The following is a 144,179-nucleotide window of genomic DNA, read 5'->3' as shown; positions in this document are numbered from 1 at the left end:
ACTCCACAGAATACATTTCCACTGCTTGAGAGTCCAGTGGCAGCGTGCTTTACACCACACCAGCTGACACTTGGCATTGTGCATGGTGATTTTCAACTTGTGTACAGCTGCTTGACCATGGAAACCTGTTTCATAAAGCTTCTGACGCACAGTTCTTTTGCTGATGTTACTTCCAGAGGCAGTAGTGAATGATACAACAGAGGATAGGCGATTTGTACTCATCACGCGCTTCAGCACTCTGTGAGTTTGCATGGTCTTCTGCTACCTGGCTGAGTTGTTAATTCTAAATGTTTTCACCTCATAATAATGGGCAGATCCAGCAGATCAGAAATTTCACCAACTGACTTGAAGCAAAGGTGGCATCTTTTGGCAATGCAACGTTTAAAGTCACTGAGCTCTTCAGTATGACACATACTACTACTAATGTTTATCTATGGATTTTACATGGCCATATACTTTTGGCACTGAAAATAAGGCAGTCAGGGTGCTTATTGAGTATGCCCTCTTCAAAAATGGGTTAATATGCAACATATATTGCAACATATAAAGGATTAGGCAATCTATGGTCAATGTACTGTAAATGCAACTGTTAATAAAGCACCCTACAGTTAAATTGACTGCAAACAAAATATCTCTTTTGCCAAGAAATGAAAACCTCAAATCCAACAATTAGTCTGTTTCCTTTGACAATTTTGCTGTATGTGTCACATAAAGAGTTAAAGGAAACAATCATTAAAAATGATGTTTGCATATGGAAGGTGGCAGTTAGTTTACACACCTGGCTGGGCTTTGGAAACAATCAGCCATACTAACCTTGAAACCCTTTGAGAGAGGGAGCAGTCAAGGTCATTGTTGCTCACCTATGAATTATTTACTTCCTTCTCAGCATATCTGTAATGTGGATTCCTTGCTAAATGACAGTAGTCTGGCTGCATTTGCTGTGCCTGTTTTTAAGGTAACTTGGCAGCCTCCCCAATTCTGCTGATCTGCTCTGGTATTGTGGAGGTCACCTGACCTTCCACGTCAAAAAATAGATGACAGCAGGAGGGTTCCAGATTTCTTTGAGAGGGAACCAAGATGGCTGTTTCCTGGCCAATATCCATATAGCCTGAGCCAGATTTTTCCCAGTTGTCCTTGTGGTTTCTGGAGATGCTGTTATCGTGTGGAACACTAAAATAAACAAAAAAAATAAACCTCCTCACTTGAGAGAGTGTAAAATAGAGAAAACAGTTTTCATTTAGTTCACTGAAATATTAATTTGTGTCAGTTATGGAAATGTGTACAGCAACTATTTCAAAAGGAAAACAAACTGTCTGTACACTAACTAGTACAAGTATCATTGTACAAACCTCCCAAAAATTAAATTAAATTCAAGGTTGTAAGGCAACAGAACAGGAAAAACTGTAACTGTATTTTCAAAGTCCCAAAACCCTTTTTGTGGCTTAATTGTAGCATGTAGCGTGACTTGTAACGTCCGCGGTCGCAGACTGCAGACTCCTATCATCCTGCAGACATCTTCCTCCCCAGAGATGCCAGCACATGCGGCCGTCCTGTCCTGCAGTGACTACTAGGGTGCGTGCTCTAGCTCATTCCCGGCCTTAATGAGCCAGAGCACACACATTTTTAGATTGACTGATTGCTCCCATGATCACCCTGGACTATAAGAAGGGCCCTGCCCCTTCCTTCATTGCCTGAGCTTTGTTGTGTTACCCATGTTAGTCTTTGCAAATAGTCCCTTAGTGTTTTCCAGTTCCCAGTGGTCTCTTTCCTGCTATCTGTATCCTGTATCCCATGCTACCTTGTTCCTATGTCGTAGAGAGTTGGAGTCATGTTGTGTCGTATACTACGCCTGATGTCTGCCTACTGCCAAAGTCCCATCCGAGCCTGCCATCGCTACTATCTGTATTGCCACAGATACCCTAATTCGAACTATTGACTTTGCCTTGGTATCCTGTTTGGCTAGCTGCTGTCCCGCTACGGCCGTATGGCCCAGTGGGTCCACACACCCATCGTGACACTTATCAGAGGAAAAATACCAATGTGTTTCAACTTTGAAAAGTGGTGGTAACTCATGACAGGCAAGATCATGTTGTAGGACATGGAAACCTGTATGTTAATAAATATGGCAAAATGGCACATACTACATTCAAATGACATATCGGTGTAGCGCTCAGTGGTGCACTAGTAGTAGTAAATGTGCCCCAATGATTCTACAGACATTAGAATGAGAAATAAACTATGATACTAACTGTAGTGGTCTTACCACAATACTGTACTTGGTGTATTCATCATTAACATTCCTGACATATATGGCGCCAGAAATATTGGAATTAAATGTAAATTAAAAATGTTCATATTCATAGGACGTCATGATGCCACATTTCGCATTGAAGTAGAGGAGAGTAGAATGTCACTTGTATAGATGGAGGCTGCACTTGGGGTGGTATCTAGAGATTATTTATGAAGTGAGCCAGACAATAATGAGCTTTGTAGTGGTCATTAGCAGCAAGTGGAAGAAATTATCAAACTAAGGCCGGATTCACACGAGCGTGTGCGTTTTGCGCACGCAAAAAACGCGGCGTTTTCCGTGCGCAAAAGGCACTTAATAGCTCCGTGTGTCAGCCCCGTATAATGAGCGGCTGCGTGATTTTCGCGCAGCCGCCATCATTATGACACTTCGTTTGGATGTTTGTAAACAGAAAAGCACGTGGTGCTTTTCTGTTTACATTCATAGTTTTACATTTACAGCTGTTGCGCGAATCACGCGCATCCCACGGAAGTGCTTCCGTGTGGTGCGCGAAATACGCACAAAGAACGGACATGTCGTGATTTTTTTGCAGCGGACTCACGCTGTGTAAAAATCACGCAACTGTCTGCACGGCCCCATAGACTAATATAGGTCCATGCGACGCGCGTGAAAATCACGCGCGTTGCACGGACGTATATCCCGTTCGTCTGAATAAGCCCTAAGAGGTATTAGATGAGGAGAGGAAAGGTTCATGAGTTCCACATCAGAGTTTATTGTCAAATTGTTGTCAGCCTATTTCATGGTAAGCCACAGAGGAAATTGCAGTGTTCAAGTCAGAATATGATGACAATAAAATCTGCTTCACAGTGATTCTGGAGGCAAAAATGAACTATTTCCTTGCATAAAAACCAGAAATGATCATGTGAAACGTGTGTATAACAGAAGCATTACATGAAGAAAATACAAACATAATATTGCACGCCTCAGATGGGACGCATGAGAAAATAAATGTTCATTTCAATGGGCATACCTTCCAATAAATAAATGCAGCAATAGTAACATTCATCTACTTATCGGTTACCATTTGTATTTAATGTACCAGTTTATTATTCGAATATCCTCCGGTTATGGACATCTCTTGAATCCAGCTATGGATAATCCTCATTCCAATAGTTAGAATAGAGTGTCCTTTATGTGTTGGGTCCCTCAATTTTATAAGTGGAGGCACATCTAAATTCTTAAATAATGCTCATGACTAATGTGAAGGGCAAATAGTATAATTAAACACATTATAAATTCAATGAAGATGAGTGAAGCATATATCATACTTATTGCTTCAATGCATCTGATCCACATTATAATAATGTTTCATTTCAAATAAACAAGTATCTTGTTGTCATATCAAAATACATATTGTGCGTCATTAATATTTACAGCAAACATGACCTCTCCTAATAATGAAGAAGGTAAAGTCAATAAATACAGCTTCTTACAGGCTGTGAATATAATTATAAGGAAAATTTTCTTCACAATGTCAAATATCATTATTTGTTACATGGATAAGAAAAACAAAATTCTGCAATGTGGGCTCATGCTTTTAGTTATGAATCGATGCTATATTGCATGTATCTCCAGAGGCTTGGTAACCAGTTGTAGGACATCACATGGACAAAGCAATATACTCCTTCTTAGAAATGTTTTTCCGAGACTCTATCTGAGAGTAGAGTATGAAAAATGTAGTAATGGAAAACACCACAGTTCCCCGAATTCCCCAAGTACTAAAGTTAAAAAAAAAGAAAATCAATAGCAAAGAAAAAATATATCAAACTGTGAACAGTGAATATGACCCTGCCTTTGACAGAAGTGAAACGTGTAAGCTTTGCTTTTAAATGACAGTCAGATTCTAGAATTGGGTATAAAAGGGAGTCTTTCAAAAGGGAAAACCGCTTTAACCCCTTCCCGCTGTGGCCTCTTTTAACCTTCCTGAAAGAACATTATTTTTCAAATCTGACATATCTCATTTTATGTGGTAATAACTTTAGAATGCTTTTACCTATCCAAGCGATTCTGAGATTATTTTTTTTTCTCGTGACACATTGGACATTATGTTACTAGTAAAATTTTGTAGATACATTCAGTATTTAATTGCGAAAAATGTATGAAAAATGTCAAAAATTTGCATTTTTATCAAATTAAATGGATCTGCTTGTAAGAGAAATAGTTATACCACACAAAATAGTTTCTAATTAACATTTCCCATATGTCTACTTTATGTTGGCATCATTTTTTGAACATCCTTTTATTTTTCTAGGACGTTACAAGACTTTTGCATAAATTTCTCACATTTTCAAGAAACTTTCAAAAGGCTATTTTTTCAAGGACCAGTTCAGTTCTGAAGTGGCTTTGAGAGGCCCATACAATACAAACCGCCATAAATCACCGCATTTAAAAAAAACTGCACCCCTCAAAGCATTCAAAACAGCATTTAGAAAGTTTCTTAACCTTTTAGGCGCTTGACAAGAATTAAAGCAAATTAGAGGTGAAATGTACAAATTTCATGTTTTTTTGCAGAAATTCATTTTTAATTAAATTTTAGAAGCTTTTATAAGATAAACGCAACTCAATATTTATTGCCCAGATTGTGCCATTTTTAGAAATATTCCACACATTGCCCTAGTATGATAATGGACCGAAACACAGGCCTCAGAAGCAAAAGAGCACCTAGTGGATTTTGGGGCCTTCTATATATTAGATTATATTTTAGGCACCATGTCAGGTTTGAAGAAGTCTTGTAATGCCAAAGCAAAGGAAAGACCACATTTTGGAAACTACACCCCACCAGGAATTCATCTAGGGGTTTAGTGAGCATTTTTACCCCACATGTGTTTAATAGATTTTATTAGAATTTGGACGTGAAAATAAAAATGTTTACATGTTTCCAATAAAATGTTGTTTTAGCTAAAAAGAAAATCTATTTCGACAAGGAATAAAGAAGAAAGCCCACCAACATTTGTAAAGCAACTTCCCCAGAGTATGTAAATACCCTGTATGTGGTCATAAACTGCTGTTTGGGCACACGGCATGGCTTAGAAGGGAAGGCGCGCCATTTGGGTTTTGGAAACCAATCCAGATTTTGCTGGATTGGTTTCTTGGCACCATGCTGCATTTGCAAACCCCTGAGGGACCAGTACAGTGGAAAGTCCCCAAAAGTCTGAGTACAGCAATACCCCATATGTGATTATAAACTGCTGTTTGGGGACACAGTAGGGCTCAGAAGGGAAGGAGTGCCATTTGGCTTTTGGAGTGCAGATTTTGCTGGATTGGTTTCTGGGTTGTTACAAGGGTTCTCCCTGGTTTGGCGATGCCATATATGTGGAAGTATACTGATGTTTGGGCACGCTGTACGGTTTAGAAGGAAGGGAGCGCCATTTGACTTTTTGAGCTTGGATTTTGCTTGGTAGTAGATTGGTTTGGAGTTTTACTGGTATTTTAGTTTATAATGTGGGGGTACATGTAAGCAGGGCAGAGTACATCAGGGGCATAGTCAGGTGGTATAATAATGGGGTAAAAAAATAACAATAAAATAATCCATAGATGTGTGTTACGCTGTGAAGCAATCCTTTCTACACAGGCCAGTGTCACACTGATAAATGGTGTTCTTTCTTATTGCCCTTTTGGTCAACACTCTGCACCGTTGCTGTTTAGGGAATTCTGCTGGGAAAGTATTGGCCTGATATAATACGGACACCTTCACTTCCAGCAGATATGTTTGAGTCCTCCCCTTCCCGGTTCCCTAATTTTAGGGCCTTGATAAATCGCCACTTGAAACGGACGAAATGTTCCCCGTGGGCCTGCACAACTGAATAGTTTTCTTTCCTCACTTATTGGAGCCTTAACATATTTTTTTTTTTTTTATAGACGTAGTGGTATGAGGGCTGTTTTTTTTGTGGAATGAGCTGTAGTTATTATTGGTACCATTTTGGGGTACATGCAACTTTTTGAAAGCTTTTTATCCTTTTTTGGGGAGCCAAGGTGACCAAAAAACAGCAATTCTGGCATAGATTCACCATGCATTATAAATTACATGTTAACTTTATTCTGCGGGTCAGTACGATTACGGCGATGCCAAATTTATAGCACTTTTTTATGTTTTACAACATTTTGCACAATAAAATTACTTTTGTAAAAAGAATATTTTTTCTGTCACCATGTTGTGAGAGCAAAATCTTTTTAATTTTTTCGTCGACAGAGCTGTATTATTTAAAACAGGTTGTTGTTTTTTTTAAATAAAAATCTGTATCAGTGTGATTGCTGCAACTTTGTAATTACATTTTATTAACAATTATTTTTACTTTTTGAGACACACCTTCTTTGTATCCTGTATATGAAGCAGATGTATCTTGCGCTGAAACCTGTATTCATCAGGTCAGCGACACTGTTGGGTTCAGTGACAGCGGGTCCTCCAGCTGTTATCGATCACATCTAAGTTCATAACATAGATGTGATTGATAAGAGCTCAAACCTGCGTGTCAGAGACATGCAGGACTGCTTTCACTGATCCCGTCAGTCCTGCTGACCTGACGGAATCAGGTCTCAGCGCAAGATACAGCTGCTCTGTATACAGGATAGAAAGCAGCAGTATCTAAAAAAATGAAAATCATTTTTAATAAAATGTAATGACAAAGTTGCACCGATGCTGATACACATTTTTATTTTAAAAAACAAAACAAAAAAAACCTGTTTCAAAGGTGCACATAGCCTTTAATAACTTAGGGCATCTAAAATATGTCCTATGAAAGGAAATGCTATAACATTATGATCATTCTGACCTCTGGGGACAACCACCAATCCTGAGAACGAAGTGACCATGGTCCCTTGGGCATTTCCCCTGTACAGCCGCACTCCCTGCCACCTGCTGTGCATGTGACACCAACACAGCTCCATTGAAATTAATGAGGCTGTGATGCACAGCAGGTGGTCAGTAGCGCCACTGTACAGGGATAACTTTAAGGGTATGTTCACATCCTTAACAAAAAATGGCTGTAAAATACGGAGCTTTTCAAGGGAAAATAGTCTCTGATTTACAGCCGTTTTTTATGCATCGAGTGTTTTTTGATGCGTTTTTTACGGCCGTTTTTGGAGCTGTTTTTCTATTGGCCCAATGAAAAATGGATCAAGAAGGTAGATTTATACCGATTCTCTTGAACTCAACTACCAATAGTATTAAGAAATACGTTCTTTAACTGTTTGCCTTGCATTTATGGCAAAACAGTTATAATTCTAAATAAACTGAAATATAACCCTTTTCACACAGATTAAATACTTTCGTAACACTTTTTGCACATTTTGGGCAGTTTGCATTAACACTAATAAACCAGTCCCTAAATTTTCGTCTTCAAGGTCATTTGGACAAACTGCAGCGACATCACTATGTTTAGCATTTCCTACGACACTAGATTTGTAAGTAGTAAAAAAACAGAGGTCACGTCTGCTTGGAAGTACAGAGACACTCAGGACCCCTCCAATGTGACATGTCAGCATATTTGACATATTTTCAGCCTACTTTTCCCAATGTAGAAAGAGAGAACAATGGCTTCATTGTATTTGAAATTAACTTTGGTCTTGCACTATTGAAAATGGAGACGTTTCAGTCTTATCACCCTTGTTAATATGCTTCAATTTATTTCTGCTTCTTTGCTTTAAATCTTGACTTTGACAATCATGTCGGTGTATTACTAGTGTGACCTGCTACTTCTTTTTCAGCAGGTAATGCTCTTTGCACAGTGTTTCTTAATTATTCCCTAAAGGTCATGTTTTGTGGGTTTTCTGAACCATTATCCAACTGCTGTCTAGATATAAACAACATCTCAAACTTCAATGAAGCTTGGACTGATGCCTATAATACACATAGGAGTTCTACTAGCACTTGCATCAGATCAGTAAGAGTTGTAGACTCAGCACTGCCCACTGTGTTTTAGAAGACATTAGGTCATGGATTATCAACCACGGCAGACATAGTCTTATAACGATTTATGCAAATGCCATAGTACGCACATAGGAAACGGTATTTTCAAATATGTTTCAAATTTTCCAGAACTTCCTCTGATGCCAAGTGGAGTTTAGGGGGGCAATATTAGATGTGTCTAGCAGGCCCTGCACATCAATAGTGGCGAGACACTATCTGTAGTTCCCATGATGAAAATCTGCTGTTCATAGAGACTTCTTTCAGCATCTTGTGTTCTGCTTTTCGGATGAATCTGCTGGGACGGCCTGGCCTGGATAATTTGGCAGTTGCTTACAATCTTTTATACTTTGGCAATCTTTTTAACTCTTATTTCAAACTCACAGGCAACCTTATTTCTGAAGGCCTCAAAGAGCTCTCTTGATGTAAACATGCTGATGTGACCACTTTTAACAAGTTAAAGAGGCTCTGTCACCAGATTTTGCAACCCCTATCTGCTATTGCAGCAGATAGGCGCTGCAATGTAGATTACAGTAACGTTTTTATTTTTAAAAAACGAGCATTTTTGGCCAAGTTATGACCATTTTTGTAGTTATGCAAATGAGGCTTGCAAAAGTCCAAGTCGGTGTGTTTACAAGTAAAAGTCCAAGTGGGCGTGTATTATGTGCGTACATCGGGGCGTTTTTAATACTTTTACTAGCTGGGCGTTGTAATGAGAAGTATCATCCACTTCTCTTCAGAACGCCCAGCTTCTGCCAGATCACGCTGTGACGTCACTCACAGGTCCTGCATCGTGTCAGACGAGCGAGGACACATCGGCACCAGAGGCTACAGTTGATTCTGCAGCAGCATCAGCGTTTTCAGGTAAGTAGCTACATCGACTTACCTGCTAACGCCGATGCTGCTGCAGAATCAACTGAAGCCTCTGGTGCCGATGTGTCCTCGCTCGTCTGACACGATGCAGGACCTGTGAGTGACGTCACAGCGTGATCTGGCAGAAGCTGGGCGTTCTGAAGAGAAGTGGATGATACTTCTCGTCAGAGCGCCCAGCTAGTAAAAGTATTAAAAACGCCCCGATGTACGCACATAATACACGCCTACTTGGATTTTTACTTTTATACACACCCACTTGGACTTTTGCAAGCCTCATTTGCATAACTACAAAAATGGTCATAACTTGGCCAAAAATGCTCGTTTTTTAAAAAATAAAAACGTTACTGTAATCTACATTGCAGCGCCTATCTGCTGCAATAGCAGATAGGGGTTGCAAAATCTGGTGACAGAGCCTCTTTAAAGCAAATGTCTGAAGTTTAAGGCTGTGTTCACACATTGTGGTAATCTCATGTTCTATTGGTGCAATTTTTTCAAAATCGCAGCAACAACGCAGTGGTTTTGCAAAGCCAGAATAGAACCGCACTGTGAGAACACAGTCCAAATAAGATATTTCGCAAATCCCCTAAGGCTGGGTACACACCGTGAATTTTTGTTGGGTTTTTAGTATGTGTTATTTTTTGTTGTTGAACTCTCATTGAGAGACATGTGAGTTTATCTATCAAAACAAAAACGTATTCTAAAATGCACAGTGTGAACCCAGCCTAAATAAGACAGATGCCCTCTAATGATGTTCTAATTATTTGCACCTGATTCAAATTTAAAGGCTATGGAAGTCTTTGTATGCTTTTTTTTTATTATTAATAATAAATCTATGTTTTAGGTGATTATAAATGTTTTTTAATTGACTTTTATTAAAAATAATAAATCAATGAAAAAGGATCACCATAATATCGATCATATCTAAGTTGATAAACTTAGATATAATTGATATTATTGTGATTCTGTGTGTTAGAGACACACAGGACCTACCGTTAGCTGAGCCGTCAGTTCACTTTACTGACGGATTCAGCTAATAGCGAACTATACAGCTTATATGTATAGAGGATACATAGAAGCTGTATTGGAAAAACGGAAGAATATTTTTAATAAAAGTCAATTGAAAAAACATTTCTAATCACCTAAAACATAAATTTATTTAAAACAAAAACCTACAAATGTATATACAACCTTTAAGATTTTTAGGCTGTCTTCACATGTTGTGGTCAATTAACATTTTTTTTAAATTGCGGCAAAAAACTATTTTTTTTTTTAGCGGAACATGTGAACACCACCTAAAAGTAGTAATATATATGTACTTAATTTTTTTTTCACAGAAGGAGATGACATATCTGTTAATTTTTTGTTTGATCTATTTGTTATTGTTTGGCTCAATTCCATTACCTTTAGGCTGGAGCTACATGGCTACTTTGGCTACGACATAGGTCGCAAAGGTAGCTGTGTGATCGGTGAGTCGCGCTGCAGTAATGTAAGTGAATGTGGCCGTGTTGCAACCCGCAAGTTGCCACAACCACTGCAAGAAATCCAAACTTTTCTTGTGACTTTAAAGTTGCAGTTGCGGCAACTTTCGGGTCGCAACGTAGTCACAATAACTTATATTACTGTAATGCATATAGTGCGACACAGCGATTTTTTTAACACGTGACCTGTGATGTGGCCAAAGTCGTCATGTAGCCCTAGCCTTATCTTTTTACTGTTTGAATAAAGATAAAATATTGATGTCCCCATATGTTAAAAAATGAAACTTTAGGGAGTCCATACTTTTCACATGATTGTACAGAGCCATATATTAGTATTATATATCAGAAGGTAATTATATATATTTTTTGTAAAACAAGGGGAGGAAATCTCCAGCTCACCAATCCAGATTAAGAGCACTCGACGTGCTTGAAACGCGTAGGCTTACTATACCTACCTGCTGCTGCCTTGCTACCAAGTCTGCCTGTTATACCATTTTAACATTTCTTGACAATAATAAATTTAGGAATACGTTCCTTTTTAAAAAACACTCCTGTAGCGCTGGATCAACTTCTCTATTTTCCTATATATATCTTTTCTTACAGTGATAATGGCATTTTTCTTATCAGTTGCAGAAACCATGTTTAGAAAAAGTGACATCAGGAAGTACAGTCATAATGGTTGTTCCCTTCGAATCGACTTCTCAGAAATTGACAATAAAACTGTTACTATGTCATTGACTGAACATGATGACAAAGATACAGTCTGTAGTCAGTTCTTGAGAAGATAATTAAAAAATAAAAGAGCTAATTCACAACCAACTGCTAGTCTTAGCATTGATCATAAGGGCGTTGCTATTGAAATGTGTCAGAAAACGGTATCTTATGTGGCTTATTCAGTAAAAGGATTGCTTTTATTGGGATTTTTGAGTGCAGCCGTTTCTTTTCAAGTCTGCTGAGTCCAGTTATCCTACTAAACTAATGAACCAATCCATGATCCAGTCAAATGCAAGGTTGAGCAAAACTTGTTACATTTGAGTTGATACCTGATTTTTTTTTTTCGAAATGTCCTTTATTGTACTGGTAATGGCTTGGAGAAAGGCCCCGGGGGTGGCAATAACTATGAACACACACGTGTGTACACACACACACACACACACACACACACACGAAACTGCACAGCCAGCATTGACAATATAAACGCAATCATATTGTTTCATAAATATTCGCACAAATAATTGTGAACTCTATATTTATAGAACAGTGCTAGCCTCAAAATTCAATCTTTGAGCTGAAATAATTAACACATTATTTAAATAGAAGCATTTATGAAAAGCCTCTCAGTGATACTTACACTAACGGATTTTCATTCAATCTGTCACAATTCCAAACCTTACACAATATTGAAGCCTGAAGTTCTAGTGTTCCAAATAATTAAAATCCACATCTGTCAAGAGTGTGTATGAGTGATAACTATACAGTATATTCAGTACAATTTTAAGAATTTGGCACCAGACAACCTTTTACAAATATGTATGTAAATATTTCTGGAGATTATCGCAGCTAGATATATGTGAGATAAAGTAGTGATCATGGGGCAGACATTTTCTAGACTTCCTGTCAGTCAGACGGAAACGGCTAGAAAGATTACACAGTAAATATATAAATCAAGATATATATCTGTCTCTTGAAATTAATAATAAATAAACCACATAAAAAAACAGAATAAGGCTAAGTTCACACTACCGTCATCTCCCGTTTAGGTCGCTTCCGTCAGAGGAAGAGATGACCGAAAGTCCAAACGGAAAGCATCGCTTCCGTTTGAATTACCATTGATTTCAAAGGTAATTCTTCTGTTTCAGTTGGATTTCATTTGCCTCCATTCGATAGGCTTCCATTTTTTTTCAGGGAAGCAAAAGTGCAGTCTGCAAGACTTTTGCTTCTGTTAAAAGAAAAACGGAAATCTAGCGAATGGAGGCAAATGGAATCCAACTGAAACAAAAGAATTACCTTTGAAATCAATGGTAATTCAAACGGAAGCGATGCTTTCCATTTGGACTTTCGGTCATCGCTTCCACTGACAGAAGACACCTAAACGAGCAGAACAAAGAGAATACTGGATGGCTGGCATGACAGAAATCAACAGCGCCCAACAGAATTTATTGACTTTAATCGGTTTTTCAGACTCTTATCATGATTTCCGTCATTTGCTGCATGCTGCGCTATTTTGTCTGGCGAAAATGACGGAATCTGCAATAAAAGCCCCTAACAGGGTCTCGGACGCAGATGTGAACAGGGCCTAAGGAAACGCTATTACTAGAGAGAAACCAGCTTCAGAGTAATGACTGTACGTGTCTTGCACTAGACTGGCTGCAGAATGATCACTGGGTACCCCATCTTAATAAAAAAACACCCCACCACCATCAAGAAACCACTGTGCCATTGTGAAAAGATCATTTGTGAATTGTGATTTGCTGAATGGTGATGAATGCTAGAAACCCATTCAAATTAGATTATCTACCAGATGCACTATTAGGGCATGACCACACATGGCGGAATTCCTCCGCAACTGTCCGCATCCATGCCGCACAGAATCTGCGTTGCAGATTCTGCTGCGGATCTGCACAAAATGTGCAGTACATTGATGCGGACTAGCTGCTGCGGACTGCGGGAAAAGTGCTTCCCTTCTCCCTATCAGTGCAGGATAGAGAGAAGGGACAGCACTTTCCCTAGTGAAAGTAAACGACTTTCATACTTACCGGCCGTTGTCTTGGTGACGCGTCCCTCTTTCGGCATCCAGCCCGACCTCCCTGGATGACGCGCCAGTCCATGTGACCGCTGCAGCCTGTGCTTGGCCTGTGATTGGCTGCAGCCGTCACTTACACTGAATCGTCATCCTGGGAGGCCGGACTGGAGACAGACCCAGGGAGTTCTCGGTAAGTATGAACTTATATGTTTTTTTACAGATACATGTATATTGAGATCGGTAGTCACTGTCCCGGGTGCAGAAACAGTTACTGCCGATCGCTTAACTCTTTCAGCACCCTGGACAGTGACTATTTACTGACGTCTCCTAGCAACGCTCCCGTCATTACGGGAGCCCCATTGACTTCCTCAGTCTGGCTGTAGACCTAGAAATACATAGGTCCAGCCAGAATGAAGAAATGTCAAGTTAAAAAAGCAAGACGCATCCGCAGCACACATGACATGTGCATGACAGCTGCGGACTTCATTGCGGAACTTTGAATCTCCATTGAAGTCAATGGAGAAATTCCGCCATGAGTCCGCCACTGCTCCGCAACAGACAGAGCATGCTGCGGACACCAAATTCCGCTCCGCAGCCTATGCTCCGCAGCGGAATTGTACGCATCGTGTAAACGAACACTGCTAAATTAAAGTGAAAGTCAATGGAGAAACGGCTCCGCTGCGGATTAACGCTGCGGAGTGTCCGCAGCGGAATTTAAGTGAAATTCCGCTATGTGTGAACCCGCCCTTAAGGTATGTTCACACGGCTTATTTTCGGCCGTTTACTGCCCGAAAAACGGCGAAAATAAGCCGTGTGAACATACCTTAATAGTGCATCTGGTAGATAATCTAATTTGAATGGGCCGAAAAATCTAAAGCCCCGACGGGGCGTTTTTTTACGTGGCTGTTTTGAAATAACGGCACGTAAAAAGATGCCCCCTAAAAAGAAGTGCACGTCACTTTCTGAGCCGTTTTTGGAGCCGTTTTTCACTGACTTTATAGAAAAATAACTCCAAAGACGGACGTAAAAAACGATGTGAAAAACGTGAGTTTGCTTAAAAAACGGCTGAAAATCAGGAGCTGTTTTCCCTTAAAAACAGCTCTGTATTTTCAGATGTTTTTTGCTAAGCGTGTGAACATACCCTAAGGGGTAAACTGATGTGAGAAAACACTATGAGGGGAATTTATTAAAGTACTTGCGGAAAAAACAAAACCAAATAATGTGACTATTTGATGTGATATTTCCTAAGGAAGGAGCCGCTTCTGCTCCGAAACGTGTTTCTTGTTTTCACTGTACTTCAAATAAAAGGATTAACCATTTGGATGACTCCAGTGCTATTCTTGGTCGGGCAACACAACGAATCAGAAAAAATACGAAGGGAAGAGCGCTGAACAGAGGGCTGTATTTTGCTACTTACACCCCACTACGGGAGCGTACTGCATGTTTACCGTTGTCGTTTCCTGGAATTCACCACTACTTTACCATATCTACAACGATGTTGTGCTAATCACCAGGTGAGCGTAACTTGGTATTTATTACAGCTTGAATTTATTGTGGGATTATGCCCTATGTTGCGCCATTGTGTACCTTTTTTATCTTCTATGTGATTCCCATGTATAATCAGGGCCGCATTAATCAGTAGGCCTAGGAAAGGGTGTCTGCTAATGGGAAAATTGACATATGAATATGCTGAACTATTGTTATTTATATGCTCATTAGGTGTTTCTAGCACCGTGAAAGTAAGAGGATAATACCCAGGGATGGGCAAGGCTGCAAAAGTGTGCTAGATGTAGACTCTAATTTTCTGCCTTATTTTGCAGACATTTTAAAGCTATACATAAATTAAAGCAACCCTCCAGGCTCCGTCAAATTACCTGCTGCCCCGCTCCTGAATGATCCAGCTTCTATTCCTGCTTCCCCCCTTTTCTGCACTCCAAGACGGCCACAGCAGTCTTAGACCTCCCTATGGAGAGCTCCTTTGGACGTCTGAGATACTCCCCACCCCCTCCACTGTCACAGGATGACGGAATGGAGGCCAGATCATTCAAGAGCGGGGCAGTGGGCAGGCTGACTCTACATTTTTATTGATAGTCCCCAAAAATTTTTGGACTGGAGGAGGGTTACTTTAAGGTGTGGCCTACATGATGGGTGGATTCGATTGTCCCAGAGAATTTGTACCTACAGGCTCCTTAGATATAAACCAGTACAACCTATAATACTAAAAAATCTGCACTTTTTAGAAATCTAGCACAGTTATAGTCCAAAATGTGACAGGTTACTGAACTCTTGCTATATTATATTCTAAATAGAAACTTTGTTGAAGTTTAGAAGGAAGAAGATACATAAAATTTGCAACACTTTGAATTTGATTCAAAATAAGATGTATATGTGGAAATAATGTGTTCCTTAGAATTCTGAAAACAAAATATCCTCTCAAGGAACAGTCTGGCTTTGTAAAGAACTGTAATACTTTATGTGCCAATAGAATACCAAGTTAACAGTAGAGGCAGTTAATATGTATGTAGAATTCGTTTTAATACCCTAAATATCCATAGTGTTGCCCATGAGTCTGGCCCTGCATATTTACAATATTTTGTGTTAGTGTTTCTGTGATTATGGAACTCCCAACTGTTGAGCATACATTAAAATAGATTATATACAGCAAAAGACTAGAAAAAGTTTAGAGCAGCCACAAACTATAAATTAAGACATAAAAAGACAAGCTCCAGTTTTTACTAACAATTTTTAGAATATCTTTTTATCATCTTATACACATATATTTTAGCTTGTTTTTACTCTATAATCCGGATTCTATCTATTAATATACCTGTAACTCCGCACATTAACACAAAAAAAATCCAAATAGTTTGTTAACACATGAACACCTAATATTTGTACTTGGCATATATATATATATTGTTGCTGCGCGGGGTGTGGACACACTGGGCCGTACAGCGTAGCGAGCGGGATAGCAGCTGGCCAACTAGGTACAAAACAATGTCTATAGTCCAGAAAGGGTACCTGAGGCAATGTGGACATTAGCGGAGATACAACTTGACTTTCACCGTAGATGGCTCAGTGGATGCAGCGGAAGACATGACTTGACTCTCACCTTAGATGGCACAGTAGATGCAGCGGAAGACACAACTTGACTCTCACTGTAGATTGCACAGTATATATGATAGCACGGGATACAGGGTACAGGCAGCAGGAACGGGTAACACTGGGAACTGGAAAAGACTGTGAGACCATTTGCAAGACAAACTTTAGGTATACAACAATGCTCAGGCAAGGATCAAGTGGGCAGAGCCCTTTTTATAGTCCAGCAACATTCTGGGCTAATTATTGACTAATGACAGCTGGACTCATACTGGCCCTTTAAAGCCGTGCACGCACAGGCGCGCGCGCCCTGCGGGAAACAGTCCCATAACCCGGAAGTGAGTGCCGGCATCTCCCTGGAGGGAGATGTCGCCGAGAACACAGATGTCCATGGCCGGGGCCATCAGAGGGTAAGTCTGAACGACGGCCCTCGGCCAAAGACGTTACATATATATATATATATATATATATATATATATATATATATATATATATATATATATATATATGTTAATAGTCATGGCAGCAGAAATGGTGGTGATGATTACTCAGACCCACAGCTCATTCATAAAAATACACTACGGTAATATAGCTAAAGAACTGAACAAACGCACATGACAAAACCACACGATCTGACAACAGCAGTGGTTTTCAAATCACAAGAGAGATATATTTCCACAAGGCACAAAGAAAATACAAATGGAGAAATATATAACAGCAAAAAAGAAAAAACACAAAGATGTATTACACAGGGAAAATATTTTACATTTGCTGAGATGCTAGCCAAAGGTTTCACTAAGTAAGAAATCTTACTCCAAAATGTAGTAATCTTTTATAACTTCTGACCTTGGCTTTTTGTCCCACAACAGCGTTAATTGTAATGGATGTGCAACAACTGCAATCCATAGGAATACTTTTAATAACATGTACATGCAATTCAGTGGTGGATATATAGCATGTGCAGCATGTGCGGCTACACAGGTGTCCTGTGGAGGGAGGTGTAACAGGCAACAGGGGGTAATATAACAAGTGCACTGCGTTATACCAGTCAGCCAATCGCAGAGACTTTATGATTGTCTGAGCTGTTCTGGGATTGGCCAATATCTAATGATGCAGTATCTGTGTGTCTTATCAGATGGAAGAGCAAGAAGGAGTCTTGCAGCCTTTAGTAATTAACCTCTTTACAGGGTGAACCCCATCCCTGCCCCAGACCACCAGGGATGTTATCATTAACTCTTTCACTGACATAGACCACCTGTGTTGTAATTGACCCCTTAACTGCCCTAAGTGCCCTAGAATGTTATAATGAATTCCTTCAATAAGGTAGGCAACCAAAGATGTTGCCATTTAGTCTTTCACTACCCTAGACTATCAAGAATGTTACCCATCGCTGCATGGGAAGTTAAGCCAATCCACCCGTTTCCAGAAAGATAACAGGAAAAAAATATTTACAGTCATTATCCATTTTAAATATGAGAAGCTTTATATTGTGGGTATGCAAGCGAAAGGGGCCTACACGCTGCATTTCTCTGTGTCCACCCCTGATGCAACTTCCATAAGATTTTCAAAGGACTTTTTTGATTCATGACAAAGATCTCAATAACAAAAAGGTATGGGGTGAAATAAGTTCCATTCAAGTAGTGATAAAAACATTTTGCTGCTGTGTTACAAAAGTCTGCGCTTACACTTTGACTTTTTTCTTCATTTTTCAATGTGCAACGGTCTAATAAATGTTGCAGTCTCACGCAACTCAATGTCTACCAATAGCTCGTACCAGTGGCATAGACGTTGCTGTCGCAGCTGTATATGGCACTGGCTTGAGGTGTTTGCCTATCTCTGAACTATTCTAAAGCCTAAATCCTGGAGCTTGTAGACTTTTTAATGGAGGGCTTTGACCACTTCAGTGTTGCCCAGAAGCATATGAAAGGTTTCTAATGATTTGTGCAAACACATTCAAAAACAATATCTTGATTACAGATAATGTGTAAACTTTCCCCAATGGTGAGTGAAAGCTGGTGAACTTTTTTAATAGATCTTTGCTTTAAACATGTTACAGATTAGGCAGTATGTTTCTCTAGTTGTGAAATTATAGCATATACAGTCTGGCAACTCCAATAGAGAGCTATTTCTCCAAATATTAAAAATTATTATCGGTGCCGAGGGTGCAGTATAGGTGTAGGTGGTTGCAGGGCAAAAGCGATCAAGAATCATGGTCTCCAATCATAAGCTCGTATGGGATAATGAAAATGCTTTATTAAGGGCCCATGTACCCTGTACAGCAACATAGAGGGTACCTACATGTCCGTATAGTGCACCGTAATGCTTGCCATATTTTTTTTATAATGGATACAGAAATAATATGTTGGCACAAAACTTCATGTGCCTCAATATGAAATCAGAGGCAAACTGAGGTACAGTATGGGCCCAGAGAAGGCTATGGGCGCCATATTAAGGATTTTTACTACACGGATGCATAAAAAATTCATATGCATGAAACCTAATACAGAGTTGTATCCGTATATACATATATTAGTAAGGAAATTTGAAGTGTACTTTTAAATAACCAATTAACAGTATTGAAAAAGTCAAACATTCTATTGCAACATCCCTATTATCTGTTTTCCAGGCACTGTTAGTTATGATTGACACATTTTTAGCCACGATTTAATTTGACTCCTCAATTCCATTCCAACTAACAGTGGTTAAAAGAAACTACTGTACGGTATATACTTTATACTATAAATAATATGTTTAAATAATAAAGAACAATGTGACATCTTTGAAATATTATATTTTAGGTATATTTTATACACATATCAATATATTTTATATTAGATTTTTTTTATTTATGTAGTTTTTAATTATTTTGTTTTGCATTTTTGTGTTACTGAGTAAATCAAATAGAACAGCATTGTAATAATAAAAAAAAGAAAGATGACAGAGAATACGTTGACATATTGTGCAAATGCTCATCTGCCAGAACATGTACAATTCCCAGTGCAGTTAATTCTGTCCACCAGTGCTGAAAGCTTGAAACTAAAGCAGACTGGTAATTTGCCCAGGGCTTGCTTGGAAATGTGGTTTCTTCATGTCATGGACCAAACAGGTTAATGAATACATTTAGAGCCTATATATGGATGAGATCTCGAACCAGCAGATCATCATTTATTCACAGGGTTGGCGTCTCTGATGCAGAACCCCGCTGTTTATCGCCCTGCAGGGGTTGAACATGTCATGGTTACCCATCGAAGCAGAAGATGACATCACTTTTACATCGAGAGTGGCTGAAGTATCACAGAAGAATATGATATAGTCCATGGTAATAATGACATTGACCTGCCTATATCAACTTTCACCTCTGCCTCATTTGTATTAGAATCAAAGGCTCTGTCAAAATACATTGTGCAACCTATTTCTGTGGAATAGCAAACTTTCTACCAATCCGTTCAGATTATCCACCATACTAAAAAAGTAGTAATCTCACTTAAAGAGGCTCTGTCACCAGATTTTGCAACCCCTATCTGCTATTGCAGCAGATAGGCGCTGCAATGTAGATTACAGTAACGTTTTTATTTAAAAAAAACGAGCATTTTTGGCCAAGTTATGACCATTTTTGTATTTATGCAAATGAGGCTTGCAAAAGTCCAAGTGGGCGTGTTTAAAGTAAAATTCCAACTGGGCGTGTATTATGTGCGTACTGTAATCATGTTTTCAGCACGGGACAGTAGTTCCACGGAGAGGCAGGGACTCCTAGCATCGTACATAAGTATGATGCTAGGAGCCCGGCTCCCTGCAGTGTGTTCGGTCCGGTACTTGCGGCCGAAATACGTCCGTCAGTTACGGACGTAATTAGTGTGTGTGCACATACCCTTACTGACGTCGCCTAGCAACGCTGCCGTAATGACGGGTGCACACATGTAGCCACCCGTCATTACGGGGCCTCATGCACACGACCATAAAAACACCCGTTATCACGGGTCGTAATTACGACCCGAAATAGCAGGCCCATAGACTTCTGTTAGCCACGGGTACCTTCCCGTTTTCTCACGGGAAGGTGCCCGTGCCGTTAAAAAGATAGAACATGTTCTATTTTTTTATTTTACGGGCCGTGCTCGTAATTACGACTCGTAACTACGAGCACGGCCGGCCGGCCACGGGCAGCCGGCCGCTTTTGCGAACCGTGCTGTCATTATAATTATAGCAGCACGGCCCGTAAAATAGAAAAATAGAACATGTTCTATTTTTTTAACGGCACGGGCACCTTCCCGTGAGAAAACAGAAAGGTACCCGTGGGTAACAGAAGTCTATGAGCCCGTTATTGCGGGTCGTAATTACGACCCGCAATAACGGGTGTTTTTACGGTCGTGTGCATAATGGGAGCACGGCTCGGAAAAACGAACGGCTGCCCGTGCTCATCTCCTGAAATACTCTGTGCTGCCTTAAACTCTGTGGACAGGTCAGGATCCTGTTTATTTTAAATGCTGCTAGGGAACCCGCTCGATCCACTATATAAGGCTACGCTACAGTGCAGCATTTAAAAGAAACAGGATCCTGACCTGTCCACAGAGTTTAAGGCAGCACAGAGTATTTCAGGAGATGAGCGTGCAGATTCAGTGCTGCTGTGAACTCTGCTCTTACCATTACGTAGCTCTCAGTCTGTTACCTCTCCTCCACTCCTGTCCTCAATAACACCTTCACATGATTGGCAAGTCACCACCCCGCACAAGATCTGCACGCTCATCTCCTGAAATACTCTGTGCTGCTGTGAACTCTGCTCTTACCATTACGTGGTGACTTGCCAATCATGTGAAGGTGTTCTGGAGGACAGGAGTGGAGGAGAGGTAACAGACTGAGAGCTACGTAATGGTGAGCAGAGTTCACAGCAGCACTGAATCTGCACGCTCATCTCCTGAAATACTCTGTGCTGCCTTAAACTCTGTGGACAGGTCAGGATCCTGTTTCTTTTAAATGCTGCACTGTAGCGCAGCCTTATATAGTGGATCGAGCGGGTTCCCCAGCAGCATTTAAAAGAAACCGTGTTTGTGTATGTGTGTGTTTGTGTATATGTGTGTGTTTGGGTATGTGACTTTGTCTGTTTTTGTTTTTATATGTGTGTTTGTGTATATGTGTGTGTGTGTGTATATATAAGTGTGTTTGTGTATATGCGTTTGTGTATATGTTTGTGTATATATGGGTGTATTTGTGTATATGTTTGTGTGTAGATGTTTGTGTGTGTTTTTGTATATGTGTGTGTTTGTGTATATGTGTGTATATGGGTGTGTGTTTGTGTGTATATATGGGTGTGTTTGTGTATATGTGTTTGTGTATATGTGTGTTTGGGTATGTGTGTTTTTGTTTGTATATGTGTTTGTGTATATGTGTTCGTGTATGTGTGTGTATAACTGTGTGTGTGTGTGTGTGTGTGTGTTTGGATATGCGTTTTTGTTTGTATATGTGTGAGTTCGTGTATATGTGTGTGTGTTTGTCTGTTTATGTGTGTGTGTATATCTTGTTGTGTTTGTGTATATATGTGTGTGTCTGTGTATGGTTGTTTGTTTGTGTGTGCGTGTATATATGTGTGTAGGTGAGTAGAAGTATTGGTATTGTTCACATTGATAACTGTTTTTTTATGTTGTTGCAGATTTTGATGTACCGATTGGACTACATCTTCGATTCGTTGGACTACTGCGTAGATCTACGTTTTTTCAAATTTTAATAAAATGGTTAACGAGGGTTTTGTTGGGGATTTCTTATTTCAATAAAAAAGAATTGTCTTTGTGTTTTTTTTTAAACTTTATTAGTGCCTAGATAATGGCAGTTGGCTGATTGACAGCATCCATTATTAAGGCGGTACTTAGTGTTAGCCGGTGCAGAGGCTAGCACTAACCACCCATTATTACCCCGGTACCCACCACCACCAGGGGTGCCGGGAAGAGCTTGGTACGATCCAGTACCCGACCATCTGTTGTGATGGTCGGGTACTGGGGCGGCCGTAGGCTGGTATTATGAGGCTGGGAAGGGCCAAAATCAGTGGACCTTCCCACCCTTGTAATGCTAGGCTGCTGCTGCTGTGTTGTATCGGGCTGGTTATAAAAATGGGGGGACCCCAACGTCGTTTTTTTTTTTGAATTTAACAAATTTAGCAATAGACGAGTCCCCCACATTTTTAATAACCAGCCATATACAAGGCCGCAGCAGTCTGGCATTACATTGGTGGGAAGGGCCACTGGTTTTGTCCATTCCCAGGCTAATAACACTGTGTTGTATGTGGCTGGTTATGATAAATTGGGTGGAACCCCATGTCTTTTTAAAAAAAAAAATTTAAATAAATAATTTAAAAAAATGACGTGGGGTCCCCCCCACTTTTATAACCAGCCAGATACAACACAGCAGCAGCAGCCTAGCATTACAAGGGTGGGAAGGTCCACTGTTTTTGGCCCTTCCCAGCCTCATAATACCAGCCTGCGGCCGCCCCAGAGCCCGACCATCACAACAGATGGTCGGGTACTGGATCGTACCTGGCTCTTCCCGGCACCCCTGGTGGAGGTGGGTACCGGGGTAATAATGGTGGTTAGTGTTAGCCTCTGCACCGGCTAACACTAAGCCTCGCCTTAGTAATGGATGTTGTCACTCAGACAGCGGCCATTACTAAAGTGGTAGTAATAAAATTTGAAAAGAAAAAGACAAAGATATAGATAAAATATTTTATTGAAATAAAGCACCCCCAACACAACCCTCATTAACCATTTTATTGTAGAAAAAAAACCGTCATCTAAGTAGTCCTCGAAACCGACGTAGTCCAAACACCAAACCTGTGAAAAAAATAAAATAAATAAAACATGTCGTAGGCTTAGATTCAGTTTAATGTGTGATACTGACTGTTATACCATGTATAGAAGCCTGCCGTGAAGTTGACTTAGATACAGGGCGCCAGCAGACAGTATCATACATGGCCATACAGACATATATACAAACAAACATACAAGCATGCACATATATACATGCAAATATACATACATGCAAACATACACACATATATACATGCAAACTATCATACATACATGCATACACACACACACATGAAAACATACAAACATGCAAAGATACATACATACATATATACAAGCATGCACAAATATACATGCAAACATAAATACATGCAAACATAATTACATACATGCACATATATATAAACATACATGCAAACATACATGCAAAAATAAAAACATGCAAACATACATACATGCACATATATACATACATACATGACAACATACATACAAACATACATGACAACATACATACATGCAAACATACATACATGCAAACATACATACACACATGCAAACATATATACATGCAAATATACATACAAACATGCACATGTATACATACATGCCAACATACATGCAAACATACATGCACATATATACATACATACATGACAACATACATACATGCAAATATATACATGCAAATATACATACATACACACATGCACATATAAACATACATGCACATATATACATACATGACAACATACATACATACATGACAACATACATATATATATATATACACACATGCAAATATACATACAAACATGCATACATACATACATGCAAAAATACATTCATGCAAACACACATACATACAAACATACATACATTCATGCAAACATACATACATACATACAAATATACATACACACATGCACATATATACATACATGACAACATACATGCAAAAATACATACATGCAAACATGCAAACATACATACATGCAAATATATACATGCAAATATACATAGAAACATGCACATATATACATACATGCCAACATACATGCACAGATATACATACATGCCAACATATATACATACATACATACATACATGCCAAAAAAAATAATAATACGTTCATACTTAATTTCCTCCTGTCCGGCCTCCAGCGATGACGTTTCATCCATGTCGCCGCTGCAGCCTGTGATTGGCTGCAGAGGCGGTCACGTGGGATGAAGCGTCATCCTGGCGTGCGTGACCGCCACTACAGCCTGTGATTGGCTGCAGCGGCGAAAGGGATGAAACGTCATCGCTGGAGGCCGGACAGGAGGAAAGTAAGTACGAACGTATAATTTTTATTTTTTTATTACATTTATTAAAATTGTATTTTCCGCGCGCTGAGCATGTACTGTGAAGGTTGCTGAAAGAGTTAGTGCAGCCCATTAACTCTATCAGCACCACGGACAGTAGCATGCTCGGCGCACGTAAGTGACAGGTTCGGTCAGAACTAGTTCGGTCCGAACCGAACTTTTTTGTGAAATTCGGCGAACTAGCCGAACCGAACTTTTGATAAGTTCGCTCAGCTCTACCAGCAACTTTCCCCAAACTGCAAAGGTGCGGAGTGTGGACCAAAAGGGAGATAAGAAAGGATGCCATATATCAGTGCGACACCGGCCTGTGCAGAAAGGATTGCTTCACAGCGTAACACACATCTATGGATCATTATATTGTTTACCCCATTATTATACCACCTGACTATGCCCCTGATATACCCTGCCCAGCTTACATGTAACCCCACATTATAAACGGAAACACCAGCAATACTCAAAGCTGGGCATGACATATTTGCCACTGAAATGGCATATCTAGGGAAAAATATAAATTTTTAAATTGCCACATCCGCAGCGCATTCATTTATGGAAAAGACCTGTGGGGTGAAAATGCTCACTACACCTCTTAATAAATGCCTTGAGGGGTGTCGTTTCCAAATGGGGTCACTTCTCAGGGGTTTCTTTTTATTATTTCACATCTGAGCCTCTGCAGTTGTGAACCAATACTTTGTAAATCGCCAAATTAGGCCTCAATTTTACATGGTACACTTTCACTCCTGAGCCTGGTCGAATGTCCAGGCAAAAGATTAGGGCCACATGTAGGGTGTTTCTAAAACCGGGAAACACCGCATAATTATTAGAGGGCTGTCTTGTTATGGTGGCACAAGCTGGGCACCACATATTGGCATATCTATGGAAAAAAATCCCATTTTCACTCTGCAACATCGAGTGCACACCAATTTCTACAAAACACCTGCAGGGTTAAAATGCTTACTACACCCGTAGGTAAATGCACTGAGGACTGTAGTTTCCAAAATTGGGTCACTTCTGGGGGATTTCCACTGTTTTGGGTCCACAGGCGCCCAGAAACCAATCCAGCAACATCTGCACTCCAAATGGCGCTCCTTCCCTTCTGAGCCCTGCCGTGTGCCCAAACAGCAGTTTATGACCACATATGGGGCATTGCCGTACTCGGGAGAAATTTATTTACAAATGTTGGGTTCTTTTTTTCCTTTATTTGTTGAGAAAATTAAAAATTTTGCGCTAAAACTACATCTTATTGAAGAAAAAGGATTGTTTTTATTTTCACTGCCCAATTCTAATAAATTCTATGAAACATCTGTGGGGTCAAAATGCTTACTACACCCCTAGATGAATTCCTCAAGAGGTGTAGTTTCCTAAATGGAGTCACTTTTTGGGCGTTTTCATTGTTTTGTCCCCTCAGGGGCTTTGCAAATGTGACATGGCCTTTGCAAACCATTCCTGCTAAATGTGATCTCTAGAAGCCAAATAGCGCTCTTTCCATTCTAAGCCCTGCCGTGTGTCCAAACAGCCGGTTATTACCACATGTGGGGTATTGTTTTACTCGGGAGAAATTGCTTTACAAATTTTGTGGTGCTTTATCTCCTTCAGTCCTTGTGGAAATGAGAAAAAATTAGCTAAACCTACATTTTCTTTGAAAAAATGTAGATTATCATTTTCAGGGCCTACTTCCAATAATTTCTGCAAAAAAACTGGGCGGTCAAAACGCTCACTATACCCCCAGATAATTTCCTCAATGGGTGTAGTTTCCAAAATGGGGTCACTTGTGGAGGGTTTCCACTGTTTTGTCCCCTCAGGGGCTTTGTAAATGTGACATGGCTTCCGCAAACCCACTGTTTTTGCACCGCAAGAGCCCTTCAAACCTGACATGGTGCCTAAAATATATTCTAATAAAAAGAAGGCCCCAAAATCCTCTAGGTACTCCTTTGCTTCTAAGGCCGGTGCTTCAGTCCAGTAGCACGCTACGGCCACATGTGGGATATTTCCAAAAACTGCAGAACCTGGGCAATACATATTGAGTTGCATTTCTCTGGTAAAACCTTCTGTGTTATAAAAAAAATAGTATTAAACACTTTCTAAATGCTGTTTTGAATACTTTGAGGGGTGAAGTTTTTAAAATGGGGTGACTTTTTGGGGGTTTCTAATATATAAGGCCCTCAAAGCCACTTCACATCTGAACTGGCCCCTGTAAAAATAGCCTTTTGACATTTTCTTGAAAATGTGAGAAATTGCTGCTAAAGTTCAAAGCCTTGTAACGTCCTAGAAAAATAAAAGGATGTTAAAAAAAAACAATGCCAATCTAAAGTTGACATATGGGGGATGTTAGTTAGCAACAATTTTGTGTGTTATAACTGCCTGTCTTACAAGCAGATACATTTAAATTGAGAAAAATGCTAATTTTTGCAATTTTTCGCTACATTTTGGTGTTTTTCACAATTAAATACTGAACATATCGAGCAAATTTTGCTAGTAACATAAAGTCCAATGTGTCACGAGAAAAACAATCTTAGAATCGCTTGGATAGGTAAAAGCATTTCGAAGTTATTACCACATAAAGTGAAACATGTCAGATTTGAAAAATGAGGCTCTGTCAGGAAGGTCAAAAGTGGCCAAAGAGGGAAGGCGTTAATATGTAGCTGCCTCTTTTTCAAGGGACCAAAAGTAATTGCACAATTATCTCAAAAGATATTTAGTCAGCTGCAGGGGCTATTCCCTCGTTAATCGATCATCAATTAAGCAAGTAAAAGGTCTGGAGTTGATTCCAGGTGTGGCATTTGCATTTGGAAGCTGTTGCTGTGAACGCACAACATGATGTCAAAGGAACTCTCAATGCAGGTAAAACAGACCATCGTTAGGCTGAAAAATCCATCAGAGAGATAGCACAAATGTAAGGAATGGCCAAATCAACAGTTTGGTACATTCTTGAAAAAAAATAAATAACGCACTAGTGATCTTGTGAACTACAAAAGGCCTGGACGTCCACGGAAAACAACAGTGGTGGATGATCGCAGAATCCTTTCCATGATGAAGAAAAACCCCTTCACAACATTTACCCATGTGATGACATTCTCCTGGAAGTAGGTGTAATTGCAATTTAGTAGTTCATCTTACTACCTACAGTGAAACGTCTTCAATAAAACACCTCTTTGAGAAGACCACCCCCTTATATAGACCAGATTTCCTGTGACAGATTTTCAGTTTCATCATATACACCATACTGTCCATCATCTTTGAGAAGACCAATCTCCTAGAAGACCATGTTTTTCAATTTCAGAAGGCAAGAAAAAAGGCCATAAACATAAGATAACTGTCGCAGCTACCTCCCCCGATCTGCCCATAAACATGTACACTCAGATCCTCCACATGTTTATTTCAATGAGGAGAGATTTCTGGCAGGCTTCTGTTAAAATTCATCATTCCTAAACCTTGTTTCCTAATCCCAATCTGCGTTTGAGACAGCCGGGACCACCCCATACAGAACTTCAGACCACACAGGTATAAGATGCAGAACAGAACTTTACTCCAACAGAGGCACAATCTTCATGGTTACAATATTTGGTACATAAGCTTGACGGTTTCACTAATAAATAGGCTCTATACTTGCCAGTTTCTGAATTAGTTGGTGAGAACAGGAAATTGTGGTGGCTAATGGCTCAGTCTCAAGTTAAACTTATGGTGCAGGGGATCTTTGTTCTCATATGAAGTGCTGAGCTAGCGATATACGCCATTCAGCCTAGCACTACAAAGTATTTTTGGTGGATCAGTCACTTGGTACCTGGCAATCTCAACTGGCAGCTCTCGCGCTGCCCAGCTATCCAATCTAGCGGCTCACGACCTGCTCAGCAAATCCAATCTGACAACTCTCGCCCTGCCCGACAGCCCTGTCTGACAGCGACTCACGCCCCACTCAGCAAATCCAATCACTCTGTACACTTCTTTCCCCCTCTCCTGCTTATCCCACACGCATCACTCTTTCTGTGTCTCTCTCTCCATCACTCACCAACTGTCACTGTCAAATAAATCTTTATTATTTTTTTTTTCTTAAAGACTTGGCTCCTCCCATTTTTTAAAGGGACCGCATGCCACAACTGACCTCTGACACTAATGTGCGTTCACAGAGTCCCGTCTGTACAAAATAAATAGTGTTCTATGGAAAATAACCTTTTCTCCTAATACAGTTGCATTACGTAACATAACATTAGGTGCTTAGCATATATACATAAGTGGGTACGGGGCACACCCTACATATACATCATAGCCTAATACTTTACCATAACTAAATGTCTAATGCATTTGTTACAGACTAAAAAAATTACAGTTTAGGCTGCATGACCTTCTGAAGAATCTCTTTCATTAAAACCCATTATATATACTTATCTATGTATGTGTGAGGATCCAAAATAATAATCTGTTGCCTGTCAGGTCACATTGCTTTTAGCTTTTGGAGTGACTTGCCCAGTTTGATGAATAAAAAGTGGGAACTCTACAAAGAATGTATTATGTCACAAAGGCCCCAGCTACAGTAAAACATGGCCAACTCTTTAGGCTCAGTGTTGTGAGGAAGTTAATATGCTTCACATATCTCTATCGATCTTTCTATCTATCTATCTATCTATCTATCTATCTATCTATCTATCTATCTATCTATCTATCTATCTATCTATCTATCTATCTATCTATCTATCTATCTATCTATCTATCTCATATATATATATCTATTTATCTATCTATTATCTATCTATTCCATATCTACTTATCTCATATCTATTGATCTACCTATTTAACTGTTACGATTCTGGGGTATGTGCACCCACTAAGCCGCTCCGCGTATCGGAGTGGCAGCTGGCCAAACAACAGTGAATGGAAAATCTTAGCACTAGAGTATCTGTATGAGAGTCCAGACAGACACGAGATGTAGCAGACACTTTAGCACAGATGAGTCGTGGCACAGATGACGCTTGGCGTGGAAGATGATGCTTGGCATGGAAGATGACACTTGGCTTGGCAGATGACACTTGGCGTGGCACATGACACTGGGCGTGGCAGATGACACTGGACGTGGCACATGGAACAATCACGACCCAAACACTAGACTTAAGCACAGGAACAAACACAGTTACAGGATACAGGAAGCAGGATACGGGAACACTGGAAACAGGATACAACTGAGGGAGCATTTGCTTAAACTAACATGGGAGGACGACAACAATGCTCAGGCACAGGAAGGAGGGCAGGACAGACTTATATAGGACACGGTGAACAGGGATAGGCTGGGAAAGTTTCTAATGGTGCGCACGCTGGCCCTTCAAGAGGACACATTCCGGCAAAGATGTAGAGGAGGCCGGCGCACAGGTAACAGATGCTGGCGGCCTTTAGGAGAAGCCGGATAGCGGCAAACAGTGGCCGCCAGCACTACAGTACCCACGATTTTTGCCCCCTCTTCTTAGGACCAGAATACAGAAGGAACCTCTTGATGAGTGTAGGAGCATCAATGTTCTCTCCCGGTTCCCAATATCTCTCCTCGGGACCAAACCCATTCCAGTCAATCAGGTAGAAGATTTTTCCTCCTACCCTCTTATAGTCCAGAATCTCCTTGACTTCGAAGATGTCAGAAGCACCACTGGGGGAGGTTACAGGACATGGGGATTTGCTGTAGCGATTCAGAACTCTGGGTTTCAGGAGGGAGACATGGAAGAAGTTGGGAATTTTGAGAATCGAAGGTAGCGATAGGTTATATGACACCGGATTGATTTGCTGGAGAATTACAAAAGGCCTGAGAAATTTGGGGGCAAATTTGTAAGAGGGGATTTTCAGACAAATATTCTTAGAAGATAACCAGACTTTGGTTCCAGGAAGAAACTGAGGAGGTCTTCTTCTTTTTCTATCAGCATTTCTTTTCATGCGGTCTACCGCCTGTAGGATAGAGGACTTGGTCTGCTGCCGGATGTGAAGATAGTCTACAAATTAAGGGTTAACTGCCGGAACTTGAGATGTAGCAGGCACTGGAAGAGGAACACATGGATGTTGGCTTTATACAATGAAGAATGGGGTAGAGGCAGTGGATTCACTCGTGTGGTTGTTGTAGGAGAACTTGGCCCAAGGAAGAAGCTGCACCCAGTTGTCGTGTTGAACAGAATTAAAATGATGAAGATAATTTTCCAGTATTTGATTAATTCTTTCAACTTGTCCGTTAGACTGAGGATGATACGCAGAAGAAAAGTCCAATTTTACATCAAGGAGTTTACATAGGGCTCTTCAGAATTTTGAATTAAATTGTACATCCCGATCATACACGATATGGGGTGGCAATCCGTGGAGACGGAAGATATGCTGTATGAATAGATTTGCCAGATGAGGATAAGAAGGAAGACCAGTTAGTAAGATGAAATGTGCCATCTTAGAGAAGCGACCCAGACAGTAGTGCAACCTACAGAATTAGGAAGGATGGTGATAAAATCCATGGCAATGTGTTGCCAAGGTCCATCAGGAACGGGCAGAGGCTGAAGCAGACCAGCAGGCTTGGAATGCGAAAGGACTTGTCTTGGGCACAATTAGTACAAGAGGCTATCTTCAGCAAATGAAGTTCGCTTACTAAATTCAGTGATGATCTAATATCCTCTATTTGGTTAACTTGAATCTTATATTATTACTGAGCAATTTTTGTACAGTATTTGTTCTCCTTCCCTAAGAGAATGTAGGGCGAGGAACGCACTATGATTGTTCTCAGTTTATTTTCTTTTGTTTTTTAACATGTATTTTTTTTTACACAGCTTGTTTTTTTATGTAATTTGGCAGCTTTGAATGTTTTTTTTCAGAATTTGGTGTTCACCAAGGCTTTACTTAGAAAGATGGGCTTCGATGTCGTATCTCTACTGTCTGGTTGGCATCTCCACACGTTCGTTGGCATCTGCTCCCTGACTCTTAGGTATGGTACTGAGTTTTTCCTCATTTAATGTCAGGGGACTTAGCCCCCTTAAAAGAAACCTGATGGGGCATGAGGCCAAGGCTTTAAAGTGTGACGTTCTATTGGTGCAGGAAACACACTTTCAGGCGCCGAAAACTCCTAAATTTTCAAACAAATTTTTTCCCCATATCTTTACTTCTTCAGGTTCGGCCAAACGTAAGGGCATTATGAACACTATTAAAAACTTAGTAGCCTTTACTCTTAAATCCCTTATTAGTGATCCCCAAGGAAGATATTTGGGAGTGGTATGCGAAATTAATAACATATTATACACTATCTTTAACGTATATTTTCCTAACGAACGGCAACATTATTACCTGACCATCTTACTACCGAAAATTAAAGCCTTAACAAAAGGTATGTTGGTTGTAGGTGGAGATTTTAATATGATTATGGACCCAGACATAGACTCCACTGCTAGAAATAGACAGGCTCCCCCCCCCCCCTTTGCGTCGACTTTGTTAGAGGAAGTTCTGTTTGACGTGTGGAGATGCCAACGTGGGGGTGAGAGGGACTATACCTTCTTTTCTCCCCCACACGTTTCTTACTCCAGGATTGATCTGTTCTTGGTAAATAATAGGGTACTTTTACAGTCAAAATCCTCTGTAATTGGACCGATAACCTGGTCTGATCATGCACCGATTTCGCTTTCTATAGATTAGAAATGTCGTCCTCTCACCCTTCGCAATGGCGCTTGAATGATTATATACTCCATCACCCTGATCATGACCCGTCATTGGTAAAAGAACAGACCTATTTCTTTTCAGAAAATGTGGGTTCAGTTTCATGTCCTTTTACCATGTGGAACGCGCATAAAGCATTTATGAGAGGGCTGCTGATTAAAGCTTGCTCTCAGACCAAGAGAAAAAGGGAAAAAGAGATCTTTAATATCACCAAACAGATAGCAGCTATAGACGTAAAAAATAAAGCTACACCCACACCTGCCTATTCTTTCGAGCTGAGGTCTTTGCGCTTGTCATTGCAGTCACTACTTGCGTCCCTGTGATAGTCATAGAGAAATAGAGCATAAAATATTGCTTATATGGTATAGAACTCCAGCATTGCTGGCTAAATTTAATCCTTCCTACTCTCCCCTATGTTGGAGGAATTGTGGTATGCCACATTCATGTTTTATGGAATTGCCCACTGGTATTTAACTACTGGATAGCTACTTTCGCATATTTATCCGCTATTTCACATTATTCAATTTCACCTTCCCCTGCACTGTCGCTATGATTTGTTGGACTTGCTGATGTCCCTAGGGACTTCAGGTGCATAACGGGGCATGTCACCTTAGCTGCCAGACTGTTGATAGCCAGGTCTTGGAAATCCTCAGACCCTCTGAATATTGCTGAGTTAAGCAATCTCGTCCAATTTGATTACACCATGGAAAAAATGGTAGCGGTTCGTTCTAATTCCTAAGTAACTGGGTATTATGGTCAGATTATAATGCCTCAAGATCACTTCCTCCTTATGTTATAAATATTGGAAGCCCCTCTTAACCCATTGGTGCTAGGGCATTAGGATATAGCAGTAAGGATTTTCTTAAAGTAATTAAGGGGGCTGTGGATGTCAATGATGGTAGAGTTATGTAATGCCAACTTTACATTTTTGACTTAGTAAACCACAGCCAAATTTTTGATTTGTAAATGTCTGTCTGTTTTTTTTTTCTTCTTTCTCTTTTTCTCTTTTATGTCTCTCACTAAACGCTTCAATGTACTTTGTGTACTAGTGCATAAAACATGTGCCTGTAACATTTTGCGCGATATGGACTTGAGATATTTTTGTGGATGTGACAGTAAACTTTTGGATTTTGTTCATGTTATGCTTTGAAAAATAATAAAAAATATAAATTAAAAAAAAAGAACCATTAGTACAAGAGGCAACATAGTCTCTAGGCAGTGTGGGCCACCAGTAATGACAAGATATAAAGTCCCATGTTTTACGAACACCAGAGTGCCCAGCCAGTTTGGAACTGTGTCCCCAGACGAAAATCCTCTTCCTGTCTGCAAGACGAACAAAAGTCTTTCATGGGGGAATGTCTTTAATTTGCAGCGGGTTCAAGGCAATAATCCTGGAACGATCTATCATATATTGGGGAGTCTCCTAAGTGTTATCCGTCTGAAATGACCGACATAGAGCATTGGCCCTTACATTTTTTATCTGCAAGCCGGAAGTGTATCAGAAACTGGAACCGGGCGAAGAACAGTGACCATCTGGCTTGATGAGGATTTAATCGTTGCACAGACTGGAGGTACGTGAGTTTCTTGTGGACCGTACAGATCAGGGGTCTCAAGCAGGCGGCCCGCGGGCCGCATGCGGCCCCTGGGGCTGTCATCTGCGGCCCGCGGGACACAGAGCCGCTAGTATCGGCTCTGCTCCGAGACTCTGGAATTCCCTGACATCGCTGTCCACATATGAACAGCGATGTCTGGGGCTTCCCCAAAGCCGGAGTCCCGGGCAGAGCGCTAGTACAGGCTCTGCTCCGGGACTCTGTGGAATTCCCTGACATCGCTGCCCATATATGGACAGTGTGTCAGGGTCTTCCCCAGAGCGGAGTCCCGGTCAGAGCGCTAGTATCGGCTCTGCTCCGGGACGCTGCGGAATTCCCTGACATAGCTGCCCAAATATGGACAGTGTGTCAGGGTCTTTCCCAGAGCGGAGTCCCGGGCAGAGCGCTAGTATCGGCTCTGCTCCGGGACTCTGTGGAATTCCCTGACATCGCTGTCCACATATGAACAGTGATGTCTGGGGCTTCCCCAGAGCCGGAGTTCCGGGCAGAGCGCTAGTACAGGCTCTGCTCCGGGACTCTGTGGAATTCCCTGACATCGCTGTCCACATATGAACAGCGATGTCTGGGACTTCCCCAGAGCCGGAGTCCCGGGCAGAGCGCTAGTACAGGCTCTGCTCCGGGACTCTGTGGAATTCCCTGACATCGCTGCCCATATATGGACAGTGTGTCAGGGTCTTCCCCAGAGCGGAGTCCCGGGCAGAGCGCTAGTACAGGCTCTGCTCCGGGACTCTGTGGAATTCCCTGACATCGCTGTCCACATATGAACAGCGATGTCTGGGGCTTCCCCAGAGCCGGAGTCCCGGGCAGAGCGCTAGTACAGGCTCTGCTCCGGGACTCTGTGGAATTCCCTGACATCGCTGTCCACATATGAACAGCGATGTCTGGGGCTTCTCCAGAGCCGGAGTCCCGGGCAGAGCGCTAGTACAGGCTCTGCTCCGGGACTCTGTGGAATTCCCTGACATCGCTGCCCATATATGGACAGTGTGTCAGGGTCTTCCTCGGAGCGGAATCCCGGGCAGAGCGCTAGTGTCGGCTCTGCTCCGGGACTCTGTGGAATTCCCTGACATCGCTGTCCACATATGAACAGCGATGTCTGGGGCTTCCCCAGAGCCGGAGTCCCGGGACTCAGTAGAATTCCCTGACATCGCTGCCCATATATGGACAGTGTGTCAGGGTCTTCCCCAGAGCGGAGTCCCGGGCAGAGCGTTAATATTGGCTCTGCTCCGGGACGCTGAGGAATTCCCTGACATAGCTGCCCATATATGGACAGTGTGTCAGGGTCTTCCCCAGAGCTGAGTCCCGGGCAGAGCGCTAGTATCGGCTTTGCTCCGGGACGCTGAGGAATTCCCTGACATAGCTGCCCATATATGGACAGTGTGTCAGGGTCTTCCCCAGAGCGGAGTCCCGGGCAGAGCACTAGTATCGGCTCTGCTCCGGGACTCTGTGGAATTCCCTGACATCGCTGTCCACATATGAACAGCGATGTCTGGGGCTTCCCCAGGCTCTGCTCCGGGACTCTGTGGAATTCCCTGACATCGCTGCCCATCAACAGAGGGCATTGTGGCAGCATCAACAGAGGGCACTGTGGCAGCATCAACAGAGGGCACTGTGGCAGCATCAACAGAGGGCACTGTGGCAGCATCAACAGAGGGCACTGAGGCAGCATCTACAGAGGGCACTGCGGCAGCATCTACAGAGGGCACTGCGGCAGCATCTACAGAGGGCACTGCGGCAGCATCTACAGAGGGCACAGTGGCAGCATCTACAGAGGGCACTGCGGCAGCATCTACAGAGGGCACTGGGACAGCATCTACAGAGGACACTGTGGCAGTATGTACAGAACACTGTGGCATTATCTAGGGGTGTGTTGCATTATCTACAGAGGGCACTGTGGCCTTATCTACAGAGGGCACTGTGACCTTATCTAGGGGTGTGTTGCATTATCTACAGAGCGCACTACGGCAGCATCTACAGAGGACTCTGCGGCAGCATCCACAGAGGACTCTGCGGCAGCATCCACAGAGGACTCTGCGGCAGCATCCACAGAGGACTCTGCGGCAGCATCCACAGAGGACTCTGCGGCAGCATCCACAGAGGACTCTGCGGCAGCATCCACAGAGGACTCTGCGGCAGCATCCACAGAGGACTCTGCGGCAGCATCCACAGAGGACTCTGCGGCAGCATCCACAGAGGACTCTGCGGCAGCATCCACAGAGGACTCTGCGGCAGCATCCACAGAGGACTCTGCGGCAGCATCCACAGAGGACTCTGCGGCAGCATCTAAAAAGGGGCTGCCCAATCTTGACATGTGTGCTAACTGAGCCGCCGGACTGCATTTAGCGACACTTAAACTGGAAAGCTGGATTGTTGAAATAAGCACATGGAGAAATATCTCAAATTTTAAACCTAGCGGTATTATTATAGTAATGTAGTATTATTATTATAGTAATATAGTGTTATAGTAGTTCAAATAACTAATTGATTAACAATAATTTTGTATTGTATCAAATTTGAAAGTAATACGGCCCGTCAACTTCCATTTTTTCTATATGCGGCCCAGCCGAGTTTGAGAGCCCTGGTATAGATGATGATGGGGTGAGCAGCGCCCTCCAGCAGATGCCTCCATTCCTCCAAGGCCAACTTGATGGCCAGTAAATTCCGATCCCCAATGGAGTAGTTGCGCTCTGCAGGAGAGAACAGTTTTGAGAAGAAGCCACAAATCACTGTCTTACCCTTGGAGTTTCTTTGAAACAGTAGTGCACCAGAACCAACGGAAGCATCTATCTCTAGTAAGAACTGTCAAGACATGTCTGGATGATGAAGAACTGAGGCTGAAGTGAAGGCGCTGTTGAGACTAGATAATGCTGACTCTGCCTCCAGTGATAAACCTTGGCTTTCACCCCTTCTTAGTAAGAGCAGAGATTGCAGCAGTCAGAGACGAGAAGTTTGGGATAAACTGCAGATAAAAATTTGCAAATCCCAGAAATCGTTGAATGGCCTGAAGCCCTTGTGGACTAGCTACTCTAAGACGGACTTCACCTTCTCTGGATCCATCTTGAGTCCACGATCAGAGACAATATAACCCAGGAAGGGCAGGGAATTCCTCTCAAAACATGCACTCCTCAAGTTTTGCATATAGGCGATTCCCCCTTAAACATGACAGGACTTGGCGAACATGCTTCCGATGTGTCATCAGATCTGATGAATAGATCAGGATGTTGTCCAAATCTACCACCACACAGACATACAGAAGATCCCGGAAGATGTCATTCACAAATTCCTGAAATACCGCTGGAGCGTTACACGGGCCAGAGCGCATCACGAGATACTCATAGTGACCGTCTCGGGTGTTGAATGCGGTCTTCCATTCATCACCTTGATGGATCCGGGTCAAGTTATAAACCCTGTGTAGATCCAGTTTAGTAAAAATCTTGGCTCCATGAATTCGATCGAAGAGCTCTGAGATTAGCGGCAGAGTGTACTTGTTTTTGACTGTGATTTGATTTAAGCCATGGTAATCAATACATGGTCGAAGTGATCCATCTTTTTTTTTAACAAAGAAGAATCCGGCTCCGGCCGGAGAAGATTTCCAGATAAACCTCCTCAAGAGGTTCTCCTTGACGTAAGCCAACATGGCCTGTGTCTCAAGCAAGGAGAGAGGCTAGACCCGTCCACGAGGGGGGCGAGACATCAGGGAGTAGTTCAATAGGACAATCGTAGGAAAGATGGGAAGGAAGAACCTCTGCCTCCTTTTTACTAAAGATGTCTGCAAAGGTGGCATAATGCATGGGTAGTCGAGCGAGTGACTGAGGCATTGAAGGCAGAACAGGATGAACCTGTGGTAGGCATCGATGAAGACACTTGGATCCCCATTGGAGGATCTCTCCGAGACTCTAGTCGAGAACCGCAGAATGTAGACGAAGCCAGGGCAGGCCCAGCAGAATAGGGTTGATAGATATTGCTAAAACGAAGCAGGCAATCTGTTCAGAGTGGAGGATTCCGACTTGCAGTCTCAAAGGTTCCGTGATGGACAGAGTAGGACCGGGCAGATGTTGCCCATTCACAGAGGCGGTTGCCAGGGGTCTCTCCAGAGGAACCATTGCCAGATGGAGAAAATCTACTAGGTCCTTGTGAATAAAATTTGCAGCCGCTCCGGAGTCAAGATAAGCAGAAACGGTGTGTGATTTCTCACTAGAGGCAATGGTTACTGGGATGGACAATTTTGAGAGGATTTGGCATTTGGCATCATTCCACCTAGTATTGTCTCCCCAACTAACCCTAGGTGCTGGAGTTTTTCAGCTTTTGTGGACATTGTTGCACAAAAGGGCCTTTGTGGCCACAATACAGACATAGACCTGAAGAGCGTGTGCATGTTTCTTCTGATCGGACAATTTGCGTCTGTCCACCTGTATTGGCTCTTCAGGTGGAGCAACTGTAGAAGGCAGTAGTGGTCTCTGGAACGTGGTAGTGGTCTCTGGAACGTGGGTGCCAGACTATAGGACTATCCCGGCGATCCTCCTGAGCACGTTCCTGGATTCTCATGTCGATCCGGGTCGCAAAGCAGGATAAGGGCATCCAGGATGGAAGGAAGATCACGAGCTGCAAGCTCATCCTTGATGTGTGGAGACAGTCCTTGACAGAAAGTCGCCATCAAGGCCTCATTATTTCACGCCAGCTCTGCCACCAGTGTACGGAAGAAGATGGCGTACTCCCCTACAGTCAAATCCCCTTGTTTGAGGCTCCATTTGTAAGACAGCAGCAGAAGATGTTCGACCTGGTTCTTTGAACACCATACGAAAAATCGACAGATCAGAAAATTCCGGACCCTCTCGTTCCAAGATGGGGTTTGCCCATGCCAGAGCTTTCCCTAGGGCTTTGCCGGAGAGAAGAGAAATAATAAAAGCAACTTTGGCCTCATCAGAGGGGAAGAGTTGAGCACGTAACCTGTAACCTGAGCTAACAAAATTGCAGGACCAAGGTAGGCAGGAGGGATAGACGGTGGTGGAGCAGCTGGAACAGCCAGGGGAGGTACAGGAGGAGGAGCCAAACTACTTATGATGGAGTTCACCGCCTTTAATAGTTGATCCTGACGTGCCTGGAGGTCACACATGTCTGTTTTACCAAATATGTGTAACTTTTTAACTTTATTTTGTTTTTTTAATAGTAAAGCATTTTGTAAGGGGAAAAGCTGGGTTTTTAAATTTTTTTCACATTTTTTTTAAAATTAACTTTATTAAACTTTTTTTTCCCTTTTTTACTAGTCCCACTAGGGGACTATAATATGCGATTCTGCGATCGCATTTATAATACACTGCAATACTTTTGTATTGCACTGTATTATGCCTGTCCGTTTAACACGGACAGGCATCTGCTAGGTCATGCCTGCGGCATGATCTAGCAGGCATTCACTCCAGGCAGACCTGGGGGCCTTTATTAGACCCCCGGCTGCCATTGGAGACACAGACACTCGGCGATCGTATCGCCGGGTGTCGGTGGGAGAGAGAGGGAGCTCCCTCCCTCTCTCCAAAACCACTCAGATGCGGTGCACGCTATTGAGTAACGCATCTGAGGGGTTAAACGGGTAAGATCGATACTAATATCGATCTCACCCAGCAGAGCAGCGACGCCCCCAGCCCTCAGCTGCCTCTGGCAGCTGAGAGCAGGGAGATTTGACAGCTCCCTGCTCTGTTTACTTATTCCGATGCCGCGACGTAAAAAGTCTATGGCATCGGAATAAGGCCCGTTAGTGACCGGCGTAGAAACACGATGGGCCGGTCACTAACGGGTTAAACTAACATGGGAAGACAACAACAACGCTCAGGCACAGGAAGGAGGGCAGGACAGACTTATATAGGAGAGGGTACACAGGGATAGGCTGGGGATGATTCTAATGGTAGGTGCTGGACCTTTAAGAGGACACCAGGGCGCATGCACGCACCCTACGGGAGCAAACAGTGGCTGGGAGCAGTACATGCAGGTGTCCTCGAGGAGGCCGGCGCACAGGGAACAGATGCTGGGGGCCGCTAGTAGAAGCCAGCGCTATACTATCTATCTATCTATCTATCTATCTGATTTGAGAGGAAGTTAATATGCTTCACATATCTATCTATCTATCTATCTATCTATCTAATATCTATCTATCTATCTATCTATCTATCTATCTATCTATCTATCTATCTATCTATCTATCTATCTATCTATCTATCTATCTATCTATCTATCTATCTATCTATCTATACAAAAGATCCAGCAGCATCGGCAGCATGTGGTTGCAAGCCCTATGGGACAGACCAACGTCCCAAGTATACAGCAATCGAAAAAATGAGCAGCAACTCCAAGAATCAAGTGAAAAAGATGGGTACTTTATTGACCGTGCAACGTTTCAGGTCTGTCCACTAGAACCTTTCTCAAGCTTGAGAAAGGCTCTAGTGGACAGAGCTTAAACATTGCATCTTTTTCACTTGATTCTTGGAGTTGCTGCTCATTTTTTCGATTGCTATCTATCTATCTATCTATCCATCTATTCCATAACTACTTATCTCATATCTATTGATCTATCTATCTGTCGTTCTGTCTATCGATCGATCAATCTATTTATCTATCCATCCAGCCATCCATTCCTCCATTCTATCTAACTAAAATATGGTCGCCAACTCAGTCTGCAGTTCTTTATAGGGAACATAAAAAAACATTTTCAATTCAGCACCTCATTCTCCCAATTGTAAATCATCATTTGGTGTGTTTTACATGCAATATTATAGGAATACACATGAGAGACGTAGATGCAAATGTACTGTAGAAACAAAATGAGGAAAAACATCAAAATAATATAATTATATATTTTTTTAATATTAATAATAGATGCAGTATATTTGATGAAATGTAGTTTGTTTTTATTGTATTAAACCTATTGAGACATACTGGCAATGACACACCTGGAATGATCCAGCACACCACAAATAGTAAGTGATCTACTTGTCTGAATAAGTTATATCATGAGGTAATGTTTTGGAAGGTTGCTAGGATGATATCAGGATGTCAATATTTTCAGCATTATCTAATCTTCAAAGGTTTTGATTTTTTTTAAGTTTCGCTGGCTTTATTATTGGTATACACAACTTTTTTTAACATTAGATAAACTTTCATATCCATATGACAAAATATGATATAGATTAGAGAAACAACATATCCTAGCAGCTGTTTGTGCTGTGCTGTACAAGGGGCTGCTCTTCAGCAGGTGCATGTGAAATGGAAACAGGTTAATGCACTGTTTTGCATGCATGAGTGTTTCTTTTACAGCACTGACATGATCTATAAGCTCCTTGTGTCTGATGTAAGGATACAATGCAAAAAATAAATATATAGCCCTGTGATTCTAGATAGGGACTTCACAGCCTATCATGGTTGTGGAAATATGAGGTCTCTGGAGAAAAAGCATGTATAATATTATAAATTTAGGTCAAGCCGGGCACAAGTTGAGATGTGGCATGGGTAAGACCAGCCCCCTCCAGCTCTCAGCAGGCATGTGGAAAGCAGCACATGCAAGGGAATTAAGATGAACAAAACCAAGGAGAAGTACAGCAGCAATTCCTATAAACCCATATTGATTTCTGTCTTGCTGTTCACTCACATCAAGGTGAAAGCAGCTTCAAAGCAACAGACTAGAGTTCCCATGATCTCCTAGCAGTTACTGCTACAGGCAGAGGTACAAAGCGATGTTTGATTCTGCTTTAACTAAATGAAAAGATCTTCCAAGTGCAACATGATTTCTGATTGATGTCTAATGGTTCTTACTGGTACCAAGTTCCTCTCCATTTTCTTCACTACTGTCCTTAAAAACATAAAAGGTAAGACTTACATGACTGAAGTTATGCTGCGCTAGGATAATGTACTGTCCTTGGCGATTTTAACCCTCTTATCCTTGAATACAAACAAGTATTTCTTTAAAGAAAATTCTTATTTACTAAACAGCATTTAAACAAATCAAAATACATAAGTTCCAGAGGCATAATTTCAGGCTCCTAGGTCCCAATGCAAAATATGTACCAGTATCCACCAACCATCACGTTGTATTTATAGTACTGGCGTACTCCTATCTGGCAGAGGTGTCACAAGGGCCTGGATGCAACTTCTGCACCCCCTATAGTTATGCTTCTGATCAGGGGTGAACCTAGCCCCTTTGCTGCCTGAGGCGAACTATATAAAGATACCCCCCGCCCCCCAAATCTATCCGAGTAACCCCAGCCGGACATTCTGACTTTCTGCTGAGTTCAGCGGCCCAGCGCGGATGGCATGATGCAATGACGTCATTGTGCTAGGCCACTGAAGTCATCAGCGTGCTCTTGGACTGTTGTTGTTAGGAAAACGCCTGTTCCCTTAAGATCACCATGACTACTGTTCTAGTTCTGGTTTTACTTTGAGCCTATCTCTTTTCTCTATCCTTCTGCCTATCAGGTCTAGGGTTAGTATTTATACCTGGCTTCCTCCACCTATTCTTTGCTTGTGATTTTCTTGTCTGCATGTGTTTTGATCAAGCTACTTACCTACACCATTTACCTCTGACTTCTGGACTTCTTGGAAATTGACCTCCGCGTGTATTTGAATAACCCTTTGTTTACCAATTTTGATTATCTGCTCCCAGCTGGGTCTGACCTCTGCTTTCCCTGATATCCACTTGCTTACTGTTTTGGACGCTCTGTTTATTCTCTGGCTGTCTGGTTCCTGTTCAGGTTTGCCTGCATTGCACCTCTTATCCAACACTGAACTCTGCTAAGACAACCTGGGTTCTATGCAGCAAAAACCATCCTGCCTTGCGGTCGGCTCCTACGAAGACTTTAGAGTAACCTTAGACGCTGTCGATCAGAGATGTGACGGATTTGAGGTTGCGGATTTATTTGCATGCCTTCTCTCGGCAGCCTTTGGGGAATTGCTCAACTTGCAATTCCATAACATATAGAGCCCATTTATATTATATCCTTTCACGATGGAACCTATGCAAGTCCTGTTGGAACAGATGGACAATCTGACTCAGCTCGTACAAGGTCTGGCCGTGAGGGTCCAACATCATGAAACTGCGCAGGCCCATGCAGTCGTTCCAGTCGCAATTCCGGTGGAACCTAAGGTGAACTTAACTGATCGTTTCTCTGGAGATCGTAAGACGTTTGTTAATTTTCAGGAGAGTTGTAAATTATATTTTCGACTAAGACCTATCTCCTCGGGTACTGAGCAACAGCGAGTGGGTATCATCATTTCACTTCTGCAGGGTGATCCTCAGACCTGGGCTTTTTCATTGGGACCTGTTGCCCCTAAACTTTTTTCTGTGGAGACCGCCTTTGCGGCCCTAGGTTTAATTTACGGAGAACCAGCTATCACTGCAGTGGCTGAGGCCAATCTGTTATCTCTCCAGAAGGACTGCATCCTGTTGAAGAATATTTTTCGGAATTTAGGCGATGGTCTATTTCTTTACAATTTCTTAGATTTTCAGGTTGCAAAAAGATTGGCTATCCCCCTTGTTCAGTTGAGTACCCCAGTCAAAGTTTCTGCTATTGATAATACTCCTCTTGCTTAGGGGTTGGTCAAGTTCTCTACTCTGCCTGACATTGGAAGTGGGTACTCTACATACTGAACAATCACTTTAGTTATTCTAGAAAATTTGCCCTCTAAAGTAATATTGGGCATTGCATGGTTGCAGACACATAATCCAGTTATTGATTGGGTAAAAGCAGATTTGATTAAGTGGAATTCTAAATGTTATGATTCTTGCATATCTTTGTCTACTACTAATGTATCTTGCCACGCACCATCGTTGCCTGAGTGTATTCAAGAATTTGAGGATGTCTTTTCTGAAATCGGTTGTGAATATTTCCCTCCTCATAGGCTGTACGACTATCCCATTATACTTCTCCGTAATGCTAAGCTGCCCAACGGGCGGATATATAATCTTTCTGCTCCAGAAAGACAGGCCATGAAAGATTATATTAAAGGCAGTCTCCGTAAGGGTCATATTCGTCCGTCTACTTCTCCGATGGGTGCATGTTTTTTTCTTTGTTGAAAAAAAAGATGGTGGTTTAAGACCCTGTATCGACTATCGTGCATTAAATAAGATTACCATTAAGAAGCAATATCCTCTTCCACTCATCCCGGACCTGTTTAATCAGATCTCAGGAGCCAAGTGGTTCTCTAAACTAGATTTACGCGGGGCCCACACTTTGGTACGTAACCGCAAAGGGGATGAATGGAAGATGGCATTTAATACACCAGATGGTCATTATGAGTATTTGGTCATGCCTTTTGGTTTAAGTAATGCTGCAGCGTTTTTTCAAAATCTGGTTAATGATAGTTTCAGAGATTTTATTGGACGCTTTGCGGTGCTGTATCTGGACGATATTCTTGTGTTTTCTTCTGATTGGTCCTCTCATGTTCAACATTTAAGGTCCGTCCTTTAAGTACTGAGGGAAAATTGTCTTTACGTGAAATATGAAAAATTTATTTTCGGGGTTCAGGATCAGGAAGTTAACTTCTTGGGATATGTGCTGTCTCTTCATGATTTTTGTATGGACTGCGCTGAGGTTCAAGCACTTCACTAAAAGCTCTGCAGAGGTTCTTCGGTTTTGCTAATTATTACCGAAAATGTATTCATCATTTTCCTCCGTTGCCAAACCTTTGACGGATCTTACGAAAGTGGGTTCGGATCTTGTAAATTGGAAACTTAGTGCGGTCTTTGCCTTTGAAACCTTAAAACAGTGTTTTATGGAAGTGCCTGTACTTCAACCTGACCTTTCTAGTCCCTTTATTGTTGAGGTTGATGCCTCAGAAATTGGTGTGGGGGCTGTGTTATCTCAAGGGTCTTCCGTATTGACTAATTTGCATCCCTGTGCTTTTTTTTTCTCAACATTTTCTTCCACTTAAAAGAATTATGATATAGGTAATCGTGAGCTTCTTGCTATTAAGTGGGCGTTTGAAGAGTGGCGCCACTTTCTAGATGGAGCTAGATATCAAATTACTGTACTGACTAATCATAAAATCCTGAGATTTTTAGAATCAGCCAAAAGACTCAATCCCAGACAGGCTAGATGGGCCTTGTTCTTTACCAAGTTTGAATTTATTGTACACTTACTGAGCCGGATCTAAAAATGTCTGGGCCAACGCATTATCTTGAATTTTCTGTAGAAGGTAGAAACTCGAGGCACTCACTGTTAGTGGCAATACAAGGATTTATTGAAAGTGATCTCGGTCTGTCTGATGAGAAAAAGCCTACGACCGTTTCACGCTACAAGTGCTTTTTCAAGGCCCTTGCGTCACATCCTCTTTGCCCCTTTTATATCATGCTCTTCATGAGCTTACATAATACCCTTTTCCGTAAAGGTAGCAAAAAGTACACAACAATTAACAGCAAAATAATACAGTGTAACAGAAACATACTATGCACATTAAATATAAGAAAATGTAACAACATTTATATTAAGAAGGAAATGAGATTGTTGCGGTCATTAAGACCCAGCGGTCCCAGTGCCTCGGTTTTTAAAATATTCTGAGCCTCCTTTTGTAATAAGGTATGATGTCTATCTCCCCCTGATGGGGCTGGTTTAATCTGAACAATATCTGCAAAACGCATACCCCGGTAATCATTGCCATGGCACTCGTTCATATGTTGCATGGGTCTCGGACAGCCCTTAGAGAACGAACGTGTTCGCCAAATCGTTTTTGCATTTGGCGGATGGTTTTACCTATATAAAATTTCTGACATGGGCAAAAAATTACATAAACTACATATTGTGTTTTTGCAAGTTATCATATCATCTCTATACATAACGTACAGCCCACTATGTTAAGGTATCTTATACGTAGAAGTAAATAGCAAAATCTGCACTGACCGCATCTATGATTGCACTTCGGTATTGCTGTTGACAGCCAGTCTCCTGTCTCACTGCTTGATGTAAACCTCCCCTAACTAGTATATCCCTCAGGTTCTGACACCTACGGAAAGAAACAATTGGACGTCTGGTTGCGACCTCTGCGAGCAAAGGATCGTTCTCAACCAGATGGCAATTGTTATGAACCAACTACCTCCACCAATCGCTAGAATGAAAAAGCTGATGTGCTCGTATGAGCGCTCAGCTGCTTCGTTTCCGTTCAGCTTTTTCCGGAAAGCCGATGTATCGGTGTACAAGCTCATAGACATTCTATTGAGTCCGTACACCGATACATTTATTTCCGGAAATATCCGAACACACACGAAGCAGCTGAGCGCTCATACGAGCACTTCAGCTGCTTCGTTCTAAAGATTGGTGGGGGTGCTCGGACCCTCACCAATCCAAACTTCTGACATGTCTCCATGACTTGTCAGAAGTTTGTCAAACGTTTAGCTACACTTTAAGCCGGCAGACAAGGGAGGGAATATTGTACTTTAGTCAAAAGATTATTACATAGAGGAGGCCCACCGCCAATTGAATGATCGTACAGTTTACAAATTATTAAATAAGGATCCAACCATGACATACCTGGGAACATTATGTTCTTAAGAAGAGGAGTTGAAGGAGGATTTTTCTCTGATCGATTTGCAGAGAAATTAATTATATCCCTCCCTAAAAAAACATATTGGTATACCATTCCAAAAATACACAAATCTATGATCCGTCCACCGGGCCGCCCTATTGTTGCAGGAATAGGCTCTGTCATTGAGCCTCTTTCCTGCTACTTAGATTGGTTGTTACTCTATTGAAGAACATACCATCATATTTACAGGTACCAAAGACTTTTTGTCCATTATAATGGGTTTTGTTTGGCAACCACATTTCAAGTTGGCTACCATTGACGTTGAGAGCCTGTACACGTGCATCCCGCAGGATGCAGGTGTTCAGGCTGTTAGTCGTCAATTGAAACATACGAAGGGAGACCCCCTCTGCTCCAAGTACATTTGTGAGGTACTACAATTCATTCTCAATCATAACTCTTTCCAGTTTGATTGACAATGGTATCGCCAGACAGCCGGTACAGCTATGGGGACCCCAGTGGCCCCCACTTTTGCGAACCTTTTCCTTGCTGAATTGGAACGGGTGTTAATCTATAATGTATCTAACCCTTTTGTCAAATATTGACACTTTTTTTTTAAAGGTTTGACAGTTATTACCCCAGTCACATTATCCGGTCCCTCCCATACGCTCATTTTCTGAGATTAAGAAGAATAAACAACCATGATGACATGTTCTTTAAACAGTCTGAAGAACTTAGCCAAAGATTACTTAGACGAGGTTATCCATCGTATCTCGTTGCAAGAGCATTTGCAAGAGTAAATAACAAGAGTCAACGGTCTTTATTAAAATCAAAACGTAAAAATAAAAATATTAACATGGATAGTAAGCAATTTGTGTTATTTTTCTGTTTTAGTCCGATGAGTGACGCCATATGCTCCAGTATTCTTAACAATTGGCATCTGGTTGAGAACGATCCTTTGCTCGTGGAGGTCACAACCAGACGTCCAATTGTTTCTTTCCGTAGGTGTCAGAACCTGAGGGATATACTAGATGAGGGGAGGTTTACATCAAGCACTGAGACAGGAGACTGGCTGTCAACAGCAATGCCGAAGGGCAACCATAGATGCGGTCAGTGCAGATTTAGCAATTTACTTCTACGTACAAGGTACCTTAAGATAGTGGGCTGTACGTTTTGTATAGATGATATGATAACTTGCAAAACACAATATGTAGTTTATGTAATTCTTTGCCCATGTCAGAAGTTTTATATAGGTAAAACCATCCACCAAATGCAAAAACGATTTGGCGAACACGTTCATTCTCTAGACACAGGTAAGGGCTGTACGAGACTCATGCAACATATGAAAGAGTGCCACGGCAAAGATTACCGGGGTATGCGTTTTGCAGGTATTGTTCAGATTGAACCAGCCCCATCAGGGGGAGATAGACATCGTAAATTCACTGTTTCTTATGATATTTAACTTGTGCTCCAACAAAATATTGTAGATTTCAATTCACTGAAGTGACTAATGAGTAAAACGTTATCATTTTATTGAATAACTCGCTAAAAACAGGGGTACAATCACCACTGTGAAAAGAGCCCACCATGTTTGTTAAAAAGATTATTAAATATACTGCAATTTCTGGTTCATTTACGAACCCTCCTATAAATGAGTATGTTAGATTGTATGGGATCAACAGCGTTAAACCATTGTTTATCAGCGAATGGGACCCTACACCACACCAGAGCCTGCAGTCACCGCTCCTATGTACCCCAGTGCTGGGGTTGCCCAACGATACTGCTGTCACCTACGCTAAAACACCTCTGTCATCTGACCCTACGTGTTTCTATATATAACATTTCATCAGGGGTCTGTATTTTGTCGACTGGCTACTGCGCCAGCGATATAGATTTGTAACAGATATTCTGTTACATACACGGAAGCGTGCTTGCATTGATATCAGCGGTACGCTTCCCTCAGGACTCTGAGTTTATATAATTATTACTCCTCCCCTTGACCTGAGGCTAAGCCTCGAAACTGGCCAATCAAAATCGCCCATGTCCTTCGTGACGTATGGTCATGTGACTCCTGGTGCGTCATTTGACGTACCTTGGATGGTGGGAGGAAACTGTAGTTTTTGGAGATAAATTCTCCAGGTGGACCTCATCGATAGGTCTGTGGATAAGATATATTGATGACGTGCTGTTACTCTGGAATTTCACAGTTGAAGATTTTTATGCCTTTGTGGCAGCTCTGAATGAGAATGATCTAGGGCTGAGTTTTACGAGTGAGATCAGTGATCAATCACTATCATTCCTAGATCTTAAGATCACCAAAACTAAGGAAGGTACAATTCGAACTAAAGTGTACCGCAAAGAGACAGCAACAAAGAGTTTTTTTTACAATTGGACAGTTGTCACCCTTATCCCCTCAAACGAGGTATCCCCAGGGGTCAGTTTATGAGGGTACGCCGAAATTGTAGCTCTTTAGATGATTTTGAGCTACAGTCACAGGATCTGGCTACTAGATTGAAGGAGAGGGGTTTTCCCAAAGAGGTAATTAAAAGGCTTATGAGGTGGCAAGAGATTCTGATAGAACGAGTCTCCTAATTCCAAGAAAAAGAAAAGATGAAAAAATCACAAGCAATCAGAAATTATGAAAATACTAAAAAGATACTGACATATTCTCAGTGCAGATATGGACTTGGCGGATCAGATCACTCATCAGCCATCAGTCACGTTTAGAAGGGGCAAGAATGTCAAGGACAGAGTGATGCATAGTTGCTTTGATCCTATACCGCAAAAAGGAACATGGCTAGATAGCAAGATTCCAGGTACATATAAGTGTGGCAGCTGTAGAGCTTGTAACTTTATCAAGAATGGGAGAAAATTCAAAAGTGTCACTACCGGAATCGAGTATGATATACGAGATTTTGTGAACTGTAAAACAACAGGGGTGGTGTAGCTCATTACATGCCCATGCCCACTTAATTATGTGGGTAAAACTATTCGGCAATTTAGTCGCCGAATTAGAGAACATGTAGGAGATGTGACAAATGTCAGAGATACTCCCATATCTAAGCACGTACATGAAAAACATCATGGAAGAGCAGAGTGTTTAACATTCCAGGCGACTGAACTGGTCCGTCCTCCGAAACAGGGAGGGGACTGGGACAATCTAATCCTGAGAAAAGAGGCCCAGTGGATTTATAGACTGGCATGTATACAGACAGAGGGTTTGAATGAGCAGACAAACTATACATGCTTTATTTAAACATCTATTTATCTAGAGTCATCTTTAATATATACAGTTATATGAGCAGACATTTTGTACTTGCTTTATTTAAACATATATTCATCTAGGGTCATCTATTGATCGTTAAGTCTCTAAATTGATATAGTTGTTGTAACGAATTGGGGTAGGGAGACGGACAGGTGAGCCTAATCTACCCGCAACTCATTCCCTGCCTACTTGCACGGCCCGTCCTAAGTGACGGTGTACAACTGGGCGACGGTCCCTACGCTCAATAAGTGAAAGACAGACAACACAAGACAAGGGCACACAGAAGCAAAGGGGGAAGTAGGGGCAGTTGCCCACGGAACACCGTGAGCAACAGGCAGTGGTGAACGTAGTAACAAAATCAGAGCAGAAGAAGAGTCAGTCAAGCCAGGGTCAAAAAGAAACAGCGGTCAATAATGTAAATAGTAGGAATCGCAAAGCGAGGAAACAAGACAATCACAGGCAAGGAACAACTGCAAGTGAGGGTATAAATAGACCAAGGGCGGGAGCAGAACCGTCAGGCCAGGCTGTGATAGGTTCTCCCTCTCCTCAGCCTTCGAGCCTAAGTGGTAACAGATCACGTCACTCTAGCAGACCTTGGAGCTAATGAAGGCTGATTAACCCCGGGCGTCGACACAGAACCTGTGTATGGCAAATCCTTACAGTTGTTCTATATTATGGACAATATGTACTATCGTACAAAACACTTCTTTGTGCCTACTAATCCACACCTCATAGTGTTTGACCAGAGGGTTTGTTAGATTAGGGGTTGCCAGATTGCAGTGTTGAGCTGGACAGCAATCTTTGTTCTCACGTCAATATTTTGCTCCGCCCCCTAAATGTGAGGGCTAGAGGCGGTAACAAGATGCACTCTGTGGCCTCTCTCTGCTCATGCACGTTCGGACTGGCGATAAGTTACGGGTATGTCAAATGACGCGCCAGGAGTCACATGACCATACGTCACGAATGACATGGGCGATTTTGATTGGCCAGTTTCGAGGCTTAGCCTCAGTCCAAGGGGAGGAGTATTAATTATATAAACTCGGAGTCCTGAGGGAAGCGTGCCACTGATATCAATGCGAGCACGCTTCCGTGTATGTAACAGAATATCTGTTACAAATCTATATCACTGGCGCAGTAGCCAGTCGACAAAATACAGACCCCTGATGAAATGTTATATATAGAAACGCGTAGGGTCAGATGGGAGAGGGGTTTTAGCGTAGGTGACAGCAGTATCGTTGGGCAACCCCAGCACTGGGGTACATAGGAGCGGTGACTGTAGGCTTCTTGTGCGGTGTAGGGTCCCATTCGCTGATACACCAAAGGTTAAACGCTGTTGATCCCATACAATCTAACACTCATTTATAGGAGGGTTCGCAAATGAACCAGAAATTGCAGTATATTTAATAATCTTTTTAACAAGCACGATGGGCTCTTTTCACAGTGGTGATTGTACCCCTGTTTTTAGCGAGTTATTCAATAAAATTATGAAGATAGACATCGTACCTTATTATAAAAGGAGGCTGAGATTATTTTAAAAACCAAGGCACTGGGACCGCTGGGTCTTAAAGGAAGGGTGTCGCGAAAAAAAAAATTTTTAGATCAATTTGCTTTTAGTGTTTTATTACATTTTTTTTGATTTATTTGTGTATTTGTGTTTTACTTTTTTTTTTTTTCTAATTTTGTCTTCACTATGGGGGCTGCCATTTTATTTTTCATCTCTGTATGTGTCGATTAACGACACATACAGAGATGGAATACGGCACATACATCCCCATAGAGAATGCGAACGGGAGCCGTTCGCATTCACTATGGTGTACGCCGTCTGTGTGGGAACGGCGCATGCGCCGCTCCCACACAGTCCAAATGGAAGGTCTTCGGCCGAGCGACATCCGGCGCCATTTTATTGTGGACCGGAAGCCGCGGTCGGACAGTAAGATGACTACTTCCGGTCGCAGCTTCCGGACATGTGTTCTGAAGCAAGCACTAGGAGCGGAGGGAGCAGAACGACCGGAGGGAGCGGCGGCGGCAGGAGCAGGTAAGTTATGTCTGTGTATGTTCGTGTTTTAGTGTGTGATTACCACTGTATGTAAGCCTACTACACTGTGTATTCGCTCAAAAATGGCGGCACACAGTGTAGGAGGTTTGAACATTCAATCCCCTCCTTTCTCCTGGCACTAGCCAGGATAAGGGAGGGGGGATTCTGTGAGCTCACTAGAGCATGTGTCTTTACACCAAATTTGCAGCATAAAGCAATGTGGTTGCTTTACCACATGCCAATGCTGCAATTTTGGGAATTGCTCCCTCTTGTGACCAGCACAGGGAAATGTTATAAATTAGAATCTAATTTATAATATTTCCTGACTTGTGAAAAAATTAAAAAAAATTATAACAATGTCTAATCATGTATACACTAACTGTTTAACTAAAAAAAAATAAAAAAAAATTCTAGCGACACATTCCCTTTAATGACCGCAACGATCTCAATTTCCTTCTTAATATAAATGTTTACATTTTCTTACATTTAATGTGCAGAGTATGATTCTTTTACACTGTATTATTTTGCTGTTAATTGTTGTGTACTTTTTGCTACCTTTACGGAAAAGGGTATTATGTAAGCTCATGAAGAGCATGATATAAAAGGAGCAAAGAGGAAGTGATGCAAGGGCCTTGAAAAAGCGCTTGTAGAGCAAAACGGTCGTAGGCATTTCCACATCAGACAAACCGAGATCACTTTCAATAAATCCGTGCCTCGAGTTTCTACCTTCTACATTAAGTTTCATACGTGCTGCTTTCTATCGATGAACACCCCGCGGGCAACAACTTGACAGCTGAGTCCACGTGTTTTAGCTAGTAAGGAGCTTTATGCAGAGATTGTATTGTGCCTGAATCAGGGCAGTGCCAGCCTTATTTTTCTTCATTCAATTATCTTGAAGTTTCTGTTCCTCACAGGTTCCCGACATTCATCCTTAAACTATTTTATCTAACGGGATAGTGGTTTCTGCAATATCACCTGATCTTGGAACTGAGATTAAAGAATGTTAGGAACTCGCTCCGCAAACCATTCCTGCTGGGAAGTTGTTTGTACCTCCTCAGTTCAGATTTTGTTTGCTCAATGAGTTACATGATTCTGTTTTGTGTGGCCATCCAGGGATAACTGGTACTAAAAAAAATTAGTCTTGCGGCTCTATTGGTGGCCGTCTTTGTCTCGTGATGTGAATTCCTATGTCTCTGCTTGTGATGTCTGCGCTCGCGCTAGGACTCCTCGAACTCGTCTTATGAGTGAACTACTATTATTGTCTGTTCCACAGAAACCTTGGTCTCATCTGTCTATGGATTTTATCACTGATTTGCCTCCCTCTGAAGAGAAAATTGTCATTTGGGGTGTGATGGACCGTTTCAGTAAAATGTATCATTTCATTCTGTTGCTGCAACTCCCTGATTCCAAAACTCTGTCTAAATTATTTATTGATCAAGTGGTTCGTCTGCATGATCAAGTGGTTCATCTGCATGATCAAGTGGTTCGTCTGCATGGTATTCTGCACCCCAGTTCCTATGTTTTCATTCATAGTTGAGTCGCTTGGCCTTGTTTCCACATGGAAAGTATAGCTTTTTGAGCGCAATTCTTCCATGAAGACCACTTCTGGCCAGACTTCTCTGAACAGTAGTTGGGTTACCTGGGTCCCACTGGTTTCTGCCACTTCTGAGCTGATGGCACTGCTGGATATCTTACGTTTTCTAAGGGAAGTAAGCATGATGTGTCTTTGATCTGCTGCACTAAGATTCCTTGACCGACCACTACGTCTACAGTCCTCAATGTTGCCCGTTTCTTTGTGCTTCTTCAAAAGAGCTTTAACAGCACATCTTGAAACCCCACTCTGCTTTGAAATCTTTGCCGGGGAGAGACATTGCTGGTGCAGTATAATTACCTTCTGTCTTGTTGCTGTGCTTTCTGTCACAGCTACAGTTTATGGCTAGATCAAAGAGAAACTATCATCACAAAAAAAAAAAAAACACGAAACTACAAAAATCAGTATATAGCTTATAAAAACATGGATTCTGAATCTGTATTTTTATCTTTCTATTGACTTGCATTCCCCCCACTGAAAGCTCACAAACAGGCCATGCGCTGCATGCTGATGCATAGAGAGGACTCCTGAGCGATATAATAGAGAGGACTCCTAGGCTCATCATCAGCATGCAGTGCACAGCCCGATTCTGGGCTTACAGCGAGAGAATACAAGTGAAGTAGAAAGATAAAACCTACAGATGCGGAATCAGTGTCTTTTCGGCTATTATTATTATTATTATTATTATTATTATTATTATAGTTTAGAGGGGTTTTCGGAGTTGACAGAGTCCCTTTAAGAATAGTGTATTTACAATATGGGCCAAATAAGTATCGCTCAGGCACCAGTAAGAAGGGTAGCACAGAAAATGGGCATACCGTATGTTTATTTCTTATCTGTCTATTCTTTGTATAATATATAAATTCATATATTCAGTGGAAGTATATATATATATATATATATATATATATTCCACTGGAAGCAAACAATCTATATATATATATATATATATATATATACATATATACATATACATATATATATATATATATATATATATATATATATATATATATATATATATATATATATATATATGCAGAATATTTTGCTCTGTATTTCTCACTAGGAGCACTGGAGGCAAATCTGGTCTGATATATGCCATCTGTTGGATCATGCTGTGATTGTTTCCATTTGGCCGCATACTATACCTCCGTATGAAAATAAAGCAGTATGCATCCTCCATTGGAATGCACTACTAACGTATTTGGGATTCTTATAACACGGATACATTGTAAAATACAGTTGTTAACAGGTGACCTAAGATTAAGGTCTTTATTTAAAAAGAAGGTCATTTTATTTGAAATGAAATGTAAGTGCCTCCCTTACATATATGGTCATTTAACATTGATAGTAACAGGTAATGGGAATAAAAAATAGATGATAAGATTATGCTATATTTTTGTTTGGAACATGACACAACTTAAGAGAGAGACTTGACCCTTTGTGCAGCCCTCTGATATAAGTTACTTGAAGTGTCGGCTTAGATTCATGTAACTAACAATGGGGGCAGGATTTGCATGGCACACCTCTTATATTGTGATTAATTAAAGTCTACACCACTGTGAAATTATTTTTACATTCTGTCAGTACAAAAATTCCACTGAGAATCCTAAACGCTCCATAGCTATTAATCTACCGCAAATGTAAAAAACATTATGCATAAAAAAAAATCAGTGTATGGACCTGCAAGATACATTACAAACCAGTTATCCAATTGTCAGAAAAAGATTCCAATGCAGCTCAATTTATTTCTGACCTGCTCAGGGAGCAACCATGCTGTGTGTTTAAATACAGTATGTCCAACCTCTGGCAGCATGAGGTGTCATGGCTTGCAGAGATAAATGGGAAAGCTATAAATAATGCAAATGTCAGCAATTCACTTTAAATGGCCTAAAAGGGATTGTTGGGTTTCAACAAATTAATGTTATTTTTTTTTTGTATAATTAAAAGTTATACATTTTTTCAATATACTTTCTGCATTAATTCCTCACGGTTTTCATTGTTGTCATTCAGTAGGAACATTCATTGTTTACTTCCAGTGGATACAATTCTGTCCATGGTCATGTGATGAACACACAGGTGCGAAGACACAGCTCTGATACACATACCGCAAGCCATGCACCTGTCTGTCCATAAAGTGACCATGGATAGAATTGTATCTACTAGAAGTAAACAATGAATGTTCCTACTGAATTTCAACAAGCAGAGCTAATGAAAACCGTGAGGAATTAATAAAGAGACCATATAGGAAAATTGTATAACTTTTAATTTTACAAGAAATAATATTAGTTTGCTGAAACCGATCAACCCCTTTAACCCCTTAATGACCAGGCCATTCTGCGCGTTAATGACCAAGGATTATTTTTTGTTTTTTCACGGTCGCATTCCATGAGTCATAACTTTTTTTTTATTCCGTCGTCATAGCCGTATAAGGGCTTGTTTTTTGCGGGACGAGTTGTATTTTGTAATTGTACCATTTTTAGATGCTTATAATATATCGATTAACTTTTATTAACTTTATTTTAGGAGAGAAGTGAAAATAAGCAGCTATTCCAGCATTGATTTTTCACGTTATAAATTTACGCCGTTTACTATGCAGCGTAAATAACATATTAACTTTATTCTATGGGTCGGCACGATTACGGGGATACCAAATATGGAAAGATTTTATAGGTTTTCCTACGTTTGCACACTAAAAAACCTTTTAGAAAAAAATTACTTGGTTTTTGCATCGCCGCATTCCAAGAGCCGAAACTTTTTTATTTTTTCGTCAATGTGGCCGTATGTGGGCTTGATTTTTGCGGGCCAAGGTGTAGTTTTCATTAGTACTATTTTGGGGTACATAGGACTTATAGATTAACTTTTATTTTATTTTTTTATGGGGGGAATGGGAAAAAAGAGAGAATTTTGCCGTAGTTTTTTGTGTTATTATTTTACGCCGTTCATCCGGCGGTTTAATTAATGTGTTAATTTTATTGTTCAAGTCGTTACGATCGCGGGGATACCATATATGTGTATGTGTTATTTTGTTTTGACACTTCTACTAAATAAAACCACTTTTTGGGCAAAAAAAAGTTTTATTTTATTTTGACTGTCAATTTATTTTTATTTTTTTCATAAACTTTATTTAACTGCTTTACATTTTTTTTTTTAGTCCCACCAGGGGACTTCACTATGCTTCCTGCTGATCTCATATATAATGCTTTGGTATACTTAGTATGTCAAAGCATTATTGCTTGTCAGTGTAAAACTGACAGGCAATCTATTAGGCCATGCCTCCGGCATGACCTAACAGGCATTTGCTCAAGACAGACCTGGGGGCCTTTGTTAGGCCCCCGGCTGCCATGGAAAACCGACGGCGCCCCTTTGCGGGGGCGCCGATGTGGTGACAGAGTGAGCTCCCTCCCTCTGTCAAACACATTAGATACCGCTATAATATTTTCCAATATGTAAGGATGCACTCCTTAAAATAGCGCTATATTAGTGCTGTAGAGGTTCGGGCTGGAAACCCACAATGAAGATCCAAGAAATAACCTGAACGCACTCCAATGATTTTTCAGAATAATTTTTCAAAATAATTTATTATGTTCAGTTCGTGAACTCGTACCATGGATTTAAAGCGATTTAATTTACGTTTCGACCCAGCCTGGGCCTTTATCACAATCGCTGTGGGTAAAGAATAATAATAATCATCATATAGTATATATAACATATACGATAACATAATAAGATACAATAGACAATTGAAAATATCAAAAATAATGCAAAACAGAATCCCTGTCTAGAAATGGTATGAAATGTACAAAATAACCATTATCAATAATAAACATGCACATAATTTAGTCATTTGTCTTATAGGATTAAAGCAATTTCATCACAATGTGTCAACAGTAAGTGTTATAACAATACATATGGCAATATAGGTAGAAATCCATGTGATATTTAGTATACTAATACTAATAGTAGATTTATGACTAGATAGTCGATCTCTAATGTGCTGTGTGGTCTCACCTACGTAGACAAGACCGCATGGACATTTGATGAGGTAAACCACAAAATTGGAGTCGCATGTATTCTAGTCACTCTAGATGTTAATAGCCTTTACACTTCCATAACCCATCACAAGGGAATTCAGGCCGTTACACACCTACTCAATACCACCACGATGAATACCGATTCAATATCCCTATGTCTTCAGTTACTCAATCTGATTTTACATGAAAATTTCTTCCTATTTGGAGATGATTATTATGTACAGGTTTGCGGGACAGCCATGGGCTCAAACGTAGCACCGCCCTATGCCAATGCTTACATGTCTCTCTTTGAGGAAGAATATGTTTACACCAATTCTTTATTCCTACAACATGCAATATGCTGGTACAGGTTTATTGATGATATTTTCTGCATATGGGATGGTCCCCAAGGATCCCTTGAGAATTTCTTTGATTACATAAACCAGGTTAGAGAGGAATTGAAATTTACATTGAATCTCAATAAGGATAAAATCTGCTTTTTAGACACTACCATCATAAAGGACGGTGATGGATTCCTTACTTCTGATCTCTATTCCAAACCAACAGATAAAAATAGTCTGCTACATTATAACAGCAGCCATCCGAGCAGTATGATACGATCTTTACCAAGGTCACAGTTCACAAGAGTTTCTAGGATTGTATCCAATATTGATGTAAGAACCACCAGGTTACAACAAATGTCTACAAAATTTGAGGAGAGAGGTTACCCTACATCGCTTTTAACACAGGAACTCAATAGATCACTCACGACAAATAGGACCACATCACTCACTAGAAAACCTAAACAGAATAGATTTCCGCTAGTGCTTACGTACCATCCTATAATACCAAAATTATATCAGACCATTCGGAAACATTGGTCAGTACTACGTACTGCCTATCCCCACATTGCAGATTTTACTGGTCCGGTGATGATGTGTTCAAGAAGATCACCCAACATTCGTGATCGCCTCATTAAAGCTGATATTGGCAGTTTCACGAAGGTCCCTAGACAAACCTTTCTTCAAACCAAACGCAACGGTACCTTTCCTTGTTTGCATTGTGCATGCTGTTCCAACATTATTAAGGGTGATAAGATCCAACACCCAGACTACAATAGGACCTTTCCGGTGAAAGGTTATTTTACATGCGACTCCAATTTTGTGGTTTACCTCATCAAATGTCCATGCGGTCTTGTCTACGTAGGTGAGACCACACAGCACATTAGAGATCGACTATCTAGTCATAAATCTACTATACGATGTAAAAAAAACTTGGCTACCCCTTCCTGACCATTTTGAGAAATTCAATCACAATCTTTCTCAGTTAAAATTCCAGGTTATCGAACAGGTACACAGACCTCGAAGGGGTGGTAATCATATTAAGTTATTAAAAATGAGAGAATCTTATTGGATACATACACTTGAGAATCTTGCGCCTAAAGGTCTCAATAGGGAATATGATCTTCTTCTCTAAACATTGTTTGCATTCCTGTTTATTTCGGGATTTCCGTATGTAACACCTATATTCATTTCTTTCAGGCACGCTAAGAAAACATGAGATCGATTAGATGACCAGATACAGGTACCATAAAACCGGTTCACCTTTCTTCCTTTGTTTGTCTTATTTGTTCCTTTTCTTTTCCTTTTCCCATCTATCTATATCTATGATTTCATACAAATATGTTCTTTTTCTGTCTTTCTCTTTCTTGCTTAATATATATATTAGCTATATCAGTCCACCAGCAAAACCTATATTAAAATTTATGGTAATTATTCATATATTATTCACTCTCTTTCATACTCATATTTTCCACCAGCAACAAGATTGGCTTCTCAATGCAACATCATGGTGAATGTGGTCAGCACATATTTACATATACCCCATTAGGATCAATTAAGATCTATACCTAACTTTATATATTCTTTAATACTATATTAAATGTTAGATCATAAATTTACACATTACTAATTCACATATTCACATATACCCTATTAGGATCAATTGAGATCTATACCTAACCATGCATATTCCCAGATACTAGGTTTCAAACGTTTGATCGTAAATTCATTCATTAGTCAGGGTTGCCTTTAGCTTCTGTAGTTGAGTATTCATTTACCATTATAGCAAAGCACATACCATATAATTGATCTTTTAAGTCCAATTCACGATCACGTCCAAATAGATATTCTGGACTTGACTTCGCTTGCGTTCCAAACACACAGCGTTACTGTGTGTAGTGCGCTTGCGCTGGATGACGTGTGCGTTCCATACACCGGATATCCGGTGTTGGCGCGCTGTATTTAAACATCGACACGGGGACACAGTGACAGACTAGAATCTGAAACTAGAGCGTCTGGTAGACGCCGTTACTACGTTGTATTCTAACTATCATCAGGTATGCCGATACTTAGCTTCAGTTTAATTGTATCTTCTTATCCTCTCCTAATTTTCTTCATTCTGTGCACATCAAATATTAACCGGTATTTTATGGTATGGTCTGAGGGGACATCGTAGTTACACCCCCTCTTGCTATAACCATTCTTTTGAATAATTACCGTCATGAGTGTATTTACTGAAATGTTTCCTTGAGTATCGTTATTTCTTATCCACTTTTGAGGAAGTCCCTATTTATTTATTTATTTATTTATTATTTACTATTACCATTTATTTTTCTACTATGCGATAGTATTAGTATACTAAATATCACATGGATTTCTACCTATATTGCCATATGTATTGTTATAATACTTACTGTTGACACATTGTGATGAAATTGCTTTAATCCTATAAGACAAATGACTAAATTATGTGCATGTTTATTATTGATAATGGTTATTTTGTACATTTCATACCATTTCTAGACAGGGATTCTGTTTTGCATTATTTTTGATATTTTCAATTGTCTATTGTATCTTATTATGTTATCGTATATGTTATATATACTATATGATGATTATTATTATTCTTTACCCACAGCGATTGTGATAAAGGCCCAGGCTGGGTCGAAACGTAAATTAAATCGCTTTAAATCCATGGTACGAGTTCACGAACTGAACATAATAAATTATTTTGAAAAATTATTCTGAAAAATCATTGGAGTGCGTTCAGGTTATTTCTTGGATCGACATTAGATACCGCTGTCGCTATTGACAGCTGCATTTAATGGGTTAAACTGCCGGAATCGGAGAGCGCTTCGATTCCAGCAGTTGTGGCAGGAGCCAGGCTGTGTATAACAGCTGTGCTCCTGCCGCTGATCGTGTGGGTACACTGTCAGTACCCGCGCGATCAGAGGACGGATATATCCGTCCTTCGGCGTTAAGAGGTTAAAAGAACATTTGGTTAATAATATTAATAACAATTAACAATTATATTATAGCAATAAACTGAAACTAATGCTTTAACCCCTTCTCGCACCACGACGTGCCATTACGTCCTAGTGCGACGTGTAATGTATGGAGTGTGCTAACATGCTGATTGCGCTCCATATGCTGCAGGTGTCAGCTGTGATTTACATATGACACCCGGGACTAACGGCTAGGAACAACAATCCCGCTATTCCTGGCCGTTTAACCCCTCAAATGCTGCGGTCAATAGTGACCACAGCATCTGAGACGTTAAAAAGAGGGGGGCGACCCCCTCTGACAGCTCATCGGCGGCGCCACAACGCGATTGTTGGTTGCCGATGGCTGTCATGGCATCCCAGGTGCCTAATGAAGGCCCCCAGGACTGCTTCATTCTGCCTTTGTTAAGCCCTGTCTGTGGCAGGGCTTAACAGAAGGCTGTAAAAATTACTATACACTGCAGTACATCAGTATTGCAGTGTATTGTACCAGTGATCTAAGGTTCGCTGGCTCAATTCCCATAGGGGGACTAATAGAATGTGTAAAAAAAAAGTGAAATAAAGTTTTTAGTAGTGAAACAAAACAATAAAATATTAAAAGTTAAAAAAAAAACCTTTTCCCATTTTTTCTCTAAAGTAATTTAAAAAAGAGAAAAAGAAAACAAAATTGGTATCATTGCATCCGTAAAAAGTCTGAACTACTACAATACAGCGTTATTTAATGCGCACGATGAACACCGTAAAAAATTAAAAATTTTAAAATGGCAAAATCTCTCTTTGGTCAACTTAGCTCTAAAAAAAATTTAATAAAATGTAATCAAAAAGTTGCATGTACCAAAAGAAATGGTACCACTAAAAGCTACAGCTTGTTCTGCAAAACATAAGCCTTCACACCGCTCAATCCACAGAAAAATAAAACAGTTATTCCAGAATGTGGTGAAACAAAATAATTTATTTTTTTTAACAAAAAGTTGTTGTTTTTTTAAAATAGTAAAATATGAAAAAAATAAATATATAAAAATTTGGTATCACCGTAATTGGATTGAGCCACAGAACAAAGTTCTTGTCATTTTTACCGCATGGTGAAAGCCGTAAAAACTAAACCAAAAAAACAATGGAGGAATGACAGTTTTTTCTAATTTCAGACACAATATTTTTTTTCAGTTTTCCAGTACATTATATGGTACTTTAAATGCTACCACTCCTCCCGCCAAAGATATGCCCTCACACCACTCTATTGATGGAAAAATAAAAAAGTTTTGGCTCTTGGAAGGCAGGGAGTGAAAATCGAAAATGAAAAATCAAAAAATGGCTCAGTCCTAAAGGGGTTAAGCGAGTGTTCCTCAATCTGTGGCTTTCTAGCTGTTACAATACTTCAGCCCTCAACATGCACTGACGTCTATAGTAGTTTTGAAACAGCTAGAGAGCCACAGTTTGGATAAAACTGCTTTAACCCCTTCCCGACATCCGCCGTAAATATACAGCGCACGCTGGGTGGGGGAGCATGGAGCAGCAGAGGAAGCGTAATCTCGTGAGATTACGCTGTAGATGACCGGTTACAACGAGATTACGCTTGCTCTGCTGTAACTACCACAGACAGAGTAAGGGCATGACCACACGTGGCGGATTTCCTCCGCAACTGTCCGCATCAATGCCGCACAGAATCTGCGTTGCAGATTCTGCTGCGGATCTGCACAAAATGTGCAGTACATTGATGCGGACTAGCTGCTGCGGACTGCGGGAAAAGTGCTTCCCTTCTCTCTATCAGTGCAGGATAGAGAGAAGGGACAGCACTTTCCCTAGTGAAAGTAAACGATTTTCATACTTACCGGCCGTTGTCTTGGTGACGCGTCCCTCTTTCGGCATCCAGCCCGACCTCCCTGGATGACGCGCCAGTCCATGTGACCGCTGCAGCCTGTGCTTGGCCTGTGATTGGCTGCAGCCGTCACTTACACTGAAACGTCATCCTGGGAGGCCGGACTGGAGACAGACGCAGGGAGTTCTCGGTAAGTATGAACTTATATGTTTTTTTACAGATACATGTATATTGAGATCGGTAGTCACTGTCCCGGGTGCAGAAACAGTTACTGCCGATCGCTTAACTCTTTCAGCACCCTGGACAGTGACTATTTACAGACGTCTCCTAGCAACGCTCCCGTCATTACGGGAGCCCCATTGACTTCCTCAGTCTGGCTGTAGACCTAGAAATACATAGGTCCAGCCAGAATGAAGAAATGTCATGGTAGTAAAACCAATACGCTCCGCAGCACACATAAGATCTGCGGACTTCATTGCGGAATTTTGACTCTCCATTGAAGTCAATGGAGAAATTCCGCCATGAGTCCGCCACTGCTCCGGAACAGACAGAGCATGCTGCGGACACCAAATTCCGCTCCGCAGCCTATGCTCCGCAGCGGAATTTTACGCCTCGTCTAAACGAACACTGCTAAATTAAAGTGTAAGTCAATGGACAAACGGCACCGCTGCGGATTAACGCTGCGGAGTGTCCGCAGCGGAATTTAAGTGAAATTCCGCCACGTGTGAACCCAGCCTAACAAAGTGCAGAGATTCTGAATAAACATCACGTGGAATGTCTATTCACTCTCTAAACACTTCAGTATTGTTAATGTGTTAGTATAAGACAGCACATAGCGATCTAAAAGGATCCCTATGCGCTGCCTAAATGAATGCAGAGGAGTGCATGACGCTGATTGGTCAGCGTCATACACTCCTCTGTACAACGCCCACTTGGTCTAAAGTAAAAATACGCCCACTTGGGCATTAAGCAACTCATTAACATACATCTAAAATCGCTAATAAAGTGGTGAAAACAGATAGTTTTTTTTAAAATAAAAAGCACTGCTGTCACCTACATTATAGCGCCCATCTCCTTATGTAGCAGACAGGGCACTTATAATGTGGTGACAGAGCCTCTTTAACTGCCTTAGTGATAATTGAGGACTTATTACATGTTTGTTCAATGAGCTAAAGAAGAGTGACACCTAACATAAATAGCGTCTTTTTTCTTTTTAGAAAAAGTCACATGCCAATTATTTTGGATTATTATTATTATTATTATTATTATTGTTATTATTATACTACATAAAATTATTGATTATTAGTAATCTTATCTTTATTATAGGCACTTAATTGTACAAAAGTTAACAGATAGTCCAACAGGTTACTGGCAAGGTTATCCAAATAACCTCCAAACACAACATAGATTTAAATCAACAAAACAGAATTTGTAAAACACTAAGCTGGTTAGCAAACAAAAATTCAGGATCATACAGAGTAGCGGGTCCAACCAAGCAAAATGACAAAAAGATCCCTGTGAGCAATCCTCTAGCTACCAGAGAGTGGAAACTCGGTGCCTTCAGTTTCTGGAACGGGAAATAGCTGTTTAAGGGCAAAGCCCCACGTGGCGGAATTGCTCTTGAATTCCACTGCGGACACTCCGCAGCGTTAATCCGCAGCGGAGCCGTTTCTCCATTGCCTTCCACTTCTTTTTAGTAGGCTTCGTTTAGACGTGGCTGAAAATTCCGCTGCGGAGCATAGGCTGCGGTGCGGAATTTGGTGTTCGCAGCATACAATGGATGTTGCGGACCAGTGGCGGACTGGTTGCGGACTCATTGCGGAAGTTCTCCATTGACTTCAATGGAGATTCTAAATTCCGCAATGAAGTCCGCAGATGTCATGCACATGTTATGTGTGCTGCGGATGCGTCTTGCTTTTTTGACATGACATTTCTTCATTCTGGCTGGACCTATGTATTTCTAGGTCTACAGCCAGACTGAGGAAGTCAATGGGGCTCCCGTAGTTACGGGAGCGTTGCTAGGAGACGTCAGTAAATAGTCACTGTCCAGGGTGCTGAAAGAGTTAAGCGATCGGCAGTAACTGTTTCTGCACCCTGGACAGTAACTACCGATCCCAATATACAGCAACCTGTAAAAAAAATAGAAGTTCATACTTACCGAGAACTCCCTGCTTCTGTCTCCAGTCCGGCTTCCCAGGATGACGTTTCAGTCTAAGTGACGGCTGCAGCCAATCACAGGCTGCAGCGGTCACATGGACTGCCGCGTCATTCAGGGAGGTCAGGCTGGATGATGAAAGAGGGACGCGTCACCAAGACAACGGCCGGTAAGTATGAAATTCTTTTACTTTCACTAGGGAAAGTGCTGTCCCTTCTCTCTATCCTGTACTGATAGAGAGAAGGGAAGCACTTTTACCGCAGTACGCAGCAGCTAGTCCGCATCAATTTACTGCACATTTTGGGCAGATCCGCCGCAGAATCTGCAACGCAGATTCTGTGCGGCATTGATGCGGACAGCTGCGGAGGAAAACCGCCACGTGGGGCCATGCCCTAAGGCTGAATTCACACGTCGCGGATTTCACGCAGATTTTCAGCGCAGATTTTACACTTTGCAATGCAAAAATGTGAGATCTGCGTCAAAACCGCAACAAAATCTGCGACAAATCCGTAACGTGTGAACTCAGCCTAATAGCCACATTTAGGGCACGTTCAGACGTGGCAGAATTTTTCCGCTGCAAATGTTGGTGCAGATTTGGGGCAATTACGCAAAGAATCTGCACCAACATTTGCATATTTGACAGGTAATTCAGACGTTGCAGATATCACAGCGGACTTGCCACAGATTTTAGTTTTTGCATTGCGAAGGATGAAATATGCAGTGAAATTCCGCTTCTTCTCCGCAACGTCATGAGTAGAGATGAGCGAACCGGGACAACCGAACCCGGTTTCGGTCCGAACTTCCGGAAAAGTTCGGTTCGCAGCGAATCCGAACTTCACCGGGTTCGGCCGAACCCGTTTTGACCGAACCCGGTCAAAAACATTATACAAATCGGCAGCCACTTATCTCTATCAATCACTGATAGAGAAAAGAGGCTGCTGATTAAAAATAAAATAAAAAGCATTTCATACGTACCCGGTCGTTGTCTTGGTGACGAGTCCCTCTTCTTCCTCCAGTCCGACCTTTTCTGACGCGGCAGCCTGTGATTGGCTGCAGAGGCCTCTGCAGCCTGTGATTGGCTGCTGAGGCCGCGGCAGCCTGTGATTGGCTGCAGCGCTCACATGGGCTGCATCGTCATCAAGGAATGTCGGGCCGGATGTCGAGAGGGACGCGTCACCAAGGCAACGGCCAGGAGACCGGACTGGAGGAAGCAGGGAGTTCCCGGTAAGTATGAACGTCTTTTTTTTTACAGGTACTGTGATCGGTAGTCACTGTCCAGGGTACTGAAACAGTTACTGCCGATCAGTTAACTCTTTCAGCACCCTGGACAGTGACTATTTAGGGTATGTGCACACACACTAATTACGTCCGTAATTGACGGACGTATTTCGGCCGCAAGTACCGGACCGAACACAGTGCAGGGAGCCGGGCTCCTAGCATCATAGTTATGTACGATGCTAGGAGTCCCTGCCTCTCTGCAGGACAACTGTCCCGTACTGTAATCATGTTTTCAGTACGGGACAGTAGTTCCACGGAGAGGCAGGGACTCCTAGCATCATACATAAATATGATGCTAGGAGCCCCGCTCCCTGCACTGTGTTCGGTCCGGTACTTGCGGCCGAAATACGTCCGTCAATTACGGACGTAATTAGTGTGTGTGCACATACCCTTACTGACGTCGCCTAGCAACGCTGCCGTAATGACGGGTGCACACATGTAGCCACCCGTCATTACGGGGCCTCATGCACACGACCATAAAAACACCCGTTATCACGGGTCGTAATTACGACCCGAAATAGCGGGCCCATAGTCTTCTGTTAGCCACGGGTACCTTCCCGTTTTCTCACGGGAAGGTGCCCGTGCCGTTAAAAAGATAGAACATGTTCTATTTTTTTATTTTACGGGCCGTGCTCGTAATTACGACTCGTAATTACGAGCACGGCCGGCCGGCCACGGGCAGCCGGCCGCTTTTGCGAACCGTGCTGTCATTATAATTATAGCAGCACGGCCCGTAAAATAGAAAAATAGAACATGTTCTATTTTTTTAACGGCACGGGCACCTTCCCGTGAGAAAACGGAAAGGTACCCGTGGGTAACAGAAGTCTATGAGCCCGTTATTGCGGGTCGTAATTACGACCCGCAATAACGGGTGTTTTTACGGTCGTGTGCATAATGGGAGCACGGCTCGGAAAAACGAACGGCTGCCCGTGCTCATCTCCTGAAATACTCTGTGCTGCCTTAAACTCTGTGGACAGGTCAGGATCCTGTTTCTTTTAAATGCTGCTAGGGAACCCGCTCGATCCACTATATAAGGTTGCGCTACAGTGCAGCATTTAAAAGAAACAGGATCCTGACCTGTCCACAGAGTTTAAGGCAGCACAGAGTATTTCAGGAGATGAGCGTGCAGATTCAGTGCTGCTGTGAACTCTGCTCTTGCCATTACGTAGCTCTCAGTCTGTTACCTCTCCTCCACTCCTGTCCTCAAGAACACCTTCACATGATTGGCAAGTCACCACCCCGCACAAGATCCGCACGCTCATCTCCTGAAATACTCTGTGCTGCTGTGAACTCTGCTCTTACCATTACGTGGTGACTTGCCAATCATGTGAAGGTGTTCTGGAGGACAGGAGTGGAGGAGAGGTAACAGACTGAGAGCTACGTAATGGTAAGAGCAGAGTTCACAGCAGCACTGAATCTGCACGCTCATCTCCTGAAATACTCTGTGCTGCCTTAAACTCTATGGACAGGTCAGGATCCTGTTTCTTTTAAATGCTGCACTGTAGCGCAGCCTTATATAGTGGATCGAGCGGGTTCCCCAGCAGCATTTAAAAGAAACCGTGTTTGTGTATGTGTGTGTTTGTGTATATATGTGTGTTTGGGTATGTGACTTTGTCTGTTTTTGTTTTTATATGTGTGTTTGTGTATATGTTTGTGTATATATGGGTGTATTTGTGTATATGTTTGTGTGTAGATGTTTGTGTGTGTTTTTGTATATGTGTGTGTTTGTGTATATGTGTGTATATGGGTGTGTGTTTGTGTGTATATATGGGTGTGTTTGTGTATATGTGTTTGTGTATATGTGTGTTTGGGTATGTGTGTTTTTGTTTGTATATGTGTGAGTTCGTGTATATGTGTGTGTTTGTCTGTTTATGTGTGTGTGTATATCTTGTTGTGTTTGTGTATATATGTGTGTGTTTGTGTATGGTTGTTTGTTTGTGTGTCCGTGTATATATGTGTGTAGGCGAGTAGAAGTATTGGTATTGTTCACATTGATAACTGTTTTTTTATGTTGTTGCAGATTTTGATGTACCGATTGGACTACATCTTCGATTCGTTGGACTACTGCGTAGATCTACGTTTTTTCAAATTTTAATAAAATGGTTAACGAGGGTTTTGTTGGGGATTTCTTATTTCAATAAAAAAGAATTGTCTTTGTGTTTTTTTTTAAACTTTATTAGTGCCTAGATAATGGTAGTTGGCTGATTGACAGCGTCTATTATTAAGGCGGTACTTAGTGTTAGCCGGTGCAGAGGCTAGCACTAACCACCCATTATTACCCCGGTACCCACCACCACCAGGGGTGCCGGGAAGAGCTTGGTACGATCCAGTACCCGACCATCTGTTGTGATGGTCGGGTACTGGGGCGGCCGTAGGCTGGTATTATGAGGCTGGGAAGGGCCAAAATCAGTGGACCTTCCCACCCTTGTAATGCTAGGCTGCTGCTGCTGTGTTGTATCGGGCTGGTTATAAAAATGGGGGGGACCCCCACGTCGTTTTTTTTTTTTGAATTTAACAAATTTAGCAATAGACGGGTCCCCCATATTTTTAATAACCAGCCATATACAAGGCCGCAGCAGTCTGGCATTACATGGGTGGGAAGGGCCACTGGTTTTGTCCATTCCCAGGCTAATAACACTGTGTTGTATGTGGCTGGTTATGATAAATTGGGTGGAACCCCATGTCTTTTTTTAAAAAACTATATAAATAAATAATTTAAAAAAATGACGTGGGGTCCCCCCCACTTTTATAACCAGCCAGATACAACACAGCAGCAGCAGCCTAGCATTACAAGGGTGGGAAGGTCCACTGTTTTTGGCCCTTCCCAGCCTCATAATACCAGCCTGCGGCCGCCCCAGAGCCCGACCATCACAACAGATGGTCGGGTACTGGATCGTACCTGGCTCTTCCCGGCACCCCTGGTGGTGGTGGGTACCGGGGTAATAATGGTGGTTAGAGATGAGCGAACCGGGACAACCGAACCCGGTTTCGGTCCGAACTTCCGGTAAAGTTCGGTTCGCAGCGAATCCGAACTTCACCGGGTTCGGCCGAACCCGTTTTGACCGAACCCGGTCAAAAACATTATACAAATCGGCAGCCACTTATCTCTATCAATCACTGATAGAGAAAAGAGGCTGCTGATTAAAAATAAAATAAAAAGCATTTCATACGTACCCGGTCGTTGTCTTGTTGACGAGTCCCTCTTCTTCCTCCAGTCCGACCTTTTCTGACGCGGCAGCCTGTGATTGGCTGCAGAGGCCTCTGCAGCCTGTGATTGGCTGCAGAGGCCGCGGCAGCCTGTGATTGGCTGCTGCGCTCACATGGGCTGCATCGTCATCAAGGAATGTCGGGCCGGATGTCGAGAGGGACGCGTCACCAAGGCAACGGCCAGGAGACCGGACTGGAGGAAGCAGAAAGTTCTCGGTAAGTATGAACGTCTTTTTTTTTTACAGGTACTGTGATCGGTAGTCACTGTCCAGGGTACTGAAACAGTTACTGCCGATCAGTTAACTCTTTCAACACCCTGGACAGTGACTATTTAGGGTATGTGCACACACACTAATTACGTCCGTAAATGACGGACGTATTTCGGCCGCAAGTACCGGACCGAACACAGTGCAGGGAGCCGGGCTCCTAGCATCATAGTTATGTACGATGCTAGGAGTCCCTGCCTCTCTGCAGGACAACTGTCCCGTACTGTAATCATGTTTTCAGTACGGGACAGTAGTTCCACGGAGAGGCAGGGACTCCTAGCATCGTACATAAATATGATGCTAGGAGCCCGGCTCCCTGCAGGGTGTTCGGTCCGGTACTTGCGGCCGAAATACGTCCGTCAATTACGGACGTAATTAGTGTGTGTGCACATACCCTTACTGACGTCGCCTAGCAACGCTGCCGTAATGACGGGTGCACACATGTAGCCACCCGTCATTACGGGGCCTCATGCACACGACCATAAAAACACCCGTTATCACGGGTCGTAATTACGACCCGAAATAGCGGGCCCATAGACTTCTGTTAGCCACGGGTACCTTCCCGTTTTCTCACGGGAAGGTGCCCGTGCCGTTAAAAGATAGAACATGTTCTATTTTTTTATTTTACGGGCCGTGCTCGTAATTACGACTCGTAACTACGGGCAGCCGGCCGCTTTTGCGAACCGTGCTGTCATTATAATTATAGCAGCACGGCCCGTAAAATAGAAAAATAGAACATGTTCTATTTTTTTAACGGCACGGGCACCTTCCCGTGAGAATACGGAAAGGTACCCGTGGGTAACAGAAGTCTATGAGCCCGTTATTGCGGGTCGTAATTACGACCCGCAATAACGGGTGTTTTTACGGTCGTGTGCATGATGGGAGCACGGCTCGGAAAAACGAACGGCTGCCCGTGCTCATCTCCTGAAATAATCTGTGCTGCCTTAAACTCTGTGGACAGGTCAGGATCCTGTTTCTTTTAAATGCTGCTGGGGAACCCGCTCGATCCACTATATAAGGCTACGCTACAGTGCAGCATTTAAAAGAAACAGGATCCTGACCTGTCCACAGAGTTTAAGGCAGCACAGAGTATTTCAGGAGATGAGCGTGCAGATTCAGTGCTGTTGTGAACTCTGCTCTTACCATTACGTAGCTCTCAGTCTGTTACCTCTCCTCCACTCCTGTCCTCAAGAACACTTTCACATGATTGGCAAGTCACCACGTAATGGTAAGAGCAGAGTTCACAGCAGCACAGAGTATTTCAGGAGATGAGCGTGCGGATCTTGTGCGTGGTGGTGACTTGCCAATCATGTGAACGTGTTATAGAGGACAGGAGTGGAGGAGATGTAACAGACTGAGCTACGTAATGGTAAGAACAGAGTTCACAGCAGCACAGAGTATTTCAGGAGAGGAGCGTGCAGATTCAGTGCTGCTGTGAACTCTGCTCTTACCATTACGTAGCTCAGTCTGTTACCTCTCCTCCACTCCTGTCCTCAATAACACCTTCACATGATTGGCAAGTCACCACCCCGCACAAGATCCGCACGCTCATCTCCTGAAATACTCTGTGCTGCTGTGAACTCTGCTCTTACCATTACGTGGTGACTTGCCAATCATGTGAAGGTGTTCTGGAGGACAGGAGTGGAGGAGAGGTAACAGACTGAGAGCTACGTAATGGTAAGAGCAGAGTTCGCAGCAGCACTGAATCTGCACGCTCATCTCCTGAAATACTCTGTGCTGCCTTAAACTCTATGGACAGGTCAGGATCCTGTTTCTTTTAAATGCTGCACTGTAGCGCAGCCTTATATAGTGGATCGAGCGGGTTCCCCAGCAGCATTTAAAAGAAACCGTGTTTGTGTATGTGTGTGTTTGTGTATATATGTGTGTTTGGGTATGTGACTTTGTCTGTTTTTGTTTTTATATGTGTGTGTGTATTTATGGGTGTGTTTGTGTATATGTGTTTTGTGTATATGTTTGTGTATATATGGGTGTATTTGTGTATATGTTTGTGTGTAGATGTTTGTGTGTGTTTTTGTATATGTGTATATGTGTGTATATGAGTGTGTGTTTGTGTGTATATATGGGTGTGTTTGTGTATATGTGTGTTTGGGTATGTGTGTTTTTGTTTGTATATGTGTTTGTGTATATGTGTTCGTGTATGTGTGTATAACTGTGTGTGTGTGTTTGGATATGTGTGTTTTTGTTTGAATATGTGTGAGTTCGTGTATATGTGTGTGTTTGTCTGTTTATGTGTGTGTATATCTTGTTGTGTTTGTGTATATATGTGTGTGTCTGTGTATGGTTGTTTGTTTGTGTGTGCGTGTATATATGTGTGTAGGTGAGTAGAAGTATTGGTATTGTTCACATTGATAACTGTTTTTTTATGTTGTTGCAGATTTTGATGTACCGATTGGACTACATCTTCGATTCGTTGGACTACTGCGTAGATCTACGTTTTTTCAAATTTTAATAAAATGGTTAACGAGGGTTTTGTTGTGGATTACTTATTTCAATAAAAAAGAATTGTCTTTGTGTTTTTTTTTCAAACTTTATTAGTGCCTAGATAATGGCAGTTGGCTGATTGACAGCGTCCATTATTAAGGCGGTTCTTAGTGTTAGCCGGTGCAGAGGCTAGCACTAACCACCCATTATTACCCCGGTACCCACCACCACCAGGGGTGCCGGGAAGAGCTTGGTACGATCCAGTACCCGACCATCTGTTGTGATGGTCGGGTACTGGGGCGGCCGTAGGCTGGTATTATGAGGCTGGGAAGGGCCAAAATCAGTGGACCTTCCCACCCTTGTAATGCTAGGCTGCTGCTGCTGTGTTGTATCGGGCTGGTTATAAAAATGGGGGGGACCCCCACGTCGTTTTTTTTTTGGAATTTAACAAATTTAGCAATAGACGGGTCCCCCACATTTTTAATAACCAGCCATATACAAGGCCGCAGCAGTCTGGCATTACATGGGTGGGAAGGGCCACTGGTTTTGTCCATTCCCAGGCTAATAACACTGTGTTGTATGTGGCTGGTTATGATAAATTGGGTGGAACCCCATGTCTTTTTAAAAAAAAAAATGTAAATAAATAAATAATTTAAAAAAATGACGTGGGGTCCCCCCCACTTTTATAACCAGCCAGATACAACACAGCAGCAGCAGCCTAGCATTACAAGGGTGGGAAGGTCCACTGTTTTTGGCCCTTCCCAGCCTCATAATACCAGCCTGCGGCCGCCCCAGAGCCCGACCATCACAACAGATGGTCGGGTACTGGATCGTACCTGGCTCTTCCCGGCACCCCTGGTGGTTTTGGGTACCGGGGTAATAATGGTGGTTAGTGTTAGCCTCTGCACCGGCTAACACTAAGCCTCGCATTAGTAATGGATGTTGTCACTCAGACAGCGGCCATTACTAAAGTGGTAATAATAAAATTTGAAAAGAAAAAGACAAAGATATAGATAAAATATTTTATTGAAATAAAGCACCCCCAACACAACCCTCATTAACCATTTTATTGTAGAAAAAAAAAACGTCATCTAAGTAGTCCTCGAAACCGACGTAGTCCAAACACCAAACCTGTAAAAATGAAATAAAACATGTCGTAGGCTTAGATTCAGTTTAATGTGTGATACTGACTGTTATACCATGTATAGAAGCCTCCCGTGAAGTTGACTTAGATACAGGGTGCCAGCAGACAGTATCATACATGGCCATACATACATATATACAAATATACATACATACATATATACAAACATATATACAAGCATGCACATATATACATACATGCAAACATACACACATATATACATGCAAACTATCATACATACATGCATACACACACACATGAAAACATACATACATACAAACAAACATGCAAAGATACATACATACATATATACAAGCATGCACAAATATACATGCAAACATAAATACATGCAAACATAATTACATACATGCACATATATATAAACATACATGCAAACATACATGCAAAAATAAAAACATGCAAACATACATACATGCACATATATACATACATACATGACAACATACATACAAACATACATGACAACATACATACATGCAAACATACATACATGCAAACATACATACACACATGCAAACATATATACATGCAAATATACATACAAACATGCACATGTATACATACATGCCAACATACATGCAAACATACATGCACATATATACATACATACATGACAACATACATACATGCAAATATACATACATACACACATGCACATATATACATACATGCCAACATACATGCCAACATACATGCACATATATACATACATGACAACATACATACATACATGACAACATACATACATATATATATATATATACACACATGCAAATATACATACAAACATGCATACATACATGCAAACATACATTCATGCAAACACACATACATGCAAACATACATACATACAAATATACATACACACATGCACATATATACATACATGACAACATACATACATACATGACAACATACATGCAAAAATACATACATGCAAACATACATACATACATGCAAATATATACATACAAATATACATACAAACATGCACATATATACATACATGCCAACATACATGCACAGATATACATACATACATACATGACAACATACATACATGCCAACATACATACATACATACATACATACATACATACATACATACATACATACATGCCAACATACATACATGCCAAAAAATAATAATAATACGTTCATACTTACTTTCCTCCTGTCCGGCCTCCAGCGATGACGTTTCATTCATGTCGCCGCTGCAGCCTGTGATTGGCTGCAGAGGCGGTCACGTGGGATGAAGCGTCATCCTGACGTGCGTGACCGCCACTACAGCCTGTGATTGGCTGCAGCGGCGAAAGGGATGAAACGTCATCGCTGGAGGCCGGACAGGAGGAAAGTAAGTACGAACGTATAATTTTTATTTTTTTATTACATTTAAAATAGTATTTTCCGCGCGCCGAGCATGTACTGTGAAGGTTGCTGAAAGAGTTAGTGCAGCCCATTAACTCTATCAGCACCCTGGACAGTAGCATGCTCGGCGCACGTAAGTGACAGGTTCGGTCAGAACTAGTTCGGTCCGAACCGAACTTTTTTGTGAAATTCGGCGAACTAGCCGAACCGAACTTTTGATAAGTTCGCTCATCTCTAATGGTGGTTAGTGTTAGCCTCTGCACCGGCTAACACTAAGCCTCACCTTAGTAATGGATGTTGTCACTCAGACAGCGGCCATTACTAAAGTGGTAGTAATAAAATTTGAAAAGAAAAAGACAAAGATATAGATAAAATATTTTATTGAAATAAAGCACCCCCAACACAACCCTCATTAACCATTTTATTGTAGAAAAAAAAACGTCATCTAAGTAGTCCTCGAAACCGACGTAGTCCAAACACCAAACCTGTAAAAAAAAAAAAAATGAAATAAAACATGTCGTAGGCTTAGATTCAGTTTAATGTGTGATACTGACTGTTATACCATGTATAGAAGCCTGCCGCGAAGTTGACTTAGATACAGGGCGCCAGCAGACAGTATCATACATGGCCATACATACATATATACAAACATACATACAAGCATGCACATATATACATGCAAATATACATACATGCAAACATACACACATATATACATGCAAACTATCATACATACGTACATACATGCATACACACACACATGAAAACATACATACATACAAACAAACATGCAAAGATATATACATATATACAAGCATGCACAAATATACATGCAAACATAAATACATGCAAACATAATTACATACATGCACATATATATAAACATACATGCAAAAATAAAAACATGCAAACATACATACATGCACATATATACATACATACATGACAACATACATACATGCAAACATACATACATGCAAACATACATACACACATGCAAACATATATACATGCAAATATACATACAAACATGCACATGTATACATACATGCCAACATACATGCAAACATACATGCACATATATACATACATACATGACAACATACATACATGCAAATATATACATGCAAATATACATACATACACACATGCACATATATACATACATGCCAACATACATGCAAACGTACATGCACATATATACATACATACATGACAACATACATACATGCAAATATATACATGCAAATATACATACATACACACATGCACATATATACATACATGCCAACATACATGCACATATATACATACATGACAACATACATACATACATACATACATACATACATACATGACAACATACATACATATATATACACACATGCAAATATACATACAAACATGCATACATTCATGCAAACACACATACATGCAAACATACATACATACATTCATGCAAACATACATACATACAAATATACATACACACATGCACATATATACATACATACATGACAACATACATACATACATACATGACAACATACATGCAAAAATACATAGGTGCAAACATACACACATGCAAACATACATACATACATGCAAATATATACATGCAAATATACATACAAACATGCACATATATACATACATGCCAACATACATGCACAGATATACATACATACATGACAACATACATACATGCCAACATACATACATACATGCAAACATACATACATGCCAAAAAAAAATAATAATACGTTCATACTTACTTTCCTCCTGTCCGGCCTCCAGCGATGACGTTTCATCCATGTCGCCGCTGCAGCCTGTGATTGGCTGCAGAGGCGGTCACGTGGGATGAAGCGTCATCCTGACGTGCGTGACTGCCACTACAGCCTGTGATTGGCTGCAGCGGCGAAAGGGATGAAACGTCATCGCTGGAGGCCGGACAGGAGGAAAGTAAGTACGAACGTATAATTTTTATTTTTTTATTACATTTAAATTGTATTTACTGTGAAGGTTGCTGAAAGAGTTAGTGCAGCCCATTAACTCTATCAGCACCCCGGACAGTAGCATGCTCGGCGCAGGGAAGTGACAGGTTCGGTCCGAACTAGTTCGGTCCGAACTAGTTCGGTCCGAACCGAACTTTTTTGTGAAATTCGGCGAACTAGCCGAACCGAACTTTTGATAAGTTCGCTCATCTCTAGTCATGAGCATGCTGCGGAGAGAAAATTCTGCACTGCAGCCTAATTTCCGCACAGTCATTTTCTGCAACATCTGAACTAACTTTCCTAAAAATGTATAGAAACAAATGTAAAATACGGCCGCTGGAGAATTCCACTGCTGACTGTCCGCAGCGGAATTCAACAGCAATTCCGCCACGTCTGAACGTGCCCTTAGGGTAACGCCACATGTGCAGTCACGGTGCGTTTATGTTGCGTTTTTAAACCGCAGCAAGTCATTCTTCAATAGAATCAATGGTGAAATGTTTGTTATGGACAGACTGCTGCTATTATATTACAATGTGTTTTTTGTGCAGTTAACTGCATCTTCATAATGTCCGACCGCATGCAGTTAATGACCGCGCTGCCAAAGTTGTTGCTGAACTGCTTGCGTTTTTGCTAACAGTTCTGCAATACATTGTAATAAACTATATACAGAAAGCACCTAACAAACGCCAACACAGGTGAAAACTATGTCCACAATTATTTCCTTTAAAACCACAACAGAACTGCAGCATTAGGCCTTAGGCCTTATTCACATGAACGTATTTTACGTCCGTGATACGCGTGTGAAAATCACACGCATCGCACGGACCTTTGTAACTCAATGGTGCCATTCAGACAGTCCGTGATTTTCACGCAGCGTATGTCCGCTGTGTAAAACTCACGACATATCCTATACCTGGCCGTTTTTCGCGCATCTCGCACCTATTGAAGTCAATGGGTGCGTGAAAATCGCGCACGGCACACCGAAGCACTTCCGTGTGCCGCGCGTGATTCGCGTTACAGTTGTTACATGAATGAAAGTAAACATAAAAACACCTCCTTCTTTTATGTTTCTAAACATAAAAACGGAGTGTCATAACGATGCCATATGCGCAAAAATCATGCAGGCAGGCAGCAAATACTGCTGACACACGGAACTGCTACGCGTGCAAAACATAGCGTTTTTTGCAAGCACAACACGCACACAATAAGGCCTTACAGAGACAAAAAACACATGCAGTTGACCGCATGCGGTTTTCAAATGCAACAAAACCGCGTCAACGACGCACCGTGTGGCCTTACTCTAAGGGTATGTTTTCAAGCGAAAACAGCTCTTGAATTTCAGACGTAATGGCATATGCAGGCGTTTTTCGCAGCGTCCATTCTGGACGTAATTGGAGCTGTTTTTCTATGGAGTCAATGGAAAATGGCTCCAATTACGTCCCAAGAAGTGACAGGCACTTCTTTGACGCGGGCGTCTTTTTTACGTGCCGTCTTTTTACAGCGGCGCGTAAAAAAAATAACCGTCTGCACACAGTACATCGTAAAACCCATTCAAATGAATGGGCAGATGTTTGCCGACGCTTTCAAGCAGTATTTTCGGCCGTAATTACAGCACAAAAAGCATGAATTACGTCTGTAAATAGTGCGCGTGAACATACCCTGACTCTCATTGGGCTGCTTTGTTTGTCACTTATTTATCCTCCCTGTATAAACGCTCATTGACTAAGGGTATGTTCACACAGGTCGGATACTCATTTGTGGTGCAGTTTTTCGGCTGGAATGTCCGCTGTGAAAAACTGCACATTAAAAACCATGGCGACCTGTCCCTCCACCGTCCTGCAGCTCGGCCTCCTGGGGTGACGTTTGGCCAGCCTGGAGGAAGAAACACAGACTTCTGGGAAAGTATAAGATTTTTTTTTTCTGAGTTGCGTTTTTTTGCGGCGGAACCGATTGGTTTTCCACTGGAAAAAAATGCAGCATCTGCTATTTGTTGATGGGTTTTACCACCCCTTTGAATTCAATGTGGAAAACCCGCAACAAATAAGTGGCGATTCTGCGAATACAATTGACATGCTGCTGATTAAAAAACCGCTCCGCAGGTCAATTTTAGCATTTACGCAGCGTGCGGATGAGATTTGTTGAAATCTCATCCACACTGCTGCTACTGTATTATGCTGCGGATTTTCCGCAACTAAATCCATAGCGGAAAATCTGCATTATTTACACTACGTGTGAACTTACCCTAAGGGCTTATTCAGACGAACGTGTAATAGGTCCGTGCAACGCGCGTGTTTTTCACGTGCCTTGCACGGACCTATGTTAGTCAATGGGGCCGTTCAGACTGTCCGTGATTTTCACGCAGTGTGTTGCCGCTGCGTAAAACTCACGACATGTCCTATATTTGTGCGTTTTTCGCGCATCACGCACCCATTTAAGTCAACGGGTGCGTGAAAATCACGCGCAGCACACGGAAGCACTTCCATGTGACGTGCGTGATTCGCGCAACAGCAGTAAAAAGTATGAATGAAAACAGAAAAGCACCACGTGCTTTTCTGTTTACAAACATAAAAACAGAGTGTCATAATGATGGCGGCTGCGCGAAAATCACGGAGCTGTTATGGACCTTTTGCGCGCGCAAAACGCCACGTTTTTTATGCACACAAAACGCACACGCTCGAGTGAATCCGGCCTTATAGTGAGACATGCTGGATAGAATCTACATATAACATCATCAGGTATCAGATCAAATGACAGACAGACCTAACCTTTCACCATAATGTATAGTATACAGGTTTGTGGGTTTTTTCAATTCAAGGTTTGCTGCCTGGTGTTTCTGGCCATTTTACACCTCTGTTAGGGCTTATTCAGACGAACGTATAATACGTCCGTGCGACGCGCGTGATTTTCACGCGCGTCGCATGGACCTATGTTACTGAATGGGGCTGTTCAGACTGTCAGTGATTTTCACCTAGCGTATGTCCGCTGTGTAAAACTCTCGACATGTCCTATATTTGCCGTTTTTTCCGCGCACGGCACACAGACGCACTTCCATGTGCCGCGCGTGATGCGCACTATAGTAGTCAAAACTATGAATGAAAACAGAAAAGCACCACGTGCTTTTCTGTTTACAAACATAAAAACAGAGTGTGATAATGATGCCGGCTGCGTGAAAATCACGCAGTCACGCATCATATGCTGATGACACACGGACCTTTTGCAAACCTTTTGCACGCAAAACGCACACGCTCGTGTCAATCGGGCCTTAGTTGTGCCAATTTTCACTCTGCAGAAATAAAACATTCATTTTAAAATTATAAATTCATACTGAACCTACAACCTGCTACATTGTCAAAATACCACTGAGCATTATACACACAGGCGCCTTCATGCAATCTTGCATTAAACTACTTTTTTGTAAAAAAAATCGTATAAAAAATAATGTTTGTGGCTAAAAGTCTGACAGAAGAAGAAAATTAGACACACAGCACCACCTTAAAATAAATTTCAAGACGTGCAGGGTTCATACATGTCACTTATGTCTACATGAAAATATCTTCACAAAATCACCAGAACTGAGGAGACCAAAAATCTGCTTTTCATCATTAAAATAAAAAAGTATCAACTTCAAATCCAAACAAGGATTAGACACATTGAAAGTGAGTGCACCCTCACACCCTATATATTTCCTGAAAGTAGTATAGTTGTCTTAACATGCTGTTAAGAGTATGTTCACACGACAATGCCAAATACGTCTGAAATTACGGAGCTGTTTTCAGGTGAAAACAGCTCATGAATTTCAGACGTTTTTACAAGTGCACGCGTTTTTTGCGGCGCCTTTTACGGACGTAATTGGAGCTGGTTTTCATTGGAGTCAATGAAAAACTGCTCCAATTACGTCCCAAGAAGTGTCTTTCACTTCTTTGACGCGGGTGTAATTTTACGCACCGTATTTTGACAGTGACGCGTAAAATGACACCTCGTCTGAACAGAACATCGTAAGACCCATTGCAATCAATGGGTAGATGTTTGCCGACGTATCGGAGACGTCTTTTCAGGCGTAATTTGAGGCGTAAACCGCCTCCATTATGTCTGAAAAGAGGTCGTGTGCACATACCCTAACAGTCATGTCCACCTTCATATAACTTTGTGACAAATAGAAAAAAAAGCATTTAACGTTACATTTGCACCTGAAACTCGTATACTTGCAGAGGCAAACACACAAAAATTATTCGAAAATAATAGATCAATGAGTGTAAAGTTTCACAAGCGTCTATATGAAAAAGAGCTTAAGCTCTTAAAAACGCTAAAACAAAGCCCATGCAACATTTGCCTTCTCATCAAAAAATGTCATAAAAATATATCTATGTTTATGTTCAATGTTGCGTGTGTTAAAAAATGCAAATTCAATTGGGAATTTTCTATGTAATTCCCCATTCCCTATATGAACTCGAACTAATTAAAGCAGATCTATTTTATATATACATATATATATATATATATATATATATATATTGCAAAGTCTGAGGGCAGCATAAAAAAGGGACAGACACGCTGATTTTAGCGGTGTGACACTTATTAGTTAAAGGGGTTGTCCGAGATACCATCATATTTTCAAAAATATATACTTACATTTTCCAAAATGGCCCCGTTTCCAGATCCTGCCGTGGGGAACTTGACTGGTGACGTCACTCTTTGCACTGGCTCTGCCACTTTGTTGCTCTTTAATTCTTTGCCGGGTATACGACACGTCATTCGTCAAAAGTGGACACCGGAGCGGCTTATTGGTGCGAGGTCTGGGTGTCGGACCCGCACCAATAACATACTGATGACCTAACCGGTGGATATATTACAAGTGTATTTACATTTATAAATTACATGCATTAAAGGTTTTTTGAAAATATGATGGTATCTCGGACAACCCCTTTAATGTGATAAAGTTTCGGAGAATTTAAAGGGGTTCTCGAGCTTCTGACAACTGATGACCTATCCACTGGATAGGTCATCAGTATGTCATCGGTGCGGGTCCGACACCCGGACCTCGCACCAATAAGCCGCTCCGGACCGTAAAAAAAATCTTTCTAATGATCTTTTTACACCTAGGCCAGTAAGTAACAAGGACAAGGGGCATCCTCTACGTATAGAGGAATAAAAGTTTCCCCACTGTCACAGACGGGGATTCTTTACTGTAAGAGCAGTGAGACTACGGAACTCTCTACCACAGGATGTTGTGATGGCTGATTCTTTTATTAAGTTCAAGAAGGGCCTTGATGCCTTTCTTGAAAAATATAATATTACAGGTTATGAGTACTAGATTCTGGAGATGGGACATTGATCCAGGGATTTATTCTAATTTCCATATTTGGAGTCAGGAACTAATTTTTCCCCTAAAGAAGCAATTGCCACCAACCTCATGGGGGCTTTGCCCCCTCTGGATTGACACGGTAGGATTATAGGTTCGACTTGATGGGCCTGTGTCTTTTTTCGACCATACCAACTATGTAACTATGTAACTAAGTAGAGCCACTTGTATAAAGGATGTATTAGATATGTCCATGAATACTAAAGTGCTTCCCTGCTAGGACGTATGAGATACATCCTTGGCAGGGAAATGGTTCAAGGGTCGGACCTGAAATCACAGGGTAGTCACCGATAGGTGTCACTAGAAGGACAGTTTTCTTTCTTCCGGACGAGAGCTATTTTGCATATTTTTTCTAAGGGAACATTGTCCTAATGACTCCCTACTAGATGGATCCCTGTAAGAAAGATCAGTATCTTTCATAAGGTATAATTATTATTATTAGAACAAAGGTTATATTTGCCACTCCATGAGAGGCACTTGTTATAATATTACCATTGATTTAGCAACTATAAGTAAAAATCCCCACTGATTCTGAAAAGCTTGTAAATAAATATAAGCAAATACATTTATAGGTTACTGTATGTGATAACTATAGCCATTACAGTCATGATAAACTTAAATTTGACATATTTTTGGAGGTCAAAGGGCCCCAGATCAATTTTGCTATTAAACAAAACATTTTACTTATGTCGCAGGTCATAACTAGGCTAGGGCAAATCTGTGAATTAGGAGCAACTTGTCCAAAAATACCTATTTTTTTTTTTATTAAAGGTTATAGGTTTGAAAATGTATGCATACTGTACATGAGTTGAGAGTTGAGTTTGAATTTTCATTCCAGGACAATTATATTTTTATATTTGCTCTGAATTTTTTCAACACCCACTTTTTTCAGTTTGAGGACCTTGTGTTCTATTACCTGACTAATATATTGATTTGAAATAGTTCTTAAAAATGTAAACCTCCGCTATTTATGGTTGTTGAATCCGCCATAGCAGAAAATCTGGTCTTCAAAAATAAACTCAGGAAATGGTATGAAACGTAAACCTATAAGGGTATGTTCACATGGCCTAATTTCGTCCGTTTTTCGGGCCGTAAACAGCCGAAACATGGCCGAAAAATTGGAAGCAGAACGCCTCCAAACTTCTGCCCATTGATTTCCATGGGAAAAACGGCGTTCTGTACCGACGTGCCATTTTTTTACGCGCCCGTTTTGAAAAACGGCCGTGTAAAAAAACGCAGTGAAAAAGAAGTGCAGGTCACTTCTTGGGATATTTTTGGAGCCGTTTTTCATTGACTATAGAAAACAGCTCTAAGAAAGGCCGTAAAATACGCTTAGTGGCTTAAAAAACTTCTGAAATTCAGGAGCTGTTTTCCCTTGAAAACAGCTCCGTGTTTTCAGACGTTTTTTTTTCTAAGCGTGTGAACATACCCTTATACTAACTGAGGACAATCTCTGTTTTTTTACAAACATTATAATGTATTTCCTGACTTAATTCCCTGGCTCAGCTTTCCTGCCAAGTTTCCCTCTTTTTGTTCTCATGCTGCGTTCTTCATTGGCTGTAAGAACAGGTAGCTCTTGACTTCAGTGTGTGCACTGTGACCAGCTGTTTTTATCTTTTTTTTTTTTTATAAACAAATTTTTATTGATCCAGTATACATCTAATCATTACATACAGCAATGAAACATTGCACACAAAGCATTGGTATAAGGATCACATTTTTTACAGAAAAACAAAAGAGAAACATACATACAAACAAACAAACAAAACTCCCGATCTAGATACGGCAAATTGACCACATATTCGACTAAGGTAATCATAAGAGTATGTCGGAGTAAGTAGAGTCAGTCCATTGATCCCATAAGGAAGTACGAGCGTAGGACCCTTGAATAGAGGCTAAAGCGCGTTCCATAACACAATTATTGTTAACATATAAAATCACTTCACTCATACTAGGCGCCTTTGTAGATTTTCAATATTTTGCAATCAATATTTTTGCAGACAGCAATGCATGAAAAAGTACGTTTCTGACACCCGGAGAGTAATCCACCAATCCCACATGCAGTAGGGCTAGAGCAGGAGCGAGCTGAATGTCAACCCCTAAAAGAGATCGTAAAAAATCTTCTACTTGCTGCCAAAAGCTGGACAATACTGTACACTCCCAGAAAATATGGAGGATGGTACCCTTAGAAGTGAGGCACCTCCAGCACCTATCTGATGATGTTGGATATATTCGCGACAAACTACTAGGAGTGTAATACCACCTATACATTATTTTCCTAGACGCTTCCAAATGTGTAGCGCATTTAGAGAGAGAGCAAGCTAGATTGAAAGTTGCTTCCCAATCCTGCGTACTTATAGGGATTCCCAGATCTCTCTCCCAATGCCCCAGACAAGGAAATTCCTCCCGAAGCAAACCCTCACACAATACCTTATACATTTTTTATATCCCTTTGCATGTTTTATCCAGATTAGTGAATGACAATTCAAAAGGCGTTTTAGGGGAATCAATCAGAGGAGGCAATTCCCTGGCTCAGCTTTCCTGCCAAGTTTCCCTCTTTTTGTTCTCATGCTGCGTTCTTCATTGGCTGTAAGAACAGGTAGCTCTTGACTTCAGTGTGTGCACTGTGACCAGCTGTTTTTATCTTTTTATAGTAACTGATAATGTATGTGCCTGTCTATAAAACAAGACAAATATGCTTTTATAGTTACTCCTAAGCCATTGGAAATTTTTCGGATTGCGAAAACTGTCCAGTTTGCTTTAGTAGTGGCAGCTCAGATAGAATGTACTGGTCTATAAACTCTTTTACAATATTGATAGAATTTCTTAACTTTAAACAAGTAACATAATATTACTGCTTTTTCTTAAATAGCAAGCACACCAGAGTTATCGAAGTATAAGACTAACATATAAAATAATATTATTAAAAGTACTATCAGGAGAATACATTTGCTGGTATTGAGCTGGCGAGGGAGAAGGGGAAAATCGACCATTTGGCTAATTGAGTATTTTGTAGGGGACCCAAGCACAGATTATGCACTGGGGCCTAATAACTGTAAGATAGCACTCTAAAGCAGCTGGCTGGTTATTACTATATCATGACTCAAGCAGTAAGGGGACTATGACCCTTATCAACCGGGCCAATATCACTCTCAGCCTGACCCTGAGCATGTTCACCACAATCCATTTGATTTACTATAAAACATTGCTGCTAAACTTTAAAAGTTTCCTTTGCAGATCAAGGCTAGAGAGTTATAGGGTTATAAAAGTCTCCAGTCCAGACTTGCAAGTGATGCTACTGCAGCTGTTATTCCAGCTTCTCCTGGCAGGTTTGCATTACAGCTGTTTAAATGCCAGTAAACTGCTAGGTTAAGTCTATGCCCTTAGGTATGTGGCATACGTAGCTGTGCAAGGTCAGTCTAAAGAAACTGTAACATTGATGTCATATTTTTAGGATAGGCCATCAATGTTTGATTGTAGGGATCCAACCTCATTGTTTACATAAGCAGATCGGTTTGTTCTTACAAACGATTGTGCCTGGTAGAGCAGCTCGTCCTATTCACTTGAATGGGATGAGCTGCAGTGCCAGGCAGAGCCGCTTATATGGACAAACCACGGTACCTATGTAAACAATGAAGGGGTCACAGCTCTTTTCAGTACAATTGAGGAAAATGTATACCGACATATAAAGACTTACATCTGTCTAATGATAATCTATAGACATGTTAGACATACATCTTACTAAAGTTTCTCAGCAGCTACATGATATGTACAGGCAAAATGTGGTGTGAAGAGAGTCTTAGAATTATTTTTGCTGGAAGAGTGTGTTAAATAGGATGCATTAATTATAGACCTTTAAAAAAAACCTTGACATGTCATAGAGGCATATGAGACATTTTGATTGGTGGGGGTCCGGTTGCTGAGACCCTCACCATCGCTGAAACCCTGCATTTTCGGCTATGATAGCAGCTCCTTTTTAAGCTGTAGACAGCTCACATATAACGCCTATGAGCCCGTCTTCACACTAACAAGGAGCTTAGCTAAGTGCTTCTGCACCTTCGTTTCAGCGATGGTGGGGGTCTCAGCAGCCGGACCCCACCAACCAAACTTCTGATAAGTCTCTTTGACAAAACAAATGTTTTTTTTTAATTACAGTTAGGCCTCATTCAGACGAGCGTGATTCTCGTCTATGTATTGTGCGTTGTTTCAACGCACAGCACACAGACCCATTGATTTCAATGCCCCATTCACACATGCGTGAGTTTTTACGCAGCGAGTGTCCGCTGCATGAAACTCACTGTATGTCCTATATTAATGCGTTTTCACGCACCTAATCGCCAATTGAAGTCAATGGGTGTGTGAAAACCACAGACCGCACACGGACGCCATCCGTGTGCTGTCCGTGTTTCACGCATCAAATACATTGAAGTGCTTGCAAGTGCGTGAAAAACACATGCAAAGCACACTGATGCCAAAACGCAATGTATACGGACAGATTTACATACGTGTGTATGTAGCCTTACTCTTTAACCAGAAAAATAAGTCGGGCAGAAAAAGATCGTTTTGTACCAGGTAACCGCTATCATGCTAAATCTGCAGTGTTTGCTAAGTAATAACAAAGTATGATTATCCCTTTCTAAGGGCTTGTTCACATCAGCGTTGGCTTTCAATTCCGGGGTTCCGTCTGAGGTTTCCATCGGGTGAACCCCGCAACGGAAAGTGAAACTGAAACCACAGCTTCCGTTTCCGTCACCATTGATATCAATGGTGACGGAAACATTGCTAATGGTTTCCATTCGTCACCATTCTGGCAGGTTTCCGGTTTTCTGACGGAATCAATAGCGCAGTCGACTCCGCTATTGATTCTGTCGTTAAAACAGATATCTGCCGGAATGGTGACGAACGGAAACCATTAGCAATGTTTCCGTCACCATTAATATCAATGTGACAGAAACGGAAGCTGTGGTTTCAGTTTCACTTTCCGTCGCAGGGTTCACCCGACGGAAACCTCCGATAGAACCCCGGAACGGAATGCGAACGCTGATGTTAACAGGCCCTAACAGAATGTTGCACATAAACTAACGGCAATAAACTGCACATGATCTTATCTATTAGGGGATGAAAAATGGGATGCTCCCTTTTAAATAATAGATATATTTATCTTCTTAAAACCTAATCCACCACATTGATGTACAATTAGTCAATAAATATTTTTGCCAAAGCTAGCACACCCATGCAACATGATAAATATTTAACGCAAAATGGCTCTAATAAATACATTGAACACTCTCTGCTGTGCATACACCCATTAATGCTGACATATATTCAATAAAAGTCGAGCAGCTATCCGGAGTAATTTACAGTTTAATTTTGGCTCAAAACTGTGTGTGTTGTTATTTCTTTATGATTCTTTCCATATCTTGCCTTCTGTAGAAGGAGCGCATATTGTGTGGTACAGTAGCCTCTGTTCACACCCCTGCAGCAGCTGAGAAGGAGCGGAGAGAAGAGTCTGGAGCTGCTAATGAATGCACCAGCTGTGTGAGGAAATATCAGCCTTGGCCAGCCTCTGGGCTTTCATTTTTCCACTTGGGTTGTCATCCTGCACAGCCTCGAAGCACTGCATAAAATCGCTACAATGGCTGAGATGAGGATACAAGGAGCAGTGCTGGCAAAATAGCATTACACTGATTCAATCGTGCTTAAACAGCATCTGGTTCCTGGTGGCTCTACACAAATGTAGAATAGTAACAGAATTCAAGAACAAGCCACTGAATGGAAATCCTCATTGACATGTACTAGCAATGTCCAACTTTCCCTCTAGCTCTAGGTTATGGCATTACTTTTCCTACAGCAATTATTTATCTTTACATCAATTCTTAGCTCAGGGATCTCTTGTATATCCTAAGCCATGAATTAAATTTGTTAAGTGATATTATAAGTAATTGGAAAAAGTACAGCATTGAAACTGGAATAGGAATAGCACTGAGACTTTTGAATTCAGTTTTTTAGAATAATTTATCAAAAGCGACATATTTGTCAATCAGAGACATTTCTAAATTGTAGGCTAAATGCCTGCAGGGTTTCTGCAAACAGTACTGTATGATGGAAACACATAAAATTCAAGACCTGTATTTAGTCTATCCATGAGTGTCCATGAGCACAGAATTTCAGAGTACATAGACCTTGTAGCGTGGTATACAGAGTGCCTTCAGGACCGCATTACAGACGTGTAGGTATTCTGTGTGGCACCATATGGTGCCGTCTTGAGGTACTATATTCTTACCAGGAAGCATAATATCTCCACAAAACAGCATGCTATTAAAGGGTAACTAAACGTACAACAAACTTCTGACATGTCATAGTGACATGTCAGAAGTTTTGAATGGTGGAGGTCCGAGCACTTAGACCCCTATCAATCGCTAAAACGAAGCGGCAAAAGTGCTCGTGTGAGTTCTTAGCCGCTTCGTTTCTGTTCAGCTTTTTCCGGAAAGCCGATGTAGCGGAGTACGGGCTCATAAACCTTCTATTGAGCACGTACTCCGATACATTGATTTCCGGAAAAAGCCGAAAAGAAACAAAGCGGCTGAGCGCTCACATGAGCACGTGTGCCGCTTCGTTTTAGAGATTGGTGGGGATCTCAGTGCTCGGACCCCCACCAATCAAAACTTCTGAGATGTCACTATGACATGTCAGACGTTTGTTGAACATTTAGTTCCCCTTTCAGAATGCCCTTTAAGAAATTTTTGTTTTGTATTTTTTATGCATAATAAATGCATGATCCGGTGTTAAAATGGAATGTTTGACATTGCACACAAGCAATGCAGCAATGATTCACTGTGTTTTTTTCACTTTTTCTTTCAGCAGGCCCCATCCCTGACAATAATGCTCTATTAATTTACATTGTTTGATCATTGTTTACATTTTTGTTCCCATAAATCATTAGTACAATTGAATAAAAGAAACTTTGTAATATATCTTATTACTAAAAATGCCTTTTTCTCCACTTATAAAACTCCCCTTATCCTCCCTCTTGCCTTCTGCACTAATCACTCAAACTCAATTCCCTGGTAAAATCCAACTGGTAAAATGCAACTCAGAGCTGTGCGTAGACAGGAACAAGGACAAGACTCGCGAGAGATCGCACAGTCTTGTCCTTGTCTGACGAGAGCTGAAGAGTGAGTGTGAGCGAATGCGGCACAGCTCCGAGCTGCGTGCACACGCTCTCCTCTCTCCAGCTCTTGCTGTGGCACTTTCTGTAGCTGATTGGACAGTGTCACAGCGATGTTTCACACCCCCTTGCCTAAACACGCCACATTGACAGTTCAGGGGATTATTTAAATATCAGGCGCCAAATATAACGGCACCGATATATCAAAATAACGGAGAAGGGTAGGAGGAAAATGTAAAGTGCCCCAGGGTTTGTGCAGCCCTGCCCATTACATGCCGCACTCAGCTGCACATGTATGGGGAGGTGAAAAGTTATTTTTAAGGAAATGTTGTGCTACCTATCTGTCCTGAGGTGAATATTCAGGTAGGACCGGACATTACTGTTCTCTTATTTAATGAGGGGCATTATTGTACATTAATACTGGGATGCAGGAAAGATAATAAAGAAATGCTCGGCAATCATAAACCAGCTCCACGGGTAGCAAGATCACACAGGTGCACGGTAGCAGGAGGGTGGGATTCCAAGTAAGATATTCAAGTAAAAACGAGGAATATCCAATAACTCCATGTGGTGAAAAATCTCTTTCTTCATTCTAAAAACGTAAAGGCAGAGGACATGCTTCCAGACAGACAGAGGATATAGCTTATGCGTTTCGGGTTATACTAACCCTTACTCATAGCATACGATTTAACATCAAACACATCACATTTAAATAACAAAAGCCGACCAATCAGGATAAAACCGAAAGAACATGTGATCAGAACAGGTTATCCGTGATTAACACACCTATGACCTGCAAATGCATCGATCACTATATGAACCACAATAGCTAGACAAAACAAAAACGCAACCGAATATGTATAGGTACCTAAATAATCAAATCAGGATTTTTAATACTAGGTCAGGAACAGCGTAATAAAAATAACAATTTTCCTGACCTAGTATTAGAAATCCTGATTTGATTATTTGGGTACCTATTCATATTAGGTTGCGTTTATGATCTATATAGCCATTGTTGTTCATATAGTGATCGGTGCATATGCAGGTGCTGATCACATGCTTTATTGGCTTTATCCTGATTGGTCTGTTTTTACCTTTTAAATGTGCTACATTTGATGTTAAATCATATGCTATGAGTAAGGATTAGGCCCCATGCACATGAACGTGCTTTTGCAGCCGCAATTCCCCAAAAATCCACGGGAGAATTGCGGCCCCATTCATTCCTATGGGCCCATGCACACGACTGTGGTTTCCACGGTCCGTGCATGGCCCAGGAGCCTGGACCGCAGAAAGAACAGACATGTCTTATTACGGCCGTGTTCTGCACATAGGAAATAATGCACGGAGCCATGTGCACGGCCCGCGATTTGCAGGTGGCTCGCGGTTGTCACTCCGTGGCTGGCCGACCCGAAAATCACAGCCGTGCACATGGCTACGGTCGTGTGCATGAGGCCTTAGTGCAATCCTTGGTCTGTCTGCCTGGAAGCATGTCCTCTGCGTGCAGGAAAGCTGAAAAACTATAACACTGCAATTCATGGAACTGAAAAAAATGATTTAAAATTAAATGTCACGTAAACGCCATATCCAACTCAATATCATATTCCATTCTATCTCTGGTAATTCTCAAAGGCCACATGTTATAATATTTTGTGTAATAACAAATTAGAAGTGTAAATGGAAGGGTTTGTTCATGTAGCAGATAACAAAAGATGGACCAAGTTCATGGCCTTATAAAAAATAATATGTATATATTGATAACCTACATGTCATCATGAAAAATGTTCTTAGGTTAAGCTTAAAAAAGTTCTGACATACAAGAAATAAGATAACTTTGTGTTATGTATAGCAAGTAAAAGTATATCCGACTTGCGCCGTTTTCCCAGAAGAGGTGATAAAGAATTATATCTGTTTGTGCGAGATAGGAAATTTTACAGAGAGGGTGGTGAATTTATGGAATAATCTCTGAGTAGGCAATGGTGGGTGCCTCCAATAGACACATCTGTTATAAGAAATGCAATTGCATACCGAATACAAACACAGTCTGAGGTTCACATGAGGCATAATGTTACATTATAGTTAGAAAAGGACACACAATTTTACAACAGTACTAAATCAATGTGGTGCCGTTCACCACCGATAAGAAGTGAGCATCTCAGGAAAAATAGACTTCCCTAAATGCGCATATATAATGGCCTGTAAATAAAAAACACAAAATATAGGCTGTTGTTTATTCAGAGTATAATTTTTTTATTCATTTAATCATTACTTTAATATTCCGCTAATTTGTTCTTACAGCGATTCAAAAAAGGAGATGTATTCTGATAGTGGAGTGTTCCTATGTACATTGGTCTTTACCAGTAGAAGCAAAGCCCTGTGGGTACCAAACTAATGTGAGAACTCTGCAATTAGAAATGTATTTGGCTCTATTCATACCATGTTTGATCCATACTGTTGCTCTATTAAAAAAGTATCCTGTCAAAAGAAATGCAAACTCATGCAACTGTATGCCTATATATTTAAACACCTACATACAACTAAAAAAGTGACAACATTTACAATATATTTAATAAAAACTAACCTTTATTAATATATATTGTAAAATCATATGAGGCATTATTTAGCAGTGATTCAAATACAAATGGCCTAGTAATTTATTCAAACAGGTAACCCAATTTCAGAACCATTCAGAATCATACGTTAAGTTGGCAGTAAATGTACAATCATTAAATCCTTTTGTTTACGATAAAAAAGTTTCCTACATATCAACTACCAACTAACCATCTAACATACAAAATCTATGTATATGTATAGTAAAATGTACAGATTTACAAATATTTCAATGTGAATCTTTTCTTTGTATGCCTTATGTACTGTTAAACCAAAACAGCTCTGGCCTATCGAGGCCTGAACTCCACAAGACCTCTGAAGGTGTTCTGTGGTATCTGGCACCAAGAAGTTAGAAGCAGAACCTTTAAATAATAACTAACTTTTCAACAAACTTTGCATAAATCAATAGTAATCCATGCAAGATATCGTATTAGATAAAAAAATGTCTCTCCTCTTATCAGGTTCCTTTCTCCCCCTCCCTCCTAACTGTTCACTCACTATGATTTACTGCTAAACCCATCTCCTCAAGAGGAAATGAACTATCAGCTCACTGAAAGATCAGGTTAAAGCTGCCAATGAAAGTCTATGGAGAGAGGAGGAGGAGGGAGCAGGACAGAGTGAGAGTGAGGCAGAGAGATATACATAGAGAAGCTGCTGCTGCTTCTAGTAAGTGTTTTATCTCACCCCGGTGCTGGATTGCCATCTACACAACTCATTATTGCTGTATGATGTCTTTCATGCTGCTGCTGTTCCTGAGTGTGTACTACAAAGAGATTAGGGAGAAGGATGTTCTCTTCCCCATGTGTGCAATATATGTCAGACATAATAGCAGTTAGGCTCCAGCCACTAGCTCAAAGAAAACTGAGAGATAAAGATAGAGCCCAGAGAGAAGAAAACTGCTATAGAATGCCGGATACCAGTTATAAAATAGTTAGGTATAGTGTTATTGCTCATGTATACACATATGGCAGCTTATTTTGACAAGCCACATGAAAGGATGTGTAAGCTTTAAAGGGGTTGTCTGGGATTAAGAAAAAAAAGGTAGACAGAAAAAGACATAAAATAATAAAAGAAGCTTTTCTTACATTTTAACTCCTCTGCTATTCCGATGCCGCTGCTACCCGTGATCTCTACTGCCCTTTGTTTACTGAGCTGCAGCGATGATGTCACATCGACACATGTGATCGACCACTGCAACCACTGCTGAGGCCAGTAACATCATCAGTAAAAAAAAAGACTAGCGGGGGATTTAAAAGAATTTTAATGCTTCTTTTATTATTTTATGCAATTTTCCCACCTTGGCTTGCTTTTTCTTGATCACGGACAACCCCTTTAAGTTATACAAGTTGCGAGGTGGGCTCTCAATGAATGTAACTTGTTTTTCTAGCACATCCCACAGATGCTTGGTCGGACTAAAAATTTAAGAATTTGGAGGCCAAGTCAACATGTCATATTTCCCAAACTGTTTCTGAATAATTTTTGCAGGGTGCATTTTCCTGCTGAAATATGCCACTGTCGTTAAGGAAAACAATTAGGAAATTGTTGCAACTTGGTCTGCAACAATGTTTGCATAGATGGTACGTGTCAAAGTAACATCCAGATGAATGGCAGAACCCACGGTTTCCCAGCAGAAAATTACCCAGAGCAGTACACTGCCTTCACCGGCTTGCCATCTTTCCATAGTGCATCCTGGTGCCGTCTCTTACTCAGGTATGCGACACACACATCATCAGACCAGGCCACATTCTTCCATTGATCCATGGTCCAGTGATGATGATCACATGCCCAATGTAGACAGTTTGGCGGTAAATCTGACCTGGACTATCTTGTGGACTATATTCAGTGCAAGTTGCGGCCTGACTCAGGAGATGGTGATACCACTAACCACAGGGTTCTGACTCTTCCTACTAGTTCTGCTAGGGAGTACTGGATAAGATTCATTATGAAGGCAACCTTCCCTTGGTAAAACAGCTTCTGGAGAGCAAGGTATCCTTAATCTGGGGAATATTTACTTGAGCAGTGCACCATTCTGGAAAGTCTGTGTAACAAGTGCTATAATTCCCAACATGGTGCATACCTGTTGAAAATGCGGTGCATGCTACTGAAAAACAAAAGGTATTACCTCGAATTGTTGTTTGCCACTTTTCTAATGCAAAGAGTGTCCAAAACATAACAAAGTAAATCAATCTTACACAATGAGACGGTGAACTTTGTCCACTTTTTCTGTCGGAAAAAGTAGTTCAGGAACTGATTCAACTATATATATATATATATATATATATATATATATATATATATATATATATATATATATATATATATGTGCAGTGTCTTATATGTGACTTAAGATTCAGTGGAGGAGTTTTCGTAAATCCTGCAACAAATAGCTTAGTTCATATCTGTTTATTTTTTTCTGTGTGCTGTTTTTTTTCTGCAGGTCAAAGCAACCTAATAAATAAATTTAAAAAAAAACAAAAAAAACACAAATTTATATATACAGTTAAGTCCAGAATTATTTGGACAGTGACACAATCTTCATGATTTGGGCTCTGCATGCCACCACATTGGATTTGAAATGAAACAACTGAGATGCAATTGAAGTGTAAACTTCCAGGTTTAATTCAAGGGGTTGAACAAAAATATCCTGTGAAATGTTTAGGAATTTCAACCATTTTTCTACACAGCCTCCTCATTTCAGGGGCTCAAAAGTAATTGGACAAATTAACATTACCATAAATAACATGATTTTTTTTTAATACTTTGTAGAGAATCCTTTGCAGGCAATGACTGTCTGAAGTCTGGAACCCATGGAGTTCACCAAACGCTGGGTTTCCTCCTTTGTGATGGCTTGCCAGGCCTTTACTGCAGCTGTCCTCAGCTGTTGCTTGTTTGTGCCTTAAGTTTTGTCCTAAGCAAGTGAAATGCAGCTCGATCGGGTTGAGATCTGGTGATTGACTTGGCCATTGCAGAATATTCCACTTCTTTGCCTTAAACTCCTGGGTTGCTTTCGCAGTATGATTTGGGTCATTGTCCATCTGTACTGTGAAGCGACGTCCAATCAACCTTGCTGCATTTGGTTGAATCTGAGCAGAAAGTATATCCCTGAACACTTCAGAACTCATCCGGCTGCTTCAGTCACATCATCTATAAACACTAGTGACCCAGTGCCTTTGGCAGCCATGCATGCCCATGCCATCACACTGCCTCCACCATGTATTACAGAGGTTGTGGTGCGCTTTGGATCAAGAGCCGTTCCAAGCATTGTCCGTACTTTCTTTCTCACATCATTCTGATACAGGTTCATCTTAGTTTCATCTGTCCAAAGAATGCTGTTCCAGAACTGGGCTGGCTTCTTTAGATGTTGTTCGGCAAAGTTTAATCTGGCCTTTCTATTTTTGAGGCTGATTAATGGTTTGCATCTCGTATTTGCTCTCATGAAGTCTTCTCTTTCTGGTAGACTTAGATACTGATACACCTACTTCCAGGAGAGTGTTCTTCACTTGGGTAAATGTTGTGAAAGGGTTTTTCTTCACCATGGATAGGATTCTGCGATCAACCACCACATTTGTCTTCCGTGCCTTTTGAAGTTCACGAGATCACCAGTGCGCTCTTTTTTTTTTTCTCCAAGAATGTACCAAACTGTTGATTTGGCCACTCCTAACATTTGTGCTCTCTCTCTGATGGATTTCTTAATTTTTTTCAGCCTAACGATGGTCTGTTTCACTTGCATTGAGAGCTCTTTTGACCTCATGTTGTGAGTTCACAGCAACAGCTTCCAAATGCAAATGCCACACGTGGAATCAACTCCAGACCTTTTACCTGCTTTATTGATGATGGATTAATGAGGGCATAGCCCATGCAGCCCGCTAAATAGCTTTTGAGATGATTGTGCAATTACCTTTGGTTCCTTGAAAAAGAGGCAGCTACATATTAAAGAGCTGTAATTCCTAAACCCTTCCACAAATTAGGATGGGAATACCCTCAAATTAAAGCTGAGAGTCTGAACTTTGAGCCCATATTGATTATATAACTGTATATTCAATATGTTTTGGTAAACAGCTAAAATGCCAAAACTTGTGTCACTGTCCAAATCATTCTGGACCTAACTGTATATGTATTATATTAGGGGTGAACAATATATGAAGCCTATGGTGAGAGACATCAGGTACTTGTCTTTCCTCCCCAGTGAATGCGTGTCCATGTCAACATTGGAATCTTTTGGAATCTGCTTCAAGTTCCTGGAGAAGAGAAGGGTATATCAGCAGACACTTTGCTGTAGAATGTCTAAATTGTGTATTTAGACTGGTACTTGTTCCATAAAGGACCCCTATGTTGACCCTGCGTTGATAGCCACTACATCACTATCATCACTACATCATATACTAAACAATGTCATGCATTTTAGTTTCAGTTTTATAATCAATCTGATGTTTAGATGCGTACAGTAATTTATTTATGCATTTTTAATGGTTTGTACAAGCTTTTATTTATGGCAAGCGATGGCTTGTTTTGGTACGCCTTTCACGGTATAGCGCCCGTGCTGGCCTACTGCAATTCAGCTCATATTTACTTGAATAGGAGCAGAGCTGCAGTACTGCAGCACAGCCGCTATACAGTGTACAGAGCCATCTGCTTCTGGCACTGGCCACTTCATAACATCCGATGCTCGTAGGTAGCCGGTACAGCTAATCGGTGCAGAGTTCAGGTGTCAGACCCCCACAGATAATATACTGATGACCTATCCTGTGGATAGGTCATCTGTATGAAAAACCTCCCCATGCCTGGACAACCCCTCTCAGATAGAAATGTCCAAAGATTTTCGGAATGATTTTCCAAACCACAGATTGTTCATCAGTGGTTTAAAAAATTGTTCAATGTAGACGAGCCTTGAGAAACCATCTTGCTAGCAGACAGTGGGGCAGATTTATCAATGTTTTTAACCCCAGCTTTATGACATAAATACATTGAGAAACATGACGTTCAGGTTGAATACCATATTTATGAAGCTAATGTGATTATTTTTCCAAAGTATACAAATGGATTGAGAAAGTATGTGGGCTTCAGAGTCATGCAGAGCACAACTCACTTGTCCCACTTTCCAACACTTTTCTAATTGGAAAATTGTCAGAAAAAAATGTCTGGCCCAATCTGGATTTTATCTTTTAAGACACTGCCAGATTCATCAACAGGTTGTACGCCCTGAAGATGAATCTGCCCGTTCTCTCCTCCACCTCTACTATACTGCAGCATAAATAAAATAAAAATACCTCATATTCAACTTTTTTAGCGCTAGGGACCAGTAGCCATCTTCCCCTTGTGGGGATGAAGGTCTGGTCTGCTATTTTCTGAATCAGTATTGGAATCAGTAATAGTGCTCACTGCACATACCATTCGTGCTATCAATATGGTTTAATTCATAAGTTATCGCTTCATTTGTGGTAATTGCAGCCTATTATTTCATGTAGTTGCATAGTGCAGCTAATAATACTGTAATAAACTAATTGATAATGGAAAGTCTGTCAGTTATGAGTTTGTAAGCATTAACACCCACTATGAGATCATAAGAAGAGCTATAATACATTATAGGAAACATTCCATGGTAGAGACTTAAGCGCTGAAATGTATTCAAACCCATTTTCTAAAGACATCCTTAAAATTTCATTCGCATGTGGAAATGATTTTAGAAAAGTCAGATGTGAGGATTTACACTTTCGAGGTCTGCTTTGTTCACTGCATAAAGTTATTCCCTTTAGTGATCATAACACAGTTTCGCTCTTACAATACTGATATCTCTGCGCATGCAGATAATTACTGCAAAGCCTAGATAGCTATCCAGGGATACATTGGGTATTCCATCTTATTACTAATAAAATGACCTTCAATGGTATTCCTATCGCTTAAAAACACTACACCCACAGCTACAATTTCCATCATAACCCACAGTCTATTTCCAAAAGAATCTATTTCCTACAAAGGAAATGAGTCTCAGGAAACACATTAGAAGCTGCTGAGGCATAAATTTGCTTCAAGAGAGTGATCAAAAGCCTGAGCAGGAAGTCTTGCACGTGGGAAATGACACAGGCATTTGCCAGATATGTTTGGCTATTATGGCACATAGCATACTTGGTGTTGCTAGTCATTTCCCTTCCTGCCCTTTCATACATTTCTTTTTGTTCTGGTCTTCTTGGTCGTCTCAGAAGGTTTAGACCACACATCTCACCAGGAAGCCAGAAGAAAAAAATCCTAAAAGACAGAAGGGGACACAGGACGTGAGTGGAAAATCATTACATTAGTATGGATTGTCTGGTATGTCTCTGAAGATTTCACTTTGAGACATATTGGCTTTCTCCAGCAGCATCACTGGGGACATATGCATTGAGCTCTACTTAGACTTTTTCCTCTTAATCTGATACCCTCCTATTCAGGAAGTCTAATATTCCGAGAAATAATTAGCCCCTCTTTATAATAGGTCTTATTAATCATTCTGCTGACAAAGGGGCACTACTCATGGCTAAGCCCCTTGACAGTGCGGAGCGTTACCACAATTAAGACGTAATAATAAAGATAATTTTACATTGTCTAAATTAATTATTCCCATAGTGTGATCGTTATCATGAACAATATACTTACTTTAAAGAACATCAGCAGTTTCCTCTCATTTTCTATAGTAGAAAAATATATTTTGATGGTTATTACTGAAAATACTTTTTCAGCAGTTTTTTAACTTATTTATAAAAAACTGTATTTGCCACCAAACAGGCTATTCTATGATGACAGATATATTTGTTTATAAGTATATATCTGTCTCACCTGTAACAGTGGTTATGTTACTGAGTTACTAAATGACCAGATTTACACAATGCAGTTGTAACACTGTTACTACATTTATTTATTTAGGGAAAGGCAGGGATGTATCCCAAAGAGAAGGAATATAAAGTTTTCATTTAGAAATTTCAAAAGTATGGGGCAACATTGCCAGAGGCATAATTTAAAGCTCCTGGGCCCCAAAGCAAAATCTGTCACAGGGCCTCCCACTTACCATGTGCCATTTATAATACTAGTATCTTCTTATGTGGCATTGGGGCTTTTGTGCCCCCAGTCGCCAGGGCCTGGTAGCGACTGCTACCTCTGAACTCCTTATAGCTATGTCCCTGAACCTTGCTGCAACTGCATAGTGTGAACCTGTCTTATACACAGATTGTCCACTTTATTATAGACACCTGCCCTTTCAAGATTGGAGCTTTCCTGTATGGAAACTAGATTTGTGACCCCAAATTGCAGCATTAAATCAAGAAAGCAAGTTTTTTGTGGATCAGTTTCAGTGTGAGCCCAAATTAGAATGGGAAAATTGAGCGATCTGAGCGACTTCGAACAAACCATGGTCATTGGTGGTAGACTAGCCGAGGCTAGTATTAATTAAACTGTAGGGTTTTCTCGTGCAACGGCGTCGAGAGTATACCGAGAATGGTGTGATCAAGGGAAAACATTCAGCGAAAGAGGATTCTGTGTAGGTCAACTAATCGTCTACGAAATAGGTCAGAGGATGATGTCAAGAGTCATTCTGACAAACACGATATGCACACTCTAGCAAATTTTCAGCTGAATACATAGCGGGTACTCCAACTAATGTGTCCAAATGCATAATTCTTCATTCCATAGCACGGATGAGCTTTAACAGCAGACGACCAGTTTAAGTGCCATTGCTGTAAAAAAAAAAAAAAAAAATTGGATTCCACTGAGCAGTAGAAATACATCGCCTGATCAAATCAGTTCAGATTTCTTTTGCACCACACTGTTGGCAGTGGAATTTGGTGCAAGTACCATTAATCGATAAACCCTTCCGGTCAGGTGTACAGGCTGGCGGAGGTGGAAAAAATGGTGTGGGAGGGTTTTCTTAGCAAACCATGGGTCCGAGTTGTTTGCCCTATGGCAGAAGGACACTTTAGGTGCAGCAGCCATAAGCTATCCTGTCCGCATGGGCCAATGTTGATTTCAACACCTATTGGAATCTATGCCACGACAAATTGCTGCGGTTCTGAAAGTCAAAGTTGGTCCAACGCACTACTAGATAGTTGTCTCTCATAAAGTGACCATTAAGTATATGTTACATTACTGTGAATTATAATTTAACTTGCAATGTCCATCCTATACCCTGTCACTTAAACAGATGTATGCAATGATAGATGGATTATTCTATGGAAAGCTATTATGTACAATTTATAGTCTAACTCCTAATTATATAATAGGTTTGTGCAATGGAGCATATCTTTCTTTAACTTTATGTACACACATATGGATACAGATTTTTCTAACGTATTAAAGGCCATATAAGTTGATAACAAGTGGTGTAATGCTGATATTGGGTTGTAATAAAGGTTAATAACCTAAATTATAAGGCATCAGTTATAATATTAAATAGCATTCACTGTACACTGTACAGAGATTTTCTTGGAATTCTATCAGCGTGATGCATTAATTGGGTAAACTGTGAAAAGATGATTTATATTCAATGCCGTCATTCAGAAAAATGTTTATCACTTATTAGTGCACTTATCAATTGTCAATAAAATGAGAATATTGACAGAGAATAGTCACAACGCTTAACCCCTTAGTGACCAGCCCATTTTAGGCCCTAATGACCAAGCTATTTTATTTGTTTTTCTATAGTCGCATTCAAAGAGCTATAACGTTTTTATTTTTTCGTCTACATAGCTGCATGAGGACTTGTTTTTTGCGGGATTAGTTGTGCTTTTTAATAGCACCATTTTTGGGTACATATAATTTTTATATTAACTTTTATTAACCTTTTTGGGGGGATTATAAAAAAAAACTGAAATTCCGCCATTGTTCTATGCGTTTTTAAATTGACGCCGTTCACTGTGCGACGTAAATAACACATTACCTTTATTCTATGGGTCGGTACGATTACAGCGATACCACATATGTAGAGGTTTTTTTATGTTTTACGACTTTTGCACAATAAAAACACTTTTGAACTAAAATTATTTGATTTTGCATCGTCGCTTTCCAAGAGCCGTAATTTTTTTATTTTTCCATCAATGTAGTGATTTTTTGGGCTTGTTTTTTGCGGGACGAGACGTACTTTTGATTGGTACTGTTTTGGGGTGCATGGGACTTATTGATTCATTTTTATTATGACTTTTTTGGGGGGCAATGGAAAAAAATAGCAATTTCGCCATGTTTTTTTGCGTTTTTTTTTTACGGTGTTCACTTTGCGGTTTAAATTACATATTAACTTTATTAATGGAGTCATTACGGTCGCGGCGATACCACATATGTGTACTTTTTTTTTTTTTTACACTTTTACTAAATAAAACCACTTTTTATGGAAAAAAATGGTTTTATTTATTTTTTTACTGTACTTTTTATTAATAATCTTTATTTCACTTTGATGACTGATTTTATTAGTCCCACTAGGGGGCTTTACTGTGCGATGTTCCGATCGCTGCTATAATGCTTTGGTATACTTCGTATACCAGAGCATTATTGCCTGTCAGTGTAAATCTGACAGGCAATCTGTTAGTACGTGCCTCCGGCGCGTCCTAACAGGAATATGTCCAGGGCAGACCTGGGGGCTTTTATCAAGCCCCCGGTTGCCATGACACCCCATCGGAGACCCGCGATTGCATTCGTGGGCCGCCGATGGGTGACAGAGGGAGCGCACTCCCTCTGTAAACAAAGTTAAATGCCGCGGTCGCTATTGACGGCGGCATTTAACGGGTTAAACGGCCGCGATCAAAGTAAACTTCGATCGCGGGCGTTGGAGCAGGAGCTCAGCTGTCATCAGACAGCAGAGCCCCGGCTCCTGCCTGCACGGGAGACCCGTGCAGGACTTAGACTAGGCTGACGTGAAAAGGCGTCAGCCTAGCCTAAAGCCCATTAGTGAATCACGTAAAAAGGCGTATTGGTGGTCACTAAGGGGTTAAAACATGTTCACCACTCAGATTTCAGAGCTAAATATGCAAATGACAACTTGCTGTAATATTTCCTGAATAACACAATTGTCCTCTGCATACTAAAAGTTATGATTCAATGGCCCATGTATAATATTCAGAGTCAGAGATGAACGCCACGCCTCAGCGGATATGATGAAGCAGCTGTCCAGTCAGATGTCACTTGTACTACAAGCCTGATAGCACACTTGGAATTACCACTTTTATACCATTCAATACTTAAAGGGGAAATACAGTTTAACAAATTTTTTAACATGCCACATCACATGGCTCTCTTAAATAGTGCTATATAAATGCTGATACATTATAATGACATTAACCCCTTAAGGACACGGCCAATTTTGGCCTTGAGGACAGAACCATTTTTTTTATATTACCCTCTTTGCATCCCGACGCTCATAACTTTTTTATTTTTTGTACGACGTATTTGTATGAGACTTTGTTTTTTGCGGGATGAGTTGTACTTTATGTAGGTACCATTTTTGGTACAAATACTTTATCGTTCAATTTATGTAAATTTAAATTTTGTCGAAAATGCAGAAAAAAAGCAGTTCCGCTGCAGTTTTAATATCTTTTTTTTACACCACACACCGATCATCATAAATAATGTTATACATTTGTTGTAGAGGTTGTTACGGTCGTGGCGATTCCAAAAATGTCTATATTATTTCATGTTTTGGGACTTATATTTTAAAAAGTTTATTTATTATAAAAAAAAATGTATATGTATTTTTTTACTTTTTATTTATTTATTTATTTATTTATCATAAAAATGTTTTACATTCATTTAACTTTTTGTTTTAATCCCATATAGGGATTTTTCATTTTGATTTTTTAACTGTAATGTACTGTCATAGATCTATATGCCAGTACATTAGCCTGTGTACTGATTGTACACAGGCAGTTGTTAGGGCATACCTCAGTATGCACTAACAACAGGAAATATCTTCAGACAGCCCTGGGGTCCTTCACTGGACCCTGGGCTGTCTGGCCATACAAGTTATGAGCTTTGATCGCGTCACTGTTATTTTCTGTGACGCGATCAAAGTGCAGTCCCCCTTCCTTGAACGCCGTGATGAGCTTTTATCACGGCATTCAAGGGGTTAACGGCGGAGAGAGGATGTTTCTCTTCTCTCTGCTGTTAGAGCGGGGCTATGGCTGTGTATAACAGCCATTGCCCACTCTCGATCGCACGCAGAGACAGCTGTCACACAGGACAAGAATGCTCGTCCTAATGCGCGAAGTACCCACCGCTCAGGACGAGCATTCTCGTCCTGTGTCGGCAACAGGTTAAAGAATAAATACATTAACATACTACCTCACACTACACTCAATATAAACTCTTTTGTACTATTTTTTATTAACTGTACAATAAGTGTAATGATGTACTTTGACACTGACTTCAGTGCATTCGGAGAGTCTTCAGACCCTTTCACATTTTCACATTTTGTTAAGGCCTTGTGCTAAAATAAAAAATGATTGAAGCATGGTGGTGGCAGCATCATGCTGTGGGGGCGTTTGTCCGCGACTGGGATAGGGAGACTGGTCAGGTTTGAGGAAAAGACAAATGGAGCAAATGTCCTTGAGTGGCCCAGCCAGAGCCCTGACTTGAACCCAATCAAATATCTCTGGAGAGATCTGAAAATGGCTGTCCACCGACGGCCCCATCCAACCTGACAGAGCTTGAGAGGATCTGCAGAGAAGAATGGCAGAAAATCTATGTATGTAAACCTTGTGACATCATACCCAAGAAGACTGGAGGCTTTTATCGCTGCCAAAGGTCCTTCAACTAAGTACTGAGTAAAGGGTCTGAATACTTATGCCAATGCAATGTTTTCGTTTTTCCTTTTCAATAAATTAGCACAGATTCTGTTTTCACTTTGACATTATGGGGTATTAAGTGCAAAATGATGGGGGAAAACATGATTTTTATTTTATTTTAGCAAAAGGCCTCAACATAACAAAATGTGAAAAAAGTGAAAGGGTCTGAAGACTTTCCAAATGCTCTGTAGATCAGATTAGCTATGATTTTTATTTTATTTTGCAGTAATAAGGTAAAAAAAAACTAGGGCATCTTGAAATATAAAATGTGTATAGCATGTTTTATGTGTACGCTGGGAATTTAAGTCTATTGGATGATAAGCAGCAGAGCAGAGGTGGAACCATTCCCTGCAGGATACAAGAAGCCAGCTTATTCTAGTTAAAGTAAATGGGAGTCCAAACACTGCAGTTCTCAGCTATGTATGAGTATTTTACTGCTCCATGTATACAGTGATATAGGAGGATGTAGATAAATATAATTCTTCTGGAATAGCAAGTGTTTTCTATCCAGTAGGATAGCCTTAGGAGAATACACACATAGCACAAGTATGGAAGCAGACTAGTGACTTAAACTAGAAATTTTGCGTAACTTCTTAATTGTGCAGAAAATAATGCAGGTGTAGAATAGTTTAGAAGATAATGGGACAAGCTGAATTCCATAGAAAATCTGGGGTATGGTAGATGATGAATGATATAGTGAAAATATCCTTCATAATGTCTTAGGTGCCATTAAAGTGAACTGAAAGCGCTCATATTGAAGTTTAGACAGGTATAGAGGTATAGTGCCGCTAGGCTTGACAACTTGTTGTCCCTTAGTTGTTGTCTGGTTTATTTCTATGAGTGATACAAGGATTCAAAAAATGCCAAAGTGAGAATTCCTGTTGCATGTACCCTAAGGTCTCTAAGGAATATCAGTGTATTAGTTTTACCAAGAGTGCTCCTGTAAGTTGTTTAAAAAAGAACATTGACCGCCACAGTGCCCCCAAAGCTATGACAGTCACAATGCTCCCCATAAAATTGACAGCCTCTGTTACTCTCATAACAGTGACAGCGATAATTACCACATAACAGTGACAGAGTCCATCCTCATTAGTGCCAGCCACCATCCCTCCGAAGTAGAGCCTGCTACAAGCCTCTCTTTACTGCTAGCCACAGTGCCCCCAAATAGTACCAGTGCTCCAATTTAGTGGCACCTGCAGTATCCCCAATAAGTGCAAGCGACAGAACGCCAACAATTACAGTCATCAGTCACAGTGCCCTCTATTAGTACCACCCGCTACAGGGCCCCATTAATCCCATCAGCCATAATTACCTTAATAAGCATCTTCCAGGTCCTGCGCTGGTCAGCGTAGAAAAGACAGTAAAAATAACAAAATAACAGCACTCCATTCCTGCAACAGAAAGATGGGGCTGTTTTTGGCAACCAAATCTTTCTGTGCCATAGGGACACTGACATGCATGTCCTTGTCCTAGTGGTTGTTGGCTGGGAATTGTGCACTTCTGCTAATTGCCTAGATTTTCACCATAATATAGCTCAGATTGAACCCTCTTACGACGAAGGATGGATATATCCGTCCTATGCAGGAGCTAGTTCCCGCATAAGGATGGATATATCCGTCCTCTGAACGTGCGGATACTGCCAGTGTACCCACGCGATCAGCGTCAGGAGCACGGCTGTTATACACCGACTGGCTCCTGCCCCAACTGCCGGAATCGAAGCGTTCTCCGATTCTGGCAGTTTAACCCTTTAACCTAATAGATGCCGCTGTCAATAGCGACAGCGGCATCTAATGTGTTTAAGAGAGGGAGGGAGCTCACTCTGTCACTCCATTGGCAAAGAAATCATGGTGCGCCTTTGGATTTCCATGGCAGCCGGGGGCCTAACAAAGGCCCCCGAGGTCTGCCTTCAGCAACTGCCTATTAGGCCATGCCAGGGGCTTGGCCTAATAGATTGCCTGTCAGTTTTACACTGACAGGCAATAATGCTTTGGTATACTAAGTATACCAAAGTAATGTATCTGCGATCTGAAGATCGCAAAGTGAAGTCCCCTAGTGGGACAAAAAAAAATTGTTAAATAAAGTTTATATAAAAAAAAAGATTACAGTAAAAATAAAATCAAATCACATTTTTTTCCCCAAAAAGTGTTTTTATTTAGTAAAAGTGTGAAAACAAATAACACATACACATATATGGTATCGCCACAATCGTAACAACTCGATCAATAAAATTAACACATTAATTAAACCACTGGAGGAACGGCGTCCAAAAAAAAATGCAAAAAACAATGGCAAACTTATTTATTTTCTCCCATTCCCCCCAGAAAAAATAAAATAAAAGTTAATCAATAAGTCTCATGTACCCCAAAATAGTACTACTGAAAACTACACCTTGTCCTGTGAAAATCAAGCCCACACATGGGTACATTGACAGAAAAATAAAAAAGTTACGGCTTTTTGAATGCGGAGATGCAAAAACAAGTAAATTTTTTCTAAAAGTGTTTTCTATCGTGCAAATGTAAGAAAACATAAAACCTTTACATATTTGGTATCCCTGTAATTGCGCCAACCCATAGAATAAAGGTAACATGTTATTTACGCTGCATAGTAAACGGCGTGAATTTATAACGTGAAAATCAATGCTGGAATAGCTGCTTATTTTCAATTGTCTCCTAAAATAAAGTTGACAAAAGTTAATCAATATATTATATGCATCCACAAATGGTGCAATTAAAAAATGAAACTCGTCCCGCAAAAAACAAGCCCCTATACGGCTATGCTGACCTGACAGAATAAAAAAAAAGTTACGACTCTTGGAATGCGACCGCGAGAAAACAAAAACGAATCCTTGGTCATTGATGCGCAAAATGGCCTGGACGTTAAGGGGTTAAAATAGGTCTTCCCGACTTAGACATTTATGGCATATTCACAAAATATGGCATAAATGTCTGATAAATGAGAGACCCTCAACTATTTTGGGAATGGGGTTACACTGATCCCCGTCCCTCCTAGCTAGGTGGCCACTAGCCGCATCCAGCAGGAAAATTAGTGGAGAAATCACTGTGCAAGCGCACAGCTCTCTGCATTCACTTTAATAGGAGTTTAGGGAAAGTCCGAGCGCGCTGGTTCAGCTGATTCCATAACTCTCATAGAACAGAATTGAGAGAGCCGTGACCCCCGTCAGTCCTGGTGTGGCGGCCACCGCATTCAGGCAGAGCGATGAGTCGGAGGGTGACTCCCACTTAAGTGAATGGTAGAGATTCCCACCTGCACAGCCACCTCTCCACTGCACACCCACTGCACACCCACATCACTAGGTGAAACAGCATATCCTATGGATATGCCATAAATGTCTGAGATGAGGTTACCATTTTAAGGCACTTTTTAAATAAAGAGTTGTGTTCATTAAACTTTTTAAATGGAAATGCATTGGATGCATTTTTTTTTCATTGAGCTTGGCCTTTGTGAGTGGAAGGAATGAAGTGTGTGGTCTAAACCTGACATTTTCAGATTGCAAATCACCAAATCGAGCTCTGCGCCGACACTAAGCCACAAAGAAATTCTGCGAAATTTCAACGCTTAAGGTTACAGAGTTATGACTGCATCTTTGGACTCTATAACATAGGCTGTCACTCAGAATCAATATAAGTATTGCAATGTATTTACACAGTTACTCCATATTTTATGTGGATAAATTCTATATGTAAACAGTAAAATAGTGCTGAACGTCTGACATACTCTTTCAACTTGATGCACAAAAAATCCCAATGAGCATATTTGCAGGTGTTTTTTTTTAGGAGGAGATAATAACGTACATTTACATTGAGTAAATGAGATTATTGCAAGCAAATATGCATCCAATGTTATAAATAGACAAACTACTACGATTAAGATACGGATTTCGATTGTATATAGTATATATGTGTCTGTGCAGTGCGATTGCATGGACGTTTATGCAACTTATGTCAGATTGTACCATTAGTTTAAACTAAACATGCTCCATCTTTGCGGTTATATTGTTATGCTGACACAGCTACGTAGACATACAATCTGCAACATTATGTGTGCTAAACATAGACAATTATTAAAGAAGCCTAATCGGTTATGTCTGAACAGTAGCCAAGACGACTTAGAAGATAAAATAGATGGACATGAGAATGCTTGTAGTGAAGTACGCTTTGACACTAGATAATTCCTTCTCCTCTATTTTCTCCGCTCTAGCACGAAGCAATTGACCAATAATTCATAACCACCATAATGCTCCATTGCTTGTCTCAGATGAACAGAAAGCTGTTTATATTCTTTATGTAATATTACAATGTGAAACCTGTAATGGAAGCAACCAATGTACCCAAGAATTGAAATGGTAATACAGGTATTACGCTGGATGCAGCATTGGAGTTTGCATAATTTATTCTAAAATAATGTAATATAGCTGTACCGCTGGGAGCGGGACCAAAGTAAAATTCTTGAGAAGTGAGTTTATATCCTATAAATCGTGGAGAGTAACAACAGATCGTTTAAGCTTTTTATTTATTTATTTTTATAAAACATTCCTAATGAGACATTGTCAGACCTATAATGCAGGAGATTGATAGATCCGGCATTGTGCCGGATGTATTTTTTGGAGGCAGCTTTTGCAATTCAATTACATAATATTGCAAGATTTTCACACCAAGAATTACATCTAGAGGCAACGTCTTCAACTGACACGTGCAAGAGACTCAGAGATGATATGATTAGCCTGAGACATTGGTAGCTGCCAAGTTAGTAGCAGTTTCATTATATAGGCACATTTCATGCTCAACATATTCATTTTAAAGGGTCACTGACCCTAAACCCCTTAGGAATATATAAAGAACCAGTACTAGATAAGCCTGCAGGAATAAGTATAGTGCTGTGACTATAAATGTCAGTATAATGATAAATTAGTACAATTTGCAAAAATTAGCCAATGCCCTTTAACTTAGCCGATGCGTACCTTATATTCGGTCTTATTCACACGAACGTGTACGTTTTGCGCGCGTAAAAAATGAAGCGTATTTCCTGCCTTGCAGTTCCGTGTGACAGCCGTGTACGGTGCGCGTCTGCGTTTTTTACGCGCGTATGTCATCCGTATCTCACGCGTTTTTACGTCTTCAAAAAAAAACTGAAGGAGGTGTTTTTCTTTTTCTCATCATTTCTTAAACAACTGTTGCGTGAATCACGGACAGCACACATTTACTTCAATAGGTGCTAGATGCGCAAAAAACGCAGAAGAATTGGACATGCAGTCAGTTTCGTGAAAAACATGAATGTCTGAATGGACCCATTGAATTGCATAGGCCCGTGTGACGTCCGTTGTTTTAACGCGTGTAACACGGACGTGAAATACATTCATGTAAATAAGGCCTAACTGTAAGAATTTCTATCAAGAAGATAACCCAAGCACTCAAGCGAATGGATAAGAAAGATATTCGTTTATTATTTTGTTTTCAGTTTTATCTTCACTGAAGTAAATCTTCACAAGATTTCCGTAATTTTTTTACAGGCGATTTTTATCAAATCTTCACAAGATTTCCGTAATTTTTTACAGGCGATTTTTATCGATGTTTCGGCCAAACCAGGCCTTTATCATAATCGCTTAAACTGTATACACTCGTGGAGCTGGGTATTGAGGCATCTACCAGACGCTCTGCATGTGTGTCTGAGCAGTTATCAGAAATAACTGATTGAAGACTTGGGTGAATTAAACATGTCCTGTTGAATGGATTGTCCTACGTAGACAAACTTTAAAAAAAAAAAAGACAATCATCATCATCGGCTTCCCTAACCTCCTAACCGTCTAGGCTTATGTTTCACTATTAGCAGTAACCACGGCAGGGGAGATGAAGCATTAAAGGGAACCTGTCACATTGAAAAAGACAGTCCTATCTGCAGGCATCATGTTGTAGAGCAGATTGATATATGTAGCTTTGTGGGAAAAGATTTAGTATAACTCTTAATTTATTGATCTAAACCTCTGCTCATTTTGGCATTATGAGTCGAGTTGGCAGTTCTAATCAGTGATTAACAGCCTTCCCTGTATAAGTGCACATACGTACTGTAAATAATGGTCAATCACTGAGTGGGACCCCCCACTGGACTGCTAAGCCCAGAATGAGCATGGTTTAAAATCAATTACAAGTTATACTGAATATTACCCAACAAAGCTTTATATCAATTTGCTCAGCTCCTCCTGCTCTATCACATGACATGCTACCTGCAGATCAGACAATAACCCATTAGTGACCGCCCATAGGTGTTTTTACGGTGGTCACTAGCAGGCTTTACTCTGATGCATTGGCCTTTTACGGCCTATTTACGGTGGCAAAGCAGTACCACAGGGAGGATTAAAAGTATTAAAAGCTACCTGCTCTCAGCTACCGGAGCGGGCGGGATCGAAATCATCATCGGTCCTGCCCATTTAACCCGTAGAATTCAATAGCGACCCATATAATCAATAGCGACTGCTGCATTTCAGTAGTGGTGTTAGAAGGAGGAGGCTTCCTCTCTTACCCCATCGGCACCCCCGGGATGCCTAACAAATGCCCCCTGGTCTGCCTTTAGTGGACGCTAAAATTTCACACTGACAGGCAATTATACACTGCAATACAGAGGTATTGCAGTGTATTATAAAAGCGATCAAATTATTGCATAGTGAAGTCCCCTAGTGGGACTAAAAAAAAATTAAAAAAAAGTTTAAGAAAGTTTATATTAAATAAATAAAAATCCCAAGTAAAAAAAAAAAGAAATACACACTATTTTCCCCTTGCTTTATTATGAAAAAACAAGAAAAAAAGTAAAAAAGTTACACATATTTGGTATCGCCACGTCCGTAACGACCCCAACTATAAAACGGTTACATTATTTAACCCGCACCGTGAACGCCATAAATGCCAGAATTGCTGTTTTCTGTTCATCCTGCCTTCAAAAAAATGTGATAAAAACTGATCAAAACGTCATAAAGTACTCCAAAATGGTACCGATAAAAACTACAAGGTGTCCAGCAAAAAAAGTCATGTGTCAACAGAAAAATAAAAAAGATATGGCTCTTAAAATGTGGCAAAACAGAAACAAATAAAAAAGTCTTCTTACTGTGTAAAAGTAGTAAAACATAAAAAATTACCGCAATCATAACAACCCACTGAATAAAGTTATTATGTCTTTTATACCACATGATAAACGGCGTAAATTTAAGATGCAAAAAAAGACTGGCGAAATTGCTGGGTTTTTTTCTATTCTCCCCCCAAAAAAAGTTCATAAAAGTTAATCAATTAAATTTTATGTACTAAAAAATAGTGCTATTAAAAAATACAACTAGTCCCGCAAAAAAAAAGGCTTTATACAGCTATGTCGACAGAAAAATAAAAAAAGTTATAGCTATTTGAATGCAACAATGGAAAAATTTAAAAGACTGTTTGGTCATTAAGGCCTAAAATAGGCTGGTCACTAAGAGGTTGACCTGAAAGGTTCTCTTTGAATGGCCGTCCATATAATGCATATACACTTACACATAGAGGAGGGTCCTGAGTGTGCGGCCCCCTTTATGAAATGCATATACCCTTATAGGGCATGTGAACTAATCTTTTTGGGGTAAGTCAACGCCATGTCCCCGCTTGGTGGCCGCGGCTCTAGAATGCGTCCATATAGGGTTACTAGGCAAATGAACGCCCTGCCGTGTGCTGTGGTCTCTCTTTTTGAAGCTGTGGCTCAGATAATCTGGCAACGGCTCTCCTGCTCTCCACTGCGGGAGTGTCTAGTTGCCATGGCAATCGTCAATTCCTTTTGACGTCACTCAGCGCCTGTTCAAAGGAGAACTCGGTCTTGTTACTGGATAAGGGCATGACCACACATGGCGGAATTCCTCCGCAACTGTCCGCATCCATGCCGCACAGAATCCGCATTGCGGATTACGCTGCGGATTTTGGCAAAGTGCTGCGGATTGCCTTGCGGATTTAGTTGCGGATTTCGTTGCGGATTTCAAAGGCAAGTCTTCCAAAAAGGAACTGACATCATTTGGGAGTTCAGTTCCTATGACGACGAGCTGGACACACCCATGGCATGTATAAGTGTGGCCAGAAAGAGAAGTGAATCTCGCCGGAGAAGTATACTAGTCCGAAGTGTGGGATAATGCCTGACATCCAGGAGCGACCACTTCAATTACGCCGACAATATTTGATTCTGCTGCTGCGCACCATAGTCAGCATTGTCCGTCGTCGCCAAAGGCAACGTGTAAGTAATATTTAGTCATCTACACACATCCAATGCAAAAGTATATGTTTCTGTCTGCTAATGATATAGTAACAGGTTTCTTGGATTTCACAATCATTATTTGCACACAGGCTGAAGAACGAGGCCGTGTCCGACTGTGGGTTCACCCTTTGGTTGCAGAAAGATCAACCAAAGGTCATTTTGCACTTCTTTGCTGCGATCTAAGAAGGTATATATTTGGGATACAATCTTTCATTGTCACTGCCCCTGTTGTTCTGTTGGGTAACTTAAGAGCACATGATTCATATGTTTTGTAATGAGTCTCTGCTCATCTCTACTCACCAGGCTGCTATATGTGAGAGTAGGGTGTAGAGTAAAGTGCCCGGCTTGCAAACGCCCTGTTCTGTGCAGTGGATAGGCCATTGATTTATCAGCGCTTGCCCTCGGACAGTCGTCCCTGTCACCGATCAGTTGCCGTGAAGGGTCCATAGTGTTCGGATACCCTTCTTTGGCTTAAGTTACTCACAATTCAATAGCTCACAGAGCAAAATTGGCCAATCCCACGAATTCAAAGACTATCCCATTGCAGTGCATCTGAGAATTATCGCATAGTCACTACATACACTACCTGTGTATTGGCGATTGACAGCCTAATCAAGTCAAGGAAATCCAGGGGTAGTATCAGTCGTCCGAGCACAGCGTGTGCTTCCAAACAGCTAGTTGCTGACGGTCTCGTGTGGAGGACCCAGAGGGATGATATATTGATGGGCTATCCTGAGCATACCACATTCATTACTGGTGTCTGGACCACACCTGGGGCAAACCTACGTACAAGTAGTACAGACGGACGAAGGGTGTAATTAGTGCACACCACATGGTGTGTGTAAATGCTGGCATGTGTTTCCCACTTAGGCTGGTTACCCCGCATTTAGGTTAATCTTCTTTGTGGTGTGGTCTAGATATCCAGACAAATTTACGGGATTCTGCCGGATGAGCATCGAAGCATTTGACAGGCTGCTCGAAATTGTCAGGCCACACATTACCAAGCAGAATACCTGGATGAGGATGGCGATTACTGCTGAGGAAAGGTTGCTCATCACCTTGCGGTAAGTTGCCACATTTCTGCGTGTCATCTAACATACAATCATTTTCTCTATTGTGCATTTTGCGAGCTTGGGTACGTTTCTTGTTTCCCCAAACATATGTATTATAGTCTCCCTACATGTTGTTCTTCCTAAATAGTGGGATGTAATGTAATGCCTGATGTTTTTTGGTTTCAGATTTTTGGCCACCGGCGAGACGTATGCATCCCTGCACCTCCAATTTCGTGTGGGCAAATCCACCATTTCCCAAATTGTGAAGAGCACATGCAAAGTTCTGTGGGAAGAGTTGCAGCCCATTGTCATGCCTTGCCCCACTCCCGAGATTTGGTTAAATGTCGCAGCTGGCTTTAGAAATGTCACCCAGTTCCCAAACTGCATAGGCGCAGTTGATGGCAAGCATGTAAGGGTGCAGCAGCCACCGCACTCAGGATCACGCTTCTTTAATTACAAGAAGTATTTTTCGGTCGTCCTGATGGCGGTGGCTGATGCACATTACAAATTTGTTACCATTGATGTTGGTGCCTATGGTAGTACTGGGGACTCCCGGGTGCTGCGAGCCTCCCAGATTGGCCTCCAAATTCTCATAGATAACGTGTCTCTCCCCCCTCCGACACCTCTTCCAGGAACCACGCGTCCAGTCCCCTTCGTGATGGTATCGGATGAGGCATTTCCTTTGAGCCCTAACCTGCTGCGCCCATACCCACGAAGGGGACTGAATGTCCGTCGTCGGATTTTTAATTATAGGCTGAGCAGGGCACGACGTTTCGTCGAGTGCACGTTTGGCATCATGGCAAATCAGTGGCGGGTCTTTACCTCGGCCATGCAATTGGAGGAAAACACCGTTGATGCGGTCATCAAGGCATGTTGTGTCCTCCATAACTACCTCCAGGAATACCGTCAAGAAGTTGAGGGCGACTCACTTCTGCCCTATGTTGGCAGTGCCATTAACTGGGGTTCTGCTGGTCAGGGCAGTAGTGGTGTACGCGTACGAGATATTTACTCGGATTATTTCCTCACTTCTGAAGGGGCCGTACCTTGGCAATACTCCTGTGTTGGCGGGGTGCGGCCAACCCAGCAGTAATCGGTTTAATGTCCAAACAGTAGGCAATTCTGTCATTGATACTCCTATGGAATGGAAAATTGTGTGTTGGATGTGCTTCCTTTGCAATAAAATAATGCACTATTACTTGGATTTGGCCTAAGTGTGTGTATTTGATGAATCCCATGTCTGAATAGGGAGTATGATGTCTAGGTTGCCTTTCTTGGTTGAGCACACCATAGCATCTCAAACCACACAGTATTTACTAAATGAAAACGGCCACACTGTGAACAATCGTTATCGTCCCCTTGATGCCCTCCCGCATTTTGGCCTCCTCCCATCCAAATCAAAAAAAACACAAGTCAGAGTCATAAATTCAACGGAACTTTGATGGAACGTATGCACATCACAACTAAATACAAGTCGAATCATGTAAGTAACAAATATTAAATACCTGGTACATTAGCGACCAAACAAAAAACAAAACATACTACAATATGTGGAAGCGCGGGGGGCTTAATTGTGGATGCGACGAGGGGGCAGAGGAGGAGGTTGAGGTAGGGGGCATGTATGCCGCAGAGGTGGGAGGATGGATATGAAGAGGTGGGAGAGTGGACGAGTATGGGGTGGGCAAAGGGTTTGGGACATTGGGGTATGGGCGGAAAGTGGAAGCAGAGGGATGTCCATGAGTCCAGGGGGAAAAATAGGGATCGGGCTGCAGGGAGGGTGCAGAGGCAGGAGGTGGGGCGTGCGGCACAGCGGCAGACGTCTCAGCCCTACGGCCAGTTAGTGTTCGCAGGTGAAAAATGAGATCTCCCACATCGGGTAGGGCCTGGGGGGCCTCAAAGATATCGGCCAGGGCGAAGACACAGGTCATATATGCCGCCCGCCGAGTATTTTCCATCTCGCGGCATCGCCCACCAACGGCATTCCCGAAACTGGTGTATTGGTCTTCGGCCTCCACCCTCCGAATCATGCGCATGGCTTGGCCCTCTACCGTGTCACTTTGGTCTTCTGGCGTATGGCGCTTTCGGCCACCCACTCTTTGGCGCGGTCGGGAAGTAGCTGCCGTGGGGGCTGGAGAGGTGTCGCCACGCGGAGTTGCTGGTGCCGGGGTTGGCTGGTAGGGCGCATCTTCCTCAGCCACCATTGATGAGGAGCCTGCCACGGCCTGCTGCTGCACCTGGCCACGTGCACTCCGTTGTGGCGTCCGGGGTGGTACATTTCCAGACGTTCTGCATGGAAAAAAACGCTCATTGACTAAGGGGATTCAGAAGACATTTCTCCAACAGTTTGTCAGTCGCTAATCTCGTTAACATATCCTTTTGCCATTCTACACACACCCCAACTGACACCAATCTTTGGGGGGGGGGAAACTAAAGACGTATTCTCGTCATGAAGAGAATGAGTTACATAAGCAACACAGAGTGATATGTGATAATGTGTACGGTCAGGGGTCATTTTCGTGACAACACTGGCAAAAGGAAAACAAACATGTGGAATATAATCTTCACGCAATAGACATTGCATTACGTTATTTTTGAATCACATGTTTCATGCGCTCCCTTTTATAACCCAGGTGTGTGTGCGAATAGAGACTTACCTTCGTAGCTCCCTGCAGGGAATGAGGAAAGCCAGTTCCTCATAGTAGGCTATGGCACGGCCCCGTGAAGGAGAGGAGCCACTTGCAGGTGTCTTTGATAGCTGTTTGCGGAACCGGTCTCGTACTGTCCTCCACCGATTGCGCACATCATTTTCTGGAAAAGGAAGGATGTGTTTTAAATTAGGGCATAGTGGATGAAGTCAGGTGTATACAGCTCAATTGCGTCCTCTGGCCTGTCGTGAGGATATATCATCAATGCAACCACATCATTGGGGCAGAACTTGAGTAGACAGCAACTATGGCTACGCCTGGGTTGCCACCACCTCTTGCCATGGCAAAAATAGGCCACGACGCCACCAAGATGCTGGCAAACATCTGCCCATGCATTTAAATGTGCATATGGTTGTCCACGCTTGCAAAAGGTACTTCAGGTCGTTAAATGGAGTGTGTAAGGCAGGATTTAGTGCCGTCAATAGGCCATGTGCACATACCCTTACAGTCGGGGAAAAAGGGATCAGCAACTGCGCATGTGCCATAGTGACATGTCAAAAGTTGGGGTATGGTTTAGCAAGGCAGGAAAGGAAATTAGTGCTGATTTTTGCTAGCATGCTAATGATGCAAACCAACCTTTGGCAACAGTGTTTTGACCTCTCTGCATTACAAACTAAATGCAAACTTACCAATCACTCCCTGCTCCCTCTCCAGCATCCCGTCCCACTCGGGGTACAGTCCGCGGCACACAAACGACCATCCCTCGTCACGGGCGTTGCGGTCGCTGTAGGCAGCTATCGAGCTGTCCCAGATCTCTGGCCTACTATGCACCTATAAAAATCCCAAAAAATTGCATAATGCTGTTTGCTTGGTACTCTGGAATCACAGTGGAGCTGTTACATGGTGATCTGCCTTAAGAAAATGGACATTCTGCAGGTGCTGCTAGTGTTAATCCATACATAGTAGACATCTTGAAACAACATGACACAAACATATACATGTACTTACCAGATTAATGAGGGACGAAACCTCCATGTCCATACGTCTGTACCTCGACATGGCAGCCTGTGTTCAGAGTTGGCTCTTAACTTTTTTTAAATTCTCTGTCAGGCTGCAAGCCGAAAATGGCGTCTTCCTTTTGTAATATGCTGAATGCTGATGTCATATCCTGCTCCGGCAGGAAATACGCACCGCACCACTAACTAAATCCGCACCACACATAACATCTGCGGACTTCATTGCGGAATTTCGATTCTCCATTGAAGTGAATGGAGAACTTCCGCAATGAGTCCGCAACCAGTCCGCCACTGCTCCGCAACAGACAGAGCATGCTGCGGACACCAAATTCCGCTCCGCAGCCTATGCTCCGCAGCGGAATTGTACGCATCGTGTAAACGAACACTGCTAAATTAAAGTGAAAGTCAATGGAGAAACGGCTCCGCTGCGGATTAACGCTGCGGAGTGTCCGCAGCGGAATTTAAGTGAAAATCCGCTATGTGTGAACCCGCCCTTACGCTCCGTTTAGATTTCTTTCCTGGTTCTGTGGTTCTAATCCTGGTATCGTCTCCTTGCCTGACTTCAAACTACGGTTCTGTCTCATCCTCTGACTTGCTACATCCCTACTAATCCGTTTACGACTATTTTGGGGATCGCAAACTGGGAATACAATGAGGTAAGAGCACAACTCCTTGCGGTGTGTAAGGATGGAGATTGGGAGATTCCTTAGCCGCTGCACCCCAGTCTAGCAAGTGTCAAACCGATTGAGGCTATGGCTAAGTTCACACTTGCATTGTATAATCCATTACTCTGATCCGTTTTTAGATGAGAATAAGGATATAAACGGGTCCGTTAAAAATCCCATTGAAATCAAAATAACGGATGCAAACAGATTACAATCTGTTTGTATCCATTTTACATTGAAACCAATGGTAAAATAACCCATTCATTAGACATCCGTTTTTTTGAACGGAGAAAAAAGTCCTGTACTCTTTTATTTCCGTCGTAAAACAATAACATAAAATAACATAATGCAATTAAAAATCCCAGTAATTTGAATGGAATTTTTAACGGATCTGTTTTTATCCGTTATTCTGATTTAAAACGGATCTGAGTAACGGATTATACAACGCAAGTGTGAACTTAGCCTTAGGCCTAATTCGCACGAGCGTTTTATACAACGAGCGTCACATGGACGTATGTAATTCAATAATGCCATTCACATGGCCGTTGTTTCAAGGATCCGTGAGAATATAGGACATGTCCTATTTTTTCACGCTTCCCACATACCTCCATAGACTCTAGTCTATGCACCTCGGACGTGAAAAACGTCAGATTTTCATGTCCAAAATGTGCAACGCTCGTGTGAGATCGGTCTTAGGCCAGATTCACACGAACGTTGCGTTTTTGCGCGCGCAAACAACGCAGCGTTTTGCGAGCGCAAAAACCATTTGACAGTTGCGTGTGTCATGCGTGTCTGATGCGCGGCTGCGTGATTTTCGCGCAGCCGGCATCATAGAGATGAGGCTTGTCAACGCCCGTCACTGTCCAAGGTGCTGAAAGAGCTAAATCTTTCAGCACCCTCGACAGTGAATGCCGAACACAACAGCGAAAAACCTGTAAAAAAAAAAGATAAAGTTCCTACTTACCGAGAACTTCCCGGCCGTTGCCTTGGTGACGCGTCCTTGGTGACGCGTCCTTGGTGACGCGCCTCTCTTGACATCGGGCCCCACCTCCCTGGATGACGCAGCAGTCCAAGTGACCGCTGCAGCCTGTGATTGGCTGCAGCCTGTGCTTGGCCTGTGATTGGCTGGAGCTGTCACTTGAACTGAAGTGTCATCCCGGGAGGTCGGACTGCAGGAAGGAGACAGGAGTTATCGGTAAGTTAGAACTTCGGTTTTTTTTACAGGTTAATGTATTTTGGGATCGCAAGTCACTGTCCATGGTGCTGAAACAGTTTAACTCTTTCAGCACCATGGACAGTGACTATCTCCTGACGTCGCGTACCGATAATTTTTTTGCCGGGATCGGCCAAAACGAGTTTGGCCGAACCCGGTGAAGTTCGGTACGCTTGTCCGGCTTCGCTCATCGCAAAGACACTCCGTTTGGATGTTCGGAAACAGAAAAGCACGTGGTGCTTTTCGGTTTTCATTCATCCTTTTCACTGCTGTTGCGCGAATCACGCTCGTCCCACGGAAGTGCTTCCGTGTGGTGCGCGTGATTTTCACGCACCCATTGACTTCAATGGGTGCGTGATGCGTGAAATACGCAGAGTTATTGAACCTGTCGCGCTTTTTGCGCAGCAGACAAACGCTGCGCAAAAAGCACGGACTGTCTGTACTGCCCCATAGACTTGTATTGGTCCATGCGTGCCGCGTGAAAACCACGCGGCCCGCACGGACCGAATACACGCTCGTGTGAATCCCCCCTAAGGGACCACACGGAAGCACTTCCGTGGGACGAGCGTGATTCGCGCAACAGCAGTGAAAAGGATGAATGAAAACCGAAAAGCACCACGTGCTTTTCTGTTTCCGAACATCCAAACGGAGTGTCTTTGCGATGAGCGAAGCCGGACAAGCGTACCGAACTTCACCGGGTTCGGCCAAACTCGTTTTGGCCGATCCCGGCAAAAAAATTATCGGTACGCGACGTCAGGAGATAGTCACTGTCCATGGTGCTGAAAGAGTTAAACTGTTTCAGCACCATGGACAGTGACTTGCGATCCCAAAATACATTAACCTGTAAAAAAAAACGAAGTTCTAACTTACCGATAACTCCTGTCTCCTTCCTGCAGTCCGACCTCCCGGGATGACACTTCAGTTCAAGTGACAGCTCCAGCCAATCACAGGCCAAGCACAGGCTGCAGCCAATCACAGGCTGCAGCGGTCACTTGGACTGCCGCGTCATCCAGGGAGGTGGGGCCCGATGTCAAGAGAGGCGCGTCACCAAGGACGCGTCACCAAGGACGCGTCACCAAGGCAACGGCCGGGAAGTTCTCGGTAAGTAGGAACTTTATCTTTTTTTTTTACAGGTTTTTCGCTGTTGTGTTCGGCATTCACTGTCGAGGGTGCTGAAAGAGTTAGCTCTTTCAGCACCTTGGACAGTGACGGGCGTCGACAAGCCTCATCTCTATGATGCCGGCTGCGCGAAAATCACGCAGCCGCGCATCAGACACGCATGACACACGCAGCTGTCAAATGGTTTTTGCGCTCGCAAAACGCCGCGTTGTTTGCGCGCGCAAAAACGCAACGCTCGTGTGAATCTCCCCTGAGGGTATGTTCACACGGCGGGGGTCCGTAACGGCTGAAATTACGGGGATGTTTCAGCCTGAAAACATCCCCGTAATTTCAGCCGTACCGGCATGTGCAGGCGCTTGAACGCCGCGTCAATTACGGCCGTAATTAGCGCTGCTATTCATTGGAGTCAATGAATAGCGGCTCCAATTACGGCCAAAGAAGTGACAGGTCACTTCTTTGACGCGGGCGTCTATTTGCGCGCCGTCATTTGACAGCGGCGCGTAAATTTACGCCTCGTGTGAACAGACAAACGTCTGCCCATTGCTTTCAATGGGCAGATGTTTGTCAGCGCTATTGAGGCGCTATTTTCGGGCGTAATTCGGGGCAAAAACGCCCGATTTACGTCCGTAAATAGGCCGTGTGAACATACCCTAAGGGTATGTTCACACGGCGGGGGTCCGTAACGGCTGAAATTACGGGGATGTTTCAGCCTGAAAACATCCCCGTAATTTCAGCCGTACCGGCATGTGCAGGCGCTTGAACGCCGCGTCAATTACGCCCGTAATTAGCGCTGCTATTCATTGGAGTCAATGAATAGCGGCTCCAATTACGGCCAAAGAAGTGACAGGTCACTTCTTTGACGCGGGCGTCTATTTGCGCGCCGTCATTTGACAGCGGCGCGTAAATTTACGCCTCGTGTGAACAGACAAACGTCTGCCCATTGCTTTCAATGGGCAGATGTTTGTCAGCGCTATTGAGGCGCTATTTTCGGGCGTAATTCGGGGCAAAAACGCCCGATTTACGTCCGTAAATAGGCCGTGTGAACATACCCTAAGAGAACCCACTTCTCCGGTTAGAAATATAATAGTATAATTCCTCTTTTGACAACACAAAACGAATAATTTCACAATGGGACTCACAATGTAAAAGCAGCTAAGGCTTTGCACAGTTATTTGCCTTTATTATACATGCTTCATTTAGTACAAATGTTCATAAACTGGGCAAGATCATATTATTTCTGTGGTACATCTACATTGGTATACTGCTTCTCTGTTAGGTAATACATTGCCTGGCTTATTACTATTACACACAAACTGGCACGAGCCGATTATTTAACACTTTGTTACATTAACATGGCAGAAAGATTACTGATGACCTTCCTTAGATATTGTGCAGGTGGAAATAACATAGGAGACAATGACTGGAGCAGGTGCTGTATCAATTAAGCCAGCAGGAGAGACTATGAGCCATTCACAGAGTAATCAGATTACAATTCAGAGGAGAAATCACGACTTCCTCACAAGGTCCATTTACTCTCATGCTGTAATTGAGATGGCAGGCATTGCTTCTCCCTGTGCTTCCATCACGATGCTGCATGTGTAGTAGGCATTAGTGGTCTGCTAGAAAAAAATAAACTGTATATACGGTATCTCCTTTACAAAAAAAAAACATATTTATACAAGATGATGCACACTAACCTAATAAGTACAGATGACTTAAAACAAAAAATAAGTAAAAAGTCAAATTAGTTCATTGATTTGCCATACACACATCTTCCTATGTCCTGGTGCACGGTAATGGTATGTTCACACAGAGTGTTTTCAGGCGTATTTCTGGGCGTTTATGCCTAGAAAAACGCCTGAAAAAGCAGAAGCAGAACGCCTCCAAACATCTGCCTATTGATTTCAATGGGAAATACGGCGTTCTGTTCCGATGGGGCGTTTTTTTACACCTCGAGAAAGAAGTGCATGTCACTTCTTGGGACGTTTTTGGAGTCGTTTTTCATTGACCCTATAGAAAAACAGCTCCGAAAACGGCCGTAAAAAACGCAGCGAAAATCGCGAGTATGATTAAAAAGCGGCTGAAAATCAGGAGCTGTTTTCCCTTAAAAAAAGGCTCCGTACTTTCTGACGTTTTTAATTTTGTGTGTGCACATACCCTTACTGTTTTTTTCTGCGGTTTTGTTGAGTTTTTCTTTGCCACAATTTTACAAAAATTGCTACAAAATAAAAGGCAAAAAATAAATCTCACATCCACGAGAAGGAAAACTGGAGTAAAAGCCCAAATCAACCAATCACATTTCTGCTTTCATTTTTCAGTCTGACTTTAAAAAATGGAGCGTGGAACCTAATTGGTTGCTGTGGGCAACTGCTCCACCTTTTTCTTTGCCTAGGGTTGATACATGTAGAGGGAAGTATGTTTTAAGTACAATGGCAAAATATAATTTTTTGTATTGTCACATGAACAGACTTTGGGGGCTTAGAATGGATTCACCATGAGTTTGGAATTTAAAGGGAATCTACGATGACAGATCTGTAAAGAGGAACTAAGTAAAACATGTCAGTGGGTTAATGGTCCCCCAACTCTCATTTGATGTAAAGGCGGTGTATGGCTGCAAGGCACACATAATAAACATGGGCTTTATTTATCAAAATTGTCTAACAGAAATATTGCCCTTGTTGTCCATAGCAACCAATCACAGTGCAGATTTTATTTTTTTCAGAGCAGTTAAAGATATGAAAGTTGAGCTCTGATTGGTTGTTATTAACAATAAGGCCAGTTTTTCTATTAGACAGTTTATATATACATAGCTGCCAACATTTGAATTTTTTTCCCAGCGACACTTGGGTGTGGCTTCTTTGGTGGGTGGGTCTTAGGGGATGTGGCTTAACTGGTGGGTATGGCTAATGGGCGTAGCTTCCTTCCAAGAATTTCTGCATACAAATAAACAAACAAACAAAACTTTCTGCACTAGTTTGGCTGACAACCACTATGGTGGCCAGTATCTCTCTCTGATTATCCAGTTGTTTACAGGCAAGTGATGTCTCACTTTATCACTAGGGCTAGGTAATATGAGCTGACCACTATTGGTAGCATAAAAACCAGCATAGATAGTGCCACAGTCAGTGGCCCTTGTAGATGGTGCTCCACACTGCTCCCTGTTGATATTGCCACACACTGCTTCCTGTAGATGCCACTGTGCCACCTGTAGATAGTGGCACACACTCACTATGTAGATAGGGCCACAGTGCCCACTGTAGATAATGCCACAGTGCCCTCTGTAGATGTAGATAGTGCCACAGAACACTCTGTAGATAGTGCCACAGTGCCCTCTGTAGATAGGGCCACACACCCCCTGTAGATAGTGCAACACATACACCCTGTAGATAGTGTCACACTCAAGCCCTGTAGATAGTGTCAAACACTTCCTTGTATAGTGCCACACACACCCTTGTAGATAGTGCCACACACCCCTGTAGATAGTGCCATACACACACCCAGATAGGTAGCGCCACACCCCCTATAGATAACGCTACCCCCTCCCTCTAGATAGCGACATTGGAGTTCCCTCTAAGAGTGAAATCCCCAGTGGGATACCACTCCAGAAGAAGCCCCTGACATCACAGTCCATATATGAATAGTGACATCAGGGGCTTTTCCAGAACGCTCTGGCTGGCGATTTCGGTCTAGGCGGAGCCCCTGGTAGTCAGGGGCTCCCTCAAGGAGAGGAATCTCCAGTCAGAGCGTCAGCAACGCTCTGGCTGGGGATTCTGGTTCAGGAGGAGCCCCTGACTTCACTGTCCATATATGGACAAGGACGTCAGGGGCTCCCTCTAGAAGCGGAATCTCCGGTCAGAGCATCAGAATTGCTCTGGCTGGGGATTCCAGTCCAGGAAGAGCCCCTGACCTTACCGTCCATATATGGATAGTGACGCCAGAGGCACCTCCAGGAGTGAAATTCCCAGCCAGAGCGTCATCAACGCTCTGGCTGAGAATTCTGCTACAGGAGGAGCCCCTGACTTCACTGTCTATATATGCACAGTGACATCAGGGGCTCCATCTATGAGCAGAATCAATGGCCAGAGCGTCGGCAACTGGCGGGGGATTACGCTCCAGGAGGAGTGAGTGGCAGAGAAGGGAGCGGATAGTTTCCGGCTCTGCCATAGTATTAAATTGTATCTGTGTCCTGAGAAAGCAGGCAACATTGAATATGGCAGTTGGACACATCTGGGACAATAATTTACCGGGACTGTCCCTGTAATTTTGGGACTGTTGGCAACTGTAATATTGTGTATATAGTGTGTGTTGGGCCAAGTTTGGGGCACAGCCCAGCAGGTGCTGAGATGAGCATGTCCAAACAATATCTGGAATCTGTTCCAGAAATTTATATTTTTTCACATTAGAGATAAAAGAGATTTACACGTAAGATGTGATGTGTGAATCGGGGGCCTAGAGAAAGGCTAATATTAATTTGTCACATTACCAGGCCACCTTTTTTTACCTCATAATATTATTTCACAAAGATTTTGTACATTTTGTGTAAATTATTCATTCACAGTTTAAATATAACGTGTAGACAGACACAATATCCAAGGGTAAATGACTTAATCTTCTTCATATACAATAGGCCTTTGCAACAACTTCTGAGAAACGTTGCATTTAAAGAAAAGGCATCTGTTCATAGGCAAGTAAAATGCAATCCCAATAATACTAATGAAGACGCCTTCTTTACATTGAGGAAGCTCTTGTTCCATTTTAAGTTTGTCTAAATAATAAATGTAAAGTACAAATGTTATTAATAATGAATCAGTGAGGAAAAATATTTCAGTTCATACATTATTACTGGTAGATATTGCACTGCAATGAGAAAATAATCTGTTCAACGCATCCTTTAAAGACAGTAAAAAAAAAAAAAAAAATGGCAGCGTTTTCTCATTTCCAGAGACAGTGTGTAGTTTGGGGTTTGTCTGCTACAAATGCCAGAAAATGGATCTTGTATGTGAATCAATATTTGACAACTGCTGTTGGGCCTAGCGTTGCCATGGCTACTGGAGGACACTTGGCAACTGTGGCCTAACAGGTCACACCCTCTGCTGTTACAGTGTCTCTGGAGAGATGACCTTTAGCTTCTTTTCTTTAATTTTTTTCCACTGTCTCAATAAAAAAGGCTTTTCTTTTTCTCCCATGTCACTAAGCTCTAAATTGTCTTTGTTAACACATTTACAGATTGAGAAAAAAAGTGCAATCGTACAAAACACCTGTCATGACCACACTTCTTATTCAATGTGCAACCGTGTGTGCAATGACAATTTAGTGCTTATCGACTGGAGGACAAGGCACGTGGCCATAATAACCAGGCAGACTGACTGACCCGAATGTCGGGAAATGACTCAGTGCTAGGTAGGTTTCTCAATGTGGAAACAAAATCACCTGAGAACAGATATACTGATGTTATGATCCTATCTGGCCATTTATCAAACTGGAAACCTAAAAACAGGGACACCTTCATGGTGCATACCTCCAACGGGACTACAAAGGATCAACTAAAAGTAGAATTTTTTATTTACTGAAAAGTCTCAGCAATACAACGCATTTCAGAACACCAGAGGCCCATTTCTAATGGGACTGTATATAATTCAGCGAACACCAGCTATTTAAATTACAGAAACAGCGCCAAAACCCATAGGTTCTCAATGCCGTTCCACTGGGCGTGTGAAGAATACAGTTACAAAGTTGCAAAACTATATCAAAATAATTTGTTCAAAATAACCATACATAAAAGGAATACGTGTATATACTCAACAAATGTATATTAATCAGGCTAGAACGTTATTATTAAAAAGTACGCCAAACTGTACAAAAAGACATGGACCGCACGTCCACTTTGTATACATTGTTGCAAAGCGAAATTTATAAACATGAATATGAGGTTCTTTGTTAATATTTTGATCAAACTGAATACGTGGCCCAGAGCTAAGATGGCTTAGTCTGGCGGGATGCTGCTGAACTTCTGGGCTGCTCCCCCTGCAGGTGCTGTGTTCCAGCAGCATTGATTGTCATGCGATAACACCCCTAATAGAGTAGGGAACCACTTGAAAGAGGTCACCGTGAAGTGGCAAGTGGGCTTATACAGTTTGATCAAGATGTTAACAAAGAACATCATGTTCATGTTTATATATTTCACTTAGCAGCAATAGATCAATGTATATAAAATGGATGCGCGGTCCATGTCTGTTTATACAGTTTGGCCTATTATTATAAAATGCTCTTGTGTTGCCCACAGCTCGAAAAATTCACTACAATATACGCCGTAGATTTCCTTTCTTAATAGATTAGGCGTATTTTACTCCAGTGTTCTTTATATTAAGAATGACGTATAAAATGCAAGTCTTAATGAAATCAGCTTAATGAAGGGAATTTATAAGACTGACGTTTCATATGCCCAGGGCTGCACTGTCCATGAGGCAAGGTGAGTGTCTCGTCTCAGACGGCCTGCTGCTTCTCTGAGGGGGTGGTGGCGTCACTGAAACCAACTGTCGCCACCTCCTACTGCACTATAAATGTATCTGCATCTATAGAACGCAGATATAATTACATGGATGACTAGGCAGGGCAAGGAACATTAGTTCCCTGCGCTGCCATTCAGCGCATTTCAATGACGCAAGTGGCGCGATTACGTCATTGCGCTACTTGCGTCAATGAAATTCAATGAATGGCAGGGAAACGATGTTCCTTGCCCTGACGTTCAGCGCCTTTCAATGGCACAAGCGGTGCAATGACGTCATCGCGCCACTTGCCTCATTCAGCTTCAGAAGACGCCAGGCCTGCGTTGCTAGAGGACGGCGTGGGAACTAAATCAGGTGAGTATGTACATTTTTTTTTTAGTTACCAGTGTGAGTGCCATTATCTAAAGGGGGCTTTATCTACAGGGAGCACTATCTACAGGGGACTCTGGGGGGCTATATCTACAGTGGACTCGGGGGGGCTCTATCTGCAGCAAACTCTGGGGAGCTCTATCTACAGGGGACTGGGGGGCTCTATCTACAGGGGAATCTAGGGGGCCATCTCTCCAGGGGGTACTATGTATGGGGGCACTATCTCCAGGGGGCACTATGTATGGGGGCACTATCTCCAGGGGGTACTATGTATGGGGTCACTATTTATAGAGGCCACCATCTCTAGTGGCACTATGTATGGGGGCACTATCTCCAGGAGGCACTATGTATGGGGGCACTATCTCCAGGGTTGCACGATGTATGGGGGGCACTTTGTATGGGGGGCACTTTGTATGGGGGCACTATACACAAGAGGGCACTTTCTCCATGGGGCTCTATGGTGGGGCGCTATCTACAGGGGGCACTGTGTGTGTGTGTGTGTGTGTGTGTGTGTGTGTGTGTGTGTGTGTGTGTGTGTGTGTGTGTGTGTGTGTGTGTGTGTGTGTGTGTGTGTGTGTGTGTGTGATACAGTGTATGGCTCTTTTATAATCAGGGACATAGTGTATTGCACTATTATATTTAGGGTCATAGTGTGTGGCACCATGAGAATTTAATCCTCGCTTATTGGTGTGGAAATGTTTGAAAAGTGAGAGATTGAAGACATCCGAGTGGCAAACTTCAGAAATGGGTCGTGGCTGGGAGAAGTCGTTATGTGGTCTGGACTGGATGAAGAAGAAAAGAGAAATAGAATGACTCCAACCTGAGAAGATGTCACCTGTGAGTCACTCAATGTAAATGTTTATTCTGCCTCTAATCAGTACTGTAATTACTGTATGATCTGCAGCGAGATGATGGGTGTTATGATTTGTTTTTTTTTTTTAAAAAGCAACTCCCGGCTATTCTTACCATTGTTCGGGTCATGCTGGGAACTGTAGTTTTACGTTGTACAAACCTATATGGCAGGGGTTACACTGAATATTCAAATGATCTCTGTACTGAGATGTATTTGTTCCGGTCCTGTATATATGTACTGAGCTCTGTTCTGGCACTGTATATATGTACTGGGCTTGGTTCTGATGTTGTATTTATGTACTAAGCTTGGTTCTGGTGTTGTATTTATGTACTAAGCTTGGTTCTGGTGTTGAAAATATGTACTGAGCTCGATTCTGGTGCTGTATTTATGTACTGAGCTCGGTTCTGGTGCTGTATTTATGTACTGAGTTTGGTTCTAGTGCTGTATTTATGTATTGAGCTTGTTTCTGGTGCTGTATTTGTGTACTGGGCTTGGTTCTGGTGTTGTATTTATGTACAGAGCTTGGTTCTGTTGCTGTATTTATGTACTGAGCTTGGTTCTGGTACTGTATATATGTCAGAGCTTTGTTCTGGTTCTGTAATTATATAGGGTATATTTATAACAACAAAATTGCATGGAATTGTTGCAATTCATTGTTTATTTAATGGGAACCTGTCAGGTAGTTTTAACCTCTTGAATGTCCACCATGCGGTAATTCATGACCTGACAATATTTCCAAATATTCCCCTGTATGTTTTTTTCAGATGCAGCAAAAGCTAAAAGTCAACTTTTAAAAATTACGCACACTGTATGTTAATTACTCTATAAAGGGTCATGGGGCGGTGCCGCTATCCTAAAGAGTCACATAGTCCTGCCTCCAAACCCACCTTTCCATGCTTGATTGACACCTTCCTGGCTGTTCTACATCACTACCAGTCTTTTCCAGCTTTCTCGAAAGCGCCATTGCCTTGTACCCGATAGGCACGCACCGTGCAGCGAGGTGTACACTGCAATGGCGCACCCGCAACAGTTGGAGGAGGCTGGTAGTGATGGAAAACAGCCAGCAGGATATCAATTAAGATCTGGCGATGCGCCATTTAAATTTTCACCTCAGGCAGCAGAAAAGCTAGAATCGGGCCTGCATACCCCAGACCTAAAATGAAACATGCTTAAGTAAGATGCATTTGATTTATTAAAAGGCGCACGCCTTTTAATAAATTAGGCGCATCTCTGGCTGCCCGTGCACCAGAAGATCAAATCAAGATTTGTGCTATAATTTCCGCCTGCTTCTAGCATATATTATTGTAAATTTGTTGGCCGCATAAAAAAAATATTTTTTGCGAAAATTGCAACTTTTCTAAGCCAGGAAACTCCCCCATTACTGTTACAACAACGAACCAAAACAAGGTTGCTAAGTAACCAAAATAGGACACATTTAGGAAGATGCACACCTTCAGAAGGGATAGCATGGCTAAATAACCCATATGTTATCCCGGCATTAGGGAGACTACCAACCTTTCATTGTTTGTGCATATTGGGAGGCATGTTAAAGCTCAAAGTGAAATAAAAATACAAAGCACTGTAGGGGCTGTGCTTGGGTACTAACCCTTGGATAGCGTCACATGTAACCAAGAAACTGAACTGCCATTCCAGGTGCAACACTCTCAAAGACTGGGGAGCATCTGAGGCATCTAGGCAAACAAATTCTAGTGGTGTACACATGCGTATTAGGCAGAATATGGTAAAATCAGTGACTAATAGTAAATAACATTGTCCATGAATCCAGGTGAATACTTCCGGAGGTAGTCCAGTAGTACAAATATCATCTGGTCCTGGCTGTAAATAGATTCAGGGATGCTCACATATTAAACAAGTTAAAAAATAATAAGTTGAATTCCAGTCAAGACATAAAAATGATGTTGAAGCCACTACCTCATGGGTGATGTGTATCTGCTTTTTATTCTCTATTGCCTGCTTTTTAGCTTTGCTTCATTAGGGCACAGCTATGATCAACTGTTTTGACTGAATCAACAGCGCTATTGGTTCCGTCAAAAACAACAAAACCCGTCACAAAGGTGACAAATGGAAACCTTTAGCAACATTTCCATCACCATTGAGATCAATGGTGAGGGAAACGAAAGTTAAGGTTTCAGTTTGCCTTCCAACATCCAACCTGTGGTGTTTCATTATAAACTGACAGTCACTGGAGGAGCCCGCTTGAAAAAGGGGTGAAAGTTAGGAGGATACAGTGGGTGCTTTCAGTGGCACTGTGGCAGCCTAGCAAATGGGATGGTGGCGTGTCTGACACGAGTGATAATGTAAAATAACCCCATGTGATTTATAAACTATAATAAACACTCAATGACTATCTGTAATAAATATATTCATATTTTAATTTGCAATGAATGTATTACACATAATGTACGCCTTTCAATTTATCTGCCTGGAGTACCAGAGCACTTTGTCCTGCCCCTGATGGGCATTCATCGATTTAAGTGTGTACCATGTAATACTTTGTTTGCAGCATTCACACGCTCATTCCCCCATAGTAACAGATAACCGAGCTTCCAGCAGACATGCACCGAAATGTGTTTTACATTGTTGCATTGTAGATTTTATAATTCTGCATATAGGAAGTAATTTATTAGTGTAAGCCACATTATTAAAATGCAAGAAATGTAATTTATATGTTAGCAAGCAGAGATGCACATGTAAGTTTCTATTTATAGACAGAGGGTTAAATGTTAAAGTTCCCACTCTGTAAAATCCATGTTGTTTTGTTACTGGGTTCCTTTAATACAGAAGTTATGTGTTATTTATTATAATTATGTAATTAAGTCTCTATTAATCAATTAAAACATTACCCTGAGCTAGTTTGTAGATAACAGCATCCTCCTTGATAATAGTATCTTTCGAGATCGGCGTGTAAGCAGATTATGTAGATTATCTGGGGATCAGCTGTGTCTGTTTTGAGCCATGATACTCTACAGCTGCCATCTAATGCCAGCGGGTTAGCCATTTGTAATGTTTTCTTAGGGTATGTGCACACACACTAATTACGTCCGTAATTGACGGACGTATTTCGGCCGCAAGTAGTGGACCGAACACAGTGCAGGGAGCCGGGCTCCTAGCATCATACTTATGTACGATGCTAGGAGTCCCTGCCTCTCCGTGGAACTACTGTCCCGTACTGAAAACATGATTACAGTACGGGACAGTTGTCCTGCAGAGAGGCAGGGACTCCTAGCATCGTATATAACTATGATGCTAGGAGCCCGGCTCCCTGCACTGTGTTCGGTCCGGTACTTGCGGCCGAAATACGTCCGTCAATTACGGACATAATTAGTGTGTGTGCACATACCCTTACTGGGCAACTCGTGTTTTCCTGGTGATTGTTCCTTTTCCTAGAAATGTTTTACTCCCTGCCCATCTGACAAAATATATTGTTGGGACTTGTATTTCTAACATGTCTCATGCACATGACCATCGGAACAATACGATGCCATACGCACTGCACCCTTAACTTCTGTGTGATATCATAATGTTTCTGTGTGTTTCTATCTGGCATTCATTATTGGTACTTATGAATACAAAGAAATCTCATTTTTTCAAGCTGTTTTTTTCTATTCAAGCCCCTATAGTTGAAGAATGAAAAACGGTATTCGTATAGTACGAATATGGATTATTTTTTTTGCAGATCTATATACACATATACAATTTTCTACTCTTCATTGACTTCTCTGTTGGAAAATTTGCATCCATACAACATTTAATGGAACATGCCATGATATTTTTTTTTTCCATGTGGCAGAGCACAGAAGTCTCCATAGGATAACATTAGTACCGTATTATGGATCCATGTAATTTGGTTGTGCACATGTTTTTTTTACTCTACGATTGATTTAAAGACTTATGTGACATTGACATCAGTTTACAGTTTACATAACTTTCCAAAAGCATTTTTAATCTGTCACTCCTTGTAAAAATAAATAATGAATATTAGCATTTCATTGAGGGGAAATCAAGTTCACAATAAGGGCTTATTCAGACGAACGTATAATACGTCCGTGCTACGCGCGTGATTTTCACGTGCGTCGCACGGACCTATGTCAGTCAATGGGGCCGTTCAGACTGTCAGTGATTTTCACACAGCGTATGTCCGCTGCGTAAAACTCACGACATGTCCTATATTTGGCTGTGTTTCGCGCATCAAGCACCCATTGACGACAAAGGGTGCGTCAAAACAGCGCACGGCACACGGACGCACTTCCGTGTGCCGAGCGTGATGCACGCTATATTAGTAAAAACTATGAATGAAAACAAAAAAGCACCACGTGCTTTCCTATTTACAAACATAAAAACAGAGTGTCATAATGATGGCGGCTGCGCGAAAATCACGCAGCCACGCATCATATGCTGCTGACACACGGAGCTGTTATGGACCTTTTGCGCGCACAAAACGCACACGCTCGTGTGAATCCGGACTAAGACTTTAATTATTTGCAAAGTTGGAAAAAAGTTGCAAAGGGAACTTTTGCAGAATTTCTAATATCGTGATTTTCTTTTGATTTCCACACAACTTTTAGCTACCGCTAAGCCTGATCCAAAACACATTCAAGAACTGGGGCTATCTTTACATTGTGCTAATGTTATTAATCTATGCACAAACTTTAATAAAAGGCATAAATACACAATGAGGCTGGGTTCATTCTGTGCGTTTTTGTTGTGTTTTTAATATGAGTTTTTTTGTTTTGGTTGATAAACCCCCATGCCTTTCAATGGGAGTTCATGTAGCAAAACAAATAAAACGCATGTTAAAAACGCAACAAAAACACAAAGTGTGAACCCAGCCTCAATTAAACCAAAGGCCTCGTTGATGTGTTTTATGGAATCCTATTAAAATAACTTTGGGGCAGCTAAACTCAAGTATCACCTATGTAACCACAGTAAATGCTGTAAATGTATCACTCTGTTGTTGTTTTTTTTACACACCCATCCTTCCCCATCAAATATAAGAAATCCTCAGACTACACAAGGGCCAGAATTGCCATAAGGCATATGCATATGGGTAGCCCTACTACAGGAGGGCTAACAGAACCGATCTGTGATGGCTTATGTTGGGCAGAGAGAGACGCTGCATTTTAGACCTGAATCGATCTCTGCTAGCTCAGGATCAAGTCAAGAAACGACATAAAACAGCCACTAATATGCTCTTTGTTTGTAGCATAGGGCGCATGGTGGGAGCATGTGGGAGGTCAGTATAGAAACAAATAGATCTCTATACTCTTATGGAGATCTGAATGTGTCATTATCATGTAAAAATAAGCACTGCCATTACGCCTCTTCCGCAAACAGAAGAAAGGGAGTAAGTTGGCCACCATGCTAAATCAAGGATGACTAAGTAAATAAAGAGGTTGTCCCAACTAGACAACCACTTCTCAGAAGAAAGCTGCCCTGGTGATCACTATGGGTCCGGCTTCTCTAACAATCAGCTGCATAGGATAGGCAACAATCGATTACATGGTGCCAAGTCTGCTATAACGGAACTTGCTCTCTCTAGTAGCTCTCCAATATTGCTCCCCTGTTCACACATGGGGCCGTTCACACATGCGTGAGTTTTCACACAGCGAGAGCCCGCTGCGTGAAACTCACTGCATGTGCTATATTGGTGCATGAAAACCATGTACCGCACAGGGATGCACATTTTGCGCATCAATTCGATTTTAAAAATGATTTAAAAAAAAAAAGGTGCTTTGCGAGTGGGTGAATAACGCTTGCCACTCGCAAAGCACACTTATGCATAACGCTACACACACGGACCAGATTCACGCGCGTTTTTCACACACATTAATCTGATGCGCTGTGAATGTAGCCTTAGTTTTCTTTTTTTTGACTCTCCCTTTATCTTCAACCAAATCTTACAGATAGCAACAATGATTATGATCCCCACAATAAACAAATAAAGAATAAATACTTGAAGAATAAATATAATGAAGCACAAAAAGAACTAATTATTCACTTGGCAGGGCTTCAATACATACAATTGAACTCAAGTTAAAATGTTTATCGTGTTTCTGCCTCTCTGAAAATGTAACATAATTTATATAAGTGGCTTTAATTTTCATCAGAATGTTTTTCATTATGAACTAAATAGTAATAAGTAAAGGTTTCCAGGTTATGTAGAGGATGCTAAAGTTGAGGACAATTAAAAAGGCCACATACTGTATGAACAGAATCACCGCTGATACAACAGACCTATCTTCTCGTCACTAAGGATTGGCACACAATGTTTTGCTACACTGTGTGTTTTTTTTAGGTAAAAATTACGTCAGCCAGATGTACTGTAACCTGTACTGTACTGTAACCTTAGAGAATATAATGAAATATTGCAAAGTCTACATACTCAGCGTTTTAGTTTGTGGCATTTTGGTGGCCTTTTTAGGTTCAGTGGCTTTTTTTTTTTTTCAAAACGCAGCATGCTCTATGCATGACGGGTTTTTCTGGTGTTTTTCCTATCAGATTCTCTATAGGAAAACACCAGCAAAAACGCATGTTCAAAATGTTACAAAATAAAAATCGCCACAAAAATAAGCTTAAATAACATTGCTATAAATGTTTCTTAGAATCCTCTATCTTGAAACAGCGGCTGTCCCACGGACCTATGTAATTCAATGTGGCCGTTCACACAGCCGTTGTTTCAATGGACCGTATGAAGGGGCCGTGGGAAAATAGGACATGTCCTATATTTTCACGCATCACACATCCCTCCATAGACTCTCAACTATGGGGGATGCGTGACATCGCGTCCCGCAGCGCAGAGCACAGATGCACCTCGGACGTGAAAACGGAGGTTTTTCACGTCCAAGATGCGCAGCGTACGTGGGAAACAGGCCTTAGGCCCCATGCACTCGACCGTAATTTTTATCCGTAATTACGGATGAAATTGCAAACCTATTCATTACTATGGACGACGGACACCTTTCCGTTTGTTTGTTTATATATATATGTATATATATATATATATATATATATATATATATATATATATATATATATATATCTTGTATACACCACCGTTCAAATGTTTGGGGTCACACAGACAATTTTGTGTTTTCCATGAAAACTCACACTTATATTTATCAAATGAGTTGCAAAATGACTAGAAAATATAGTCAAGACATTGACAAGGTTAGAAATAATGATTTTTATTTCAAATAATAATTTTCTCCTTCAAACTTTGCTTTCGTCAAAGAATGCTCCATTTGCAGCAATTACAGCATTGCAGACCTTTGGCATTCTAGCTGTTAATTTGCTGAGGTAATCGGGAGAAATTTCCCATGCTTCCAGAAGCCCCTCCCACAAGTTGGATTGGCTTGATGGGCACTTCTTGCGTACCATACGGTCAAGCTGCTCCCACAACAGCTCTATGGGGTTGAGATCTGGTGACTGCGCTGGCCCCTCCATTACAGATAGAATACCAGCTGCCTGCTTCTCCCCTAAATAGTTCTTGCATAATTTGGAGGTGTGCTTTGGGTCTTTGTCCTGTTGTAGGATGAAATTGGCTCCAATCAAGCGCTGTCCACAGGGTATGGCATGGCGTTGCAAAATGGAGTGATAGCCTTCCTTATTCAAAATCCCTTTTACCTTGTACAAATCTCCCACTTTACCAGCACCAAAGCAACCCCAGACCATCACATTACCTCCCCCATGCTTGACAGATGGCGTCAGGCACTCTTCCAGCATATTTTCAGTTGTTCTGCGTCTCACAAATGTTCTTCTGTGTGATCCAAACACCTCAAATTTTGATTCGTCTGTCCATAACACTTTTTTCCAATCTTCCTCTGTCCAATGTCTGTGTGCATTTGCCCATATTAATCTTTTGCTTTTATTAGCCAGTCTCAGATATGGCTTTTTCTTTGCCACTCTATCCTGAAGGCCCGCATCCTGGAGTTGCCTCTTCACTGTAGACGTTGACACTGGCATTTTGCTGGTACTATTTAATGAAGCTGCCAGTTGAGGACCTGTGAGGCGTCTATTTCTCAAACTAGAGACTCTAATGTACTTGTCTTGTTGCTCAGTTGTGCAGCGGGGCCTCCCACTTCTCTTTCTACTCTGATTAGAGCCTGTTTGTGCTGTCCTCTCAAGGGAGTAGTACACACCGTTGTAGGAAATCTTCAGTTTCTTGGCAATTTCTCGCATGGAATAGCCTTCATTTCTAAGAACAAGAATAGACTGTCGAGTTTCACATGAAAGCTCTCTTTTTCTAGCCATTTGGAGAGTTTAATCGAACCCACAAATGTAATGCTCCAGATTCTCAACTAGCTCAAAGGAAGGTCAGTTTTATAGCTCCTCTAAAAAGCAAAACTGTTTACAGCGGTGCTAACATAATTGCACAAGGGTTTTCAAGTGTTTTCTAATCATCCATTAGCCTTCTAATACAGTTAGCAAACACAATGTACCATTAGAACAGTGGAGTGATGGTTGCTGGAAATGGGCCTCTATACACCTATGTAGATATTGCATTAAAAACGAGACGTTTGCAGCTAGAATAGTCACTTACCACATTAACAATGTATAGAGTGTATTTCTGATTAATTTAATGTTATCTTCATTGAAAAAAACTGTGCTTTTCCTTAAAAAATAAGGAAATTTCTAAGTGACCCTAAACTTTTGAACGGTAGTGTATATTTTCGAAAGTTTGTTTGTTAGAAGCCCGATTTTTCATTGGTTTAAAATACGGATCACCAGTATTTCACCCGTATTTACGGACCCGTTTTCTCTGCACTAATTTCAGCACCCTGGACAGTGACTATCCCATGACATCGCCTAGCAACGCTCCCGTAATTACTGGTGCACACACGTAGCCACTCGTAATTACGGGAGCCCCATAGACTTCTATGGGCCTGCCCGTGCCGTAATTACGGCCTGAAATAGGACATGTTCCATATTTTTAAACTGCACGGGCACCTTCCCGTAAGCAAACGGGAAGGTACCCGTGGCCAATAGAAGTTTATGGTCCCGTAATTACGGGCCGTAATTACGGCCCGTGATTACCGGCGTTTTTACGTTCGTGTGCATGAGGCCTTCCCCCTTGGCACATCCTGTTAGTATGGTGGCCTCGATGACGTGATCCATTTTAAACCAATGAAAAATCGGGCTTCAGACAAACAAACTTTCAAAAATATATATAAGATGGGTATGTGTGCTGTAAGTAGAATGCATAAAGGCCATAAAGCTGTTTATCCATCTTGGACATTTATGGCATTTATCGATATGCCATAAATGTCAAAGATGGACAAACCCAATTCAACCTACACCACACTGACCACATTAAAATCCTTTTTTTTTTTAAACATATCTTATTTATTTATGTTTTATATATTTATTTTTAATCATGTCTTCTTTTGAACGTTTTTTTAATCTTTCTCCCTGGTTGTTTTTTTTTGTATTTTTTTTGGTAAAGATGATAATTGAAAAATATATTAAAAAAGGTTAAATATGACAAAAAAAAATTAAAGAATTTAAAAAAATTAAATAAATAATATATAAAATTAAAAAGACAAAATTAAAAAAATGTTAGTTAAAAAAATAAAAAAATATTAAAAACTGAAAATAAAAATATAAAACAAAAAAAGGGAAAAATAAAAGGTATTGTGCAGAAATACTTAAAATGAACCTGTTATCAGCATTTTAGCTATTACTCACTCCTCACTGGCCGCTGCTGTCAAAAGTTCATTGGTACTATTTCATCTCCTAAACTCCTCCTCTGACCTTAAATAATAGTCTGCAAACATTTTGTGCCTTTTATAGTAATAATTCAGCAGTCTCGTTCGTTCCTCTTCTTATGCCAGCCCACCGCTTGAAACTGCCCGCCCTGAATGCCGAAATCTTGTCTGAGATAGCATTCATGCACCCGTCATGTATGGTCCGACACCCTTCCATGCTTTGTCCAGGCCTCAAATATAGTTACTGCCCGTGCGCCGCTACAGTGTCCCCATGTGGGCACGTACCAGAACAAGACATTGATGCGCAAGCGTGGAATTTCGTGTGTGCTGGGGGGGGGGGTGAGGAGCTGTCAATCAAAAGTAAGGAGGCACAGCTAACTCGGAATTGCTTGAGGAATGAAGATATGACTCTTTTCGAAGGAAGATATGACTCTTTTACGCTCATTAGCATACTGCGCTGGAACACTAAAAAAATCAATACTATATGTACAGAACCGACTTAGAAGATAATTATAGGTTAGATGACAATGATTTTTTCCCCCGCTTTCACCAGGTATTGCTGGTTTAATAGGTGAAATGCTAGTGACAGGTTCCATTTAAGCTCGCAACCCACATCAAGGTCCTTATTCTCTTGCGAGTCCCTAACTAATAACTAAAACCAGGAACAACTAACTAGCTAAACAAAACATAATAAACAGAACCAACACAGGAATGACAACTGTCCATATCCAACTATCTACTGACGTGGATTGCATCCATCTGCCAAGGAACCGCCCCAGCAGAGGACACAAATTATTCTGCATAGAATTCTCAAGTCAACAGTCCAGCTGCTCCAGGTCTTTCATGAAGGGTGTTTTCCACAGAGATGGTAGAGATCGGAGGAAACTGCTTCAGGTCAATGTCAACCGCAGACTCATGAATCCTGCAGAAATTGTGGAGAATAACACTGGATTGAATAACCAGCATCACGTTCTGTGGATCCATTTGAAGAGAGCTCTGGAATACCCGCCATTTGTTGCTCAGAATCCTGAAGGCACACTCCACATACCGTCTCGCACAGGTGAGCCGGTAATTAAAAATATGCCTTCTTTCATCCAAACCACGCCAGGGGAATAGCCGCAACACATGGGGGGAAAGTCCAAATCTTTCATCTGCCACGATGACGTTATTATGTATGGTGGCAGCTATGGGGCATTATACTGTATGGGGGCAGTTATAGGGGCATTATTCTGTATGGGGGCAGCTATGGGGCATTATACTGTATTGGGGCATTATACTGTATGGGGCATCTGTGTGGGCATTATACTGTATAGGGGCATCTGTGTGGGCATTATACTGTATGGGTGTATCTGTGGGGGCACTATACTTTATGGGGGCATTATACTGTGTGGGGACAGCTATTTGGCATTATACTGTGTGGGAGGCACTATGGGAGCATGATACTGTGTGGGCTGAAACGGGTGTGTATGGGATTGGGCAGGATTAGAGGTGTGGCTTAAAGGGGAAAAATTGACACGGCGCTAGGCGCGGCACAGACGTTGTCCCTCTTTGCGATACGTCATAGTTGGGAGGTATGCATGCTCAACTGCAGCTCCATTCAAAGTCCTGCAGAGGGACCCTCAATCAATCAGAAAATGATCACCTATCCTGTGGATAGGTGAAAATTGTCCATTCAGGGAATACCCCTTTAAAATGTGATGAGAGATAGATAGCTCGATAGGTCGATAGGTGGATAGATAGATAATAGATAGATAGATAGATAGATAGATAGATAGATAGATAGATAGATAGATAGATAGATAGATAGATAGATAGATAGATAGCAGCCTCAACTCTCCTTGGGTATGATGCTGCAAGCTTGGCACATCTGTATTTGGATATATTGCCTCCCAATCTTCTCTGTAGATCCACTCAAGCTGTCAGGTTACATGAGAGTTGAAGCACAGCTATTTTTTTTTTAGGTTTCTCCAGAGATCTTGGCCCAGGTTCAAATCCAGGATTTGGCTGGCCCAGTTAAGGACATTCACAGACTTGTCCCAAAGCCAGTCCTGCCTTGTCTTGGTGGTGTGCTTAGGGCAGCTGTGCTGTTGGAAAGTGAATCTTCACCCCAGTCTGAGCTTTAGAGTGCTCTGGAGAAGATTTTCCTTAAGGATCTCTGTACTTTGCTCTGTTCATCTTTCCCTCAATCCTTTCTTGTATCCTAGTTCCTGAGATCTTCAGTACTGCAACCCTTCCCGAGATCTGTTCCTCAACACAATCCTCTCTGGGAAGTCTACAGACAATTCCTTCGACAATTCTTTTGTTTTTGCCTTGGCATGCATTTGATTTACCTCGACTGCAATCAGGTTTTAAAAACATCTCAGGGATGATCAAGGGAAACAGGATGGACTTAGAGTGTCATAGAAAATGATGAATACGTATGTAACTATGACATTTCAGGATTTTGTATTTTTTTAAATAAATGTTCTTATTTCTACAAACTTCATTTCACTTTATTATTGTGAGGTATTTTGTGTAGGTTGATGAAAAGAAAAAATGAATAATTTTAATTTTGAAATATGTCTGTAATGTAGCAAAATGTGTGAAAAGTGAAGAATTCTGGATACTTTCTGACTGCACTGTAGATATTTTCCTACATTATCAAGTTTGATTATGCTGTTACTTTTATATCAGAGATAAATTACACTTGTGTTTCCAAACCCAGAACAGACTGATTTAATTCTTTAGCTGAAATGTTATTCCATGAAGCAAATAGCTTGTCATGTGTAATAAAAACACATATAGATTTCCAATCAAACACACATTCAAACATTTTATTAGAGTCATAAAACCATTATAACCGCAGACTTGTAAATATATTTACTTTTATTTTGTCTCTTTGTGAGTCACCTTGTTATGTCTTTACTTTAAGGTTAAATTGTTTTTAGCTCATTTATGGATGCATAAAAATCCTAATTCATAGTCGCTCCATAAAATAAAAAAGGATGGGAAACAATTTTAGTATTACATGTTTATACAGGAGACACTTGTCTAATCGCCTCATGTATTTAACGTGGCATCACATTTCAGGCAATATGTGTTTTGTCCTAAATTTTGTTTGTATACATTTTCAGTCTTTAAAAGTAGATGGCATTTCAGCAGCATCAATATGGTCTATCTAGAATTTAGTTATTAGGGTGAATTCACACATGGCAGATTATGTTCCATTCATCTGAAAGTGGTTGTTTCTGTAGAAGGTGCATTGATTTCTGTAAGTTCTATTCACATGAATGGAATTGATTTTCAGTCGCAGAAATTTCTGCAACCAAATCTGCCACAGGTGAATCCACCCCTAATTATATCGTGTTCATGCAGCTTTTCGGACGGAATCATTGTTGCAAAAAACAAAGTTGGAAAAAAAAGCCAATACTTACCTCAGTGAGATTCCCATAGTGACGCGTCTCTCTGTTCTCTGTGCAGTCCAGCATCCTGTGATGACGCTGCAGTTCATGTGACCGCTACAGCCTGCGATTGGCTGCAGCAATCACATGGGATAAAATGTCATCTCAAGAGGCCATGCTACATGGGGGAGCTGAAGGAACAAGGAGTCGTCGCTATGACAACCCCAGAGGGATAAGTATACTTTTTAAATTAAATTTAAACAAAAAAAGTTTTGTTTTTTTTAGATTTACGATTTTTCCATTGGGATCACAGCTTTTCCGTTGCAAAAATCACAACATTTGTTGTGCAACAATTTGACAGCAGAAAGGAAATCTGTTGTGGAAAATCCGCAGCTAATCCGCCAAGTGTGAACATACCCTTAAAGCAGATTGTTGCAGACCCCGCCTCTCTAAACAGAGACGCAGCTGATCGCACACAAGACAGGATATCAGCTGTGTCCGACAATCGCTCCTTGGTGTTATGCCACAATTTTTTTGATAATCATGGCAATAAACTGCATTTTGATTAAAGAGTGTGAACATACACTAAGCAGACCTAGGCTCTATTCACACTAATGTTTTTCTCTATATTAATATTACAGAGAACTATTTCCATTGTCCCGACTGTTTCTGTTTTATTCTCATGGTAAATTAGATTAGTTGACTTCTGGTGCATTAGGTTTCTGTTGGTTTTGGCAGGTAGAATACTGTAGCATAGTCTGCTAAGTTATCCAACCAAAGAAGAGAAATCTGATGTTCCTTATATTTAAAGTCAATGTGATCCTTTAGGATCCATAATGCATCAATTTTGATCTTTTAAAAACTGTTCCCTTTCTTATCTGTCAGAAATGGAGCCTTGAGTCAGAGGTGAACAGAGTCTGAAGGTGGCCATATACATGAGATAACTGTTGAGTGTAGGGCCTTCAGCTATTTCTCCTGACTCCACCACACTCCACGACCAAGTGCGCATGTTTATTTTAATGGAGACAGGTGAATAAGCTGTGTTCTAATCTCCCATGAGAACAAAAGGTTTGGCATTTTAAAATCCAACACACCAGGTTCTTCTTCCCCTATGGGGGCCCCATACACATTAGATCATTCCCTCAAAAATTTGTGGGTTCAGTCGACTTTTATCTAATGTGTATGGCCTGCTCCTGATCAAGACAAGTGTCTTTGCTGAACACACATAAAAAGAGCACTTCTATGAAGTTGTCAACACATGTTTCTGTATTAGGCACTCCAGATATCTAACATTACCAGCCCACCTATATTCCATTGCTGTATGACTGCACTGTAAACATTTTTGTTTGCGGTCTACATGGGCCCTATAATAATGTTCAGATATAAAATATATATAAATATAATGCCGCTTTCCTAATTTAAGCTTAAGTTTTATTGTGGTCCTTCGAAATAGCACAATCAACAGTACTGCCCTTGAACCAAAAAATCTTGTGTATCCCTGATTTAAAGAAGGTGTTCCATAAAGGTATGGTTTTGTATTTGTATTACATGTACCACATTTATGGCAATATAAATATATTATAGACCTCAAATATGGTTAACTGTGAACAATGAGTAAGGTAATGGTGTCATGAAATCCATGGCCAACAAAATACTAACTATAGACAACAGAAAAGTGCAAGAATGGAAAATCCCACCATAACTTAAATAACTCAGAATTTCGAAGTCTCCCTGACAACCGATCTGAAGTAAATAGAGCAAAATGCATTGTTGTTGCTTGCTTCTATAGCCCATCTATTAGTAGTGTAGTCGGTATATGTAAACATATCTAGGCAACTTGGGGTACCATTTTTAGAATGGTACCCCTGCCAAGTTTGGCCAATGAGAAAGCATAGAGTGAAAGGATTACTGTGTAGACAAAAAGGATTTATAGGGGAATTCAATCAACCTTCAGCTACAGAATAGTTATTTAACAGCCCAGAGTAGCAGACAGTAAAACTGGACCCTTCCAAAAATTCTAACCAAATGGAGAGATAGATAAACAGTTTCTGGTCTTAATATAGGATTTTTTGTTCCACACTTTAGAGGCATCGGATGGGTTTGGGTTAAGAGCAGATCTATCAGTTTGACTACTCTTGAGATTGTCAGCAATGCTGTGGAGAATAGAGTGGTCTGTGGGTATGTGGAGGCAGCTGGCTATACAGCGGAGCACCCAAACAATACAGAGTCCATCACAAGGGTAGCTGAATAGTTCAGACAGTGGCAGAGGCTTTAGCACGGATGGAGGTGGGTGCAGGGGCGTAACTAGGAAAGACTGGGCCCCATAGCAAACTTTTGACTGGGGCCCCCCCTCCCCTGGGTGTCACACAACCCCCCCCCCTCTTGTAGATAGTGCCTTTTTTACAGCCCCCCCTGTAGATAACGCCATACAGCCCCCCCTCTGTAGATAGCGCCATACATCCCCCTGTAGAGTACGCCATACAGCCCCCCTGTAGATAACGCCATACAGCTCCCCTGTAGATAACGCCATACAGCCCCCCTGCAGAGAACGCCATACAGCCCCACCTGTAGAGAACGCCATACAGCCCCCCCTGTAGGGAATGCCATACAGCCCCCCCTGTAGAGAACGCCATACAGCTCCCCCCCTGTAGGGAACGCCATACAGCCACCCCCCCCCCTGTAGGGAACGCCATACAGCGTCTCCCCCCCCTGTAGGGAACGCCATACAGCGTCCCCCCTCCCAACAAAAATGCGACCTACAGTGTGTCCTACAAAATACATGTATCCCCTCTCCACAGGATCTCCACAGGATAAGGGATACATGTGTGATCGCTGGCAGCGATAGGGAGAACGGGGGACTGAAAGTCCCCTGAACTTCTCCATGACTAACCTCTGACTTCCGGCGTCTGCGCAGCTCAATAAAATTGAAAGGAGCGCTGGTCACGCATGCGCACAAGCACGACCGGCGCTCCATTCATTTCTATGGAGCTGCCGACACAGACCCCGGAAGTCCGAGGTTTGTGATGGAGAACGTCAGGGGACTTTCAGTCCCCCGTTCTCCCTATCAATGCCAGCGATCACACATGTATCCCCTGTCCTGTGGAGATCCTGTGGAGAGGGGATACATGTCTTTTGCTCTATTTTGCGCCTTCAGGACCAGACACCGTTTAGCCATTTTTAGCACGTGTTAGTTAAATGGCTATAACTTTTTTATTTGTTGGGCTAACGACGTGATTTTTGCGACTTTTTTCCGTAGACAATGCAGGTTTCATTTTTTATTGTTTTTATACACACCTTTTTTGCTATTTTAGAATTTTTATTCATAAAGTTTGAAAATAATAGTAAAAAAATAAGCTTTTTTACGTTTGAGCTATTTGTTTTTGGTAATAACATAGTTTTACCCTAAAATAGACCTTTTATTTGTGATCGCCATTGTCTACCGTAAATTTTTATATATTACATGTCTATATTAGGGTAATTGGGTCAGCGCTAGCGGTACAACAATGATTGGCGGGGGGGAACGTTTTTTTTGGGGGTGGGTATTTTATGTGTATTTATTATTTACATTTTTTTTGTACTTTACGTTATTATTTTTTTATTACTATGGTCTGTCCCTCAAAGGTCAAAGAAGACCTTTGGGGAACTTTATATATTTCTTTTCTTTCTTTTACACCATGTTTTTCCACTGTAACTGGAGCTGCACAGCAGCCCCAGTTACAGGGGAAATCAGCCCTCTCATAGTGACGATTGTCACTAATAGGGCTGTGCTGGGTCTTGTTAGACCCAGCAGCAGTCTGCCACTAACGGCACCCGGCGATCATGTGACTAGTCACATGATCACTGTGAGGAATAGAGACAGCGCCGCTGCTGCTGTCTCTATTCCTGTACACAGCGCGCATTGAGCGATGTGTACAAGTGATCAGAGAAGACAGAAGCAGCGAAAGCTGCTTCTATCCTCTCCTCAGGGTCCCCGGCAGTCACTGACAGCCGGAGACCCGACATTCAGCTGCCCGATCGCGCGGGCACCAAGTTAAAACCCGAGCCGTAGAAAGTCTATGGCTCGGGTTTTAAGGACCCTGACCGCTGGCCGTAAAAATACAGCCAGCGGTCGGGAACCAGTTAATGGCAGAGCGGGGAGATACCTCCCTGCTCTGCCGTAGTGTACAGTGGCGTCCCGCTGTAGCAGCCATA

This window comes from Rhinoderma darwinii, chromosome 6, assembly GCF_050947455.1.
Source record: "Rhinoderma darwinii isolate aRhiDar2 chromosome 6, aRhiDar2.hap1, whole genome shotgun sequence".
Lineage (NCBI taxonomy): Eukaryota > Metazoa > Chordata > Amphibia > Anura > Rhinodermatidae > Rhinoderma > Rhinoderma darwinii.
The sequence above is the reverse complement of the archived record's forward strand: the minus strand, read 5'-3'. Positions refer to the sequence as shown.